The sequence below is a fragment of the Petaurus breviceps genome, unplaced genomic scaffold, assembly GCF_028583685.1.
Source record: "Petaurus breviceps papuanus isolate PSGF00001 unplaced genomic scaffold, PetGlider_PUasm1.0 90639, whole genome shotgun sequence".
In the NCBI taxonomy this organism is placed as follows: domain Eukaryota; kingdom Metazoa; phylum Chordata; class Mammalia; order Diprotodontia; family Petauridae; genus Petaurus; species Petaurus breviceps.
This window is the reverse complement of record NW_027187296.1, coordinates 5,679,075-5,807,589: the sequence shown is the minus strand read 5'-3', so window position 1 is coordinate 5,807,589 and position 128,515 is coordinate 5,679,075. Positions and strand designations below refer to the sequence as shown.

The 128,515-nt window shown below is 36.7% G+C and overlaps 3 protein-coding genes across 18 annotated transcripts; 1 reads left to right on the top strand and 2 right to left on the bottom strand.

The window, feature by feature from the left end:
* Nucleotides 1–6,991: 6,991 nt before the first annotated feature.
* On the bottom strand, nucleotides 6,992–61,123 carry ALG5 (ALG5 dolichyl-phosphate beta-glucosyltransferase). The gene is made up of 10 exons (XM_069064660.1): nucleotides 60,925–61,123; nucleotides 55,045–55,216; nucleotides 47,602–47,648; nucleotides 45,733–45,801; nucleotides 42,315–42,407; nucleotides 38,648–38,761; nucleotides 29,445–29,504; nucleotides 18,130–18,281; nucleotides 10,847–10,932; nucleotides 6,992–7,190 (listed from the first exon to the last, which is right to left on the bottom strand). Exons 1-10 carry the CDS (start codon nucleotides 60,988–60,990, stop codon nucleotides 7,075–7,077), a joined length of 975 nt encoding a protein of 324 aa, XP_068920761.1. The 5' UTR covers nucleotides 60,991–61,123; the 3' UTR covers nucleotides 6,992–7,074.
* An 811-nt stretch (nucleotides 61,124–61,934) lies between these two features.
* On the top strand, nucleotides 61,935–74,930 carry EXOSC8 (exosome component 8). Of its 2 annotated transcripts, none has more exons than XM_069064658.1 (11): nucleotides 61,935–62,178; nucleotides 62,940–62,971; nucleotides 63,312–63,375; nucleotides 64,477–64,550; nucleotides 65,278–65,323; nucleotides 69,438–69,543; nucleotides 69,629–69,674; nucleotides 72,306–72,402; nucleotides 73,602–73,722; nucleotides 74,236–74,342; nucleotides 74,719–74,930. In XM_069064658.1, the coding sequence occupies exons 1-11, from the start codon at nucleotides 61,977–61,979 to the stop codon at nucleotides 74,832–74,834; spliced, it is 1,011 nt and encodes a 336-aa protein (XP_068920759.1). In that variant the 5' UTR covers nucleotides 61,935–61,976; the 3' UTR covers nucleotides 74,835–74,930. The 2 variants fall into 2 exon arrangements, with proteins under 2 accessions (XP_068920759.1, XP_068920760.1); XM_069064659.1 differs by having other exon boundaries at nucleotides 62,094–62,178; nucleotides 62,935–62,971.
* On the bottom strand, nucleotides 74,849–123,354 carry SUPT20H (SPT20 homolog, SAGA complex component). Of its 15 annotated transcripts, none has more exons than XM_069064643.1 (26): nucleotides 123,227–123,354; nucleotides 120,072–120,169; nucleotides 114,962–114,997; nucleotides 113,070–113,128; nucleotides 112,902–112,968; nucleotides 111,320–111,449; nucleotides 109,712–109,815; nucleotides 108,807–108,923; nucleotides 108,623–108,676; nucleotides 107,263–107,402; nucleotides 105,124–105,280; nucleotides 104,964–105,020; nucleotides 103,376–103,447; nucleotides 101,528–101,685; nucleotides 97,663–97,695; nucleotides 96,621–96,735; nucleotides 95,402–95,530; nucleotides 91,958–92,057; nucleotides 91,573–91,731; nucleotides 89,523–89,829; nucleotides 88,442–88,596; nucleotides 86,279–86,334; nucleotides 82,354–82,488; nucleotides 77,816–77,921; nucleotides 76,163–76,266; nucleotides 74,849–75,414 (listed from the first exon to the last, which is right to left on the bottom strand). In XM_069064643.1, exons 2-26 carry the CDS (start codon nucleotides 120,072–120,074, stop codon nucleotides 75,274–75,276), a joined length of 2,694 nt encoding a protein of 897 aa, XP_068920744.1. In that variant the 5' UTR covers nucleotides 120,075–120,169; nucleotides 123,227–123,354; the 3' UTR covers nucleotides 74,849–75,273. The 15 variants fall into 15 exon arrangements, with proteins under 15 accessions (XP_068920744.1, XP_068920743.1, XP_068920746.1 ...); XM_069064642.1 differs by lacking the exon at nucleotides 123,227–123,354 and adding an exon at nucleotides 122,778–122,978; XM_069064645.1 differs by lacking the exon at nucleotides 123,227–123,354 and adding an exon at nucleotides 122,778–122,978 and having other exon boundaries at nucleotides 74,849–75,411.
* Between the last annotated feature and the right edge of the window lie 5,161 nt (nucleotides 123,355–128,515).

Here is a 128,515-nt window from a genome sequence, read left to right as displayed (position 1 = left end):
ACACACACACACACACACACACACACACACACACACACACACACACATTTATAGAGTTAGAAACCATAGAGGCCATCTAGGCCATCCTATAATTGAAAAACAATTTCCATTTCAATTGGCCAAACAAGTGGTAATCTACCATTATTCGAAGTCCTCTAAGGAAGAGGAGACCCCACTACCTTCAAACTGTTTATACTTTGGTCAAAATGTTATTTTTAAAGTATCTTCTTCCTAAACTATTTTTCAGTTTTAGAGATTTCCTGACTATAAGAATAACTTCACATTTATGATATTTTGTTGCTTACAAGTAAAGCACATTCTTTGCCCCAAGTATGAGGTAGGTTAAATATAGGAAAAGATTTGAGGTCTATGCTCCTTTACAAAATCAGCTTCAAATTTGAATTTCTGTTGTTTGCATTGGGGTTGGGTGATAGGCAGTGTGGCACAGTAGGGAAAGAGAAATGGTTTCAGGAAGGTCTTGGGTTACAATCCTGCTTCTCACACTAGCTAGTTGTGTGAACTTAGGCAAGTCATTTAACCTATTTCTGTTTTCTCAGCTGTTAAAAGGGTATAACAAAATCTGCAGAACCAATCTTACAGGACTGTTGCAAGGACCAAATGAAATAATATTTGTAAAGCAATGAAAAACTCTGAAGGCAGTACAGCTTTTATTCTATCTAGATGGCTTTGCATGTTCCTTAATTATATAAGATGCTGTCCAGTGATGAGGGGAATTAGTGTTAGAATAAATAAGTTTTTATGTCTATAAAATTCTCAGAAAATTATATAAAAGCCAGTGTTTTTCAGTGCCAACTCTGCTTTTTAAAAATTGTCTTATATTCTCTTCTTTGAATGTCTTAGCCCCAAATATTACTAAGTATAATTAATTATTTAAGACATTCAAGGAAAAGAGTATAAGACATCAAAAAGAGAGAGTTGGGACTGAAAAATATTTTGAGATATACTCAAAGGATTATAAACCATTTAAAATTTGGCTTGGTTTCATAGAGAATTTTTTATATTTTTAAGGGTTTTTTAAGTTTTAAAAAATTTATTTTTAACATTCTTTTTTAAAATTGAGTTCCAAATTCTCTCTCCCTCTGAACCCCACTCCACCCACTGAGAAGGGAAGCCATATATCAACTATACATGTGAAATTATGCAAAACACATTACCATATTAGCCACATAGTGCAAAGAAAAAAAGCAAGAAAAATAAAGAGAAAACTGTACTTCAATTTGCGCTCAGTTAATCAGTTACTTCTCTGGAGATAGCATTTTTTATCATGAGTCTTTAGGACTTTTCTTGGATCATTGTATTGATACAGTAGCTAATTTTTTTACAGTTGATCATCATTACAATATTGCTGCTACTATGTACAATGATCTCCCAGTTCTGCTCACTTCATTTTGCATCATCTCATATAAGTCTTTCCAAGTTTTTCTGAAATCACACCCCAAGCCCTCTGCTCCTTTAACATGGAAGTTGCTAAATCTTGTATGATTCTGACTATGGCTCCATATTTGAATAGTTTTTTTTTGGCTGCTTTCTCCCTGATATAGGAACTCTGGAATTTGCCCATAATATTCCTCAGAGTCTTCACTCTGGGGACTCTTTCAGGGTGTGGTCAGTTGATTCTTTCAATTTCTATTTTACTCCCTAGGTTTAAGATTTGGGGGCAGTTTTCCTTTATAAAGCTTTGAAATATGATGTCTAGGTTCTTTTTTAATCATGGTTTTCAGGTAGTCAATTAATTCTTAAATGATCTTTCCTTAATCTATTGTCTAGGTCAGTTGTTTTTCCAAGAAGATATCTCACATTTCTTCTATTTGTTTTTCATTCTTTTGACTTTGTTTTATTGTTTCCTGATGTATCATGAAGTCGGTAGCTTCCATTTGCCCAATTCTAATTTTTAAGGAATTATTTTCTTCAGTAAGCTTTTGTACCTTTTTTCCTATTCAATCAATTCTGTGTTCTTTTCTTCAGTGGATTTCTGTATCTATCTTTCCATTTGGCCTATTTTTTTTTCCTTTTAGAGGGCAATTGGGGTTAAGTAACTTGCCCAAGGTTACAAGGCTAGTTTTTTTTGGGTGGGTGTTAAGTGTCTGAGGCCGGAACCGAACTCGGGTCCTCCTGACTCGGGGGCTGGCACTTTACTCACTGTGCCACCTAGCCGCCTCGGCCTATTTTGTTTTTTACATTTTTTTTAAAAAGTGGGTTTTGGTACCTCTTTTACCAAGCTATTAATTCTCTTTTCATAATTTTCTTGCATCATTCTCATTTCTTTTCCTAATTTTTCCTCTACCACTCATTTCTTTCTTTAACTCTTCTAGGAATTCTTGTTAGGCTTGTGTCCAATTAGCATTTTTCTTTGAGGCATTGGTTGTAGCTGTTTTCACTTTGTTGTCCTCCTCTGAGTTTGTTTTGGTCTTCTCTGCCACCGTAATAGCCTTTTATGGTCAAATTATTTTGTTGCTGTTTTGTGGTCAATGTTTTTGTTGCTGTTTGCTCATTTTTCCAGCCGATTTCTTGGCTTTGAACTTTAAGTTAAAAGTGGGCTCTGCTCACCTGGAGGTAAGCTTCAGACTTTTGTGCTGCTGTTTTCAGGGCTAGTTCTGAAAGTCTGCTCGTTTTTACTGCTTCCAAGGTGATGTGTTCTGGGGAGAAGTGTGGTCACTGCACCCCTGGTCTGCGCTCTTGTCTTTACACAGTAAGGGTCCTTGCTCCCCTGTGAGTTCTAGTACTCTTCTTAGCCTTAGAACTGTGACCCAGAACTGTGTATGGATAACAGAGTTGCCAAACCATCCCAGGCCCTATACCCATTGCCAGTACAGGATCCCTATGATTATATACATAATTTCTGAACAGATGTCCAACCCATTTACCTTCACTGGTCTGAGAACTCCCGAAGCTGCTGCTGCCACTGATGCAGTCACTTAGAGGGTCATGGCTGGTGCAGCTGCTATGCTCTGGGAAGGCTCCCACTGGTGTCTTCTGCTGGCCTCCTAAGTTGTTTTAAGTCTGGAAAAATATCTTAGCCTAACCGTGGACTCTGTCACTCTAAAATTCAATTTTAGGCATTATTTTAAAGTTGTCTGGAGAGGACTATTGAGAGTATTTGGCTAGATTGCTGCCTCTAATCTGCCATCTTGGCTCGACTCAATGCAGAGTTTTTGTTTGGAAACAGGCCACCACATCTTCACAAGAAGTCTCACTTTGGTGCCTCACATTGGTGTGGAGGTAAGTTTGGGCTCTTGAAGGTTGGGCCAGTAGAGTAAAAGTCTGAAAGGTTTGGATTACAATCCTACTTACGTTATCTTCTGAGGCCTAGCTTAGGTAAATCAAGTCAATAGCATTTACTATGTCTTTACTATGTGAGAGGTCTTGTGCTAAATGCTAGGGATACCAAAAAAAAAAGCAAAAACAATCTCTTTTTTCTCAGGGAGTTCACAGTCTGATGGGAAAACAACATGCAAAGAACTATGGACAAATAAGATATACAAAGGATAAACTGGAGATAGTCTTAGAGGGAAGGCACTAACATTAAACGCAATTGGGAAAGGCTTCTCACAGATGTTCTGATGAACCAGGTACAGACTAGAGGTGGGCAGTATTCCTAATATATGTGTGGTTCTGCTGGGCCCTCAGCAGTCACTCTACTATCCTGATGAACATGGTTATGTGATTTAGGATGTGAATGCAAGGGCTGAGGGTCTCAATCTCATGTCCTGGCAAACAGAGACTCCTGCTCCTCAGAATAGCCATATGAGTGAAGGACCTGGGCAATATGAGACACTAAGCTATTCCCCAAGGCAAAAACTCATCTTTTAAACACCAATATTCTTTCAAAGTGATGCCATGTGGCTATAAATGACAGAAAACCAGGATCTCAGAAGAAATAAAACTGTGAATAAACCTAAAGGTTGCAGAGAACCAAACGGTCAAAGATGGCAGGCAGATATAGGCTACAGCATCTTACCAGGGATGACTTCTAAGCAAGAAACAACATTAAAAGGATCATCTAGATGTATTTTAAGAAAAAGAGGTGGGCTGGTTATGTAGCAAAATCAAGGGAAAATGATGGGATAGCTTGAGTACTGCAATAGTATGAAAAATAATGTTTAATGGCATTAAATAGGGCTCCAACATGTTAGGGGGCTATGGAAAAGTTTTGAGGACATTGATGAAGGCTGCACAGGCTGCAAGGTATGGATAAAATGAGCTGCACTGAATGAGAGACCCCATTATTAAGACTGTACTATGTCCATTAAAATATTAAATGATTACTGATCAGCTACCTTAGACTCCTTACAAATGATAAAAGATCAAATTCGTGTAGGAATCTACATTTGGTCATAACATTTGACAGATGTTAATTATTATCAAGAGAAGCCTAAACTGTATACATATTCTCAAGGGACTCATGAAAGAAATGATCTGTGAGTAACATTTTGAAAGAGAAAGATGGCTTTGTGAAGGGAAAGGGGAAAGTCTATCATCAATAGGAATAATAATGTGATTAATGTTTCAAAAGAATACCTTTTTCCTTTTCTAAGATAATGTGCTTTCTAGGTATTGGCCAGTTACAGTAGTGGGCCCAAGTTTCCAGGAGGTCATTTTTAGTGGCATAGTAGCAGTTGCTGGCACCAATACTCATACCTTCTTTCCTTCATCATTGTCCCACTTCACAGATACCTCTTTTCCATTCTCATAACCTTGGCTCTTAGGCCCCTCATACTAGTCTCTGAATAAAGGAAATCCTCCGCCATGGCACTAGATAGGGACTTAAATGTCTATGCTTCAGAATTACTCCTCTGACCTCTTTGTTTCTCTCCAAATCAAAATTCCAATTTTGGCAATCATTAACAAGTTGTTAGATAATCTGATTGAAATAATTAACACTAAAATGAGGTTTTAGTTTCCTACGGATATATGTTTTAAGCTGAAAATCTTTAATTTGGGACAATCTTTTCCATTTACAATATAAACCTTTCCTTCAATTCAGCAACTTAATAAAGTCTTTATTATGAATCGAACAAAATCATTACAACATACAAAAAAACAAGAAAAAATTGTATGAGAAACTAAACTTGTTAGAATTTTTAAAAATATAAATATTACACTTAATAAGTTACTCTTCTCTCTGTAATTTTCCCTTTTGTACACTAAAAATGCTTTGAAAAAACTTTATTAGTATATTCCTCTGAAAAACTAATGAAAATTATTCATAGTTATAAAATGAATTTAAATCAGAAACTAATTCAATTAAACAGACTAAGAACCTATGAAACCTATTTGCTCACCATAAAATTAACAAGTTGGATGGATCAAGGTGGTCATATATACTGGTAAACATACAGATTAAATGAAGGAGTACCTCAATAAGCTCAGCAGAACAAGCTATCTTTCTAGCTGAAAGGATTACCTATTTATTTTGGTTACACAGACATTAAGGAATAATGATGCTATTTTTGGCTATTCAAAGTTTTATACAATTCACAACCTGGATGAAAGAGGAAGGGTTTTAAATAAAACCTAAGTGAAAGCAGGAGATGTCTTCATCTTGTCCAGGAATTATTAGATAAGCAGGTTCATAGGCATGACTCTTTATGTTTTTACTACTTGAGCCAGATAAGGAAATGTGTTTTGAGTAGATTATTTTTTACACAACTTAAGTTTATCATGAGGCAGGTAGGTGCATAGTGGATAGAGTGCTGGACCTGGAGTAAGGAAGACTCATCTCGCTGAGTTCAAATCTGGCCTCAGACACTTACAGCTGTGTGACCCTGCATAAGTCACTAAACCCCGTTTGCTTCAGTTTCCTCATTTGTAAAATGAGCTGGAGAAGAAAATAGCAAACCACTCCAATATCTTTGCCAAGAAAACCCTAAATGCGGTCACAAAGAGTTGGACACAACTGAAAAAATGCTGAACACCAACAAAAGTTTGTAATGGTATAAGATGGGTTGAAGGAAATGAACAAACTTATAAAAAGTAAGAGTGGATAAAAATGCAACACATCCTTAACATCTTTCCAAGAACTCTCTAGCTTTACATTTAGGAAAAAAGTCTTGAGTTTTCTTGTCCAGAGTTTGGGAGAACTGTCTAGAGAAGGTCAAAATGTAGTACTTTATTCAAGAATAAATACTGATATGAGAATTAGTAGGTATAGTTAGGAATAATTAGGAAAGGGAAGAAAATGGGTACATATTCTAATAAAAAATTTAGAAGGGCTAAGGTTGTATGTAGTCTTGGAAAATTCAGAGAAATTAAATATAAAACTGTCATGAAAATTTTCCTTAAAAAAACAAAACAAAACCCAAGTATTGTTGCAACTACTAGTCACAGATTTAAAAACTACACTTTAGAACAATTAAAATTTGCAAGTTTAATTTCAAATGACTACAGCTTAGAATATGTGTTTCTTGTGTAACTATTTTCTAAATCACTGTCTTCTTGAGACTATTGCCTTAAAAATAGAAGCTATCACGATGCCAAAAGATATCCAAGATTACAAGAGCTAACAGTCTCAGAATTAGAAAACTGAATCTTGTAGCAAAACTTGGAAACTAATGCTTTTAACAATTCCTACCGAATTTGATTAAAGGAAATATTCCAATAAACTTATTTAGTGAGACAAGAACACTTTATACAAAATTGAAATAAATTTGCCATATTAATTCTTGGAATAGAATTTTGACTATTAGCTTTTCTTAGCAAAATTTATTGCAAAACCCCACTTACTACATGTATGGCATTTAAACATTTCAGTTATCTTTTAAATACACAAATATGTGATTATGACCAGCTACACGTAGGAAAACATTTGTGTATATATAAATATGTGTATGATAAAATGATATGCAAAGAACATTCACAATAGTAGCAAATACTACCCCTTCCACATATACTTTAAAAAGTCTTTTGTTCTAATTACTTCCCAAAAGAACTAAAAATGTTTTTCTTTAAAAAAAAATATTCAAGACCCACAAACTTTATCTTGGTTTTATTTAATATTTAACTTCAAATGAAATGGCAATGGTGTATATTAATACCCTCAGTGAATGTAAATAATTAATTTTTTTTTCGAGTGTTTACAAGCTTCCAGATACCAGTCAAATAATGAAGTCGTATAAAAAGTAGATCTTTGCCCATCTGTAGCCAGCTCCAAAACGGGACCAGCTTAGAACCTGTAATTAGAAAATTTAAAATATATTGGCTTGAATAAGCACTGAATGGAAAATCACTTTAAAAACTACACTAAAAAGTCAACCAATACTACCTTTGACATGATCTTTTTAGACATTTAAGTTGTGAGCAAATTTTAAATGTATTCACATTTAAGTCATATAAAATAACTCTGGAACGCAAAATTCTAGAAACAAAATGAAACCAGGAAGTTGAATTCAGAACTTTAAAAATGACCATGGAACAGGCAGGAAAACACACAGAGTTTAGGTTTAATAATGATATCTGAATAGTGTCACATAATACAGACAGCACTGAGTTTGGAGTTGAGAACCTTTGTTTGAATCTTGTTTTTTTCACTTATTTCCCATTTCTATCTGTCAGTTCTTTGGGCCTCAGTTTTTTCATCTATAAAATGAAATTGTATCAGGTTATCTCTAAGCTTCCTTCTGAATCCTATGCTTCACAAGATAACCCACTTGGTTACTGGAGAAGCAATAATTATGTAAAACATGGCGAAAACACCACATAAGACCTCACAGAACAGAACTGATATACACTAATCCAATCTCAGTAATAATTCATGTTTATAGTGTTTTAAGTATTTTCTTTACTACATTGCTATAAGGTAGGGGTTACTGCCCTCACTTTGTAGCTGAGGCAACTTCAACTGGGGGTGGGCGTTGGGGGGGGGGTGAGGTGTCATGACTGAATAGTGTAGGTACTAGGCTGCAAATACAGGTTGCTCCCATCTCCAAGTCTCCTACTCTTTCCATCATACCCAACTAACAGGTTAGATTACAGATTGTCATGCCACAAATAATCTAATTCTCTGAAGCTATGTTCAGCATTATAAATGATTACTGGTACCATATTTATAGATGTACAAAAACTGTTGACACCAAGTCAATTTCACTATCAGTATACTTTATGTTTAAAGCATGTCTTCTCCCACTGTGAACTTATGGCAATAGTTTCTATAAAACTCAAGGAGCTCTGAACATACTAATCTCCTTCTATATAACTAATTATGGGACATGTACTGTTATATCCATTTTACAAACGAAAAAAACCAAGGCACCTAAAATTAAAGTGTAATGCAATTAATTGTTCAAGGAATGCAAGTGTGTAAAGACATTTATGGGGTCCCCTGCCACTCTCAGAAACCTTACTTATTGTCTAGGGGTAAGAGTATGTGGAAGTGGCAAGTATTCACTCACAGTTTTTTTTTTTTTAAAGCAACTGGGGTTAAGTAACTTGCTCAAGGTTACACAGGCAGGTGTTTCTGGGTGGGTGCTAAGTGTCTGAGCCCTGATTCGATCCCAGGTCATCCCGACTCTGGGGCCGGTGCTCTTACTCGATGTGCTACCTGGCCGCCCCAACTCACAGCTTTCTTACTTAGTCAGTGAGAAGAGTCCCTGACTGCATTGTTTCCCAGGCCACCAAGAGAGTGCAACAGTTTTTCCATGCACAGAAGGAGATGTGTTTGCCCACATGGCCTGAGAGGGGGGTTTATGGGCAATGTTCCTGATCCACAGTCTCCTAATTAGAGGAGGGAAAAATTTCCTAAGCAATGTGACCCCATGATCTAGCCTTGTAGCAGAGAAAGATTTTCTTGGATACTGCCAGCCATGCAGATTACCTGGAAAGCAACTCCAAGTTGAGAGAATTGCCAATGTGTCAGCTGCTGCCGCTGCTGCTGAGCAACAAGGAGCTAAGGCAACAAAATGCGGGAGCACAAGACCTGTACTCAGTCCCCTCTCACTACCATGCAAGATTGGGATAGGTAGAAGGTAGAATTGGAAGGGTTTTGACTCTCTAGGAGCCACAAAATGTTTGCTCATCAGGAGTCCCAAAGAGAATCCTATATGACTGGAAAAGATATTGGAGGACCCTGCTAGAGCAGTAGGGATTCATTGGGATGCTGGTACAATGCCCTGCTGACAACTCCTAGTTTGGTTCCTTTGGAGTGGAAGCTATTTTGAGTGCTTTCTCTGTTTACAAACTTCTTTGAGTCCTCTGCATCTTTGGCATTCTATGCAGAGTGAAATAAAGGCTGTTCCAGAATTGTTCTCTTACCTTGAGAGCTTGTATGGAAGTTGGGGACTCTTTTTACCCAAATATGTGAAAAGTCAGACATGAGCTATATTTGGAAATTTCCCAGCATAACTTCTGTGTAGAGGCAGCACAGGCCCTCATGTGTCCATGTGAGCTCAGAATGGCTTATATAGGTACACGGCCATGGGTTACAATTTGTATTCATTTTAAATATACTTTGAATTGGCTTGTTTGTGGATGTTATTCTTCCATAGTGAAATGCAAGTTCCTTGGGGGCAAAAATTGTTTTGTTTTTGTCTCTGAATTCCCAGTGCCTAGCACAGAATCTGTATGGTAGTAGGCACTTTATAAATACTCATTGAATTGAACTGAAAATAAAGGCATGGGCTATGAAAATACACCTCTACTTCTCCTTCCTTTCTAAAACAGAGGGATTAGTTTAAACCCTAAGTAAGCTAAGACATCTGTTCTAGAATAGCCTGGGGAGGTATAGGCTGATTCTAGAACACTTATAATCTGGAGAACTTTATGAAATTTTGTACCGAGTAGACCTTCTAGATATGGAATTAATGTGACATCCCGGTAAGATATCCTTCTAGAAAGGACAGGAATGGAATGAGGAGAAAGGTAACATTCATTCATCTGGTTTTGTTTGCTGTTTTATAAGTTTTAAAGGAGATACAGCTTACAAAGCAAGTTAACGTCAGAACTAGTGCCAAGTCAAAGCCACTTATAATTATTTACTTGTATATAGTTATATATTAAGCTACTGGAGGCCCAGTCTGGCACTCTATCTGGTAAATAGCATACAATTATAAACAAAATCACTATAACCCATAATATTTATGGTCTGAGAAGCAGTATGGTATAGTGGATAGAGGGGTGACCTCAGAATCAAAACTACTTGGGTTAAAATTCTTCTTCTGACATATCCTGGCTAAAAAGAGCCATGTGAAAAATCACGTAACTTATCACTGTCCAGGTAACTTTCTAATCCTATAAATTTAGAACAGTTTCAGATCTGCCTTGATAGAGGCAGTTACCTTACCCAGGTACTCTCTATATCAATGAAATTATAGATGGGACATACAAAACACTTTCAGATATAGGATATATATGTATGAGATGAAAAGAAGCAGTTTTGAATAGATTTTGAAAGTACATACATGGAGAAGGACTGCAGATTTATCTACTTTTCAATACACTATAAGTATTAAGTACATAAAAGATGCCCATTAAATATCTCCAGAATGAGGCAAACAAATACAATGTTAACAAAAAGCAGTGTATATCCTTTAAGATTCTAAGCTATTCTGCTAACTTTTGACAAGTATGGTACCTTTTCTGATACTTATTAAGTAAGCCATGCTTAGTAAATCTCTTGGCTAAGAAAGGGCACCTCTCCCACTACATAATGGAAAGAAGCAGAAATTGGAAAAACTGTAGCAGCAAAGATAAAAAATAGCTTTTCCATGGAGTTGGTTCATTGACATAGAAAGCTGACTAGGTCCTGACAACAACAGGGAAAGGAAGGGATCTTAAAATTCTGTTTTGACTAGTACTAATTTTAGATCAGTTGTCATATGAACAACTCACTTACCTTCAATTTCAGTCCAGTTGACAGCAACTTCTGCTATTGGAATTTTAAAAAACTGCGCAATATAAAGAAGTTCTACATCAAATGCCCTGAAATAGACAGATTTTTTTTTTTAAAGCAAGTTGGGTGCTATTAGATCTCTCACGTGACAAAATTTAAATTAGCTTGTTTACCAGTTGTGCAGTTTATGTGGTTACTTTGAAGGTTAGACCCATAAAACAATGAAATTAATAAAAAGCTAAGCTATGATGGAGAAAAAAATGACTGAAGGATCTATGGCCCAGTTAAAGGAGAAATTGAGGATCCTGATTAGAAATCAGAGCATTTGGAGAATTTGATAGAGAGGGTCTTAAACCCAGCCCTGTCATTTTAAAGAACGTTTAGCCTAGAGCATCTGAGACAGATGGTTGTCAATCCTAACTTTAAGATGTTCAGGTAGAACTGAGAGCCTGTTTCATGTTTAATCAACCATTTAATGTAGAGATGATGACACCAGTCTCAAAGAAGCTCCAACAGAAGGCTCACAGCCTGCAGATGCTTAGGTAATTCTTGTTGCCACTACTCAGGGAATCAAGGTTTCTCCTCCAAAGGACATGATCCTGGGTTCCCTCTCTGATGGCATTCCCTGACCTATTGTGGCAGCGAGGTGGTACAACGGATAGAGCCCTGGGCCTGGAGTTAGGAAGACCTGAATTCAGCCTCAGGCTTTTCTTAGCTGTGTGAACCTGGGCAAGTCACTTAACCTCTGTCTTAGCTCCCTCAACTGTAAAATGGGGATGATAATAATACCCAACTCATAGTTGTTGTGAAGATCAAATGAGCTAATATCGATAAAGTACTTACCACAGTGACTAGTACAGAGTAGGCACTTAATAAATGCTAATTCCCTTACACTTCCTGTTACTGCATATCTGTAGTAAAGTAGACACATAGATATTCAGGGCACAAATGTGAGTAGGTCTTTGGGTATGATTGTAGAGGCAGGTAATCTTAAGTGTAGTCTTATTGAGAAGTTAACACATCAAAGAGGTTTTGAACACTTCTAGTTCCACTTCCCAGTTTGCCATTATTTCCCCAACCATGGTGAAACTCTTTCTTATAGTTTTTCTGATCACTGAGGAAGAAACACAGTCTGCTCCTACGCTGAAATGGAGACATTAGCACTGACTTTCATGTTGTTTCCTTGCATCTTGCCACTGAATTTCTTCTGCTCATGTTCAGAAGTGCACAGTCCAGGGTAAAAATGAATGAAAAAGCATTCTCTACTGTCCCTTAATCCTTCCACATATTAAAAAAATTTAAGTTCACTACAAGAAACAGGTTTCTTCCCATTTCTACTCCCTTACATTTTCATGGGTGGCATAAGCTTCTGTCTACACTTCTACGTCTTATGACATATTAAAAAAATAAAGTGATGCTTTATTACTCTGGCCCAGATAGAATGATTTTAGTCTCAATCCACAGAGTATTTGGAGGGAGCTTTCCTTCTCTCCCCTACCCTGCTCAAATCCTAATTATGTAACTAGCTCCAAAATGAGGTAGTTGGATAATTCAGGATAAGTTATTTTAAGCTCACCTAATACATTTTCTTATCCTACTTAAATATCTATTCAAGAAGGTAGAACCATCTAAAAAGAGGGTGCTTTGTGTTTTACAAAAGGAAATATAAAAACTTCTGTTAAATAGGATTGACAATTCTGAAGGAAGGAAACTCAACATTAAGCCTTGTGTTTCACCTTGAACTCTTTCCATTATTTCTTTGTTTTCTATTTCATAAGAGCACACTGTAAGAGAAGTGAATTGTTGGGCTGAGATAGGTTTTATGATAGCTGAATTGAACAGGATTTTCAATATTAAATAACTTTCTAAGGCCTGCATTGTCCAAGTACTTAGTAAAATCTATACCTTATCAGATATGGAAAGTGATTCAATTCAAGAATTATACAAATGTAAATTGGGAGGTAAGAGAAGAGCTCATTGGTTGGAAACATCTTATGAAAAAAACCAACAATGACTATATATTTTGTTATGTTTTTGTTATTAAAGACAGCATGCCATAGCAGAGAGGGGCCTTGCAATAGGGATGCTTCAGTTTAAGTTCTTCTTCTGACATACTTTAGCTGTGATCAGTGTGGGATTTTGAAAGACCCAAAGAAAGATTTTGGAAAAAATAAATCACATTTCCATGCAAAAGTAACAAACATTTCTTATTAGTAAGGCACATGTAATTATTGGAATAAGAATGCCTTATTCCTTTGACAAAAACTGCTGGAAAAACTAGAAAGTAATATGGCAGAAATTAGGCTTAGTGTAATTTCTCATACCATTTATCATAAGAAGCTCCAAATAGACACAAGACTAAATATTAAAGATCACATTTTTTTTTTAAAATGGAGGACAATGGAAAAAGGTACCTTTCACAACTATGTGTTAGGGGAAGAGTTCTCAAGTTAATTAAGAATATAAATGACCACAGAAGTTAAAATGGGCAATTTTCACTATATAAAATCAAAAAGCTTTTGCAAAAATAAAATCAATGTAACTAAAATAACAATAAAAGTAATTAACTGAGAAAAGAATCTTCATAAAAAAATACTTTTGATAAAGGTCTGATAACCAACAGACAGAGGAAAATGATACAAATGTCTAAGAATAAGAGCCATTCCTATAGAAGAAAAATGGTAAAAGGATATGAAAAGGCAGTTTTCAAAAGAAGAAATTCAACCATGTAAAAGAACCTTATGAAAAAAACATCCGGAATAATAAAGAACAAGATAATTGTGAATTAAAACAACACTAAGGTTTCGCCTCACATCAGATGACAAAAGACAAAAATCACAAATGTTGGAAGGGCTTTAAGTGAATCAGAATACTAATGAATTATTGGGAGAATTATAAATTTATATAAAAATTCTGGAAAACAATTTAGAACTACAGCCAATCTATATACCCTTTGACCCACTACTGGGAAAATAACCCAGAGGTCAATAGAGGGAAAGGGCTCATACATAAAAAATACTTATAGCAGTACCTTATGTGGCAGTAAAGAACCTGAAACAAAGCAGGTAGTTATCAAAAGGGAACTAGAGGAACAAATGGTTATATGAATGTAACAGAATATCACTATGCCAAAAGAAATGACAAATATGAAGAATTCATAGAAACTTGGGAAGCCCTGTAATGAACTAATGCAGAGTAAAATAAGTAGAACAAGGCCACAACAATGTAGAAGAAAACAACTGTAAAAGACTTCAGAACATTGATAAAGCATACCTCCTGCCTCTTGGAAGGGGTGAAGAACTTACAGGTGTGAAATGAGGGATTTTTAGAAACCGCCAAGGTGTTGTTTTGCTTGGCTATACCTTTAAATACAAGGGAGGATTTCCAAGTGGGGAGGATAGAAGCAGAGTTAGTGGGAAGTGAAAGAAATATCTAAAAACAGAAAAAGAAAGAAACAACACTGACAAAACAAAACAAAAAAGTTCAGCTGGGGATACAAATAGGACAATTTTGTTGCTACTTTGTAAAATACATATTTTAAAAAGAAATTACATAACAGATGTTCCCAGTTTAACACAATACTTTTTGTTTTTGGTATATTGAAATGTTTGCATTTGTTGATAATTATTAAATTAATAACACAAAGAAAAAGCAAACATATGGTGTTTTATTAAAATATCAAGTATTTGGGGAAAGGGAGCAGTAATCACATGGTTATAATGATGAAGAGTATAGTTAGTTATAACAAAGGCAATGGCTAAATGTCTGAAATCTGCCTTTTAAAGGTTGAGATGGCTCCCATGTTTGAATGTGCTGTTGGCATAGCTGCTCCCAGCACTGTCTTTGGAGGAAATATATACTTATTGAGGTTAAAAAAAACTGTCAGAAGAGAATATACTTTCAAGTACACCATTTTCTGAGCCACTCACAAATGTGGTAACATAAAATTTTAACACTAGTTAGAAGGCATTTGGCAGATATATGTTTCAGAGGAATTTTATTTCTGCCATTAACCATATTTCACTCATTGCAGTTCTGGAAGCATTAAGAAGCCTAGAATATCTCTATTAATCAACCAAAAAGCATTTATTAGAGCCTACTATGTTATGTACTTTCTCACTATGCTAGTCAATGGGGATACAAAAACAAAAAAGGGAACTCCCTATTCACAAAGAGTATAAAGGGAAAAAGCATGTACATAGAATAAATACAAAAAGAAAAAATATAAATAAACCCAAGATTGTTTTGAAAGAAGTGTAGCAAATAGTCAAGGTAAACCGAGGTAAAGGGCTCTGAGCAAAATCAGTTTATTAACAGTGACAAATACAACAAATACAATGTCAACAAAATAGGTCAGATTGGCAACCTCGGTAAAGCCAGTGACCCAAATGAGGAGGGGACCCTCTTTACTGACACATAAAAAAGAAAGGGTTTTAGTAGGCATGGAGAAAAAATGACAGGTTGTAGGTCTGAGGCAGGAACATTACAAATGGTAATACTAAGAAAGGTAGGCTGGCATTCACATTAAGCTAATCACTGCCCCTCTCTGACAATTAAGGAATGTTAATTGTTTTCTGAGACTCACAGGCATACTGTAACCTTTCCTAGGGAATTAAAACTACCAGACTTGCTGTCTCCTTAGAAGAGATAAAAAATATCCCCTGATTGCATAGAGACAAGCAAGGACAGCTGACATATTTTTTAGGGATGTTATAACTTGAGGGGCTTAAAGGTAACAAACACTGTCCTGGAAGTGTCCTAGGGGTACCTGTGAGAGAGAACTTTTCTACAGCTTTTCTAGACTTTTTTACTGGTCTACAGCTTCATCCTATCCCATTCCCCAATTAGACAATTCATGCTGCTTTGAGTAGTCTAAGAGTTTAGATGGCTAACAAAGCTATTCCTCCTAATCTTCAAAACATTTCTTTTGAAGAATTGAGTTGAGGTTTATTCATTGTTATAATAAATGGCTCCCTGGGATGGGGTAGGAATGCACTGGGAAATGTAGATACTGTAAAAACAAAAGAGATTAAGAGAATTTTATTTCCAAAAAGAATCAGGACAAGGTAATACCAGGAAAGAAAAAACACAAGGATTTTGAGGCTCTGAGGACTTGATTAGAGTGAAATAAAATACATCTTTTTTAGTTTTTCTATTTTTAAAGAGAAGAACGAATAAGTTTTCAAATAATAACCCTACAGAGAAAAATGTTTTGATTAAGGGCTTATTAACACAACATTCTATGTGTTTACACTGGTGGTTCTCCATTTAGCTTTAAATGAAATGCTGAAGAATGCTACCAAGAGATTTTGAGATAAGATAGACTTTTGAAGAAGAGGACACCGAGTTCACAACTTTTGATTTTTACTGATCCCAAAGAGACTGATTAAAATATAGGACTAAAAGCACACACAGACACACCGACATAGGCCATAAAGGAAAGAAAACAAAACTGTTCCAGTTTATACCTCTCCTCCTTTTTTTTTCTTTTTTCCCACTGTTTACAAAAACTGAATTTGAAAGAAAAAAGCCTACCTAACTAAAGGCAATTTCATCATATTTTGTTTATCGAACATAACCAGTTTTACATTTCAAGGAAAAAACAGATCCTCAACAATGAAAACACTATTCCCTATTACCAAAGCCTTGCTTTTAAACTACAAAGAACAAGTCCCTTGGCCCATCTGGATATAACAGTTGAATGAATAACTTCAGGTCCTGGGGAGGAGCTTCCTTTCAAGCATGGCTTCTTATAATTATGTTCACTGGTTTCATATTTCATAGTGATTATTCATATCAGTGATTCTTTTGCTATTCTACACAGTAACAAACATATGCATGTTCAAGGAAAAATATGCCATTTTTAAAACAAAGAATTTAAATAGCTTTGGATCCTAATGATCATTTTAATTCTGAACAAAGATTTCTCCAAAGCAACTTCATTTTTTCTGGTGTGGCATCTGTTTCTCTGGAAACAGATGCTGAAAACTGGTGAAGACTACTAAGTAATTAGAATCTGGACAAGTTTCAATGATTGAGGCAAGGGGGATTGGTGGATAGAAGTAACTGACTAAATGTTAACAACTCAAAGGGTTCTCATTTTTAAAAAGGATAATTATCATTTTTTAACCTGTAACCATAAGAGCTAAGATTCTTTCAATCAGAAGAAAATATTTTTAGTAGCAAAAGTATGGAACTGGGAATAACTATTCTCTTTAATAGTCAATAACATAATCATTAATATAAAACTGCTCCATATTATTTGTAAATTAACAGATAAGAATATTAGTTGTAATATATTTAAGGTATACTTCCATGCTCAATAAAATCAATTTTAGTTCAGTATGTCACATTCCTTAAAGGGTATATTTCTGAAAGCGAAAATTGCTGCACCTAACAGACATGGAATAAAAGTATTTATTTGGAAAGAAATAAGGAAAGTGGTCATTCTTTGAAGGCCCTATATGAAATTTATTCAGTACAATCTCAGTCTGATATCCAAATGAATTTATGATAGGATCGTAGACTTTGGAGGGAAGGGACCTTACAGATCATTAACTCTTTTCAGATAAGGAAACTGAGGCATAAGGTGCTTAACTGACTTGTCCATTGCCATATAGGTAATGGTTGGCAGAGCAAAGATTTAGATAGAGATTCCCTGACTCCAAATATTTTGGGTTTTGGCATACAGATGCAATTAGTTATCTGTATAGATATATTAGATATTGATAAGGCATCCAAGTGGCATCCAGTGTATTGAACACTGGATCTAGATTCAGGAAGGCCTGAGTTCAAATCAGTCTTCAGGTATGTGAGACCCTGCACAGGTTACTTGGTTTCCTAATCTATAAAGTGAAGATAATAACAGTATTTACTTCCCAGGGTTATTGTGCAGATAAAATGATGTAATATTTATACAATGCTTTATAAACCTTAAGGTGTTATATAAATGCTTTTATTATCATAACTTTTTATATTCATTGTTTCTTTAAAAAAAAGAAAAAGAATGCACGTTCAGGAGGGACATTCTACCATGAACTATCTTTTTTCATACTGTTCATAATTAAGATTACTTTTCAGTAGATAAAATGTAGGCTTATATAAATCTGTATATTGGAATTTTAATATCTTTGCAAATAATCTTTCATGCTTTAAACTAGGATCTAATAAATACAATGGAAATGCAAGGACTCAAACTAGGTTATGAATACACAACTTTTGCAAAAGTCTGTACAAACGATTATAAGAAGATTTAACATTAGATATTGCCAAGTCAGAGAACTTACCATCGCTCAATGTGCAAATTTGAAAAAGTCAGCAAAGCTGCTTCTCGAGTTAACAATTTGAAACCACACTGTGTATCTCTGATTTCTTTGACACAGAGGAACCACACCAGAAAGTGAAATCCATGCATGAGAAGAGTTCGGAAATAGGAACGCTGAAAACAAAGTACAGGCACAATTTAGATGGCATTTCCATTTATTTGTCAAGGGTACTTTAAAGTGGTGGAAAGTATCTGACTGCACATAACTATGTTTTAATCTTGAATTGACTGTATACACCTAACATATAAACAAAGTTCCATTAGCTTCACCAACAAAACATATCAAAAGGACAGTTTTTAAAATTTAATAAAAACAAGTGAGAATGCCTGGAAGCTAAGCCACTGAACAGGGGCACTAAATAACGAGTTCCTGAGTTATTAATGGTTGAGCAGGAGAAGAAATACTATGGTACTTCCCAAGAGCACAAGGCTCCAGGAAGTCTACCATGAAAAATGAGCTTTATGTTGCTACAAGCAAGGAACACATCATCACATGTATTTATGATTCCTCTTTGCCTCACAAACTTTTATCAGTCTAAGAGAAAGCTGATAGTTATCATGGTAGAACGCAAAAACGACAGACTAAAATGCAGCCTCCTGCAAAGAGCAGTGAACTAGGAGTGAAGATACCTGAGTTTGATTTTATAACACCAAATCATTTAACCTGAGCTTTGGCTTCCTTATCTGTAAATTGGGGACAAACAAAATTTGTACTAGCTACTGCACAGAGGTCACAGGATCATAGACTTTGAGATGGAAGGGAACTTGGAGGGAACTGGGTTCAGTACTATCATTTTAAAGGTAAGGGAATAAACTCCCAAAGATGAGTGACTAGCTCAAAGTCACCCAGTAAGGAGGGACAGAGCCAGGATCTGAATGGAAGTCCTCTGAGTGCCAAACCAGCACTCTTTCCATTGCTCCAAATGGCATCTAATAGAGTCTTTCCAGTGTGGTCCAAAGGCCAAATTTCTTCACTTAGGTCTAAGCAGCCTTTAACATTTTAACATTTGTCCAAGCTATTTCCAAGAGAGTTTCTAGAAGATCTTTAAAAAGGATGAGCATGCCAAACAAACAAACCCCACTGTGTAAGACTGATGAAAATAAATAGTACAAACAGTCCAGTTGTACAGTTTCATGATGGGGTGGCCAAAACTTTTTCTTTCAATCGCTCACGCTGACATGTAAAGCACTTTGCATGTGTTAAAGTGCTAATCTCATTTGATCAACCCTGTGAATTAGGTGCTATGAGTATCTCCACCTCACAGATGAGCTAATGACTTGCTCAGGGTCACACAGAGCTAATAAATATATGAAGCAGAAATCAAACTCTGATCTTCCTGACTCTAATTCCAGTATTTTACCCACTAGTCAGGGCTTCTTAAACTTCTTCCACTTGTGACCCCTTCAGCACTTATGGGGTCAAGACCTTTAAGTTTAAGAAGTGCTGCACTAAGCCATCTCAATGCCTCAATAGTAAGACTATTTGCAGAAAAAAAGTAGGCTTTTAGAAGTCTTCTCTTGGCTCCAGGAATTTTCTCCAGTTGTCCCCCCATGCTTGGGATGCTTTCCCTCCTCATCTCTGCCTACTGGCTTCCCAAGTCCCAGCTAACATCCTTCCTTCAAGAGGAAGGCTTTCCCAACCCCTCTAAATTCTAGTGCCTTGCTTCTCTTAATCACTTCCTATTTATCCTGTATATAGCTGGCCTCCATCTCCATTACATTGTGGTCAGGACTATCTTTTGCTTCCTTTTATGTCTCCAGTGTTTAGCATAGTGCCTAGCATATAGTAGATGCTTAATAAATGTTTACTGACTGACTAGAAAAAAGAAGTGACACAGGGTAAATAAATTGACTTGACTCTTTCTCTGCCTCCTACAAACATGTCCAAGTCTATTGCATACTTAATAAACCCTTACTTGACAAGCACACTAAAGCTCTGTTGGTAGAAATGTAAATTGATCCAACCATTCTAGAAAGCAAGTTGAAAAGATACCTCAAAATTTGCTAATATAGCCTTTCACCAGCAATCCCACCACTGGTGGGCATATACCTCAAAAGATCAAAGAAAGAGAGATAAGACCTACATGTTAAAAATATTTATAGCAGTTTTTTTTTTTGTCAGTGCAAAGCATTGGAAACAAAGTGAGTGCCCATCGATTGGGGGAATAAAGGCTGAACAAATTATGGTATGTGAATGTAATGTACATTATTGCATTGTAAGAAATAACAAAAGGCATGGATACGGGACAACCTGAAAGGATTTATATGAATCAACGCGGAGTGTGAAGAGTACTGAACCAGAACAATTTATACAATGACTACAATATTGTAAAGGAAAACAACCACACAGATGGAAAAACCATTATCAGTGAGATGATCAATCAGGTCTCCAGAAGACTAATCATGAAGCCTTAGTCCCATCTTTTGACAGAGGTTTAGAACGAGACCAATATTATAATATAGAGCCATCGCATGGATCTGTTTTACTCAAATACTCTTATTTGCTACAATGTGGGCTTTTCTAGAGGTTTGGGGGGGACCAGGCAGACAGGGGAGAATTAGAGCAAAGAATATGGGTAGCAATAATGATACAAAAAAAAGAAAAAGTCAATGAAACATTAAAAGTCCATATGAGAGATCCGATCAAAATCCAGAACAGGATGCAGACAAGTGTGGCAATATTCAAACTACTGTGTTAAATTCTGTATAGAAAAATCAATAAGCACTTACTAGGTGCTTACTATGTATGTGGCAAGCACTATGGTAAGAGCTGATGATGAGGGGCGGCCAGGTAGCACAGCGAGTAAGAGCACCGGCTCCAGTGTCGGGATGACCTGGAGATCGAATCCTGGGCTCGGACACTTAGCACCCACCCAGAAACACCTGGCCGTGTAACCTTGAGCAAGTTACTTAACCCCAATTGCTTAGGGGCAGCCAGGTGGCTCAGCGAATAAGAGCACCGGCCCCAGTGTTGGGATGACCTGGGGGATCAAATCCAGGCTCTGATACTTAGCACCACACCCAGAAATAACTGGCTGTGTAACCTTGAGCAAGTTACTTAACCCTGATTGCTTAAAAAAAAAAAAAGAGCTGATGATGGTGTCATATACAATCATCTTTTTCTGTTCTTCTATCTACCCAAATGTGAGTAACTGGGAGGATGATAGTGACTTTGATAGTAATAGGAAAGTTAAGAAGGAGGGGAAAGAGAATTATTGTCTTTGACTTGTTTTATTTGGATAGATTGAATTTGAGATGCCTACAGAATATATTCAGTTTAAAATGACCAATAGGCAATCAATGATACGGAACTGGAGCTCATAGAAGAGTCTAGGGTTGGTTCTGCAGATCTGGGAATCATCTATAAAGAAATAACAATTGAACATAATTATGGGAACTCAGAAGATCACTAAATATATATTTTAAACTACACACCACAGAAATTCAGCCATATACCACTATCTTTTTTTTCTGTTCTGTGATAAGGACATCTTCACGTTTGTTAATTTTTACCGTATTTCATCAATAATAAGGAAAAAAATTTCACTTGCTTGCCATTGTCTCAAGTTGTCTCCTCATATCTCTTCCTCCCTTTCACTGCCAAACTCCTAAAAAGAATTATCTATACCTGCTGCCTTCACTTCTTCCTGACCCCCTTACTTTGTCATTCTTTGAAATCTAGCTTCTCATCTCATCTCTCAAGTGGAACTGCTTTCTTTAAAGGTCTCTCTTAACTTATAAATCTTAATGGACTTCTTTTTCTCTTTGATTTTAACCTCTGAGTTTTTGATAGTACTGATAATTCTTTCCTCCTAGATACTCTTTCTCTTCTTGCCTCTCAAGATACTATTCTCTTCCTGTTTTTCTAATCATTTCTTCTCAATCTCCTCTACTGGATCATCAGTCTAATTCCTGTCTTCTTGGCATGGTTGTTAATAAGAATTCTGACCTGGGTCCTTTTCTCTTTCTATACTTTCTCAGATATTGTATTAGTTTCCATGGATTTAAGAATCACTTTTTTATGCAGATGATTCCCCAGCAGATCTATATAGCCAGCCCTAATCACTCTCCTAAATTTTCAACTTGCATTATCAACTGTCTGTCCAATATCTTGTCCTGTATGTCTTGTAGGTAGTCCAATGAAATACTTAAAACAAACCTCGATATGTTCCCCTCTAAACCCATTGCTCCTTCCAAACTTCTGTTGTGAACACCATCATCGTGCTAGTCAACTATTTTCACAACTTCCGAATCATCCTTTTTTCTTCTCTCTTTTTCACATTACTCCTCCATTCCCACATTATTATTTAATCCATTGTCAAGTCTTGATTCTTCTACCTCCACAGCATCTCACACAATTGTCTCCTTCTTCCCTTTCAGATAGCCAATGCTGTGATTCAGGCTGGAATGACCTCCTGCTTGTACTATTGTAGTAACTTCCTAATTATTCTCCGTGATTCCACTCTTTCCTCTGTTTTTCTGTTATCTAAAAAGTTGCCAGAATAATCATCCTAGGGCACAGGTCTGACTATGTCACTAACCTCAAAAACTTCAAGTGGCTCCCACTGCTTAGAGGATATAAAATATACTCTTTAGCTTTTAAGGTCCTCTGGAACCAGGTATTAACTATCATTACAAAATTATTTCAAACTATAAACCTATACACACATAAAACTATGTATATACATAAAATAAATTTCACTATATATATTTATATCTATATCTTTCTAACTACAAATTCTACATTCTAGCTAAAATGGACTAAAAGTTCTTTTCCAAAAGTGACACTCAGTTTCTTAAAAATGATACTTCATGCTTTCTACTTAGTCCTCATCTTAATATCTTAGAAAGCTTGTTTTTCCTGCAAGGTTTAGCTCAGATGCCATCTTTTCCATTAAGCTTTCTCTGATTCCCTAAGCTCTTACTGTCTTCTTCCACTTCTATTTCCTTCACTCAAATCAAAGTCACCTGCAAATCAGGTCATCATTTTCCTGATGTCATGGTCCTCTTTGAAAACGAAGGACAAGGGGTGGCCAGGTAGCACAGCGAGTAAGAGCATCGGCTCCAGTGTTGAGAAGACCTGGAGATCGAATCCCGTGCTCAGACACTTAGCACCCACCCAGAAACACCTGGCCGTGTAACCTTGAGCAAGTTACTTAACCCCAATTGCTTAGGGGCGGCCAGGTGGCTCAGCGAGTAAGAGCACTGGCTCCAGTGTCGGGATGACCTGGATCAAATCCGGGCTCAGATACTCAGCACCACACCCAGAAATAACTGGCCGTGTAACCTTGAGCAAGTTACTTAACCCCGATTGCTTAAAAAAAAAAAAGAAAAAGAAAACGAAGGACAAACACAACTATACTTGGTGTAGATATCATATGCTTTCGTACAATGTAAACTCCTACAATGAAATAGGGACTGTTTCATTTGTCATAAATATCTCATTTTATTAAATCTGCAACTTTGGTTGGGAACCATACTACAGAAAGCATGAGAAAAAGTTGAAACTTTGATGAATCCATTATTTTATTACAGCAGATAGCAATCTCACTGTGCCTTTCAATCTTTAATTTTTAGAAATACTTGGCAGAATCTTTTAAATGTTAGGTACAATATCAAAATTTATCAGTAAGCATATTCCTTTAGGTAAAACTGTTTTAGCATATACATAAACTTTCATCTTTAAATATTGGGTACAAAATTAAAATTCATTTTAATATTAGGTACAATATCAAAATTTATCAGTAAGCATATTCCTTTAGGCAAAAACTGATTTAGTATACATAAATGTTCATATTGCACCTCAACTGTAGAATGGCAGATTTTGACTCAACATAATAGCTACCTGGCTCAGAGTGAAAGGGGTTTGTGCTACATGGGTCTTCAAGGAAGGGCTGATGAGGTGAGGTCTGAGCAGCATGCTGCTGTAGTGCAGAGTGCAAATTTGGAAAATCCGAGCTATACCATTCACTAGTGTGACACCAGCATGTCATCTAACCTTCTTGGACCTCACTGTCCTTGTCTTTAAAGTGAGGGAGTTGGACTAAATGACCTCTAAGGTCCCTTCTGGATCTGAAGATCTCTGTTCAGGTCCTACTTCTAAACATACTGGCCATGTAACCATAGACACATCATTTAAGTTACTTTACCTCTCAGTGCCCTAAGAGACACTATAAATTATCAGTAAGCTGCTGCTGTACATAAGTGAGAGTTACTAATTCCAATAAAATCATTGGTCCAGATTTTTAAAAGTCCCTTTTTATCTTAAATGGTTCACTGAATTATAAATTAAAAACCAATAAAATAGACACCCTTAGTAGTCACAAAAAATGTATAATTTTGCTTATATTGAAATAACAAATATTCAAAAGGGAACCAAATAGTGGTCAAGAGGGGTAGCTGTAATAAAAATGCCTATTTTCAAAGAGTCAAAATCATCACCCTCTGTTCTTCTGTTGAAAAAAGATTCTAGATAATAAGGTAGGAGAGACTGCATAGTTTTGCAATCATATTACTGAAAACTTTTAAAGTCAACTAGGTAATTTTCAAAGGTATTTGCAAAAAAGTGGCATATACATATTACAGAACCTTCCTAAAGTTCCTAAAATAATTCTGAAACATTTAAAAAACAGGTAGATCCAAAATATTTTAGAGCAGTTACTGGTCTAGGATCTGTTATATAGTATAGGGGCACCTCTTCCTTTAAGGCTCACCTCAAAGGCTGCCTACTCTATCATGTCTTCCTCAACACTCTTTGCCAAGAAGACCCCCTGCACTAGCTCTAGTCTTATTCTTTGCATCTGCCACTGTGCATTGTACAGAGCCTTGAAAGCAGTAGGTGCTTGATAAATATATGGTCTTACATATTACTTGAAAAGATTTCATCAGGGTAAACATTCCTTTTACTGATAAATATTAATTCATTATTCATTTCTAATAATAGCAAAATCTAAGAAACAATAATAGAAATGAAAATCCCAATCCAAATAACTAAAAAATGAATAAAGCATCCAGGGATCATATCTACCAAAGCACACAAAAGACTTTTTATAGATTCAATTACAAAGTACTCCTTAAAAAAATAAAGACTAATTTAAATAGCTGGGGAAATAGCAATGCTCATGGTTAGGCTGTGCCAATATAATAAAAGGACAGTATTGTCAAAGTTAATTTACACTGTTAAGGTTATACCAATACAGTATCAAAGGAATACTTTATAGAACTTGATAAAATAATAACAATATTAATTTGGAAAAACAAAAGATCTACAGCATCAAGGAAAATGCTAAAAAAACAGGTAGGGTCAAAGGAGGAACTGAACTTCTAGATCTCAAATTATATTATAGATCAATAGATATCAAAATCATCTGAAATTAGTTTAAAAAACTAGAGGTAGATCAATGTAGCAGACTAGACAGGAGAGAATCAGAAAGAATGGAATTCAATAACAGTACTTGATAAAGCAGAAGACATAAATTACTTAGGAAAGAACTCTATTTGATAAATACTGCTGCAAAAACTGCAAAGCACTCTGGCAGAAATTGGTCTTAGATAATCACCTTACATAATATTCCACAATACATTCTAAATGGATATGTGACTTACTATTAAAGATCATACTAAAAAAAATTAGAAGGGAAGCAGATCATATACCCTCATAGCTATGGGTAGGAGACATATTCTTAAACAAAAAAAGGATAGAGGCAATTACAAAAGATAAAAGATAATTTAGATTAAATAAAACTGAAGACTTCTTCACAGACAAAATTAATGCATCTAGGATAAGAAGGGAAGTGGTTGAATGTGAAATTTCAAATTTTTCTAATAAGGGTTTGGTATCCAAGATATCTAAACAATTCACACACACACACATACACACACACCCCCCAAACATATACATATTCCTTAAAACCTAAATGGTCAAAGGAAAGAATGTTCCAAATCATTAATAATAAGGGAAGTACAAATCAAAACAACTCTGAGGTTTTACCTTACACCTCAAAAATTGGAAAAGATGACAAATAATGGGAATAGTCAATGTTAGAACGGTTGTAGGAAGAAAGGCACATCAATACATTGTTCAGTGGAGCTATGAATTAGTACTGCCATTTTGGAAAACAATTTGGAATTAAGCAAATAAAGTGACTAAACTGTACATTTTCTTGGAACCAGAGATTCAGTTACTGGGCATATAACCCAAGAAAGTCACTGAAAAGAAAATTCCCATATACAATAAAACATTTATAGCAGTCCTTTTTGTGATATCAAAGAATTAGAAACAAAGTAGATACTCACTGACTAGAGAATGACTAAAGAAACTGTGGTAAATGAATGTGATGGAATATTATTTTAAGAAATGATGATTGTGATAACAGAGAAACATGGAAAGGTCTATATGAACTGACATAGAGTGAAGTAAGCAGAGCCAAGAAAATAATATATATGTGTGTGTATGTATATGTATGTATACATACACACATATAACAACAATGTAAATGGAAAGAGCTAAACAAACAAAAATTCAAAAGTGAATGTTGTGAAATTATAAAAAACAAGCATGGCTCAAAAGAGTTATAAGAGGGCACTCTGAACCCACCACTTTGTGGAAGTAGGAGGTCCACAGGTGTTGCATACTGTACATATTTTCAGACTTTTCAGGGGGGCTGATTTTTTCCTGTTCTTTTTCTTTTCTTTTTTTTTTGTTTACAAAGAAATACTATTTGTTTATACTAGATGGCTCTCTGGAAGGGAGGATACTGGGGTAAATTATGATGAAGTTGAAAAAAAGAAAAAAAAGAATATGGTTTTGAGAGGAGCCATGGTCAAGAAAAAAATCATCTGGTGGCTAACATTCTGGAACTGAGCCCATCTCTCCCCACTTAACTAGGATGACAGGTGACTAGGTGACAGTCTATTGCTGACTTATACTAAAGGCCTTTCTCCCTTGGCAGAGCCTGCCAGAACCTGTACTTCACCAGCATAGCTTTCAAGAATCTAAGTTCATCTCCATACCACAATGTGACATCAACATAAGCCTTTATATTTGTGAATTTGATGGATAAATCAACTTTTATTTAGAAAAAGACAAAAAAATAATTGAAATACACGGTAGCAAATAAAAAGAACAAACTAAGATAAAACTACTAAAGAATTAACAGGAAGCAAACCCTGAGAAATCTATTAATGTAATCTGAGACTATAGCTACAACTTCCCCACGATAATATTGAGTATATTTAATATAAAATACTTAAACTTTCAAATTTCCCTTGAAGAAATTGTCATACAGTATAAAACAGGTTTTTCACAAAGGTAGTACATGAATACAAACAGATCGACTGGAATCATGATGATCATTCTAAATAACAGTAGAAACAAATTGAGAAGTACATGAGAAAATGTGGAAGGAGAATAGTAGCACCAACCCAAAAACATAGTCATTAAACTCGGAATAGGTATTAGGGGACAGTTTGCTCCCAAGAAGTTTACGATTCTATTTAATGGAAAAGGAAATTTCCACATTCCAATTCTTCATGTTGTCTCATCACTACCTACTTATTCAGAGTCCAATGTATTAAGCGTTGTGTTTTTTTTTTTGTTTGTTTTTAAAGGAGGTCAAGAAACAAGGTCTCTGTCATTAAGGATGCCATTCCCAGAAAGTTATACAACAAGACTGCCAACAGGTCTTATTTGAGGGTTTGGACCCATGATTTTATTAGTGTAAGTAAACTCCTATTGGGGAAACTGCCTCAACCAAAGCAACTGTTCTACAATTTGTAGTTGTGGAGAGTTGCCTAGAGCATTGAGGATAAGTGACTCTCCCAGGCTAACATGGACAGTATATATAAGTAGAACATGAACCCAGGTCAGCCAGCTGACTCTCTAAACACTAAGCCATACTATCTCTCTGCTAATGTTTCATAATCATAAATATCAAGGACCATTCTTCAGAATCCTCTTGGAAAGTTTCTTCCATACAACAGAATGGCACCTTTATTTTCTATCACCATAAAAGAATAAAAAATTGTGGCATATAAGTTTTTTGGAGGGGGGAAGGCAGGGCAATCGGGGTTAAGTGATTTGCCCAAGGTCACATGGCTAGTAAGTGTTAAGTGTCCGAGGTCGTATTGGAACTCAGATCCTCCTGACTCCAGGGCTGGTGTTCTATTCATTGCGCCACCTAGCCACTCTGGCATATAAGTTTTAAAGCAATTTAAACTGACTGAAAGGTAAACTTATGGTAGGGAGTATTAAAAAAGTATTAATATTTTTCATATGTGGCTGAATCAAATAAAAACTAAACAGAAGGAAGACATTTATTTTCTTTCACCTCTAGAATCATTATTACTGTATAAATACTAATGGTGTGATTAGGCTAAATTTCTCAGTACAAGTAGAATATATATCACTTTTGTAATATATATCTTTTGTAATACATTTTAAACCCCTTTCCCTCTAGGTACCCCACAGATTTTCTAGCATACACTACCTAATTTCCAGAGATTAGTTTCTTCTTGTAGTTTATAGATCCTTCCTAAGACTTCTTATACTGTAAAATAAAAGTCAGATACTAAATGGCAAAGGAATAATAAAATTTTAGGTTTCATTTCTTTTCTTTTCTTTTTTTAAAGCAATTGGGGTTAAGTAACTTGCCCAAGGTTACATGGCCAGTTATTTTGTGTGGGTGTTAAGTATCTGAGGCCAGAACCGATCCCGGGTCCTCCCAACTCTGGGCGCCACCTAGCCATCCCATTTCATTTCTTTTCTAACACAAAGGCAACACTAAGAAAGATAACCACTTTGGACTCTTGAGCTAAACTCAAAATATACCATTTAAAAGTGGGCTAACATGACTAGTGTTAGACTATACACAAATTATTTTAAATTGTTTTCCTTTTGAAGTTTTATATTTCATTGTATTTGAACTCTTTGAACTTTCTAAGAGAAGTTTAATAATATAAATATTAGTATCCTATTTTTTCCTGTTTCCACCAGTCTTTGAACTTTGGAAAGTCTAGCTCATTTATATTTTCAGAATATTGTACTTAAATAAATGCACCTAATTCTTTGGGGGGAGGAGAAAGAGGGGGAGAAAATTTGCAACTCAAGGGATTGTGGAATTGGATGTTGTAAACTAAAAGTAAATAAATAAATTTAAATTAAAAAAAAAAAAAGAAAAAAGTGGTTCTTTTTTTCTTAAACTTGAAGGGTTCATTTAATTTCTTGCAATCAATACATGAAAACAACTAGTGTTCCAGGCCACCTCCTGAAAGCCTTACCTGAGCTATTGATTCTTTCTCCAAATGAGCTCGAGATCCACAAGCAATAGCCATTTGATCCTAGAGGGGAAAAACAACCAAAAAAAAAAAAATCACAATATTTTATGTGTAGCTCCATATAACCTGCAGTCTTAAAGAGTTGCCTGGAGTATCATTATCTCATCACTGATGAAAAGATTAATTCATTAGCAATGTGAATGTTTCACAGCTTAGGGAAGCAGAATTTTTCTTTTATCATCAGTATCTGTTTAATAACTAATTTATAAAATATCTTTATATTTAATATTATCTGATAATTTAAAATATATTTTAGTTTAATTTAATAATTTTAATATATTTTAACATCTCATTTAAATATATGTTATTGCTTTTATTAAAGCAATTTAATTTTTAAATTTCAAATTTATTTTTAAAATTTAAAGCTCTAAATTTTTCCCTTCCCCCTCCTTGAGAAAGCAAGCAATTTGATATCAATTATACATGTGAAGTCAAGTAAAACATATTTCCATATTAGTTATGCTGCTAAAGAAAACAGACAAAAAATAAAGCACAAAAAATTAAGTAAAAAAAGTATGCTTCAATCTGTATTCATATATCATCAGTTTTCTCTCTGGATGTGGACAGTATTTTTCATTATGGGTCTTTTGGAATTTTCTTGGATCACTGTCTTGATCAGAGTAGCTAGATTTTTCACAGCTTATCATCCTTACAATATTGCTGTTACTATGTACAATGTTTTCTGGTTCTGTTTACTTCACTTTGTATCAGTTCATATAAATCTTCTCAGGTTTTTCTGAAAGACCTTGCTTGATATTTTTTATAACACAATAGTATTCCATCATAATCATACACCACGAGTTGTTTAGCCATTCCCCAAATGATGGGCATTCTCTAGATTTTCAATTCTTTACCTACATAAAATGAGTTGCCATAAATGTTTCTGAAGAAATAAATGTCCCCAGCCTTTTTTTTTTTATCTCTTTGAGATATAGGCCTAGCAGTGGTGCTATTGAGCCAAAGACTATGCAGTTTTATAGCTCTTTGGGTGTGGTTTCAAATTGTTCTTTAAAATGGGACAATTCATATTTATTTAGTGCTTTAATGTTTAAGACTTTTTGTATATCTCAGAATGTTTGTAGATTTAAGGAACAGTATTTAAATACTTACCATAGGGGAGAATATTGGGCGCTATGTAAAAAGGTGGTTTTACATATACTTATACATATATTTATTTACCTAATTTACATTTTTTTCAAACAGCCAACATTAAGGAGAAAAAGCTAGTATAAAATGGGGTCAACACATTACCAGCTTCAAAGGACTGCTGTGATAATTTAGTGAGAAGTATATAAAGTGCTTTATAAATCATAAAATGCTAAATAAATAAGTTAATAATAGTGATCATAATGAATAATGAACCAGGAGACTGAAAACAGGTTTTCTAGTCCTGGCTCTGCTATGATTTATCTGGGTGATCCTGGACAAAAAAAATGGCTTTACCTCTTTGGACCTCAGTCATCTCATCGTAAAACAAAAGGGTTGAACTAGATAAATTGTAAGAAACCTCATAACTCCATTATTCTAAGATAAGGTTTTTTTTTTTCCTTTTGGGTGTGGGAGTGGGAGGTGAGAGTATGGCATGAAGTGACTGAGGGAAAACAACAGAAGGGAAAAATTCCATGTCATATCATATCATCAACGATATTATCAAAAGATGCTATTAATGATGATATAAGCCTGCAATCCCTGCTACTGGAGAGGCTGAGGCTGGCAGATTTTGTGACATGTGACCTCTCAAGTTCTGAGAGTTGATCACCAAGGTTCACACTAAGATCAGTAATGATATACTGAGCAGCTCCAACCAGACAGGGCCCTCTCCCCCAGGCTGTCAAGGGAGGGAGGAGCCAAGCCAGGTTAGAACTAGAGCAGGCCTACACTCTCATGCCAATCAGCAGTGGTACTGGGCCTGTAAATGGCTGTTACATTTCCACTCTGAATGAAGAGACTAGGGGAGACCTAGTCTTAAAACAAAACAACAATAGCAACCACCCCCAGCAATCAACAATAAATTATGTTTAATTTTACAGCAAAGAAAAGCCACAAAGCTGGTATTTCTACAGTGTCACTAATAGCAGAAGCTTGCACACATATCCCTCTCCCCCTGCCATATTGTCATTGTTTTTAAACTCTCTCTCTCTGTGGGTTTTTGTTTTGTTTTGGGGAAATGAGCTTTCAAGGCAAGGAGTGACAGTTTTTACTAGAAGCAGCTAAAAACTTCCACCTAAAATCTTTCCAGACTTTTTTTTCAGCTTGTCAGTATAACTTAGTTCCTGAGTGCTTTTAACATCTGCTTTTTTGTATATTGGAAAAGTATATGAGTTTATTAGGCATGGGACCTTTATAGAAGAAATGAGTTCATGGTCCTGATTTCAATATCAGGACGAATTAATCTAAAAAGCTTATAAACGATAAGCCAACTAGTTAGACTTTACAACTGAAGGTTATCCTTGTTCTAAAAACTATGCCTAATGAAGACTACCTAGGATGATATGGGGGCCTTTCCACCAAAGGTCTTAAGGAACAATATGGAGTTCAAATCTATTCAGGTCAAGTACTTTTGCTAGTCTGTGAAAGAAGGGAAATAATATAGAGTTGGCTTAAAAAAAAAAAGGTGGTAGCAGCGGGGTATGTTCTACAGGAAAGTATTACACTATTTTTTAAGAAGGAAATGTCTAATCAGAATCTCTCTCATTATGCTCTTCTAAAATGATATTGGCTGAGACTGAGGGAATTAAGGAAAGAAGGAAGTGTATACTTCAAAATAAAAAACCAAGAACAAAGTAAGATTCTATTCGAGAAAATCATGAGTAAAAATGAAATTATGCAAAGATAAAATGGAAAACATCTCATGTTGACATGCACTTTCTTTTTCTTCGATTATACACTTATAAACTGATAGCTGACTGAACTTCCTGAAGTTAACTGAACTACTAGTGAGGAGTGCTATTTTTGTTGTTCAGTTGCTTCAGTCATTTCCAATTCTTTGTGACCACATTTAGGGTTTTCTTGGCAAAGATTATCAGAGTAGCTTGCCATTTCCTTCTCCAGCTCATTTTACAGATGAGGAAACTGAAGCAAACAGGGGTAAGTGACTTGCCCAGGGTCACACAACTACTAAGTATCTGAGGCTAGATTTGAACTCAGGAAGATGAATCTTCCCAGAGTTGTCATCATAATGATAACAACTAGTCACATTTATATATCACTTCAACAACCCTATAAAGTAGGTAGTACAATGATATTGTCATTTTACAGATGAGAAAATTAGAGCTCAGAGGGAGATCAAGTGACTTGGCTGTGGCCTTATACACTTGAATGCTTGTTTTGCAGGCATACATTCACTAACAGGACTTAGTTACTGCTAGAGAAGGGATTATTATCAAAATGAGAAAAAGCTCCTTCAGAAAGTAGGAAGTCTCTTCTCCCTGAAGGTTTACAAGTAAAGACTGAATGATCGCTTGTTGGGGATACTGTGCAAGGGCTCTCTGTTCAGTAAGGTATTAGACTAGATAACTTCTTGAAGAACCTTCCAACTCTAAAATTCTGTAATCAACCATCTATATGTGCATAGTGCTGCCTGAAACCTATTCAACAAAAGTGAGAGAGTCTTGAATTTGTGTTTTCCTAAAAATTCTTCTGTAACAATCTGGTTTGGGGATACCATTCATGACAACAAAAAATCAGTATCTCATGAAAAATATGGCTTTTTATTTTGGGGAATAAAATAACAAGTTGTTATTCTCTGAAAGTAAATTTTCCATTTAAGCATCAAAACTTTATTTTTTGGCATTTCTGATAAAAAAATTATCTTAAGCATTCCCTGCTCTCCTTAAAAGAATAAACAGGAAATAATGCAACCTTTTCTTGATGATTCAAGGTCATTAGGAACCAGTGAGATAGAAAGACCTATTTGCTGCTCCTGTTCTAGATGGTCCTACATTGCTGTGGCTTTTCCACTTGTGTTTGGTTTTCATTTCTCCTTTCTTGCTCTTGGCTATCCTTGTTTCCTGTCAGTGTTTGATCCAATTGCATGGTGCTCTCCTGAACTTGCTGTTTTTAATTTGCTTTTGGTTTAGAAACTAGATAATCAAGGTTGTTAGAATCAGGATTACAGAACTAGAGTTTGAAGGGACCTCAAAAGCCATCTTAGCCACCCCCTTCATTTTACAAAACTGAAGGCTGAGGCCCAGGGAGATAATGTGACTTGCCCAAGATAACACAAGTAATAACCATCAGAGGAGAGGTAAGATCTGAATCCGGGTTCTCTGACTCTAGAGCAAGGCTCTTTTTCTATATTGCCACATAGGCTCTCAATGGAGGGCTTCAGAAACTCCTGTGATCAAAAGTAATAAGTTTTAAGTTTATGGACTTTGTGATACCTATTATTTTTCTTTTTGCTTATTTTCTAGTTCTGGGCTGTAATTTGTAACATTATTACAATATAAATGAGCTCTGCATAAAATACTACTTTATTTAGAAAAATGAATGTAAAGCAAACATATTCATTAATAGGGCTTATTACGTACTGATCAGAAATTGAAAATTTGGTAGTCAAGTATTTTTAAGAAAAACCCAGAAAAATGGTAAGAATAAAAAAGGTATGGAATTGAAAAATTCCCTATTCCATAATTAGGGATTGTAAAAAGTTCTGTTCAAGCTATTTACCGTTTAGTTAAAAAATCTAAAAAAGACAAAAGGACATTTTAAAGAGAAATAATTATACTCAATTTTGGCTTTCAGATCTTGGAAGGTCAGTCAGACCCGCAAAAGTGATTAGAACATTCTAATATTAAGATATGAGTAAGATAAGGAGTACATTTCTTGCAGTTTCAGTGAAAAATGAAACCTAAGAAAGGCAACCTATAAAAATGATACAAAGATTCCTGAGGCAATGCCTACAAATACGAAACTGGAAATATGTAGTATTTTTAGTCAGCTAGTGCCCTCTAGTGAGGTTACTGAGATGTTCACTCAGCTTTAATATTGTCACCCATCTATTACTTCAAAAGGTAAACTTCCACAACATAGCACCCATATTTTTAAATGGACAAGGAAATTTTCATTGGGCTTCTTTGTAGACTATTACTTATAGAGTTATAACTGCCATTGTTTTAAAATAGTATTCTCCCCCTCACCCATGCCCACACTCCCATTCCTTAAAAGTACTGGATGTTATATATTTATAACTTCAATGAATCTGTGACTTTACTACTTTGAGTATACCCTCTAATGATTTGAATCACGATCCACCCATACCTTCTCAACCTTTGTGGTTCTTGTGCAAATATTCCAATAAATACTCTAAGGGAGGTTCACCTAATGTATTGGGGGCCTTCTTTGGTCAACATGTGGGTACTGATGAGGCAGATATACTGTCTATGTCAGCTCTCATAATAGGACTTGTGTCACTCATATTTCTTTCAGTGAACAATTTATTGTTAACAATATTGCTTCAGTTTATGCTTACCATATACCTTCCCAATCGCCTTTTGGCAGTTTTGATCTTGGTGTTTCATGATTGCCAGCTATATATCATAGGGAGAACATTGGTGCTAAGCAATTATATTTTTAGTATATGAAGGTTAGTGATAGTTTATAATATCCCAAATGCAATTTAACCCACTTTCTTCCTCCTACTCAATCTCTACCCAGTTCACTGGCCATCCGCAAAGTCTGTCCAAGACAGAGAACTGATTTGACCAGCTCTGAGTCACTGTATTGCATGAAGTATTTGTGACAAAGTGAATTCTTTATCATTTGGTTTTTCCTGCAAGAAAAGTTATATCACTTTCTATCACTGCAACACTGGAAAAGTCACTTTAGTTCTCTGGGCCTCAGTTTCCTCATTTTTAAAACAGGGATTGACCAAGGTGAAAGATGCTAAGATTCCATATAGATCTAAATCTCAGATTTTTTGAGCTTATGAAATGCTTTAAGTGATTATAGATTTTATTCAGATGGCACTACAATGTTTGAAGGCTTGAAGCAATTCACAAATAAGGCCATCTGCTGAACCTCATCATTTATAAAGAATGAGAGAAATATGCCACTCTTTCACATTTTCCATCTTATGATGTTCTAATCATATTTACTGTATTTATAAATTAATGTGAATTTAAATGAATTCTATTTTGAGAATTCTGAAATTAGATATTTTGATATTAATTAAAATTAATTTAATTAGTTAAAAATAAAATAGATATTTTGAAACAATTAGATATCCTAGGGTACTACAAAACCAGGGCAGGAGAAAAAGGATATAATAATAATTTAATAATCCTTTATTTCATGTTTTCAAAAAATGGTAAAAGTAACAATAAATTTTTTAAAGCTTTCCTTTATATGGCTTTTTTTTAAAACAGGAAGGCCTATATCAGTCAATCAGACACAGCCACAGACCGTGTTTCACTGGCAGAGAAGGAAATGGATTAAGAAGTTCAAGAATTGTTTCTGGCATTTTCTTTTACCCTACCCTACAAAAGACCTGGGGCAAGTAATTTCATTTTTCTTTGACTCAGTTGTTACACCTGTAAAAAGGCATAATTTTACTTGTAAGCCCATTTCTTCATAGGAGGAATAATAGAGGGAAAAAATCTATACAGTCATTAACTGCCATATGGCAAAACCTCTCATAAAGGTTTTTAATAAAGTCAGTGAACTGCTGCCCCAGCAGTAGTCAAACCAATCTCACAAGGGATTCAGGAGAGTAAATACAAATTTTTAAATATCAGTAGTTAGGTGGTGGAGTAGCTAGACTACTGGTCCTGGAGTCAGAAAAACCTAAATTCAAAGCCATCCTTAGACACCTAGCAGCTGTCTAATCCCTAGAAAGTCACTTAACTTTTGTCTACTTTAATTTCCTCACTTGAGAATTATGATAATAATAGGACCCAACTCTTAGGGTTGTTATGAGGACAAAAGGAGATAATATTTGTAAAGCACTTTAGAAAACCGTAAAGTAATATATATATAAAAATATTATCACCATCCTCCTCCTCATCATTATCACTATCTTGGATGATGGAATGAAGAGTTTAATGGCACCGCAGCAGGTGGTTCACTCACTCTGGGGTTTGGAATGATGGCTATTGCTTAGCATGAAAGCTCCATCTGCATCAGCAGTTAAGTGAGTATGTTTGTGGGAGGCAGGGAAGAAGCAGGATGGTCCCTCCCACACTCTCTGATCCAGCTGGCCTGGCCCCCTTTCTGTTCTTCACACGCAATAATACATCTCCTGCCTCTGGATCTCACATCTGCCTCTTAGAATCCCTCATTTCCTCTAAAATTCTATTCAAGCAACAACTCCCCTATGAAGGCTTCCTGATTTTCCCTGCCTTATACCAAAAATTATCTTTTCTTTGCTGCTTGTACATGTTGTTACTCTATCAATAAACATTTATGGAGCTCTCCCATCAGGAAAGTAAGCTCTCTGAGGGAAGAGATAACTTCATTTTTATCTTTGTATGACTAGGACCCATGATGGTGCCAGGCACTGAATAGGTGCTTACCAAGCGCTTCTCAAACCCTCTAGTGAGAAGGAGCCCATTATGTCCCAAGGTGGCCCATTTCCCTTTTGAATAGGTTTACATGAGGAAGTTTCTCCTTCCATCAAGCTTAACCTTGTCTCTTTGCAGCTTCCACCCATTGCTCCTATTCTGTTCTCTGGAGCACAGGGAGAATATGTCTAACCTACTGTCCACATGAATGTCCTTAATATACTTGAAGGCAGCTTGCTCTATGGGCTCTATCTTATCACCTGGAAAAAGACCAAAAGTTTGGCAGCTTTTGATCAATAGAGGCAATGCACTGATTATCTCTGGGTATTAACAAGTGATTAGCATCAAGTATTGTTTGATAAGCCTTGTGCTTCTGCCCTTCTGGTCCTGATGACAGGCTGCTCCTATCCCTTCCTTCACAGACTCAAAGGATTACTTTATCAAGAAAGGCAGCACCCTAGCAGCTGGCTCCCTAATCACAGGTCCAATGCTGGTCCACCTCTGGGTAGGGCCAAGCAAAGGATTGTGTAAGCCATGGAATCAAGTGGAAAGATATTTTCTAGAAGAACATCCCTGGAGAAAACATTATATAGAATTGCTTAAAAACAAACTCAAAGGATGCTAGAAATATTAAGCATATTAAACAAAGGTGAGACCATAATAAATTTGCATAGTAAGCATTAATACCTTTGTAAAAGGCAAAATACCATTAGGTGACACAGTGTATATAGAGCATTGGGTCTGGAGTCAAGAAATCCTGGGTTCAAATCCTGTGCCAGACCTTTAGTAGCTGTGTGACCCTGGGCAAGTCACTTAACCCTGTTTGCCTCAGTTTCCCCATCTGTAAAATGAGCTGGAGAAGGAAATGGAAAGCCAGTCCAGAATCTTTGCCATGATCCAAACTGGGTCATGAAGAATCAGATATGACTGAAATGTCATAACCACAACACAGTAAAAGATCAGGGACTCACAAAAGTAATTGGCAGGATATTCTCTTACTGGAGAATCATCATAAAAAGGTACAATATTGCAATCCTTTAAAGATAGTAATATGATTAAAAAAACCCAAATATTTCAGGTTTGTGTTAGTCTTTTACTTCAATGGATGGACGAGTTCATCAATGTGGTTACTCCCTCTAGTGGTATTGATTCATCTATGCCTCCCATCCCATGTGATTTCTGTCCATGTCTTTCATAAATCCTCTATAAAGTACCTACCCAAAATTCTGGACACCTTCCTCTAGGGGTTTTTGTTACTCTAGGAGTACCAGTGGATTCTTCAGGTTACCCATGCACTAGCATTTATCTCCTTATATAATTAGCACATATACTTTTGGGACGATATATTCCCAGAAGTGATCTTTTATGCCATTTCTTGCATGCAAATCATCAGTCATATTATGCTAAAGTTTACTCATGCCTAACATGCATTTCTCTATCGCTATTTCAGTTATTGGCAATTTGACTGTAGTGTTCCATAAACTGCAGTCAGAAAGTATTATCAAGAGAATAATGATGTTAAAAAAATAGCTTTTTCTGTCTTTCATTATGTGGTAAACATACTTTTATTGTAATGTGTTCACAAATTTTTCTTTTTGATATTTTCTTATTTTTATTTTAGTGGTAATCATAAAATATTATACTCACAGGCCAAGGTTGTAGATTTCCAAGTTCCTTTTCTAATTTTTCAAGATCTGCAAATTTTGTGGCTCCATCAGCATCTGCCATAAGGATCTTTCTCCCTCGAGAAGTGAATACACCCTGCATTTAGAAATGTCAATAAAAATACTTTTAATAAAGTTGACAAAATTACATGAAGCCTTAATTGAATTATTTCATTTGAAATACTAAAGACCAAAAGAGGCTGAAATAGAGAAAAGCTAAAATTCAGTGAGATCAAATAAATCACATCCATGTTCATAATGTTCAAATCTTTATATACTTTGGCTTAGTATATACTTGTATTATTCTCTGCTACAATGCAGTTTTTTGACTGTATAGATGCAAAGGAATGGTGAGAATTGTTATTAATTATAGAGAAGCAGTGTCCATGGTGGACAGAGCGTTGGTCTCAGATTCAGAAGACCTGGTTCAAATCGTGTTTGTCACATATTGTCTATGTGACTCTGGCAAGTTCTTTTATCTCTCAATGCCCCAGACAACCCTCTGAGATTATAACCTGTAGAGAAGATGCCCCTTTGCATTGGGAGAAGAAGTTCTTCATTTTGAGTTCTTAATACTAGCAGTGTCAAACTCAAGTAGATTCCTGCAGGCTGCCTACTGACTTAGAAAATTACATAATATCATTAACTATATTGTTTTGTATTTTTATTTATGTTGTTAAAACATTTCTGAATTCCATTTTAATCTCCTTTGGGGACAATGAATTTTGACCTCTCTACCCTACATTAATGAAACTATAGGTCTTTTCCAAAAAAATTTTTTTAAAGTAATGTGGATTTAAACAACTACTTTGAGGAATACTTTCAAAATTAAAATGTCTCTGGGCTCAGTAAGTTTTTCCTTATCCTGGCCTTAACATTACAAATAGCAGCAAAATAATCACTTACTACTGTCAAAATGTTTCTGTAGTCTGTACGCCAACAACCCTTTTATGCTCCAATCTACTTTCTAACCATCTTTTTAGTTTAAAAATTAACTTTATACAGTAAAGCATGTGACTTTTGGATCAACCCATTACTGTATATCCTCAGCACTTTTATTATTTTACACATAGGGAACATTTGTATTGTTAAGTAAGCATTCTTAGGCAATTTTCATAGGTTTATAGTGTTTATGTATAGCCTGGATTATAAAATGCTTGCAAAGTCTACTTTATATAATTCTCTGCACATAGTGGGCAATGAATAAATATTATCTAAATGTCTAATAAACTTCAGTCTTTTAAGTTGTCACTAATATTTTTATCAATTATCTGGTTGCTAGAGTTGATAGTATTATCATTTATAAATACGAATCAAGATGAATAAGGTTACCAATACTTTTAAAGAAAGAATCCAAATAGATTTTGTTGAAATTAAGGACCAAGCTTACTTATAGGTATGCTCTCCATATATAATAACAGTATTTTTCAAAACATGATCTATGGAATAAACATGGTTAGAGAGTACAAGCTCTATACTAGTTTAGCATATGAAGATCATATGCATAGATAAAGTAACTTTTATGGTGTTGTGCCTTGCTGTGAAATATTTCCTCAATTAGAATATGGGATTCTTTTTTTTTTTTAATTTTTTTTTTATTTTTAAGCAATCGGGGTTAAGTAACTTGCTCAAGGTTACACGGCCAATTATTTCTGGGTGTGGTGCTGAGTGTCTGAGCCCGGGATTCGATCTCCAGGTCGTCCCAACACTGGAGCCGGTACTCTTACTCGCTGAGCCACCTGGCTGCCCCTAAGCAATTGGGGTTAAGTTAACTTGCTCAAGGTTACACGGCCAGGTGTTTCTGGGTGGGTGCTAAGTGTCTGAGCCTGGGATTCGATCTCCAGGTCTTCTCAACACTGGAGCCGGTGCTCTTACTTGCTGTGCTACCTGGCCGCCCCGAGAATATGGGATTCTTGAGGGCAAAAATCATGTGTCTGCCTTTTTGTCTGGTTTTCACAGTATCTGGCACACAGCAGGTGCTTAATAAATCCTTGGGATTAACTGTCTGCCTACAGAGAGTGGAGGTCTATCCAGGAAACTCCTTACCAACAGATCTAAAGATGGTATGTAGAGCTAGGTCAATTAATGGTGAACCCCATTAAAATGCGACTAATATCAATTTATAACTACCACTTTGCCAATTGGTTAACAATGACACTTGGTAAATCATGGGGATGTAATTTTAAATTATGGTTCTTTGTGTAGATAACATGAATATTATACACACACACACACACACACACACACACACACTCTCTCTCTCTCTCTCTCTTTCTCTCTCTCTCTCTCCACATAGCATAGGTCTAAATTCCTATCATAATACATTTGGAAACATAAATGAGAAACTGAAACACAATAAATATTAACAGAGTTGGAATATTGGTGCAATATTTAGAAATGTAAACATAAATGAGATCATTTCTATTGCTATATGATAAATTCTAGCTGGTATCATATATCATATTATGTTAAAAATGTGATGTCACACTGATAGAATCATATTAATTAGAATATGGGTAAAAAAAGAAAAACTGTGGAGACCCATCTGACATTCAAGCAATGTATGTCCATTTTTAGTGGATTTTTAGAAAACAGAATGCCAGAGAGTTACACAGAATATGGAAACATGAATGGGAATGGGAATACCAAGACATGTAATCATCTGAAGATAAAATGGTAAATGGAGATAGGCCACCTGGATAATCACTTATCTTGTAAATGGAAAGGAGAGGTAGGTAGATATATCCTATGTATGTGTTAGTCAGCAAGGCTTCGTGCAACACATTCAGAAATGCATGGAAGTTGATGGATAACTTGCATATTTGATTCCTCAAAATATAATCTACACTTTAACAATTTCATCACAAATACATATATCAGTGACATTGTTGAAAAATCTTTGGGTAACACACAGGCAGTGTGGCAAAGTGGAAAGAGAGGTGGCCTCTAAGTCTGAAGAACTGGGTTCAAATCCTGATTCTGATACATCATGCCTAATGTGACTCTGGACAGTCTCTAGAATTTGCTACCTCCTGAGAGACCCCATTCTACTCTGGGACAATTCCTATTGTTGTTCTACAGGCTGAGGTCATGTCTGCTTCTATAACTTTCCACTTACTGCCCCTGCATTTGCTTTCTGGAGATGACCAGAAGTTTAATCCCTGTTCCATACAACACTTGAAACACTTCTTCAAACACTTGAAAACAGCTATCAGGTTTCCCCTGAATCTTAGCTACTCTAGGCTAAACCCATCCCAGTTTCTTGATCTGTTCCTTATCTGGAATGGTGTCCAGTGCTCTCAACATCCTAATTACCTTTTTCTGGACAAGTTCTAGCTCATCAAAATCCATCTTAAATGTAGTTTCCATCACAGGACATAGCATTCCACAAATGGTTACACCATGCAGCTGTACCTCTTCTGAATTATGGACACAATTTCTATTAAATTCTTATTCTAGCAAAATCTTTATTGATAAGTTAATGTGAAACAAATCAAGACAGATATTAAATATTAATCTTCATTATGAAACATGTTCTACTAAACCAGAAACTTTGGGACACATCTGGCTGGCTACAGATTGTACACATTCTATGGCTGGCAGTACACGTTACTAAGAGTGCTCATATTTTAAATAGAAGTGTTCATTACCGTCTTGACAGCTCCACCTTTCCCACGATTTTTTGTCAGTGTTATTACTCGTACTTTGTCATTTCCGTATTTTTGGCAATAATTAAAAGCAACCTATAGAGTACATAAAAGTAATAAAAAATTAATTTGGGTTACCAAGAAAATATGAATTCCATATTTCTTATTTTGGTTTAAAAACCATTTATTATGTCCTGTACATGATCACCATTCCCTCCTTCTGGATATTCTCCTCCTGTGGTTCTCAGGATATTGCCTCCTCATTTCAGTTCCTAACTATGGGACTGTCCCTTTCCTCCTTCTTTGCCAGTTCATCATCTAGATCCTTCTCAAGAGTAGTGATTCCTCAAAGTGCTGTTGATGATCTACATTTCTTCCCTTGGTGATCTCATCCTTAAGTTAAAAAAAAAAAAGCAACCCACTCTTGATCCTGTCATCCCTTTAAGCTACTGTGTTGTATCTTTCATCTCTTTCTTAGGTGAACAACAAGAAAAAGCTGGCCACATTTATTGCCTCCACTTTCTTATTTCCTGTTCACTTCTGAAATTTGACTTCTGACCTTATTACAAGAGAAATGGCTCTCTTAATGTTCTCAATATTTCTTTTTTTTTTTTTAAAGCAATTGGGGTTAAGTAACTTGGCTCAAGGTTACACGGCCAGTTTTTTTGTGTGGGTGTTAAGTATCTGAAGCTGGAACCGATCCCGGGTCCTCCCGACTCCAGGGCCAGCACTTTTACTCACTGCGCCACCTAGCTGCCCCTCAATATTTCTTTTTTTTTTTAAGCAATCAGGGTTAAGTAACTTGCTCAAGGTTACATGGCCAGTTATTTCTGGGTGTGGTGCTGAGTGTCTGAGCCCGGGATTTGATCTCCAGGTCGTCCCAACACTGGAGCCAGTGCTCTTACTCGCTGAGCCACCTGGCCGCCCCTAAGCAATTGGGGTTAAGTAACTTGCTCAAGGTTACACGGTCAGGTGTTTCTGGGTGGGTGCTAAGTGTCTGAGCCCGGGATTCGATCTCCAGGTCTTCTCAACACTGGAGCCGGTGCTCTTACTTGCTGTGCTACCTGGCCGCCCCCTCAATATTTCTTAATTACAAAATCTCACAGCCTTTTCTCAGTACTTGGCTTTCTGGACCTCTCTACAGATCATTTGATATTAGTGACTACCCTCCCTTCTCTTAATGCAGGGTTCTTAACCCTTTTTCTGCTTATGTGTCATGACCCCACTGGTAAACTGGTGAAACCAACATACCCCTTCTCTGAATGCATAGAAATATATAAAGTAAAATATACAAGATACAAAGGAACTCAATGATACTGAAATACAGTTATTAAAATATTTCCCCACAAAGTTCATGGACTCCAGGTTAAGAACTATTGTCCTAGAGGTTCTCTTCTGCCTGGTATTTCAAGACACTGCTCTCTCCTGGCCCTCCTCCTCTCTGCCTGATCCCCACCTTTTTTTGTCTCCTTAGAGGAACCATTATCCATGTACCACACTCTACTTGTGGTTGTGCCACTGGGCTCTCTCCTCTTTTACTTTCTTGATGATTTTATCACCATGGGTTCTCTCATGGATTCAACTATTTCTCTACAGATGATTCTTAATCTTGTTACCACATTATAATATCATCCTTAGCTGCTTTTTATCTTTTTCCTAAAAACTGCCCCTCTTCCTACTTCCTGACTTCTGAGGTCACCACCTTGCTTAAGGTAATCCAAGGTCACAGCCCTTGAGTTACCTTTGACTCTTGCCTCCTTTCATCTGTTGTATACAGTAGCCAAGTCTTGCTGATTCTAACTTCACAATATATCTTATATCTGTCCTCTTCTCTTCACGTGCCCAGCCACCAATCTAGATCTGGCACTCACTACCAGAGTACTGAAATAGCCTCCTAATTGGTCTTCCTGAACATAATCTTTTTTCTCCTTAATCCTTTCTCCATACAACTGCCAAGCTGACACTCCTAAGGCACAGGTGTATGTCCCTCTCCAATTCAAGAAGCTCTAGTGGTTCCATCTGGCCTCTAGGACAAAAAGTAAAGTCCTGTGATGGGCTTTTAAAGCCTTTCACAATCTGCCTTCAGTCTATCTTTCCAAGAAAAAAATGCACATTACTTTCCTTCACTTTGCAGCCAAACCAGGCTACAAGGTTTCTCTGTACACTCCAGTTCATCTCCCATTTCCATGCTTTGGCACAAAGATGTCCGTCATACTTGGAATGAATTCCCTCCTCACCTGTCTCATAGAATCACTGACTTCTTCAAGGGTAAGCTTGCTCTGATAAGAAGCTGATCTTGCTTCCAACAGAATCATTTTGTAAGTATTTTGTGTTTACTTTGCTGTGAATTTTGTTTCCTCCAACTAGAATATAAGCTTCTTGAGGGCAGGGTAAAATGGTTTTCTGTTTTTGTATCATCAGCACCAAGCACACTGCTTGGCATAGTAACAGTTGATTAATAAATGCTTAATGAACAAATGAATGAAGCTGCCCCCGGGTGTTTGACTACCATTTTTATTCAAACAAATAACAAATCTCTAGATCTAGCTCTTCTCCCTCACTGAGGTTTTAGTCCCACATGACCTATTTTTTTCTCTATATCTCTTCCTGAATATATTGTTGATACCTCAGATATGTCCAAAACATATCATCATCTTCTCCCCTAAACCTATTCTCCCTCCAAGCTTTAATATTTTTGTTGAATACATCACCATTCTCCCAGTCATGAAGGCTGCAACCTGGGAATTAATATTCTTCCCTCTCCTTTATCCTCCATATTCAATCAGTTATCAAATCTTGTCAACTTATCTCCACATTTTGCACAATGCTGTCCTTTTCTCAATTCATAGGGACACCATGTTAGCTCCAGAGGCTGGGAACTGATCACTTCTCTGATTCAGTGTAATAGCCTTCACAGTTTATGGTAGAGGGAGGCATGCAAAGAAGGAATAAATTCTATGCACAACAGTTAGCATTCTTCTGAATGCATTACTCCAAGTGGGACTGAAGGTAAAAATTTCCCTTACTTGGAAACCTTTCCTTGTTCCTTCCCCAATACTTGTATGTTAAGTGGAGAATAGTAGGGAGACTTGGTGAGTGAAAATTGGGCAGCCAGGTGGCACGGTATTTCAGATAACTAGGCCTCAAATTAGGAAGACTTGATTTCAAATCTGGCCTCAGACATTTACTCTGTGATCCTGAGCAAGCCACTTAACCTCTGACTGCCTCAGTTTCATCAACTGTAAAATGGGGATAAAAATAGCACCAACTTCCCAGGGTTGTTGTAAGGATAAAATGAGATATATTTGTAAAGCACTTAGTGCAATATCTAGTACAGAGGAATCATTATATAAATGCTAGCTATGATTATATCTAATGTCACATTTTCCTTAGCTCAAGTACCACAAAGCTGCTTCTTTACCTGTGAAGTCTGGTCTTTACTGCCATCATCAACCACAATCACTTCATATGTGAATGAAGAATCTTGTTTCTTCAAAAAACAAAAATGGAACATACAATTTAGCATGATTGCCCCTAGAAGAAATCCTGGTAAGAGTTTAAAAATAATTTTATTTAACAACCTAGTTTGATCCCTTCGAATTAAACTAAAAATATCTTTATAAAAATAATGATACACACACACATACATAATACCAAGATAAAAACAAGAAGGAAGAGAGGCAGTTAGGCAGGAGATAGAGGAGTGATTACTCATTAGCTGTCTCTTTTGTCTATGATAGGCAGTGAAGTAATTTAATTTTTGATTTTCCTTAGACAATGTGTTTAAATTTATACAACTAATATATTCCTTCTGAACATAATGTCATAGTTCAAGTCATGAAATACATGGATATTCTTAAAGGAATCCTCCAATAGCTGCTTAAATTATTTTAAAGACGAAAGAAAAAAACTAAAGAATTATTGAAGGAGAAATACTTTCTTCTCAAAATCAAAGGGAGACTAATTGAAGGGAAAATATAAGGATATGAAAAAAGAAATTGGAATTAAATGAATTTACTGACCTAATTTAAATAACGCTGTTTCCTTAAAATCTGCAAATGTTAAAAAAGCACAGAGGTACCATACTACTTTATTTAAATGATATACATCAACTATACTATTTAAATCCAAGTTGGGAGGCAGCATAGGATGCTGCCTTTGGATGGTGCTGCCTTTGAAAAGAACCTAGAATCAAGTTCTTCCTTTGACACATATTGACTATGTGACCCTTGACGAATCACTTAACCTCTGAGTCCTCTAGGTGACTCTCTAAGGCTTGATGGTGCACAGAACGTGTTGATTCTGATGGGTAGGAGTTTCCTCACCTGTGAGTTCCCTTTGCCAATGAAATCACAGGTCCAGTCCTTAACCCTATACCTAAATCCAAGTTACAAAATTACTGAATATAAGTTAAGGATAACTTTTTTTTGTACAAGAAGTGTTAAGAGAGAAGAGTAAAAACAAAACTCCACCACCACTCAAGAAACATATACAAGAAATATATTCTAATATGCTATGTATCTTTATATGTCTCTCAACAGGATGCCAGTCTGTCAGTAGGTGCTAATAAAATAATAACTCATAAGTTTAACTTTCAGGTCAAAAATACACAATAACACTTCTTCAAGTATGTTATTCATAAATAGTAATAATATAATAATAATAAACAGTAAAACTGTTTACCATAATCATATGGACCCCATTTTTCACTTCGGAGGTGCCAAATTAATGACTGAGCATCTGATGGGGCAAGAGGTGCAAGAACATAGATTTTAAGATGGAAGGGACTTCAGGTGTCATCTAGGCCAATCTACTTAGTTTAAAGATGTGAAGAATGATGCTGGCTGAAAGAGGAGGCATCAGTAAAGCCACCCTTCTTCCCCTAACAAAACCTTTCCTCTATATATTAAAGCTGGCATGCCTTAACCCAAATGATATTCAAATATAAGTAGCGCCAGAATAGTTCAGCTTATTAAATAATGGTAGCCAGAAGGTGCAGTACTTGGGGATGAGAAGGATGAGAAGTTAGAAAGAAGGAATTCTGAAGGATGTATTTTACAATTTCAATTAGAGGTATAGAGAAATCATTTACATGCTGATTTTGTCATGGTGCCTAAGGGAGCATCTATGCACACAATTTAGCACAAGAATGGAATCTTGCTTCCTTTTCAGGGACTGTAACTTGGGATGAATTTAATTTGACCCAAAAGTCATAAAAAATATCTCTACTCCAAAGAGTTTTTTTTAATTAACTAAAAGACCTTATGTTTTGAATGAGAAAATATTTTACCTGTCTCATCTCTAGATAGCCCAGAGCTTCATCCATCATCAGAGGCACTGAAAAAAAAAAAGTAGTTATATATTGCTTCCCAAAATTATTTACCAAGTCAATAAGTTTGTAATAGCTTTATGTGTGTCTTTAATACAACTAACAATATCTAGTTAAGTACTATGCTCACAAATAAACTGGAAGATGAGCTGTCATAAATTAACCTGTTTGGAAAAAGAGGATCTTAGAAGAACCTATTGTTAACTAACTTGCTACTAGGTAAAAATCTACCTTCTGCTAGTGGATACGTTGTAGGCACCAAGAGAAGTAAGAAGTTTTCCTATAACTAAATCATGCTAAAGGATCTTCACTCAAATAAAATATATGTTAAATAATCATTAGGAAATGCTGTTCTCCTTAGATTGTAAAAATTCTTGATTTAGGAGAACATAAACTTGTTCAAGACAGGAATTGCTTTATTTTTGCCTTAGTATCCCCAGAATCTATCAAAGTGCTTTGCACATAATAGGCACTTAATATTTGTAAAATTTTTGAAAAGAATTATTTTGAAATATAAAATCTTTACAAAGTATCTATCTTTCCCAAAGTATCAGTATGCGTACAGAATTCTCCCTTCTCTATGCCTATTTCTCTATCTTTTTCTGCTAAAATGGGCTTATTTTTGACTTGCATATAATTTATCTAGCAAGGATAAATAAAGTAAAATTAAAAGGAAATTATTAGAAATTTAATTAGGGTCAAGTTAATGCTTCTTTCACTAGTTGTAATCAGTTGTTTTAGGTAGTTCTTAGTTTGTTAGTCATCATAGACAATCAGTAAGATAATACATGTGAATTTCATAAAAACATTCTTTTTATATTCCTTAATAGATACCCTATTTCATATTGGTCATAGATTCAAAGTAGCAGATCTAAAGAAAATAAATGATTGTTCCTCACAATACAACTCTAAATAAAATGTTAATGAACTGCTCCACAAATGTACATTCAGGCTTTTTAAATGTATTGATCAGTTATGCTCATTTTATCCTCTTCTTTTTCTCTCTGTAAAAAAGTAATATTTGTTGTATGAGATAGCTCTTTGGGAGGAGGTGGGTTGATATTAGGAGAAACTGTAATGATGCAAAAAAAAAAGGCATCTATAAAAACACATTAAAAAAAATGAATTTACTAATAGCTATCCTTACTTGTGGATATCAAAATATTATTTATTTTTATCCTACTAATTTCTACCTATCGTATACATGAGTTCATGTTAATATGATCTTTCTATATAGTAAAAAAAACAAACCCTAGAGAATAAAAATTAACATCTATATAATTTTCTTTGTAATAATATTAACCAACAAGCACCAACTATGTGTTACCAGGAGGTGGGCATACAAAAACAAAAGTTTAACAGCTCCTTCCCTAAGAAGTTTACTTTCGGGGCGGTCAGGTAGCACAGTGAGTAAGAGCACCGGCCCCAGTGTCAGGATGACCTGGGGATCAAATCCGGGCTCAGACACTTAGCACCCACCCAGAAACACCTGGTAGAGTAACCTTGAGCAAGTTACTTAACCCCAATTGCTTAAAAAAAAAAAGTTTACTTTCTATAGGGGGAAACAACATTTCTGTGTATAGGTATACACAAAATAAGATACAGTAATTTTGAGGAGGAAGAGAGTAGAAGCTAGTAGAACCAGGAAAGGTAGTATATGAGTGGAGTTTTGAAAGAAATTAGGAGTTCTAAGAGGTGTTAGTGAGGAGAGAGAACATTGCATTCATGGAGGTGAATGGTGGAAGACAGTAAATTAGGAATACAAAAACAGTCAGACTGACTGGAATAGAGGTTAGGAAGGGGAGGAATATATAATATGGTTATAAAGGTAGTTTAGTTTGCCAAGAACTAAAGAGAAATTTATATTTGATACTAACGGCATCAAAAAGTAAAAGGAAATCACTGGCATTTATTGAGTAGAAGTGGGACATGACCAGATCTGTGTTTAGGGAAATCACTTGTTAGTGGTAAGGAGGACAGACTAGATTAGGGAGACTTGGAATAGAGGCAATTATGAGGTTATTGCAATAGTCCAGATAAGAGGTGAGTGAGGGCTAGTAATAGGGTGGTGTCCTTATAACTAGAGAGGAGATGGATGTTGTGGAGGAAGAAACAAGATATAGCAACTAATTAGAAATGTGGGTTTGGAAGCAGACTAAAGCTTTTCCCTTGAGCCCCCTTTAGGAATATTATGAAAACATTTTAAAATTATCTTAGTCTTTGGACTATTCTAAAGGAGAAGCCTTCTTTTTCATAAATTTTGAAATGTCTGCCTTTTTTTCTCCCCAAATCAGTATAGGAATAACTCCTCTCTGAAATAATTAGGATGGTGATCTTATAAGGGCAAAGAGTTCTTGACCAAACCCCCTAGACCAGAGTGGGGTAATGATCTACCAAAGAAAGCGAAGTTTCTTTTAAGCCATAAATTAGTCAGTCAGTCAGTCAAAATCATTTATTAAAAACCTACTATGACACCTGGCCGTGTAACCTTGAGCAAGTTACTTAACCCCAATTGCGCAGGGGCGGCCAGGTGGCTCAGCGAGTAAGAGCACACCCAGAAATAACTGGCCGTGTAACCTTGAGCAAGTTACTTAACCCGGATTGCTTAAAAAAAAAAAACCCTACTATGGCCAGGCACTGTGCTACGAGCTAAGGATACAAATAAGCAAAAGACAGTCACTGCCCTTAAGGAACTCACAATCTAATGGAAGAGATAACAAGCAAACACTTACAAACAAGTTATATACCAGATAAACAGGAAATAATTAAGAAAGGGAAGGCACTAGAATTAAGGGGAGTTGGGAAAGGTTTTCTGTAGAAGATGGGGAATACTTTTTGGTTTACTTTGAAAATCCTTGAAAAGAGTGTTCAAAAAGGGACTGGATGGTTTTGGGAAGGCATTCCAAAAGTTAGTGACTTACAAAGCAAACAAAATTTTAAGTGACTTTCACCTTGAACATTATAACTTTCTTTTATCTCATTGCGGAATCATGTCTATAGTCAGGGACTGCTAGAAAGGCAACTCAGAAATGATTAAGAGTAAAGAGTTTCAGAATCAGAGTGCCTCTGTCAGTCTTTGATACAATCTAAGCAGAAAATCTTAAATGAAAATAATCAAGATTAATTTTTAAAAAATGTTTCTTTCAGGCTTGTGCCTAAAACACAGGATTTTATTCTACATGGGATAAGAGGTTGGGGAGGTAGGGGGTGGGGAGAAGGGAGCCAAAAATAATACCAAGTTTGTAAACTCAGGTGATGACTTAGGAAAGTTCTGAAAAGGGATGGGGCTCCTTTTGATTGGCCACTTTTCCCAGAATCTTTGTTTTAAAGGGGGAGGCCCAGGTCAACCTTGTCTTCATTCTTCTCCAGGTTATAATGCCCGATTCCTCTCGACAGGACTTTCTCTACCATGTCCCTGCCTTCACAACTCCTCTCAGCTTTCAGCTTTCTTTTATGTGCTATCTTCCCCCCATTAGAATGTAAGCTCCTTGAGGACTGGGACTGTCTTTCTGCTTGCATTTGTAATTCCATATTAAGTGCTTAATAAATGCTTGTTGACTTGACATGTAAGTATAGTCAGAATAAATAAAAGGTAGTTACGTGGGACACAGTCCTAACAACTGGGGAGTCTTGATCTGTGTGTCTTGAAGGAAATGAGAGGTTCTAAGAAGTGGAGGTGAGGGGCAATTGGTATTCCAGACATGAAGGACAGCCAATGCAAAGGCGCAGAGATAGAAGGTAGAGTTCTATTTGTGAAGAACAGAGAGAAGACTAATTTTATTAGACTGTAGTACACGGGAAGGCTGGAAAAGATAGGCTTTAAAAGACAAACAGAAGAGTGTATACTTGATCCTAGAGGTAACAGTGAACCACTGCAGTTTACTGAGTTAGGAAGTGACATAGCAGATTTGCACTCAAAGAAAATAATTTTGAAAATTGTGTGGAACATGGACTGGAGTGATGAAAGATTTGAGGCAAGTTTCATCAGCCTCATCACACCTCCATGGTAATAGTGTAAAGCTCAGCTGTCTCCTTCAATCCTCTACCCTGAGAACCTTGCCTCATATTTCACAGACAAAACAGGCCATTTGCTGAGAGCTTCCTCTCCTCCCCTCTTCCTCCTCCTCTGTTCACATTATTTAGATGAGTTTCTATCTCCTCCTTCACTTGTTTCACATTAAGACGAAGCCCTCTCCTTGCCAAGGCAAACCCCTCTACATACACAAGTGATTCCATTCCATCCCATCTTCTCCAGCATATTGACCCCTTTATTATCCCCACTCACGTTTACCTTCAATTTTTTTCTGTTTACTGGCTGCTTCTCTATTGCCTACACAACTCATGTTTTCTCCATTCTATAAAAAAATAACAAGCAAACAAAAATAACCCTTTACTTGATCCATCCATTCCTGCTAGCCAAAGTCAAGTGCCTCCACTTCCTTTCCTCTAACTCTTCACTCTCTGAAGCTGATCACCCGTGTGTACATTATAATCTCTTCTCTCTAGGTTTTCCTGATGCTTTTCTCTCCTGGTTTCCCTCCTACCTTTGACCACTCTTTTTTAGTCTCCTTTGCTGGATCTTCATCTAGCTAACCAAAGTGTCCCCCCAAAGTTATGTGTTAGGCCCCCTGTTCTCTTCTCCCTCTATACTATTTCTCTTGGTGATCTCATCAACAACTATGTATTGAATTATTAATCCTAAGTGGATGATTCTCAGATCTGTTTGTCCAGTTCTGATTTCTCCCTTGACCCCTACTCTCACATTTCTAACTACCTATTGGAAATCTCAAACTACAGAGCTCAGTCATCTTAAACTTAACATATCCAAAAGTGAATTCATTCATCTTCCCTTCTAACCCTCTCTTCTTCCTAATTTCCTTATTACTATCCAGAGGACTATCATCCTCCCAGTAACTCAGGCTCACAACCTAGGTGCCATCCTCAACTCCTCACTCTCTCCCTCCATATTCCACTCCTTCTAAGTCTTGTTGTTTCTTTCCTCATAAGATCTCTCATATATACTATCTTTTCTCCTCTCATGTTACCACTGGCCTGATACAGGTCTTTCAACACCTCAAGCCTGGATCATCAGAATGGTTTGCTAGCTTATCCCCCATGCTTATATTCTTCCCTCACTCCAGTTTATCATTAGCTCAGTGGTCAAAGTGATCTTCCTAAAGTGCAGGTCTAATCACGGCACCCTTTCATTCAATCAGCTCCAGTGGCTCCCTATTATCTCCAGGATCAAATATAAAACCTTGTTTGACATTCAAAGTCCTTCATAACTTGCTCCTATCCCAACTGTCCAGTCTTCTTAGACCCTCCCACGTACTCTATGACTGAGTGACACGTTATCTCCTGACTCTGGGCATTTTCCCAGGCTGCCTCTCATGACTAAAATACTCTCCTCCTTATCTCTACTGGATTCTCTGGCTTCCTTCAAATCTCATCTAAAATTCTACCTTCTACATCTACTCCACCTACCTTTCCCAATCCTCCTACATTCCCTTTGCTCATTATTTCCATTTTATTCTATAATTATATCTTGTCTTAACATAGTTGTTTGTATGTTGTCTCTCCCATGAGACTCTGAGCTACCTGACATCAGGGACTGTCATTTATCTTTCTTTGTATCTCTAGCATTCACACTGTAGGTGCTTACTAAATGTTTAATAGCTGATTGACTGACATAAACGACAGACTGGGATATTCCCTCACAATAATTATTTATATGGCATGTACTGGAAGTCTTTCACAGTTATGGTAGTCTTCCTGTGGATTAGCTCTAGCTGAATAATGTGTTTTCTAAAATGTGGTGCTAAGAACTGAGCACAATCCTATCCAGTTGTTGTTTGATCTGAGGCAGAGTGGTCTAAAACCATTCATTTTTAAAGATGAGGAAGCTCAGACCTTGAGAGGGGAAATGACCTAACTAAGAACATACAGCCAATTAATGTCAGAGCAAGGATATGAATCCAATTTACGTGTATGAAATTACACTTGCCATGAAAACCATCTTTACTACCTATTCATATCAAATTTCTTTTATTTATTCAAGTTTCCTGCTCTTCACTCTATCTTAAGAGTCTTCTGCCTGAAGAGACATATTTGTCTAAATGTTACCTTTCCTGAGTTTAGAGCCTATTCCAAGTGCTGCTTCCTATGTCTGTTTCTCTTTCTTTGGAGATATTGTAGAGAATCTTGCAGGAAACATGAAAGTTCCGAGAACATCATTCTTGAAAAAGTCCCTTTCCTGATTTAATCAAAAGTATTCCAATTCTTTTGCTGACTTATGCTTATAATACCCCCCCCCCCCCTCCCCCCCCCCGGCTCAGTACTTAGCACACTGGAGGTACTCAGTATATACTGATCTTTGGCTGTTCCGTACTCTTCCTTCTACGTTATACCAGTCCCTTCATATCTATTTCAACTATCATCACCCTAGTCCATGTACTAATGATTTTACAACTATAAAATTTTAATGGCCTCTTGACTGGTATTCCTGCCTCTGGTCTCAATTTCCTTCACTCTGTCCTACACTGATACCAGTTTTACTTTCCTAAAATGTCAATTTCATGAAGGCAACTTGCTTAAAATCCTTTAATGACTCTGATAGACTCAACTCCTCAGCTTAACATTCAAAGCCTGATAAATTTGGCTCTTACTTACTTCCCAATGGTCTCCAGCAATAACTAGCCAAACTGGTTTTCTCACTGGGAAATCTATCTCTTTATATATTGCATTTTATATGTTGGTCTAGCACAATGTCTTACAAACAAGACAGCTTAATAGGCGTTTGCTGAATTTAGTTTACTTTATTATTTAAGGGAGGCAATCTGGTATAACAGAAGGACTTGGGTTCAAGTTTCACCTCTGACATATACTGACCATGCTACTCTGGGCAAATAGTCTAATGTCTCCATAATCTGAGCAATGAAGAAGATATGATGCAGATAAGGTGTTTGGATCTGAATTGGTAGAGGGAGTTTCCTTTCTTGGGAGTTCCTTATACCAATGAAATCACAGGCTCAGCCCTTATGCCAATTCAGTGTTCATGTCTTGTGTTTCTAACTAGAATGCCAGAATCTGAAAGGCAGGAACAAGTCATACTCCCATGTCCAGTGTCTTTTAGCACAGTGCTACAGATAGAATGGCAATTCAAATCTCTATTATTCATTTAACTATGAGAATAGGAAAACTGAAGCAAATAATATCTCAAGGAACCCCTTTAAAAATAATTTCAGTGAAAGAGACGTTCTGTAAAACTTTCATACTGTTTAATAACCATTTTATAGTTGCCTATTAGTTACTGACATTCTAGAAAACAGTGAAATCAAATGACAGGACACAAAAGTTCTTTCCACCCCAAGTTCCTTCCCACTATCAAAACCAAATTGTACTTACACCGTTTTTCTTCATTATATGAAGGCACAACAATGGATAACTGCTTAGTTGGTGAGTCATGTATAGTAGGTAAAGTTTCTTTCTTGCCAGCTGCATTTAAAAAGAAACTCTCTTCCTTGTGCCAGAAAATGTCTGGAATTTTGGTAGTGGATAGAAATGCAACAAAAGAAAGCTAAAAATAGAATAAAAACATATAGTTAAATACACTCTGGTCTTTCTTTGTTAAGTTTGGTACAGTTAAAGTTTCCATAATCTGTTTTTATAGAATATGGCTACACAATTCTGGTATTCTGTTGGGATGTATAAAACTGAAATAAAGACTAGCCCTTCACTCTGGGATTCTTTTTTTTTAAATAAAGTTCAGTCTGTTTTATTTTTATACACAAACTTAAATGTGCAACATATCTTTTTAGAGATAAATATTTTGTTTAGTAGTTTAGAACTAGAGTTCTTTTTTTTTTTTTTTTAAGCAATCAGGGTTAAGTAACTTGCTCAAGGTTACACGGCCAGTTATTTCTGGTTGTGGTGCTGAGTGTCTGAGCCCGGGATTCGATCTCCAGGTCATCCCGACACTGGAGCCGGTGCTCTTACTCACTGAGTCACCTGGCCTCCCCCCCTCTGGGATTCTTTAACAGTGATACAACAACAGTAATAATCACTAACATCTACAGAGTGCTTTAATATTTTCAAAGTGTTTTACAAATATTACTTTATCCTCACAACCCTAGATGGTAGGTTCTACCATTATCTCCATTTTACAGATGAGGAAACCGAGGCAGTCAGAATTAAATTACTTTTTCAAGGTGACAAAGCTAGGAAGCATATAACTGAACCTAGGTCTTTCTGATCCAGAGCTCTATCCATTGCACCTTCTAGCTGCAGAGGAAATTATGGAGATGCCAATACACCGCCCAAAAAGGTTTTAGATATACTGCTGCTGCCACCATCCAAAAGAACTGCTCTTGGTGCCCTTTTCCCTTTGGACACTACTACTGCTGTTTTTCTCTTCTACTTCCAGCTCCAAAATGCCACCTTTTAGTTCTAAGTATCTTACCTGGAAATGTTTGGAGGACTTACTCTTCCCTCCTCACTTTTTTACTTCTACTCTTTACCAATGACCAGGTTCAAAGAACAACTGTAATCCTTCCACCATCATTTTCCCAGGCTCCTAAGTTTTCCACCTGGGAGTCACTTTGACTTTCCTCTGCCTCTTATTCACATATACAATTAGTTGGCTTGTCCTCTCATTCTACTTCCACATTATTTCTTACATTTGGCCCTTCCTCTACTCTACTGTAACCACCCTAACTCAGGTACTCTCTCCTTGATTAAATTATTGTAACTGCTTCCTAACTGGTCTTCTCATAATCAGTCAAACCACTTTCTAATCCATCTTCCACACCACTGCCAAAGTGATCTAATGCTATGCTATGATTACTATAACACTCCTATGTATAAATTTTTAAAAAAGGCCTGAGTGGCTCCCTTCTAACTCTGGTGTTCAAGTCTGCTCATAAGCTGGCTCCCTCCTACCTGTCCAATTACATCTTTTATCACTTTTCTTCATGTATTCTATGGATGGAGCTACTTTGTGTCCTTGCTCATACCACCCCCATACTTGGAATAGGCTTCTGTCCCTCCTCTGACCATATCCATCTGTTGAAACACTTCCCCTTCCTTTAATAACTAACTTTGCAGATATCTTCTATTTGAAGTCTTCCCTGATTCCTGTCCTGCTTGGAGGGCAGGTGAAAGTGCCCTCTGCCTCCTCAAAATTTTTCTGGTCCTCTGCTTAGACATCATCTTTGTACTTATCTACTCTAACTTACTCTTGCAGGATTTTGTTTATCCTTCCACCCACTCATCAGATACTTGGCTCCCTGGAAGAAGGCAGATCTGGGTCACATTTCTTTTTTGCATGCCCAGAGTTCAGCAGAGTACACATAGTAGACACTCAATAGATTTACTGAATTGAATTTACTGAATCCCTTTGAGTAACTGTCTCTTCACTCAAGTTTCCACATTTTGTTACTGGCACTATCATACTTTCTAAGCACCTAGGCTTGAAACCCTGAGCTATTTTTTTTATTCTTTCCTTTCCTTTCTTTTCTCAGTCTTCATCCTTCTTGGCTTCTCTGGAACACATCCTACTGCTGACCACCCCTTCTGGTATAGCTGGAAATACCCTCCTGTCTGGGTTTCTGTGATGTTCCCTGTTGATACTGCTACCCATCACTACTCTTATCTCAGTCTCCTTTGCTGTACTGTCATTCATGTCCCTCTCTCTGCCTGTGGGTACACCCAAAGACCCTGTCATAGGGTCTCCTTTCTTCACTCTCAACAATTTAATCAGCTTCCATGGCTTCAATTAACCATTCTGTGCAGGTGACTTTCAGATTTCTATTTTCATCCTCAGTCTCTCTCCTGGTCCCACAATACCAACAGCCTCCTGGACAATTTGAACTAGATGACTATAGGCATCTCAAACTCAGCATGTCCAAATTAAAACTCATTATTTTTTTCTCCCTTCCTCCCTGCCATCCCTCCCACCCCAACTCACCTCTCTTTTGTTTCTGTCAAAAGCACCATCATCCTTCTTGTAACACAGGGCCATCCTTGATTCCTCTCTCCCTTCCCACTCTCACACAGTTAGTTTCAAATTTTGTCATTTCCACGTCTGACATTTCTGGCATCTGTTCCATGCTTTCTACTTCCATCTATCTATCTAGTTCATGCCCTTATTACTTCTTGTCTGGACTTTTGCAGTAGCTTCCTAACTGGAATTCCTGGTTCCAGTCTTTCTCTTATTCAATTCAGCCTCCACATTTATTTCCAAAATAATGTTCTTAAAATATAGATCTGACCATATCACTCTCCTACTTAAGATTCAACAGTTCCCTATTGCCTTAGATTAAAATGTAAACTCCGCAGCTTGTCATTTAATGCCATTAATTTCTACTTATATACTCTGTGTAGCAAAACTGGCCTACTTGCTGTTCCTCATACATAACACTCCATGTCTTTGTACACAATATTCCTTCATACTTGGGAATGTATTCTCCCCTCCACTTCCATCTAGTGGCACCTAGACCATTTAACCTAAGTCCCTGAGGCCTAAGGATGCTAAGTGACTTGCCAAATATCAAAAGTGAAATCTGAAACCAGAATGTGTTTCCACTGTGTACGCTGTTGCCTCGATTGCCTGAATGATAACCACTGATTCACGACTAAGCTTTTAGACCACAATCCCAGCACCTACAATGACGATGTACACTGAACAGTTGCTTTGCTGAATCAATCAGCTTTGTCTAGATTCGTTTGATCAAGAAATAATGACCTAGAGGTGGCCACGTGGTGCAGTAAGAGCGCCGGCTCCGGAGTCGGGAGAACCCGGGATTGGTTCTGGCCTCAGATATTTAACACCCACACAAAATAACTGGCTGTGTAACCTTGGGCAGGTTCCTTAACCCCAACTGATTTAAAAAAAAAAAAGAAGAAATAATGACCTAAATATCAAATACTGTTTTCATAGCTTTAAGGTTTATCCATTTTAATCTATATAACTTATGACATGGACTGAATGTAAGTTCCCAATTGGATATAAGCTTCTTGACAGAAGAGTCATAATTAGAGATTCTTGAACTGGAATAAATTCAGCTAAAGTATGAACACTTCTGTGTGTAACTGAAATAAACTGGAGACAGATCATGGGAATTGAGGTAGAAGAACTGGGGAGTCATGTGGGGTTGCATTGGAATGAAGTGGTCTATGAGTCAGGCACTGAACTTACTAGGGAGAAGGAAGAATGACTTGGAGTTCCAGAGATGTCAGCCGCAAGGATAAGACATGACAGAATGAACCTTACAGGAAAAAGAGCTAGCTGTTGAGAGACAATGGAAGAGAGGATACTAGGAAGCAAGGAATACGCCAATTCTTCCTCCTGGCCTTGAATATCTGGGGTTGTGACATAAAATGTCACAGCCAGATTTGGAAAGAGTGTCAGAAAATGCAGCATCTTATGGAGCAAGCTAGGTTTTAGTGAATAGCACAACACAGAAGCAATATGAGAAGATATCTAGGGGAACAATGAAGGTAGCTGTTTGAATGAAGGGGTCAGATGTGACATATGTTGTAAAGGCAGAAAAGGCAAGTTTGGCCTTTTCTGACTAGATATGTGGGGTCTAGGCAAGTAAGGGGGAAAGGATGATGCCAAGATTATGAAGCTGAGAAACCATAAGGATGGTACCTTTAAACTAAATAAGGAAGACTGTAAGAGAGAAATGTTTATGGAGAAAGTTACTGAATTCAGTTTTAAACACGTCAAGCTTAACATGTTTCTGGGGCATTTCGTTAGTCTGTGTCCAGTCCAGAGTGCATGTTCTCGCAGTTGTGTGGTGTACCATCTCCCCCAAGACTAGTAATGCTACTACTCCCTTATCTTCTCCTGGTCCCACCTGCCTTTCTCAACCATGAACAGGAGGATCCCTAGCAGCAGAAGACAGAGAGGACAGAATCCTTCTCTTCTGTAACCAATCTCTGTTCCTTCACTGTTTTCCTGGGCCCCTTCCTGAGGGGAAATGGGCCTGAGAACTTTGTGGAAGGAAAAAGTGGTTGTCTCCCTACATGTCATTAGCTGAGGCAATACCATGGTTTTTCTGCTCCAGTTATTATTAAAGTTCTACAATAAAAATGATTTTACCCCTCTTTGTTTTCTTAGGACATAGCACACATAGTACACATGATGCTTACTAAGTGCTTGTTGAATTTCATTCTTCAATGTTTGACAATTTCCATTTGAGGAGAGGGGCAAATGCTGGATTCTTCCTAGCTCCAAAATAGATATGGCTAAACTATCCGGAAAAAGTTAGTACTGCCTAATTCAACAAAATGATCTGCTAGAATTCATCTCTTACCCAGAGACAAGTCCCAAGATACTAAGGCAATAATTATGTACATTGCTTCATGGAGTGAGGAAATCTTCTAGTTACACTGGAAAGAGAGAACTGAGAAGTCCAAGTTGCTAATATTTACTAAACACACTGCCAAGAATATTGTTCTTTAGGAAGATTCAATTCTGTACCATCTATTACTCAAAAATGGGCCCAAATTTTCTTTAAAATTCTTCCTAATTCATTAGAAGTATCTATTCTATCAGAGTAGGGAGTACAAAGATTAAATTCTTTATAACAGCTTGTAACAATGAGATCAGGGGTCTCTATAAGGGGATAGAATAACTCCAAACATATAGGATGGTTGAAATGCACCCCTACCTCTTCTTGCTTCCAATTGGGATTATCTTCATTCATTCATTCATTCATCTCCCTTAGCACATGAACACTTTTTCTTATGCTCATTCATTCATTCATTTACTCATCTCTCCTTCAGTTAATACTAAGAGGTTACTTCTGGCACTGCCTTGCTACCACCACTTTCCCTGGGCAAAGTGGAGAAAAGACTGGAGCACGTGGCCCAAGAAATGAAGAGGCAATATCTCAGGGTCACAGTATCCAGAAGACAGGGTGTGATGAAAAGACTGGAGGGAAGTGAGACAGTAAGGTGGGGTGCAAAGACCACCGATCTGCAGGCAGAAAACTGGATTCAGATCCTGGGTCTGAAAAGAAATTAGACTTTGAGTTTTAAGTTACTTCCTCAGTTTTCCTATCTGTAAAATGACCTCTTGGGTTCCTTCCAGTTCTAAATCTACGGCCTAGGGGGAGGACTAGAGGACAGGGATGTTCGCCTGGCTGGGAGAGCTGGAAACAAGGGCCTGGGAGGAAGACACTAAGGCAGGGTTGCCAGGGCCTGCAGCCAGGGAGCGGGATCGTCCTCAGGGAAGGCGGGCCCGCCGGGCCGGGGTCCCGGATCCCTCCCCCTCCTCACCAGGATCAGCGCCGCGGCCACCAACGCCACGACGAGCACCGCCAGCTGCTCCAGGAAGGGCACCATCCTCCATCCCCAGGGCCGAAAGCTTTCCTTGATGTGGCCCTATCCCGCACCTACACCTAAGCGGAAGCGCCGACTGCTCGGCTGCTAAGGCTGCAGCCGCGCCCCGCCTCCAGCGTCGGGAGGTTCCCGGCCAGCTCGCACAGCGCCGCCTACCGGAAACGCACCCCCGCGAACCTCACTTTGACAATCTGGCTCCCACCGCGCATGTGCACCCTGAGCCTCTTGCCCCGCCCCGCGGAAGTGTTTCCTGTCCCAGGCACGACCTAAGTAATCTTCGATCTGGGCCCCTCTAGAGGTTTGGTCTGTTGGCTCTTTTTTTTTTTTTTTTCAAGATATTGAATTCCCTTGGGGTGTGAGGAGGAGGAATTCATCCCATTTTTCTATCAGACCAATAGATATCCGAGAGACATCTCGGAGCCCACTGCCGGGTCCCTGGTTGTTCCTCGTCTCACTCCCGGGAACGAGCTCTCCGAGATGGATATTTTGGTCTATCTCCAAAGGAGTTTAATATATTTAAGTGGTGCTTTTATACGGTGCATAATGGGTTACCTGTAAAAGCAAGCAAACCAAAAACGTGCTAGTGTTGGCAGCCACCTAGTCGGCGGAAGGTGCATCTTCAGTAATGGCAAACCACCCTCTCCCGTGCCCGCGGGCGACACACACGCCTGGGTGAAGAAAACCTCCCCATCTTCCTCGAAAGAAAGGGTAGAGCGGGGGCAAAGGCACACCGTCATGTGGGCCAAATGAACGAATGCACTGGGCTCCGCTAAGTGCTCAATTCCTCCCTCATTCTGCAGACCAAGGGTTCAAAAGTTGCCTCCAGCTCCCGCGCTGGGGTCCGGGCAAACCACGCCCCGGTGGGCCCCCCACAAACCCCAAATGGGGCAGCTCAAGGGTGATGCCACCTTAGCCTGATTTCCCCGAGTCGGTGTTCATTTCCCCAAACGGAGATTCGCTAAAATTCAAAACCAAAGAAAACCAGAGAGATGCCATCGCTTCGCTCAGTGCCAGGTCAGCAAGCCAGCAGCTGGTCGTCGTCGCCCTCCCCTGCCATCTCAGTCCCGGGGCCCGCACGGCAGCCGAACTCCGTGTCGAATGTGCGGAGGCGGAGCGGGCGCTGGAGGAGGAGGGCGGCCGGCGGACGCCGGGAAGCACGTGGGACACGTCGAACATGGCGGCTGGATTCAAGTGAGTCTCCCGGGGGGGACTCCATCGGGAGGGGTGGCGGGAACTGGGGGAAGACGCAGGGGCCTGGGGCTCCTGGGGCGGCGGCGGCAGAGGGAGAGCTGAGCCCCGCGGCCTGCCCAGGTGGGCCGTCCTCCGCCTTCTGTGCTCCGGGATACCCCCTATTTCTGTCCCCGTGGGCCCCGCTTCCCCTTCCCGGAATGGGGCGTCTAGGGGAGGCAGTCGGCTTTTAGGGCCATCAGCTGTGCAGGGTAACTTGGCCCTCTGCGCCTCTGGCCTGAGAAGAGTCGATCAAGACTCCCCAAGTGCCCCGGGCCCGGGCGGTCAGCGCAGAGGGCAGGGGGCTCCTGACCTCCCAGCCCACCCAGGTCTTTACCACGCTTCCTTCCCGGGAACCGCCGCACGTGTTGCTGCAGCTGCCAGTAAGTTCCATCTGATCCTAGATGGGCTGGATATGTGGTATAAACAAAAATGTGACAGGATTTGCTTCTTTTACTACAGTTAAAAAGTCCAGCTCTAAATAAAACTGTTGGCCAAATCTGTAAATATTTAAAGAAACAAAGCTGGCGCCCCGGAAAAGAGGTGCAATGGAGCAGAAACTGCACAGGGACCCCTTAAAAATAGACTATTTTGTGATGTTAAGAATGTGTGGTATTTAATAACGTCAGAATGAGTTGGACTAGATAACTTGAACTATGTTTGCTTTAGTATTCTTTTGAATCTTTCAAAATAAGTTTTATTTTTAATCATTTATTTCAGAACAGTGGAACCATTGGAATATTATAGGAGATTTTTGGTAAGTAAATGCACATTTAGAACATTTAAAGGTACATTTAGAACTTTAAACTTAGAATTGGAAAAGACCCGAGTTATCTAGTTCAGTCCCCTCATTTTACAGATGATGAAACTGAGGCCTAGATTGAGTGACTTGTCAGGGTCATACAGGGTATGAGCCAGGAATTAAACCCTGCCTCTTGTTATATGTCTTGTGTTTATTACATTGTTTAGTTCAAACTAGATTTCAGCCAAGCCTTTTTATGGTTCACACAACAGATGTAGAGAAGTATAACTGAATGAATGATATACCTGTAGGACTATTAAGGTAAAATATTTGTGAATCATGTTTATTTATTTAGAAAGAGAACTGCCGTCCAGATGGAAGGGAGCTCGGGGAATTCAGGACCACTACTGTCAATATAGGTAAGAGTATTCTGTGTTATAAAAAAGAAAGTAAATGCTCTAATACAAAACCATCTTGATGTGTAGTGCTTGTTTGGATACTGGTGATAAATTCTTGATTTTTTTTTTTAAATGCTTTTCATTTTGTTCCTATTTACCCATCATAAATTGTTTACATAGGCTTAAGTACATGAGTTATTTATGAAAGGGTAGGTGGAGTAAGAAGTGCTGTTGAAATCATGGTTCTCTTATGAATAATAAACCAACTCTTATTTTAACAAATATAGCTACAACAAAAATTTCTATATGGAATATTACTAAGCCCCAGTTTGTTTCCAGCAATATGCAGTAACCAAATCCACTAAAGCAAAGGATTCAAAATATTTTGTAATGAAATTTACTTAAGGATAATCACTTGATTGTGAATTAAAATAACCTGTGTAAGTACATAGTTTATCTGTAATAAACTTGGCACCTCTTTGTTTGGTGGCTCCCTATTGCCTCTGATATAAATGCAAATTCTTCAGCCTGGCACTTAAAGCCCTTTACAGTCTGGCTCCTCTTTACCATTTCAGTCTTATTTCATATTATTGACCTTTATTCAACTTCATATTCCAGCCAAACTGGCCTACTAGTTGCACCTCAATCTCTACATTTCATCTCTGTGCTTTATTTGTTGCTTCTCCTGCTTCAAATGCATTCCCTCTTTATCTTAGCTCTTCTCAGATGCTGCCTTCTGTACTATCCTTTCTGATATTCCCCCCTTCTGCTCAAATTGCCCCATATTGTACTTACCAGCATACTAGTTCTATCCCCTCAAAGAATATAGGTTCCTCAAGAACAGGAATTGTTTGGGTTTTGTCTTTATATTCCAGCACCTGGCACAGTACAAATGTTTGTTGAATTAGACTTGACTTTAGGTAGAATTAGACTTTCTGTCCACTGACTAATGAGGCAAACTAGAAGCAAAATTTCACTGACTTAACCAGAACCTCCAAATACATGTAAACCATGATGAGTTTTTAACCAAATGGACAACAATGTTAAACCTGGTAATAATTACTGGTAAAATGACTTTTGAAATTTTTTTTCTAATAAGTTTTTTAATCTGTTAAATATCAGGTTCAATTACTACTGCAGATGGTTCTGCTTTAGTGAAGTTGGGAAATACAACAGTAATTTGTGGAGTTAAAGCGGTAGGTCTCTTTTTCATTTAATCATCTAAAAGAGTTACCAAATTAGTTTCATTGGTCATTTTTTTTTTTTTACCAGACCTTTGATTTCATCAGTATAGGGAGCTCCTGGTGAGGATACTCTCTCTACTAGTACAGATGGAGTCTTGGAGACTTACCTGGGACACTGACAGGTTAAGTAATGGCCAGGATGACATAGCCAGGATGTGTCAGATGCTGGACTTAAACCCAGGTTTTCCTTACTATCAGGGAAGCTCAGTATCCTTTTGCCACAATGCTTCTCATTTCTCTTATTAGATGGTAATGAATGTCTATAACACTGCAGTTGACTGGAAAATCCAGTAGCATTTTTATCAAGTTTTTGTTTTTATTTCCAAAGAGCAATTTAAGGATTAGTAATAGAGTTGATTTTAACAAAGTTCAGTAATGACACACTAATTGTGATATGACTATTCTTTGGATGCATCAAAACTGGAATTCATTTTTAATTTTTCAGATTTTAAAAATTATTTAAGGAATTAAGATTCCTAGGGTAAGCCTGTTGGTAACATGAAATCATAAAAATTATTTTATTTTCAGGCATTTACTTTGTATGGAACATAATGGAAAACCTAAGCTGTTCAAAAGAAAATAGTTTACATAATAGTGTGTTTATAGAACTGCAATATAAATTTTTCTTTTATAATTTTCCTTTAGTAAAGCAAGGGAAACCTTTTTGTTTTGTTTATAGGAGTTTGCAGCACCCCCAGTAGATTCACTCAATAAAGGTTATATTGGTAAGTTAAAATGTGTTTTTTAAAATACTAATTAGGTATATCACTTTATTTCAGATTATTTGTAGGCTAAGTCAGATACACTGGAGTAAAGAAAATACTTTCATAAATCTAAAAACGATATATGTATCCCTTCATATATCAAGCAAGGATGTTCCCAGAAAGTGTTCTGGATAATGCTGTTATCCAGTGGAAAAATCAAGAAAGAAAAATAATAGAGTGAATTTAACCCAACAGATTAGATATAACTTTTTTTAGATATAACTTTTGTCACATCCTAAAGCCCTCCTCTGATGAGTCATCTTAGCAAGGAGACAGACTCTAGGTACTTGGAGGCTATGGTAGCAGAGCACAAACTCTGGGTAGGTTGTGAGGCTGAAGAAGGCACCCAGTACAAGTGTAGAGAGAGACTGTATGTTTAATTTCCAAGGAATAGCCTGGTTAGCTTTGGAGAGTCTCATTAGATTGGCCACAAGATGATAGATATTTTTTTTTTTTGGCATTAAGTCATTAAGACTATCTGGTAAGAATTAGAAGGGTAATGATTTATATTGGTAAACATACCAGGCCCATTCAAATATATTACATGAAAATTAAATTCCATTTAGAAAGCAGATGGATAACAAGGGATACTTGTGTTTTAATCACACTAATTATTACCATTATTTGTATCTGTAAATTAACTTTTATGGCATAGAGGAGTTCCTGTTTTGAGTCACAGATCAAGAGTTTGCTTTGTTTTCATCTTTTGAAGCAGTCACCTAGCATAGCAGTTCTCAAAATGTTTGGTCTCAGGACCCCTGTACATTCTTAAAAATTGAGGACATTCCCCCTCCACCCCCGAACTTTTATTTGGTTTATATCTATTGGTATTTATCATATTAGAAATGAAAATGTATTACTATGAAAATAGTTTTAACCTCATGCACCCCCTGAAAGAAGGGAGTAGTTTCTAGACCACATACTTTTGATAACTATTGATCTAGCACAGTAATTAACAGATCTAGGTTTTAAAGTTGACTTCTCCATTTAAAAACTTCAGCTTCTGCAGTAATGGACATTTGGCTAATCACTGAACCTCTGAGGTTCATTGTCAATATTACAATGTCTATGTATGGAGAGTGTAGGTATAACATTGTATATCTGTAGTTGCATCAAGAGATAACAAGACCTGGACAAGTTATAGTTATTGAGGTATGCTAAAGATATGACAATTACCTTTTTGTTGTTTAGTTGTTTCCATTTGTGTCTGACTCTGACCTTGGTCAAGATTTGCTTGGCAAAAAGGGTCACACAGCTAGTGCATGTCTGACGCAGAATTTGAGCTCTGGTCTTCCTGACTTCAGGCCCATTACTCTATCCACTGGGCCACCTAGCTCCTCTATAATGTCAAGTGCCTAAAAGTCTTTATTAAACTGGCAAATCTCCACTTTTTATGAAAGTTTCACCCTGATATCTGAACTCTTAGCAGTTATGATTACTTTGCTATTCTTTTATTTTTCACACTTGTTTTAGCTCCTTAGGCAGCAATAATGTCTATTTGTTTACCAAGTGCTTTCACATCCATTCTCTTCTGTCTTGTTTTAGTTGGGTATAGTATACAGTGTGTGTGTATATGTACGTGTATGTGTGGGTACACACACATATACATACACATATATATGGTTTATACTACAGCATAAGTTTTACAACTGTAGTATTATCTGTAGAATGGAATTTAAAATGAATGGAGGCAATTTGAGCCCCATCCAAAGCCTTTATTTCCTTAATGATAACAAATATGTTGTTATAAGGCAGGACCAAGGAATGGGCAGAGGTAGAAATGATAAAGAAGCTAACATGCATATTTGATAAGTAGCCTCTTTAACAGAGGCTTATTGATTAATTATAGCCCTGTTCAGAATCAGAGTTGGAAAGGATCACAAAGGTCATCTTTGTGATTGAGCCCTTTACTGATCAAGAATCCCTTCTACAACATTCCTACCAAGTGGTAAGGTTTTTAAGGGTAGGGCTTGATCAAAAGATTTTGTCTTTACTTTCCAGTATCTAACTGTGCCTTTCTTATACTTATTCGATTGAATTGGATGACCTATCTCACTGGTGATTTATGTGGAGCTTGTGGACCCCTAACCCTCCCCCCCCACTCTATTTAATGTAAACTTCTGTCTATAAGCACTTTTGTCATATTATTCTTATGAAATTTATTTTTTAAACTCATATAAGGCTTTAGTTTTTTTACTATTAGATTTCATCATATATAGCCAGCCCATGATTTTGGCCTGTTATGGTCTTTTTTCAGATTCTGTATATTGTCTGACATGTTAGCTATTTCAGCATTTGTGTCATACAAAAATTTTGATAAATGTGTCAACCTTTGAATCATAGGTATGAACTAGCACAGGACTAAGGACACAATTTTGTGGCATTCAGTTACGAGAGCTCTCTCCAAGTTGACATTGCATTGGTCTGTTACTTTCTAGTCTTTTAAGTTCATTCGTTCATCCAGCTTTGATTACATGTAGTGTATTATCATCTTGTCCAAATTTTGTAGCACTTAGCTTTCTGAAGTTTTCTTAGGTTCTGACTTAAAATAGTTTGCTGATTTGTCAAGCTGCATTTTAAATATAATGTCTTAGCAATATTATGCCTCCTAGTATAATTCTGAGCTAAGGTGGTTCATCTCTATATTCAGTTTAAGTCTTTATATATCTTTTGTACCTGTCCACAGTGAATCTTTGTTATGGTTACATAATTATATAACAATGCCTTGCATTTTTAATAAATGATTGTTAAAAACCCTATATTGTTACGTAAAGCACTTTACATATTACTTCATTTGATCCTCACAACAATATAAGGTAGGTTCTTCTTTTATTATATCTATTTTACAGATGAAGAAACTGAGTGTCCAAGGTTAGTGACATGCCCACGGTCACATAGCTAGCAGTGTCAGAGGTGGGAGTTCATCTTCTCCTGATTCCAAGTCCAGTATTCTTTCCACTGTGCTGTTGACACAGTGTTCCCCTATTTCACAGTGTTAGCAAATCTTTTTTCTTTTATATTCTATCTTTGATATATCTTGTGTGTGTGTGTGTGTGTGTGTGTGTATACATATATATACATACACACACACACACACACATAACTTCATATCTTTTATATCCTAAAAACCCTGTGAGAGAGGTAGGACTTTTGGTTACCCTTATAAACAGAATTGAGGCAACAAAGTTAAATGAATATCATGGCTATGAAGTGATTTAATAGTGGAATTGATAGATATATATATTTTTGTTGTGTAAACTGATTTGGTTTTTCTTTATTTCCAGAAATATATTTCTTTATGCTAATATGCATTTCTTAAAATTCTGACTTCCCTGCTTTTTCATGTGAAGAATCGGCATATGCAAAACAATTTTAAAAAGAGCCAGTTGTGAATTTTCAGGTTAAAGGAACTCCTGCTGCAGACACTTGCTTTTGGAGAAGCTAAAAGAACTTGGAGCACTTTTGGGAAAATTACTGCCCTTGAGACAAAATTAAAGTATTGTGGAAGAGTACTTTAAATGTTAGAGAAATCACCTTTATGTAGACTGATAGGGAATATAGTTTGAAATGCTTAACTAAACCACTCTCCTGTAAAGAGTGCTTAAAATTTAGATGAGTCTTCCCTTCATAGGTCACTGTGGAGCTGATGTGACAAGGACTGTCCTCTGCTCTTGCCTTAGTGTGGCTTTTAACTTTTAACTAAAATGTCCATGGATGAAGTTGAATTAGAACAAGAAGAATGCATTTATTCAATCCCTTTGCCCCCTTGCACTTTTTCAAATTGCTTGCTAATTCCCAAGCCATTCTATCAAAGACAGCCTCTTCAGACTCTCAGAGTTGGAAGTGATCTCAAAGGTTATCAAATTGAATCCATATCTGAGCAGGAATATCCTGGACCACAGGGTCCCTTAAATCACTTTTGTACTTACAAATGACTGATGATTTTCTGTTTTTAAAATGTTAAAAGTAGAGTGTGCCATTTTGAAAATGTCCCGAAAGCAAAAAGTTTTGCCATGTGATTTCTCTTGAGTTCACAGTTGTAGAGTGGTTCCCCACTCCCCCTTTTTTTAAACAGTTCCAAATGTGGATCTACCACCTCTGTGTTCATCAAGATTTCGGTCTGGACCTCCTGGGGAAGAGGCCCAAGTGGCTAGTCAGTTCATTGCAGATGTGATTGACAAGTAAGACATTCCAATAATTTGAGTATCAGTGACTTTAAAGTTAATTTTTCCTTGTAATTTACTCTACCTTCTCTCTTTGATCAAGTTCACAGATAATACAGAAGGAAGATTTGTGTATTTCTCATGGAAAGGTAAGAGTAAAGAGGCACAGTGAGTGATTTTATATATTTTTTTAAAGTACTGTAGATTTTTGTTTTTATTTTGTTTAGGATGAAATGGCTGTGAAATGTAAAGACTCCATAACCTGTGTTATGTTTTAGGTAGAATACAATAAAGACATCAATCCTAGAAAATAAGCACCATTGAAAAACCCAAGAAGCATGCTACTTGTTTAATCTGTTGCTTTTAAATCACCACGGGTTGGGGCAGCTAAGTGGCGCAGTGAATAGAGCACTAGCCCTAGAGTCAGGAGGTCGTGAGTTCAGATCTGGCCTTAGACACTTAACACAAAAACTAGCCATGTGATCTTAGGCAAGTCAACCCCAATTGCCCTCCAAAAAGCAAAAAAATAAATAATCACCACAGGTACTATTTTAAAACTTTTAATCCTAACCCCTCTCTTTTACCACACTCCTGCCCCTTTGCTTTTTTGTGTCAGAGAGATAACCCTAAATTCTTGGAAGCTGAATCTGCAGAATGTATGCTCTTTCAGGTCCTTCACCAGCTAATAAGCGTAAGTGGAGATGTTCACCAGCAGACATTTGGCCACCAGGCAGTGAGGAACATTTTTTTGGTCACGGAAATTCACTATATAATACAATTTATCCCTTTGACATCAAGGGGATTAGGGGCAAGGTGCTCCCATGATCTGGAAAATCTGTGTAAAATTTTTTGACCCTCTCTAAGTACCAGAGAAGAAGTGTGATTTATTTTTTTTATGGGATATTTACAGTCTTATAGTAAAATCTGAGTTAAGTATTTGGTCATAGCTCTGTGTCATCTCCTGGCCTTTGCTTGTGCCCATGTTGTCTGAGGTTCCCACAACCTTCCCCCCTGCCCCTTCCCATTTCTTATGCTGACCTGCAGTATGTCAAAACTGCAATGGAGAAAGTTGTGATGTGTAAGGGATAACTAATCTTATGAAGGCATAGAGGGGACTGTGTTTTGTATTGGTGGAAGAGGCATACCTACACCATTGAAATTATGCATTCTTGAAGTACTGAATTATTTTTCTTTTTTGGAGGGGGGAAGGCAGGACAATTGGGGCTATGTGATTTGCTCAAAGTCACACGGCTTTTAAGTGTTAAGTGTCTGAGGCCAGATTTGGACCCAGGTTCTCCTGACTGTGGGGCCGGTGCTCTATTCACTGCACCATCTAGTTGGCCCAAAGTACTAAAATACTGATTTTGTACTGAGTGATGAAGTACTGAATAGTGATTTCTGTAACATTTTTAAAGCTGTCATGTAAAGTTATTTCAAATTCCTTTTATATTAAAAAAAACAGAACCCCTTCAATCTCAAATTCATAACCCCAAACTGTATGTTTGTAGTTTGTTATTGATATCAAACAGTTTACCACTTGGTTGGCTTCAGAGACAGCACACTTGTCAGGATCTATCTCTGTTTTTTACTGCTCCTCCTTTTTCTATTAGCTCTGTCCTTTTCCTGACATCTTAAAAGTTTTTGTCTATTGGAGTCTTCCATTCCTGGCTCTTTCCATTCAAAATCTCCTCTGGAAATCAAATTCATTCCTCAGATTTCAGTTATGTACCACTTATATGCATGATTCTCAAATTTGCATTCCTACATCCCCAGCTCTAACCCTTCAGAATACAACACCCCTGACACGTCCTGTCAGCACCTGGAAGTCTATGTTTAACAACAAAGCATATTCTTCTCCATTACCCTTGTTCCTCTTTCCTGTTTCTGTCAGCAGCACCAGCATATACCCAGTCTTCCACGTTTAGAATTTTGGTGTTACCTCTACAAATTCAGTTGCACAAGCCAAATTGTGAAGGGCTTTAAATGAAAAGCTGAGTAGTTTTTACTTTATTCTAGAGGCTGTAAGAAGCTTCTTGAATTAGGAAAGGATATGGTCATACAAGTGCTGTAGAGAGTGGATTAAAGAATTAAAGAGCCTGGAAGGAGGGAGATTAATTAAGAGCTTATTGTGCAAGTCTGGTAAGAGGTGATGAGGAACTAAGCTAGGTATTGGCCACAAGTGGGAAAAGAGGTTGGGAGGCCAGAGATGTTGTAGAGACAGACTTGGCAACTGATTGGATTGAGGACAGGGGTGGGGTTGGAGTCAGCTGTTTGAATCAATATGCATTTTCCCACAGGAACAGTGCTACCAAATGATAGTTAAATACTCAGGCTAGCCTTCAAAAATCTATTTAACCTATAAAGTACTATGTAACATACTCATGAAGACAAGTAGTATTAGTCTCAGAGTCTATTACTTAAAACAAGATTTCTGTGGGAAAATGTTTAGATTCTAAAATTGGGCTAATTTTATTTAAGATATAAAATACCTTGCAAGAGAATTTCTGAGGCTAAGTCAAGCATTGGTGATAATGATACTCATTAAGGAAAAATTCATGTAACTTTCCATCTCAGATTCAAATTGCATGTTTGTCTTAAACTTATATAAATTGCTCTACTACTCTACGTATTCTTCTGAAGAGAGAGACAAAAGGGCTATGTAATTTATGACTTGGATGGTAAGCAGTCTCTAGGCTGGATTTGAGATTCCTGCTAAGACAAATTAACTTTACTATATCTATATCCAGTAAAAGGCTCTTTCTGTGGAAACTTTCTTTTAGCTTGCATGGGTTCTATATTGTGATCTCATTTGCCTTGACTATGATGGGAACATCTTGGATGCCTGCACATTTGCTTTGTTAGCAGCTTTAAGAAATGGTAAGTGAGATTAGTAACAAAGTTTATAGACTTACCTCAGTAATAGGATTCCAACTGGTAAGTAAACTGACTGGTAATTGAATAATCAAGCATGTGTTGCTGATAAGACATCCTCAGCTACTGCAAACAAATAGTATAATTTGAAGTCACATTTAGCAATGGTATTAACAGAAACTTATATCTCATTATAGTTATTTGGGTTCTTTTTTATAACTGAAATTGAGTTTTGTGACTAATAGTAATTCTACTACAAAGACTTAGATACTAGTTTTCTTATACTGTCCCTGTGTTTAGTTTTGCTTTTGTTTGCCTGTTAGAAAAAAAAAATTTAGTAAACTTATTTAAAATTGTAAGCCTTTAAGGAAAGGCACATTACCCAGTTTTTTTTTAATAACATCTCACATTTATATAACATTTTAAGACATATAAGACATCTTAAAACCCTTTGAAGAGTGGTGGTTATGGTGTTTTAATGTGACTTCAAGAACAGTTATAAACTATCTGAGCTGGGATGCAAACGCAAGTCTTCTGACTTTTGAATCCATCCACTCAGATCAGAGACACAATCTCCTATCAATAACAATTTATTTTGGAGATTTGCCTTAAGACAGGTGGAATGGTTGGTGGCTGGGGGCATCTTGTTTGGAGCTGTCTTGTATTCCTTTCCCACACAAGTTCTCTGCTAGGGGAATTTGGCTGTAGGAATACAAGGCTCCCAATAACATATTGACCTCTCTGCTGCTGTGACCTTTGGTTCACTGGGGTGGACTAGTAACATTTACCAGAATTGGCCTTCCCTTTGTATGGTACAGTAAGTTAAATGGAATTAGCTGTCTAAAGCAGATTTAACTAAACCTATTTAAACCATCAGTAATGGCTTTAACGTATTTAGGTTTTGTGAAGAAAGTTCTGTGGGCATAAATTATGCTTAGTTTTGCATAACATTTGTAGTAGTTGCATTACTACTTCTACCTCTGCCTTCATGTCTTCTTTTATAGGACAGCAACAAATGAGGAAAGATTCACAATCACAAATTTTTTAATTTTAAGAGAAATTCAGGTATATCTTAGATGGTAGGATTGTTTTTGGTAAAACTTGAGGTGGGAGGAAAGAAAAATTCACTTGGGGTTTAGCTAGTGAAAGTACCCTACAACTCAGATGCCTTTTAGAAACTATAATAATTATTTGTCTTTTTGCAGTCGAATTACCTACAGTTACTATAAATGAAGAAACTGGCTTAGCTGAAGTTAATTTTAAAAAGAAAAGTCACTTGAATATTAGAACACATCCGATCGCCACATCATTTGCTATATTTGATGAGTAAGTTAATAAGGTGGTAGAATTTTTAAAATATACTCGTCCTTTTCTTCTTCTTGGTTTACCCTGAGAATTTTCTTTTGGGAAAAACTGCTTCAGTATCACTGTATTTATCAGTAATTTTCAATCCTTACTGTTTGCAAATATAAAGTTTCCAAGTTACTCTTGATTATTCCTGGCTTATCAGGAGCTGACACTTCTGTCATCACACAAAGTATCTCATTTTGTCTTCAATATTCAAGTTAGGTGGCACAAGAATTATAACATTTTACAGGTGAAGCAGCAGACTCAGAAAATTTAAGAGTCACCTAAGGTTACAGAGCTAATAAAACATTCCAGAACTAGGACTTTTCTACTACAAAATGTCTATGAGGATGATTGGATTGGAACTTCTGTTCTTTGTAATTCTAGAATTTTAAAAAGTTACAATTGGCTGTACCTGTGCCCTTCTGAACATGTTTTATTTTGTGTGTTAAAGCTGAGTTGCAAAGAATTAGTATGTCTTGTCTTCTATAGCACTTTACTCATAGTTGACCCTACGGGAGAAGAGGAACATCTGGCAACAGGAACCTTAACAGTTGTAATGGATGAGGAAGGCAAACTGTGTTGTCTACACAAACCAGGCATGTTATTTTACTTCAACTTATAAATATAATCTTTAACAATCATCTGTGTTACCCTTTTCTGTAGGATATGCTGGACAAAAAAATTACCTTAATCAGTATAACACTATGACCGTTAAAAAAAGTGGAATTTTGTTCATCAGGATTAGACTGTCACTGTTTCTTCCCTACTTCAGATTCTTTCCAGAACAAGGCCACTTTTAGAATTATCATATGTAACTTTTTTGAGACAATATCCTAGTCAGTATCCTAGTCAAGACAATAAAATATTCTTCATTTCCCATGTTACGTTTTTCTGGGTGATTCTGTTTTGTTTTAATCAGCATCAATGGGAAAAAGTAAAATAACCAGTGTAGTATATAAAATTTCTTTTCAGGTGGAAGTGGGCTAACTGGAGCTAAACTTCAGGACTGTATGAGTCGGGCAGTTACAAGACACAAAGAAGCAAAGAAACTGATGGATGAAGTAATTAAGAGTATGAAACCAAAATAAACAGCCAGCACATATTTTTCAAAATGGATTTGTAAAAATTGTATTTGTTACAGTGCTCACAAATCTTTTATACTAAATAAACAAATATCAATACTACATTTACAAAGTCCTTTTTTCCCCTTAGAATTTCTTAGGCCACCTCCTTATACTATATACAGTATTCCTTAATGGAAAAAAAATGCACAGTAAAGCAACTGTTTAAAAGGCTGTGACTTAAGAAAACCAACCCTAATTTGTTAGATGAACTCCCTAATTTGTAAAATTTCAGGGTTGGGTTCCCATATTATCTTGGTACTTCTGCCCCCACTCTAGCCATGTAAAATACTGACACTTAAAAAAACCCAACAAAACAAAAGCAAGTGAAATAAAAACCCAGAAGAACCCTTTGAGTCAATGTTCTTTTTTTGAAGAGAAAAAAAAAACCTAAATAATTCGTGACTCAGAATTTTGGAGTGGTTGGCGTGCCTCTCTTCATTTTACTTTTTGACTGGCTGCCTGTATGTTGATGCCGATGGAGCTGAGCTGTTTGTGCTGCTGCTGCTGCTGCCATAGCCATTTGATGCTGTAAGAATCGCAACTGCTGCCAGAGGGGGAAGGAAAAAAATCAAGTTATGTTAAATTTAGGTAGGTATGGACAGGTGCTTTTCTTGAGAGAGAATGATGGAAAACAACAAAACTTGAAAGTGAGAAAGCACCATAATAACAAAAAGGGGACTGTACCACATTGAGACAATGCACAGTCAAGCAGCACCAGTGGCACGGAAGCCTGCTGAGGGCTTTTTTAAGATCACTGATCAACTTTAAATTTTGTTATTTTGCCCTGTCAATCTTTACTGTAGTAACTCAGCAACTTCAGTGACCAACATGGTTCATGGGAGTTTGTAACAATATAAATATTTACATCTCAAGTTTCAAGTTCCTTTTCCTTTCTATATTAGTTATTTATACTAAAATAACGGAAAACACCAGAAGTTATGACATTTAATAGTATGAACACTGCTATATTTTCTGCACTATAATGTCAAAAATAGTTGGCACTTGAGCATTGTCTGATTTCAAAATCAATGGTAACTGGGAAGAACTGGTAATATGCCACCAGGACTCCTTAAATGATGAATTAGGAAAAGATAAATGTCTAAAATGTTAAGCATTCAAGTTGAATGACCAGTCTGTTGGAACTTCAGATGCTAAATTTACTAATAACTTTACTGAATATTATAGTGCATAAAAGAATTAAGAGAGAACTAAACCAAATATTAGGGGTACTTTGGGAGCTTAGAATTGTATTTTTTTAAAAAAATGCAATCAGAGTGAAGTTGCTGGATTACTTGTATCTGTTGCTGCTGCTGTTGAAAGGCAGAGGAGAGCTGGAATCTCTGCTGAGGAAGGCTTTGCTCAGGTCTGTTCTCGGCAGAGCCAAGCTGAGACAACACTACAGAAAGGAGAAGGGGAAAGCAGGCCAGTCAAAAAGGTTTGAAGGTTATCAGAGTTAGAAAAGGGCAACAAAGAAAATGGGATAATAGAAAGGCTGTCAGTATGATTAATCCTAAATATAAAATCACAAACATTTCAGAATAAAGTAGTCACTTGTTAGTTGATGCATGCAATTAGGTGATAAAGCTTTGTGTCCATGCAACAAGTTTTCCCATAGGACTTTAATATATATTCTTAAGGATTTTTTTTGGGGGGGGGAAGGTGGAATAGGGGTAGAAGGGGAACTCAATGAAGTTTAGAGTGAAATCTTGCTGTTTATTTTGGAAGGTGTTTTTCCAGTATCAAAAACTGCTATCCATAAAATTAAGAAGTATAGGTTACCAATGTTTCCCAGGAGCAGAAAGACAGCCTAAATAATAAAATTTATAGATGCCAAATGAGTGTTTCAAGACAAAAGCTTGTGCCGAAGTTGATATTTTAACAAAATTTGATCAACATACACAATTTGATAAAAGTACAGAATTTGAGCTGGAAAGAACCTTAGTCATCATTTAATCCAATCCCCTCAATTTCCAAGGTAGGTAACTTAAGGCCCAGAGAACTTCAGTAATTTTTATCCCAGGTCACATGCTTGTTAGTGACAGAGCCAGAACTAGAACCCCAACACATGATTTGCAATTCACTGCTCTTCCCACTAAACCGTTTTGTAGGTATTCTCACACCTCTGCTACAATTTAAGTCTAGGAATAACAATTACCAATTGCTTACTTTGAAGAGTTTAGTCCTTCCATCTATTAAATGGTGCCTAAGTCCACATATTTGGAGTTTCCTTATGTGGGGAGTGGGGAATGGGACATGTAAAGGGATGCCCAAAATCTAGTTACCTTTTAAATGTGTTCCAGGTAACAACTATCCCCTAGCACCTGACCTATACAATATGGACTATCTTAATCGTAGTTTTCATAATTCAATTTACATTTCTATTGAATTGTTTCACACAGATAAAGAGCTGTAAAAGACTTTAGGGGTCCTTCTAGTCCAATGCCTATACTTTACAGATGAGGAACTAAAGCAGAGTGGTTAATTAATTTATCCAATAGACTGTGGATATGCAAACTGACAGGAAAAAAGAAAAGATAAAATACAGAAAAAGATGCATTCTGAATTAAGTAAATATGTGCACAATTACTGATAAATATTTTAAATAGACATCTTCTAATTCCCTAATTAATTTAGTAACTGTGCTGAACTGTAACTGGAACATAACATGCGGAAAAACTACAGTTAGTAATTTGTGGAGGGCCAGGCAATTCTAATTGATCAACTACAACTGAATGTAATGAAAAACTAAAAAGGGGCCTCAACTGACAGATCTCAAGAGTTCACACATTAAGACCAACTCTACTTTCTACTTTAAGTCCCCAGTTATCATCTGCCTGGAAAGGAAAAGAAAAAAATAATTCAAAAGGTGAAATAAAAATGACAAGTGAATTTTGGATTTAGTACTTTTTGCTTGAAAACCCAGCATAAGTTGAGCAGAGACATACCAGCTGCCTGAGACTGCATAAAGCTCCCAACTCCAGTCAGGTTAATAACAGCAGCTTGTTGAGCAGATAAGGCCTGGTCCTGACTGGCTATACCTGGTTCAGAACTCTGACCAAAATAAAAAAAGAGAGAGTACTGAACTCCATGTTGTCAAGGAAGAGACACAATGAAAAAACAATGTTAACTTCTTTGATAGTTACAAGAAAAATCCTCTAAATACCATAGTAAAAACTTTTCCCTTTTAAAAGGATATTTACAAAGTTACATTAGGCTAAGTTTTAGGGAAAAAACAAAACAGTGCAGAACATTAGGGTTTAAAGCTGCCTAGTAAATTGGCAGTCACTTATTAGAGGAATGAACAACATAATTTTATATAATTTAGACTTCAAAGTTATATGAAATCCTCACTCATTCAAGGGCTAGTACCCCATCTTAAATAGACTAGCAAAGGCCATCAGAGTGCCAGAAACCATTGAGGTTTGGGTAAATCCTACTTTCAACTAAGGAGATCACTTTGAGTTAGTAATAGTCCCTCACCACAAGAACCACATTGCCACTATCACTTAAGTTATTGTACCTTTGGAGATATTTAGCTTTTCAATCAGCCAGAGTTGGCAAAATTGAAAAATATAAAATACTGAGTCTACATAAAGCTCAGGAAGTCTACAGTGTGTATAATAATCCAGTGATAAAGGAGGCTGAGAGCTGGCTAATGATGTGGATGCAAATCTTGTGAAGAACTCAATTGGGTATATTGCTAGGGTGAGACAGGATACAAGAATGAATATAAACCAGAGAGGAGTGTCATATTAGCAGGGTATGACTAATTTTATCTTCTTTTAATTTGAAAAGAGATGCTATATTCTAAGCAGAACTTTTGTATAAATCTTGGTTTTACCTGTTGTTTTTATGTAATAATACACTGATTATATGTGTCTGGACCAACTAAATTACGCATACTCAGAAAGAAAGCTCTAAAGTAGCATCATATGTGCCCGTAGGTTTGTATATTTTTAAACATTAAATCATTCCTACAGGAAAAATATCTAAGGTTTGTCCAAATTTGTCTGCCTTGTATTTTTAGGATAATCGGTAAAAGATAATCCTTAACTCTGCATAAATTCAACAATATATTTTCCTGGTGTAGACAGTATCCTATGCTATTAGGATTGAGTGAATTTAAATGTTAAGAGAAGATTAGCACCGACCCAAAGTGAAGAGGATCTTTCCCTGAATATAAATTTTGATGCTGATTGTGGCAGAACTATTATTTTCTTATGGTAGGAGAATGAGAGACCCTGTTCTTCTACAAAGTGCAGTTTCTATCACAAACATTCAAAGGAATGCTAAGCATTTCTACATATGGGTTCTGGTCAACCACCGAGCGTTTATTAAGCACTATGTTCCAGAACCTGGGAAAATACAAAGAAAAGCAAAAAACAAGGTCCCTGCACTCAAGGAGCTCACATTCTAATGGAGAAAACAACATACAAATGACTCTGCAAGCAAAAGATTTCACACACACAACAGAAGGCTTCCTGCCAACAGTGGGCAAAGAAGGGACACAGCCAGTGCAAATGCAGAGTCAGGAGATGGAACATGGAGTGCGTGGAAGAGAGTAAAGTAAGACTGAAGAGTAGCAAGAGGCTGGGCTGTGTGCAGCTATAAAACATGTCTAGTGATGGAGCCTCTGGTTCAAAGGTTATGGATATTTCAGATGTTTCATTTTGCGTTGCACAGCTCCACCAACACTGACTACAGTCATTTTTTGTCATCTTTGCCAATTCGCAGGATGAGGTGAAATTTTGGAATTGTTTTGATTTGCACTTCTCTTATTACTAGTGATTTAGAGCATTCTTTCATGTGACTTAGTACTTTATTGAAATTTTTCTTTTGAGAACTATTTGTTTATATCCTTTGACCACTTGTGTACTGGGAAATGGCTACTGTTTTATATATGTTTATATATCTTGGATACCAAACCGTTATTGGAGAAATTTGATACAAAGCCTTCCCAATTCGATCACTTTCTTCTTATCCCGATTGCATTTATGTTATCTGTCCAAAAGCTTTTTAGCTTCACGTGATCAAACGTTCTTGAATTTATCTTTTGGAATTGTCTCTCTCTCTTGTTTGGTTAAGAATATACACCTCCTACAAATAGCTATGAGAGGTGTATGATCTGTTTCTCTTCTGATTTTTTAAAGTATGACCTTTAATAAATTTTATCATACAGCTAAACTCCCGCTTTTAGTTATTTAGCTAAAATATTTCAAATTATGGCAAATCCCCCAAAAGTCCTCATGAAAATAAAAAAGCTTCACGTAAAAACACTTTCTTTAAAAGGATAAGCATATTCAAGACAGTAAAGTAAAAGACATGGAATTCAATGCTGCAGTTGCGGTGGACTGAGGGACAACTTAATGATGGCAACAGCTTTACACTTTGAGAAGTGCTGTGACTTCCGTTATCTCATTTAATTTTCAAAACAACCCAGTGAAGTGTCTAGTTCAAATATTATTATTCCTAAAAGTCATACAGCTAGGAAGCCACTAAATAGGACTCAAACCCAAGACTGACTACCTACCATATGGCTCCATCTTCTCTTGCCAGAACTAGGCCTTCAAACCATGCCACCTCCACATTACTCCTTCCCGCTCCCACCTCATTTCTGGCTCTTCTTGTGTTGTCATCTCCCATTAAGATATAAGCTCCTTGAAAGTGGGACTTGTCTTGCATGTTTGTATTTGGTACCCTCCAGTGTCTGACACATAATAAGTCCTTAATAATAAATCTTTGGGGGTAGTTAGGGTAGCACAGTAGAGTGCCAGGTCTAGGGTCCAGAAGATTCATCTGAGCTCAAATCTGGTCTCATATACTAGCTGTGTGATCCTAGGCAAGTCAGTTAACACCGTTTGCCTCAGGTTCTTCATCTGTAAAATAAGGTGGAGAAGGAAATGGCAAACTACTCCAGCATCTTTGCCAAGAAAATCCCAAATGGGGTCACAAAGAGTCATACATGACTGAAACAACCAAACAACAAAAAGATCAGTACAAGTCTAGATTAAGATCTTAGAATCTGTATGAATCCCTAGGGATGATCATGTTAGGACAATCAATGTACTCCTGAGCTATGTCTTTTGGAAAGTGGTATGACCCACCTATGCCTGATTTCATTCTTTGAATACATTTTATATTTATTCATTTATACACCAGTTATTTCCCCAATAGGATGTAGTTTGTTGACGGCACATACTGTTTCATTTTTTTATCTTTGGCTAGTACTGTTTGGTACTTAATAGGTATCCAATAAATGCTCAGTGACTTCTGGTTAAAACTCTTGCCCTGTTTTATTAATCTAATCCAAAAGCTCTAACAAATTCCTTACTCTTTATATTTTAATAATGTGCCAATAATATTTTCAGAATATATATATGGAAGAAGTACTTATCAATGTAGTTTAAGAAGAATTTAGCATCGATGCAGAAGTGAAAGTGAGAAAGTGCCATTCCCCAAAGGTCAAAGAATAAGAAAAGGCAATTTTCAAAGGAAAAAATCCAAACTATCAATAACCAAATGGGAAAAAAAATAATTTTTAGGTTCACCTGACTGGCAGATGAAAAAGAGGAAAATGACAAATTGCTAAGAGCAAAAAGCTACAGTAGTGCACTGCTGGTGGAACTGTGAATGGGTTGGGCCATTCTGCAAAAGTAGATTGGAACTCTGTCCCAAAACTTACTGTGCATATCCTCTGACCCATCTATACCACTAACAGACATCTCCCAAAGAAATCAAATAAAGAAAAGGATCTAATGTACAAAAAATATTCATAGCAATTCTTTAAGAAGGAGCCCAAAACTGGAAGCTAAGGGGCTATCTTCCTATTATGGAATGGTTAAACAAACTGTGGTATATGAATGAAATGTATCACTACTGTAAGAAATTACAAAAGTGATAGATTCAGAGGAAACTGGAGAGATCTCTATGAACTGAAGCAAAATGAAGCAAGCAAAAGTCAGAGAATAATTTATATGACAACAATAACAAAACAAAAAACAATTGTGAAAGACTGCTAGAATTCTAATTAACACAAGAATAAACAACAAGTCCTGAAGACTGAAAATGAAATATGCCACATTATCTCCTGTCAGTGAGGTGATGAGTGTAAAATGCAGAGATAAACATATTTTTAGACATGGCCGGTGTGGGAACAATGTATGTTTACGATAAGGATTTTTAAAAATTTTGTTTTGGTTCAGTGGAGGGAAGGTTGTAGGGCAGAAAAGTGGGAGGAGCGGATTATAAATGAATGCAAAAGTAAATTTATTATTTTCTTCCGGTGCTCTATTCACTGCGCCACTTAGCTACCCCTTAAATTTATTATTTTCAAAAAAAGTTAAATTGAAAATCAAAACAATTTACTTCATTAAATCAAAACTCCTCCCTCTGTCTCTCTACTTTATAATTTAAACTAGACATTACTATTGTTATAAGTACAATAAATCTTGGTCTTGCACAAGGACAAAGAGATCACGTATACCTGTTCTCCTGGTCGCTGAGGGCTAGAAGTTGTAGGGGGCTGAGACTGTTGCTGTGGAGAAAAGGGAGAGAGCTGCTGTTGCTGTTGCTGCTGCTGCTGCTGGAGTGGATTGAAAATGAGTGAACCACCTGGAAGCTGTTAAGGAATTTTCAAATTGTTAATTGGTTTTAACCAATTCACATTGTTTTCATATAATGTTAAAGTGAACTTTTGGTATCTGGATGGTTGGATTTTAGGTTTAGAATTGGAAAGGGCCTCAGAAGGTATCTAGTCCCACCCCCTGGTTTCTCAGATGAGGAAACTGAGGCCCAGGGAGGTTAAATGACATGTCCAAAGTCATGGAGACAATGCAAATCTCAAAAATGCTCCGATTCCAGTCAGTGCTCAATCCACTCTATCAAAATATGAACCACACAGCCCTGGCAACCTGTCTGGACAGTTTCTAAAAATGTAAAACCATTTATTAAGCACTTATTATTACAATCATTGGGGATACGAGAAAAAGAAGACAGTCCCTGTTCTCAAGGAACTCACACTCTAACTGGGTAGGAGAATTCAGCTGCAAGAGAGCAGGATGTAAACAGTAAAGGTATAATTACAACCACAAAGGCATCACTGGGATGTCTGCCTCAAATGAGCAGCCAGCCCTTTACCACTGGGCAAGGGAAGGGAGTTTAACGGTCAGAAGGGAAAGGGAATTCTGGATTCCTGATGGCTGGCTCATTGTCCAGAATGGAGGCAAAACTTTTGAATATTTAATACAATTAAAAGGTAAATGTCAGTGTTCTTTTTATAAACAAATATTTCATTTTTACATATGATAAATTACTACCGAAGTACCTTAGGGTAAAGACCTTTGTTATTTCTTGTTTGTTTCTTTTTACCTTCAAGTTCACCTCCTCACATCTTAGACACAATGCCATCCTAAAAAACTTTCTAGTGGCTGAGAATCTGATAAAAAAATCAGACAAGTCTCTGAACCCCTACTTCTCTGGGCCAGCTGACTTGAACTTTACCAAAGAAAAACTCAGCTTCTGGTAGTAATTTCTAAAGGGAAATTCCAAAAGAGATGAAAAGCTAGACTATTTACAAAGAATATACTCAGCTCTGACTGCCCACATTTTGTTTTAGGAATTTTCTTTGTCCAATTTTTAAAAAAATGTCATCGTTGTTCATATCTCCTGGATGAGGAGGAATCTCTACCAATGCAGGTTCACCTAGACTGCTGAGAAATTAAGTAATTTGCCCAAATTCACATAGAGGCATTTATTAATTTCCTAGGTTTTCCTGCCTCCGAATTTGATTTTACATTACATTATACAGTACTTGTAGGCACTTGATATTTTGGAATCTTACTTTAGATGACATTTTAAAAATATTAGGAACATATAATGACATGTACCAAAAACAGGGTAAAAAATTATAAAGTTTCTTTCTAATTGTAATTGGAAACTAATAGCTAACCTGTTATAGGTTAAAATTTTAATCTGCAGATATTTTTGAGGTTCCTGACATTTGCCTACAGTTACACAAACAATTCTTATGATGGTTCATAACACAAATTTTTCATTTTGTGACCCTTTTGTCAGCAGGAAGGGATAGGTATTGGACCTGGGATTTCATTAGTATAGGAAGGTCCTGGATAAAGAAACCTCCTTTACCAATGCAGACTGGCACCTTCTCTGCAACTTAAGAGTCTTAAGTGTTTCTTAGAAGGAAGGGTAAGTGACTTGCCCAGGGTCATACAACCAGCACATGCCAGAGGTCTTCCTGGCTCCAGGAATGGTTCTCTAGGCATTATGCCATGCTGCCTCAGCTGCTTGGCCTGTGCACTGGTAGAATAGAAGAGGATTCTTAAATTAGAGAAAGCACACAAATGTGGAAAAAGCACTGGACTTGGAGACTTTTTAAGTTAGCACCCAGTCTGTTTTCTAAGAGCAACAACACTGAAGGCCAAATATGCTAACATATTTAAAATATTTAGTAACTATAAAGGATTCTGTAGATATGAAATGTTTCTACTACCATTGCCCCACACACAGACACCCATCACAAAAAGGAAAAAAAAAAAGCTAAGGAATGTGTAGAACATATTAAACTTACGCTTTATTTCCCTGACTTTGAATAAATAGTATTAATAATGGAGCCTCAGTTCCTTTTCTGCTTTTTACAACTCGAGGAAATGAAACTATCCTACCACTTTCCAGATTTCCAAAACTAACCAAGTATAAGCTCAGAAAGAAAGAACCTGGTATGAAACGCCCTTGTTCTCAGTGACAGCTGACATACTGTAGCATCAAAATAAACTGGATCAATTTTGCTTTATCAAATAAACTCCAAATCTTAATCTGAAGCATGAAGGTCTTCGAAAGAAACCTGTAGCTAGCTTGCAATTAAGGGAGTTACCTAAAATGAAGGAAAAAAAAAAAGTTCTGTTGTAGACCTTCTTGAATGAGTGCTGCTACGGAGACAAATTCCTCTACTGTTTGCTCAAACAACTTCTTTGATCCTGATTCACTGGCTTTTAACCCTTCCACACACAACTCAAATGATTTTAAACAGTCGCTTGCCAATCAAAGGTCTGCCACCTTCTGCTTTTTCTGGCAGGATCTCTTTCTCCTTTCTACTCTACTTCATTGAATCGCTCAACAAACCTCTTTCTTCAGCGTGTTGGTGTTGATGTCCTTTTGAATCATGTATGAACGAGGCCATTTTCCGATATGTTACCCAATGTAGGGGGTGGTCGGAAGAGAAGGAGGTGGAGAGGGTAAAGTAAAATCTACTTAGTTGTTCAGAGGTTTAGCTGAAATCTGATAACTGTGATTATAGCTTTGAACTCATTGTTAACTCATGTCTATTCATTTTTTTAAACAAAAAATTTTTTAAAAGAAAACTTAGCTTATCATTTCTTGAGCTTCAAATAGCTTTCTGTTTTAGACTGAGTTAGAAAGATATGGGTAGCTGGACCATAACAAATTCACCATTGGAAACTAGGATGGACTTACATATATAACAGGTTAAATCATATCTCCTGAAACACAACTACCTGTGGTAGTTAATATATCAGTTAATGATATATCAGTATAATGATATATCAGCCTGATATATCAGTTAATGCTTGTATTAAAAAGGGCCATCTCCTACTTAAAGATGATTCTGAGCATAGTGACTATCAGTACTTCTAGGTGGGCAGGAAAGACTAACGACAGCTAATATTATTTTCCAGAATGTATACACAAGTATGTTATATTTTTGGTTTGTAAGTAACTGACTTTTTAAAGACACTGTCACTATATGCCCCTTTGACACACAGTAAGTCTAAAATTTTTGCTCTAAGAAAGTAGAGAGGAAATAAAAGAACAGTAGTGAAATATTAAAAAAAAATTAGGAACCATAGGATTCAGATTGAGATACAGAAAAGCAAAGTAATATGGGAAGTCTTCCACCATGTTAAATATAACAAATATTAAAAGGAACAAACTATATATAATGGATTGTTTGACATTTTCTCAACATCTTTGTGTATGGAAACATTCATGTTTATTGATAATTTTTAAGATTATAATAAAGTTTATTAAAAATAATATTCAATATTATATGCTAATGAATAATGGTTAGTAAGTGACAAATCCAGAGCTGGAACTATATATGTCCCAGGGTAGAACTACATTTTCTCCTTCTCCTTTACAGGACTAGGTCAGTCCTCTTTGCCTTCAGAGGTGCCTGGATCAGTGAAAATAGGGGCACAGTTGACTGTGCCTTCTCATCTTCCTGGCAATGTTTGTAAACTCTCAACATATTCCTGATAAAGTCCCTCATTTTCAAAGGCTGATATAGGCAGCTGAAAATAACCAATACAAGTTACCACATCTTAATAAACCCACACCCACAAGAACTGTGAATATAAGCAGTATCTTATATTTACCTGGAGTAGATTTAAGGGCCTGAGACTTGAAGTATTTTTTAAACCAAAGGGGACACCTGATAAAGGAAACGTTTTTTCAGTTATAAAAAGGAAGCAACAGAATGTTATACATTAAAATAAGATTGTAATTTGATACTTGTCCACTGTCATTTAAAAAGTATTATCAACAAATTGGTTATTTTTAGTTTTGTTTGTATTTTGTTTAACATCTTATATTTGACAAGTTAGTAAGAAGAATTTTAAAAATGATATTGATGGTTTTGGGGATCTTTGACAAAATAAAGCCTCCTATTTATAGATATTAAAACTTCTTAAGGAATCATTCTTAACAGAAGACTAGCAGAGTGCTAAGAAGGCACAATGAATATCACTACAATCATTTTTGAGTGTGGATCCTTCCATTTACACTATATATCTATTTTGTACATACATAGTTATTTGCATGTTGTCTTATTCCAATATCATGAGTTCCCTGAAGGCAGATATCATATTTCTGCTTGCCTTTCTAAGTCTCCACAGTACCTGGCACAAAACGAGCACTTAAAAATGCTTGTTGACTGATAATGTATTTCAATTCCTTTATGCAAACATACTGTATATATTTACAGAGCATAGTCATAAGTTATTCAACTGGGAAAAGACACCATAATGAAACCTTAGGACATTCTGATCTTTATTTTAGATTTTTCTTTTTGCTTTTTGGAGGCAGGAAGGTATGGCAATTGGAGTTAAGTGACCTTCTTAAGGTCACAGGGCTAGTAAGTGTTAAGTGTCTGAGGCTGGATTTGAACTCAGGTCCTCCTGACTCCAGGGCTGGTGCTCTATTCACTGAGCCATCTAACTGCCCCAAGGACATTCTGATCTTAATTGTCTGAGAAAGGCATTTCAACTAATCTGGACAGACCACAACTCAATATATACTCAGTCCATTTACCAGAACCCATGTTGGATCTCATTTTCAAAACTGAGCCTTGGCAGACTATGAATTTATGATATTTCTCAGAAGTGTAGCACATATGCTATGTGGCCTTAAATAAAGCATAAAGGGGCATGAAATCAAAGAAATCATACCAAAAAGGTAAGTATAACTTTACTGTCATTCCTGATAAGTGCTAAGCTAAGCTTGTAAATAAATTCTATCTGGAATCCAAAAGGTTAATATCAAGAAAATGTTGGGGATTTAGTGTAGACACAAGAATCTTATAACTGTTTTATACTGATCCAGTTCCTAGAAAGTTTTGAACCCTCAGAACTGAAGGTATGACTCTTAAGGTACTACAGTCAAGTATACTGATGGAAAATTCAACCGTAAGCATTATTTCCAATAGCAAGTGGCCATATAGCCAGATGAAGTGGAAAAAGACATGTATAATACTCAATCATAGGGGTCTCATGTTTATATATGTACCTGAGAATATATATTTTTGTTAAATTATAAATGGATTCATTAATATACTTTATGAAAAATTCCAAATAAATGATAAGGCTCTTTTGTTTAATTTTTTTTAAAAGCAATTGGGGTTATATGACCATTTATTTCTGGGTGTGGTGCTAAGTTTCAGAGCCCGGATTCAATCCCAGGTCATCCCAACTCTGGACTCTGTGCTCTTACTCATTGCACCACCTGGCCGCCCCTAAGCAATTGGGGTTAAGTAACTTGCTCAAGGTTACACGGCCAGTTATTTCTGGGTGTGGTGCTAAGTATCTGAGCCCGGATTCGATTCCAGGTCATCCGGACACTGGGGCCGGTGCTCTTACTTGCTGTGCTTCCTGGCCGCCCCTTTTCCTAAGTATTCTAACACTGTTGGAAAGATTCTTTATAAATTACAGGAAGCATATATGCAAAGAATCACAGAATCTGAGCTGTAAGAGAACTCAGAGGTCATTTGGGCTAACTCTACTTAATTTACTATTAGTATGATTTAGAAAGCAAATTAGATTAAAATAACTTATAGAATTAAGAATGCTACAAAGGAAGCACTTTGATAGCATTTACAAGAATTTTTAACATATTTTCAGTTTTGTGAGAAATAACCCAAAGCCCTGAGGGGTCATGGTAGGATAATATAGTATATACAGAGAAGTCAGAGTTTGTATTTTCATGTTCAAGGTCATTACTGTCCTGACAATGTAAACATTTTAAGTTCAAGATTATATACTAACCTGATTGAGAGGCTGACTGCATTGCAGCTGGCAATGCACCTGGTACCAGACCTCCTGAGGGTAAAATGCCACTCAGATTTAAACCTGCAGGGGTTATGGCACCAGTATTACATCCGAGCATGGGATTTGAACTGCTCATCAATGCTTGTGCTCCACTGCAGATGAAGAAAAAACACGTATTAAATCCAAAATAGTAACAATTTTTTTCCTCTTTGACAGCAGTAAATATTTAACTTTGGACAAACTTGTAATCATTAGTGATGGTGTCTAGGCTAAGCCTACTCATCCAGTTTGTCTCTCTTTTAAAAATGTATAACTGTGTGAAATGGACAAAATCCCCCAAATTTCAGCTAGACTCTTTTTTCTGACCAAATACCTGTTGGTAATATCACAGCTTTAGCAATGGTTTAGTTTTTTCTATACATTTTAATTTGCTTTAGGAAATATAAATCTACTAAAACCCTTAACAGCATGAATTCTAGAATTGGTTGGAAGCTCTTGAGAAAAACAAAATTTGCATGCAAAAAACTGCTATCAAACTATGTATGTATGAGTTTCCTTTCTCTTTCTTATGCATAGACTTCTTTAATTCCTTGCTATTTTTAATCTATATACTGACTGCAGGCTACTGAAACTATGTATTATACACAATAAAAAACTCCTAAAAAAGTTTAACATGGGAAAAATTTTTAAAAAGATTATATCAAAGGAGGAGGCTAAAAAATATATAAAACTGAGAAATTCACTGTAAAGATTTCACTACATTATTTATGAGTATTAAGGACAGGAATAAACATTTGAGATGATATTATAGTACAAGGATAGCTACAATACATTACTTATAGCTGTTATCTTTTCTAAAAATTAAACATGCATAATTTTGGAAGTATTACATTAAAACAATTTTCATAGTTGGCTAATGTGGAATTTATTCTTAATTTTACAAGTATGTCCAATAAACTTTAGGCTAAGAAACTTAAAACCATCCATTTTTCTTTGGGACCTGAATTTTTCTGAAAATACATCTAAGGGTTATGACTCATGTAACTAATGAGAAAAAAGAGCAGCAAAGCAAACTTACCATACAGAGCCCACTACATTGATGAAGTTAAGTCCAGCAGGGTTTGCCATGACTTGGGTGGACGTGGTTCCTGTAGTTATAGATGTTACCATGGTGGAAAGAGGAATGGTCATTACAGGCATTGCCTGGCTCAGAGACATTTGCTGCTGAGCAAACGGGGTTAACAAAGTGGGCTGAGGGGTGAAGCCTGAATCTTGGGGAGTAGGGGTGGCACAAGGGGTAATAGGAGTTGAGCTCTGAGCATCAGGAGGGTGTGGGGTCGATGAAGGGGTTGGTGTAGGAGTAGATGGCTTAGGAGTTCCAGATCCTGCTCATTGAGAAAAATAAAAAGTGCTAGTTTGTTATAAAAGGCCAGTCCTTTTTAAAATAAGGTTAATGGAATCTTACTTAGCACTGACAATTTGTTCCAGTTTTTTTTAAAGCAGTAAACTGCAGTGTTAATTTCTACATATGATACAAGAGTGTTGCTACACTCAATCACAATTAAGGATGCAGTATATCACCTAAAAAGTCCATTAGTGGCAGTTTTACTATTATAATGCTAATACAAATTGGTACTTTTTCCAACATCCATTTAAAAGTTAAAATTCCTACATTCTGTTTTTTTTGTGTTTTTTTTTACTAAAGTTTTGAAGCAACCCAAATTAATTTTTATAATGAATCATTTAAAATTGATTTAACTTTTAAACTACTTATATAATTTATACAACAATCTGATAAATCTGAACCAAACTGATTGTAACAGTATTAATAAATTAGGTTTGGCCAATAAACAAAAAATGGGCACCTATACATACGAATAAATATAATTTCCAACATAGTTCACCCAAATCATAAAAGCCAGTAATAAAGCAAATCATTTTAAAGGTGACAATACTGTATCTTTAACAGTAACTGTGTATTTCTCTTTAAATGTAGAATGTATAGAAAATCTGTTGTGAATGCAGTACGCACAGTATATCAATTTAAAAAAAAGAAAACAAAAAAAAAAGCAAAACCAAAAGCTCTTGAGGTGTTTTCTTTTTTAGCTTTCATGTCCTGCAGAAAGAAAGGAAAGAAATGTGAATGTCCAGAAGCTGTCACCCAACCCTTACTTCTAGTAACAACCGTGTGCAGTAGAGTAACATAATCCATACCCCCAACATAAGAAGGTGTGAAGAAGACTTAGAGAATTTATCAAAGATTTTTGTTTTTCTTTGTGCAAAACAAGAAGGCAGAAAAATTACACCTTTTGAGCTATCAGGATGAAGATGCTTATAACTAATGCAGAGAACCACACTCTCCCACTGTGCCATGTACTAAAAGTTTCTGTACACACAGTCTATTTAAAAAATGTAAAAACTGGAATGGAGTTTCTTTGGACATATCTACTTCTAAAATGTCTTAAGATTCATTTTTATTTGAAGAATTTAGTTCAACATTGAGCCAGAATTCTAGCAATTATGTCACTGATATCTAAAACCTTTGAGATCACTCAGTTGGAAAAAATTAAATTTTAACATCTACAATATAGTGCTTTACAATCATCATCACAGCTTAATAATCGACAATGATTTATAAAACAGTATAAGAGTGTTTTTTGAAAATCAGCTTTTAATTTATTGCATCACCACCTTAGGACTAAACAGATTGTTACATATACAAAGATATAACTGCTGTATCCCCTAAGACATTTTTATCAAATTTGCTGCATAACTTAATGTAAAATGCAAAGTGGTCCAAGGTACACTGGTATCAAGAACACTTTGGAATCTCACTGTCACATTAATTACCAGACTTAATTTTTTTAAAGGAAAAAGTAACACGGATGGTAAGTCTATTAGAAACGTATACACAAGGGTGCATACATAGATACAGAAAAACATACAATACAATAAACATAAAGTACATACAGTCAACAAGAGACCTGCCTTCAGCTTTGCAAAACTGATACAATTGGGGGCCCACAGTACATTTAAATTTTATCATTCCACTGGCCAAGAAGTTGTCTCGGAATGCACTAATGCAAAAGCTTATGAATATTTAATGGAGAATTTAGGTTGTGACTCACTTTGTGATGAGCTGGCAGGTGACAGAGCAGCTGGAGAAAGCATGCTAACTTGACTAAGATCCATGGAAGGTTTCCGAGAAAGACCAGGTGGCTTAGAAGTAGGGGGAGGAGTTGGGGACTTATGATGGCTGCCGGACTGCTGTGGACTAAAAATATTACCTGGAAAAGAATAAATTTACATTATTATTTTGATTCCTCCTCACAGGAGAGATTTTTAATTATGTAAAGCTACCAATGCAAGTCAAAAGAGTTTTGACAGATAATGACAGAACCAATCTTTATCACATTGTTTTTACAATTAATCAGCTCTCATCCAAGATCAATCCCCAAAAGAGAAATAAAACCAAGAAATAAAAATAAAGAGAAAATGGAAGTATTACATTACCTGAAGAGCTACTTCCTGAACCTGAAGGAAGTTTAATGGGTGGAGGCCGATGTTTTACTCCCTTTCCCAACACTGATGGCTGAACCAATAAGCTCTCGGGCTGTTAAGAAGAAACAATATTTAAGACATATTATCAAGACTAAGATTATTACCAAAAACAGAAGAACCGTGAAACACATTAAATCACTCAATTCTCAAGTGAAAAACACCATTTCACTCCCTTTGGAAGAGATTCAGTATTCTAGATACCACAATTTCAAGGACTGTGATCTAAGAAGTACCACAAAGTCAGACTCTAATTTGGTCTGTGAGAGATCACTTTGTGTGAGATTTGTGGGCTATCATAATAGGCAGAGGAAGTGAAAGGAGGGCTCAGGATATTCGCCTGAATGTAATTGTATCTTTGGAATTCATATTTCCTTTTGATTTGAAAACACATTTAAAAAGCTGAACTGATAGTGGTCGAAGAGGCTGCCAGGCCAACAGAAGCCAAAAGCAGGTATTGCTGGGGTGTTTTTAAATCCATCCCCAAAAGGACATGCTCTCTGTATTACCCTCCTAGTAAAAGAAAAGAATGGGATCATGATAGCTAAATTCAATTATGCTGTACCTTTTACAATCCTATTCCACTGAATGTCAATATCACTCTACTAAAGTGATAACAAGGAAACCACTCTAAAAGGCAGAAATCAAAGCTATTATTGTTCATGTCCTTTACACAAGGGAGGACTATCATAGAATATGATAGGAAAAGACCTTTAAAGTCCTCTAGCCCAGGGAGTCTTTTTTTTTCTTTTGGAGGGCAATTGGGGTTAAGTGACTTACCCAAAGTCACACGGTTAGTAAGTGTGTCAAGTGTCAGAGGCCGGATGTGAACTCAGGTCTTCCTGACTCCAGGGCCAGCGCTCTATTCACTGCCACCACCTAGCCGCCCCTAGGCCAGGGGTTCTTAATGAGAATGTGTGTGTGCGTGTATGTGTGTGTATTCTGACAACTGTTATTTTTTAAAATTAAGCTTTTTTTAAAACAAATAATGAAAATCCTCTTCTCCCACCCCACCCCCTGAAAAGGAAAGAAAAACAAAACCCTCATAACAAACATAGTCTAGCAAAACAAATTCTCACCACTGTGTCTAAATTTGTCGGAGGTAGGTAACACGTCTCATGATGATTAGATTTTACTCTCCAGCCTCTCCTCTTCCCAGAGACTAACCGTGGGTCAGTATACTTTCTTACTTTCCTTTTCAACTCCCCTCCGTGATCCATCTACTCTTCCATTAAGTTTGTTTTGGTTAGGACTAATGCCTCCCTCAATGTGCTCTCCCTCTTAATTCCCCCTTTCCTTTCTGTTTCCCTACTGAGGAAACATATTTGTATACCCAGTTGTGTATGTATATTCCTTTGACCAGCTCAGATGAAAATACGATTCAAGAGTATCCCACTCCACCCTCTCTTCCTTCCTCCTTTGTATACCCTGGTTATATGAGGTAATTCTCACCACTCTTCCTCTCCCTTTCCATTCTTCTTTTAAGATCAGAAAAACATAACAAAATCACTCCCAGATCGTCTGTTTCCTTAGACTTTCTCTATGGACCCTAATAATGAGAGGGTTATGAAGGTAGAATTCATTATTTGGTCCTTTAGGATTGCTCATTCAAGTCAACTTTCTATGTTTTTCTTGACCCCAATAGTTGTATTTCAAATTTCTACTTCACTCTGATCTTTTCATCAGGAAATGCTTGGAAGACCTATCACTAACAATCCATTCTTCCCCTGTAGGATTATACGGTTCTGCTGTGTACCTTATGCTTGCTTATAAGCCTTTACTGCCTTCTGGAATAATATTCAAAATTCTGATCCTTTAAATTGGTGGCTGCTATACTATTTGACCCTGATACTGGTTCCTCAATATTTAAATTTTTTTTTTTTCTTTTTGGCTGCTTGCAGTATTTTTTTTTTTTGATCTAGAAGGGTTTTGACTATGATATTCCTGAGAATTTTTGCTCTGAGGTTTCTTTCAGGAAGTGACTGGTGGATTTTTTTCTGTTTTCACTTTGTACTCTAGTTCTAAGAAGTCAGGGCAGTTTTCTCTTAAAATTTCCTGAACTATGATGCCTAATCTATTTTTGGCAAAGGTTTTCAGGTAGCATAATGATTCTTAAATTCTCTCTTCTTAATCTGTTTTCCATGTCATCTGCTTTTTAAAAATAAGAGACCTTATCCTTTCTTCTATTTTTTCCCAGTCTTTTTACTTTAATATTTCTTGTTTTCTCATGAAGTCATTCTCTTCCATTTGACCCATTCTAATTTTCTGGGAGTATGATGGCCCTTCCTGACGGCTCTTTACTTCTTTCCCCAACTTTTCCCTCTAATACCCTCATTTCCTTTGTAAAGTCATTTTAGGTCTGTCTTTTTAAACTCTTCTTTATTTCACCCAGGAATTCTCTTTGAACTTGTGCCCAAGTGGTGTTTCTGTGTCTTTGCTTATCTGATGTTTTGGGAATCATTCTCTTCTGGGATTGTGTCTTGAGGCTCCTTGTCCCATAATACCTCTTCATGGTTCATTCTTTTTTTGTTTGCTCATTCTTCCAGACTTTCTTCCTGACTTTGTATTAACAAGATAAGGCTCTATGCATTAGGGTAAAGCTGTTCTGGAGGGAATGACTGGGACCAAGCTACATACTGTTTTCTGTCCTTTTGGATTCTTCCTCCATCTTTCTTGGAGTATATATGTGACAGTTCAGGCTGGAAGACTGCAAGCTTTTGGTATGTCCAAAACCATATAACCCATGTTGAAATCTGAGCCCTACCCTCCTGGCCTGAGCTGAAAATTTCTAAAAATATGGGTCTGAGAGACACAACTGTTGGCTTATTGAAGCTGGAATATACTACTATTGGAGTTGGCCACAGTCAATCCAATGGAAAGCACTGCAGGTTCAGAGTGACAGCTGGCTCCCCTTTGGTCTGTGTTTCCTGACTGGTTACTCTGCTGCAAACTTCAGCCTGGGCTAGGAGCTAGCTCTGAGATCTAAGCAAGCTCCCAGAGTGAGAGCTACAGTTACTGTTTGCTTCTATACTTGATTAGTTCCCAGTCTTGGTCTCTTAACTGCTCTTTGCCTCGGACCCAACCTCAGCCAGACACAGATCCCCTAGGAAGTCTAAACTGGATCTGTAGCCCAACACTTGGTAGTGACAGAGTTGCCTATTGTTACCTATTCCTGTTCCCTGCTTATGATCAGACATTTCTATGCTGAATCTGGGACTTCTTTCATCCTTGGTGCAAAGCTAGATATAGACTCTTTGCTGGAAGACTCTTATCTAGAATGCTGTCTCCCTCCCTTTTCCCTCTACCCAGAAATCTTACCCCCTAATTTCTCCCTACTACCTCCCAACCCTCCTCTCCACAGGTCTCCCTACGCCAACCTGGGCTAGAAAAATGACTCACTGTGATTTTTTCTTGAATTTCCCGATCAGGACTTGGTCTGATGCGTTTTCTAGATCTTTGTGGAGTAGTTGTGGGAGAGAGCTCAGCTGTACTACTTCCTTCTACTCCGCCATCTTGGCTGGTCGATAACTGCATTTCAATATAATTGGTTTCCTTTGTAATACTTTGTATTTTATTTTATGCATTTAAAAACATTTTTTTAAAAAGGGCATTTAGAGCTTTACCAAATTGCCAAAAGGGTTCATGAGACTGAAAAAGTCAACAATCCCTGCTCTAACCCCAAATTCCTCATTTTTCAGAGGAAAGAAATTATGCTCAGAGAGATGAAGTGACTTGCAAAAATAATACGTCCTGCTTGTTAACAGTAGAGTCAAAATGAGAAGAGAGGTCTCCTAATTTAAAAGTCTAACATTCTTTCTATTACACCAGGCTTAACTCCTTAACAAACACAAATAGCCTTTTAGTAACCACATGATCTAAGGAATGTGATTATTTTCATAACCAATTTTTCATAATTAATTCTCATAATGAGAAAAATTTAGGAATAACACAGGAGGGATACATTTTTGTTTGCTTAAGTTGACAGAATATAATGAAGCAAATAATGTTAATAAAAAGATGCCAAATAAGATTTTGTGAAAAATTACTTACATTGTAATATAAATCTCATTATTTTAGTACAGCAATATGTGTCACAAGGAAAATGTGCTTCAAAATATGAAAGTTACCAAATATGGAAAACAATGAATGACCAAAAAATTCCCAATATTACAGACAATTCATTAAGGCTGAAAAATGTAATAGAAAAACACAGAAATATACTTTAGAAAGATACTAAAATACCACTCTATGCCACAATGAAAAGCTTAATCAACCATTTATAAAGCACTTAGATAGGCATTATAGACACTAAGGAATTTATGTGGAATGCTAAAGGAATCTTAAAATTTGATAACAGGCTAGGCTGTTCTTTTAACTCTTTATAGTAATACTATCAATTTTTACCAAAACAAGAACCCTTAAGCAGTTTTGAAGTTATTCTATTAAATAGGGAACTAAAAATTAAGGGATAGTAAGAGTTTGTAGCTTGGGTGAGATCAAGATCTATGAATTATTGTATACATGAAGTAGCAAAAGAAACCTAACATTTCTAAAAAGAAAAATATTCTCACTGTTCTGGTTGGATTATTAATAAGAAAATAACAGTGATGAACCTTACTTCCATTTCTTTCCCAGGAGAAAGCTGACTAAGATTGCCAGATCCACTTGAGTGGGACATCTTCACTGGACATTTAGCTTCATTCTGAATCAACTCTTGGTACTGATTAATTATTCTGAAATATATATAAAAAAAGAATTTGTGGCTGCTGTTTCAAATGAACTCATTATGGATGCCCTGAATGGATAACAAAAATCCCATGAAAATGTTCCTCTATGAACAGGTATGACATTGACAAAACTACTCCATTTTCCAGTTTTTCTGCATGTTCTAAATGGCATAAGACCAAACTCACACATTCATCAAAAATGACTAATGTAGGCCCTACTGAATGATCATATCATACCAACTAAATTTCCCATACTGACAAATAACATATGATCTTTATGCACTATATAAATGGTTTTTGAATCTATTTAACCAAAAGTCATCAAAAGCATGTGCTATTTATAGCTTTTTTTAATCCAACCAAAATTACTTTTGTTAGCTAAAATGATTGAAAACTACCTTTCTACTGAAGCCTCACTTAGCATTATCCATTCACTAGCTAAAAATGAAAGGAAAAAAAAGATTACATTTTAGGCATTTGTAGAATCATAATTTTGGACCAGTAAAGGATCACAGACTTCATCTAATTCAACACTCTTATTTTATAATGAGAAAACTAAGGCCCAGAGAGGTGACTTGACGCCACATGTGGCCTTCTAGGTCCTTGGGTGTGGCTTTTTGACTAAATTCAAGTTCTACAGAACAAATCCTTTACTTAAGGGGATTTGTTCTGTGAAGTCTGGATTCAGTCAAAGGGTAGCACTTGAAAATCTAGAGGGCCACATGTGGCCTCAAGGCCGTAAGTTCCTCATGCCTGGCCTAAATCATACAGTTAGCTAATGACAGAATAAGGATCAAAAAGAATCTAGGTTTTCTCATTCCTGATTGGTAGTGCACTTTGTACTGTGCCATGCAGATTTATTCCCTTTTGGATTGATTCTGTGCTTTTTCCTCAAATACAAAACAAGCAGAAAACAAGATCTGAATGTTTTACCTTTCAGCATCAGTCTTTGATCCAATAAGGAACCTGAAGTATTAAAGAAAAATTCAGATATGAGTCATTTCCTGCAGCAGTAGGATGGATAGTTGTGGAAATCTCCAGATCCAGAACTAAATTTCAACAAGTTATAGTAGAAAAACAAAATTCTATGCATACTATGATTTTTACAATTACCACAATAATATAAAATAGGGTTTTACATTAGATTTGTTATCTAAGGCACTATTTATCTGAAGTCAAGTAACTGAGAAGAATGTTCAAGGAATTTAGCCTCTCAAACTACTTGCAATGACACTTCCTGAATTGGGCTAAAGTGCTCTATCCTGTTTAGCCAGGTAAACCTTTTTAATTGGTTGGCAAACTTTAGCTGCTTATTTTTTAATTGCCAGAACATGTGGTAGATAACTTCCAAAAGAAATATCACAATGTTTTGATAATCACATGAGTCCTTTGTTCTGTTGCTTTTCTCCCTCTTTTTGTTCAATAGTACATTCATTTATTTTCTCAAATCTACCTTCCTAATCATTTCATCTGCTGTTAGATCTAAGTTTTAATGTTTCAACTAGCTATTTCTTTGGAGTCTGCATATCTATGTCTTTCTGGTGTTCATACTCTCCTAATACACTTTTGATTTTACTGCCCAGGGAGAAAAATCTGAGGTGATTTCACTTGCTACAAATTTATGGTGCATTAATTTTGGGGGGTTATTTCTGCTTAAAAAGTAAAACTAGAACACTAGTAATGAAACAGAAGAAGAAAGGCTGAAGAAGAGAGTGGTGATGGTACAGACTGAATAATAAAAAAACTGCCAGCAGAAAGATCTTAAGGGTTTAGAAACCTGAAGGGAGACTTTAGGTGATGTTTCACCGAAAGAGAATTGCTATGAAAGCAGCATAATCTGCTTCTTTTCACCTCCCAAATAAGAGTTTCTTACAAATGGATTGTGAGCTCCTTAGGGCAGGGAGTTTTTGTATGGGTCCCTATTACTTAGAAGAGTACTTTGAACAAAGAAGGCATAGTATTGAAGTGAATCTTAACTTGATATATTTTCCACCTTAGGGCTTAATTACTGCCATCACTGTATAAAGATTGTACCCCTAGAAAGCTGATAGGCTAATGCTGAAGAATAGGAACAAGCAAATGCCCAAAAATACTATGGACAAATGTCATGCATCAGTTTCCTCAACTGCAAAGTGGTGGTGGGCCATTAGATCCAATGATCTTCAAGATCCCTTCCACCTTTAATAAATTTAATAATTAAGTATCAGGGTACACAGAAAAATCTTTGACTCTAGGAAAATCTTTCTTACTCATATCCATTCTCCCTAAAATTATATTATATGTAGGTAAGGACAGGTTTAGCTATTGATGAAACTGGTATCTGTAGCCCCAACTTGATATTTAACCTAACATTCACAAAACTCTGCCTATGACTTCCTCTTGGTACTTAGCAATTGAGAATTTGGGAAAAATTTTTGGTTTTGGTAGGATATTAACAAACTAGAGCACAGCCTAAGGAGGCAACCAGGAGGATAAAGTGATTCAAAGATTTGCTACACTAATGGTGGTTAGCCTAAAGCAGAGAAGACGTAGCAGAGGCATAACAACTATAGTTAAATACCTAAAGTGCTGTCATGTGGAAGAAGGAATAGACCTTATTTTGTTTGATTCCACAGGACACAGAACTAGAAACAGCGAACAGAAGTTGGAGAGGCAGATTGAGGCTGGTTATGTGAAGAAATTTCCTGATACTTGAGTTGACAATAAATTGGGTATTCTACTCTAGGAAACACTGAGTTAGTAATGTTGTTGAGAGAATTTATGCTTCAGGTACATGGTTGTGCTATTCTGGAGTCCTTCCCAGCTCTGAGATTCTAACTCTAACTTTTATCAATATCCTATCATATTCCTTACTTTTAGTACCCACTTCAAAAGGTTGCTCTAAGGATTAAATGAAATAATGTATAGTAAAGGACTTTGTACAACTTAAAAGTCCTAAATTAATGTCTATTATGCTGTTACCCACAGTGACAGTTTCTCCCATCCCCTTTTCTAAGATTCTCAAATGCAACCCAAACTCTAACAATTTTTATTAGATGACTACTGCAACTACTTCAGAAGACTGAAGCCTTTAGAAATGGGCTTCCCTCCTGACTGCTTTCAGATCTCACATTACTAATTATCCCCCTTTACCTCTATATTTCAATTTTTGTCTGTCTCCAACTTCCTTCCCACCTGCCTACAAACTGTGCCACAATTTCCTGATCTCACCAGAATGATTGCCATTTTGCTCCTTTTTGGGTACAAAGGACAACAACTATGAATGATGATGAACTGCTGTATTTTTTACAAAGTTTCCTACACCTGATGCCAGATATTCTTTCCGCACTACCCACTCTCCTCAATCCTTTGTAATATGAAATTTGCTCAGGAAAAGTAGGTACTACTGAACCTATTTTTTCAAAGGCTGCCTTCCTAAACTGCCAAATCCAATGTTCTTTTTCTCAATTCATCTCCTCTTGGAAGTCTTTGCATCATTTTGACACTGATTTTTTTTTCTATTATTGGAAATTTCTTCCTCTGTTGGATTCTGAGACACCAGACACAGCTTATTCTTTATTTGTCCCTGGTAGTTCTCAGTATTCTCCTTTTGTTTTCTGTCTCTTGGATCTCCTCTTGCTCTATACTCTCCTTTGGCAAACTCATTTGATCTTATAGTTTCAATTATCACTTCTATATAGCTGACTCCCAAATCTGTAGCACTAATCCTTACTTTCCTTCTGAACTTCAGACTCCTATCTCCTGGGGAGAACTGCCTAAAATGGGGCTTATTTTGCCTCCCCTCAACTTCCTTTTACTAGTTCTATCATCGCCACCATTATTCACTTAGTCTCTGTTTTCAAAACCTTGGTATTATATCTGCTTCTTCTTTTCCCTTACCTCTCAAACATCCAGTTATTGATTTTACCCTACAATATCTCCTCTCTCTGTTCCCTCTTTATTCCCACTGTCACTGCCTTAGACTAGACTCTAGAGCCTCACTGACACACTTTTGAAGGACTGCAATAGCCTCCTTGCTAGTCTTCCCTCTTCCATTCTCTCCAATATGAAAGATTCTTTATAGTACTGCTATAATAATCTTTATGCAAGTCACTCCTTTGCTCTACTGAGTAATGCTCAAACTTTGCTGAATGGCATTTAAAGCCTTTACAATTTGGTTTTACTCTGCCTTTCCAGCTATCAATTAAAATTCTTTCTCTACAGATCTTATATGTTTCACTTAAACTGGTTTATTCTCTGTCTCCAAATATGCCTTGCAATCCTCTGCATCTGGAATTCTATACTTTTACACATACCTGCTCTTTCTCCCTCTCCTTTTGAATTCCCACTCATCCTTTACCAAGCGACTCAAATGCCAAATCCAATGAGAAGTCTTTCCATCTTTCTCACTCTCTTTTTAGGTGACAACCTTCACCCTTAAACTTAATGTAACAGCACCCGGTTTAGCACCCCTTTAATATAACTGTTATGTCTCACTGTACGTTACTAACTTATTTGTCTTATCTCCTTACCTGAATGTAAACTCCAATTTTATCTCCCTCAGTACCTGTAAGTTCTGTATACAACAGATGTTTAATAAATGTTTGTTAAATTTGACTAAACACAAGAATAGGAAATTACCTTTTTCGGCTTTTACCAACCCTTAATTTTAAGATACAACTAAAATTTCATCTTATTTCAAAGCAAAAACTAAATTATCTTATTTGTCAAGATTCTATTTTACAAATTTTAAAAGCTCAAGAAATGTTCATTGCATATTCAACTGATATAAATACCTGTGTATTTAAACAGAACTTACTGGGTTGGTGTCAATGGATTCTCACCATCTTCATCACTTCTATAAGTCTGTATTTTCCCATAGTAAAGTGGATTACCAAGCGACTGAAAAATGGTTAGCTTTGTTTTCTGAAACTGATTACCAACTTCACATTCAAACACATAATCTTCTTTTATCTCCTAAAAAAAGATAAAATGTCACAAATAAAGCTCTTCCAAAGCAAAGCAGCCATCCAAATTCATAGCAAAACGGGAAAAGGTGAGTGGGAGCAGAGCTGCTACAACAAATTCTGACTACCCATATACGCCTAAAATGATTTCCTGACCTCATCCTACTGCTCCCCTACCCCCATGCCCCACCCAGCTCCAATATCTGGTAGGTAAACAGGAAAATGACTCCTATGCACCTGGCAATTTTTTTAGTCTTTGTCTAACAATATAAACAACTTACAAGTATTTTTTCATATAATTTGTCACTTGGAAAATACAAAGGAACTTATATAATTCCATGAACCCGGCTTAACAGAACTATATATGCACAGAATGGACACATAAAAAGCAGATTTTAAATAATATCAGGATATAACCTTTGAAGACAACCCTAATTTTTATTATTTGTAATTTTTTCTCTACTATACAAAAAGTACACATGCTATACTACACATCAATTTCTTGGGATGACCTAATCTGAAAACTTCCCACTAAAAAGAACTAGTAGCTCCCACCTTCAAGGAATAAGATTAATAACAGTGAACTTTTTTCTTCCAGGTTCAATTCTAGAAGATATGTACACAACAAATTTAGAATAAAAAGTAAACAACAGTAATTACCTATACAGTTTTAAAGAAAACAAAAAACCAACATTTAACATCGGGTTTCTAATAAAGTTATCTCTAAGTTAGGAAAGAGAATATAATTTTTCATTCTGGGAGTTCATGACAACTTACAAAACCAGATGTTTTCAATTTTTTTGAAAATGATAACTCTTAAGATCTTGGGTAGAATTTATTAGGAAAAAAAAGCAAGGGGCAGTAATCACGACCTCAGACAAAGTTAAAACTAAAATAAATTAATCAAGAGAGAAAAACAGAGAAACTACACTATATGTCAGTCATATTAATCAAGAGAGAAAAACAGAGAAACTACACTATATGTCAGTCATATTAATCAATACTGTTTTAGACTATTCTAAATAACTAAATAGTATAAGGTTGGAATATTGTTGTGGTGTAGGAAATGAGTCAGTGGACTTAGAAAAATATGGAAAGACTTGGGACTTATGAAGGAAGATGTTATTCACTCTCAGAGAAACAGAGTACAAACAAATACAGCATGGTCTTACAAAGATGCATATGGATGTATATATCTATATAGGAGTATGATTATAGACATCTAAGTATATGTATGTGTGCATATATGTAAGTGTAGACATGTGTGTGTGTATAAATATATCTGAATTTAATTGCAGCCTTCTTAGGGGAGTAGTGGGGAAGAAGGGGAAAAAAAGAACAAAGTAAAAAGTTCGCATCAGGGAACAAAAGAAAACTTACAAGGAAGCAAAAAAAAGATGGACAGCTCTGAACACAATGTGTGTAGTATTTATCATACAGACTTTCTTGAAATGGAAATTTATTGCTACATATTTGGAATCCTCTCTTATGTTCTGCTGTGCACATGGCAATGTTTTTTTCTTATTTTCTATTTAAGTTTCAGTATTTATGTTTCTTTTCCTTTTCTTATTGTGTATTTTAAGTTTAAAACAAATTAATAAAAAATTAAAAAGATGAGTCTTAGTATTTCATAAATTCTTTTCCAGGACACCTTCACTAAACATTAGAAACAGAAATTGGCAGAGATTTCAATTACTCACATGTGCTGGCCAGACAGTTGGCTGTGAGTCATCAGATTTGATAGACTTTTCCACTTTAGCATACTTTTCCACCTAAATAGTCAAACCAACAAAACACTAGATTATAGAGCAACGAATAAAAAAAGTATGAAAGAAGGAAAAGAGCTTAAGAAGTTCAGTAATCCCCTTGGCTACAATTTTATAGAAGAACTTTTTAACATAAGCATATTGGTTCAAGAAGCTATTTAAGAAGAACGAAATAACATTCAATTATACTATACAAACATAGTTTAACAGTGTTTAGAACTTCAAATATATTCTGGAAAAGTTATTTGCCTTTAAAATAATCCCTACCCCAAATTTCTTACCACTGAATAGTTTTCATGATATTTTTCTCTCTGCCACTGTATTCCATCAGGTGAAGACTTACAATGTACATATTATTAAACTCAAACTCAGTATTTATATAATTTTTGTTTGAGACTTAAGTAATTTTCAAGCTTAATTCTGTCCCCAATATTTATACAAAAAAATAAATTTTTTCAGAATTAGTTCCCAGAGAAGCGCATAAACTACTGAAAAATAAAACTCATTCTACTACTATCTTCAATCTATTTCTTATAACAGTTTTATAAATGAGCATATTAGGAAAAGAGAGCATAGAGCAAAGTGGAAAGAACAATGGATCTGAAGTCTTGGGTCTTGCTTTTTACTAAAGGTGTGACCTTAGGGAATTCACTGAGCCCTAAGTTTCAGTTTCACCCATAAAACGAGTAGTTTAGCTCCTTCTAACTCTAAACCCTGTCATTTTATTTTATTTTATTTTTTCAAAGCAATTGGGGTTAAGTAACTTGCTCAAGATTACACGGCCAGTTATTATTTCTGGGTGTGGTGCTGAGTATCTGAGCCTAGATTTGATCCAGCTCATCCCAACACTGGAGCCGGTGCTCTTACTCGCTGAGCCACCTGGCCGCCCCTCAGCAATTGGGGTTAAGTAACTTGCTCAAGGTTACACGGCCAGGTGTTTCTGGGTGGGTGCTAAGTGTCTGAGCCTGGGATTCGATCTCCAGGTCTTCTCAACACTGGAGCCGGTGCTCTTACTCGCTGTGCTACCTGGCCGCCCCTAAACCCTGTCATTTTAGAAGAAGAGAAAGACAAGAGTAATGGTAGGAAGGTTTGATAGTATTACTTTATAAAGGTAATCTTCCATTCACTTACGGTTCATAACTAACAAAAACTCTTACCCTTGATCACCCCAAAACTGTCAATTTTAGACTCTGATCAACTTGAGAGAAAAAGGAAACTTACAGGTTATGACTGAAACTTAAATCAGTTATCGAGGGGCTCCCTTTGTATTCAGACTACTTTGGGAGTTATTTGATTACTCTTACCCTACAAAAAGAGTTTATAGTCTTTCCATTATCTTGAGCTGTTTCACTCACAACACAGAGTACATAAAGAACAGCATTTTAAACAAGCAGTTACTTTTTAAAGATTGTCACTATTTACATATAAAATTCCTTCAAAGTTTCTCTCCCCCTCCCCCCCAATTCAAGTGAGCATAAGCTAATCTTATGTACCTTTTGTAGAAATAAGTTAATTAACTTACATCCACTTCTGAAGGTGTAGTCAAATAACAGGGGTTCTGTTTCCACATATCCACACACTAAAAATTAAATAACAGTTTTAAGTATACTGGAAACTATAACAAAGTAATAAGGTTCTTATTTTATCATTAAGTATTACTTTCTAAAATAAAATGTGCTTACATTTCCTGCTTTAGAAATTTTGAGGTCATACTGCTGGGCTGTTTTTCTCTCTTTTCTTTTCTGCAAGTAATCAAGCAATCTTAGCTGTGGAGGAGCTGTGGAGTGGGACACATCCTGCTGCCGATTCAGGGAAGACCTGGAGTACCTCTTGAAACATCTAAAATATTTTAAGATTCAAAATGAAAAATATTGAAAGAAATCTTTAATGGACAGATACAGCATGTAGGGGGGAACTAAAATTCTGACAGAATAAAAAAAGCATCTATGAATATTTCCAGGAAAGCTGCTTTGTATACTATTTATTAAAAATAAAAAGAGGGGAGGCCAGGTAGCACATTGAGTAAGAGCACTGGCCCCAGTCGGGATGACCTGGGATCAAATCCGGGCTCAGACACTTAGCACCCACCCAGAAACACCTGGCCATTTAACCTTGAGCAAGTTACTCAACCCCAATTGCTTAAAAAAAAAGAAAAAGAAACAATATAAATAATGGTAGGCTTGCACAGTGCTGCAAAGCAGAAAAAGTGTTATTCAGAAGTAATTTCTCATTCTCTCCAACAGCATTAGCATATATTTAATGTTTAAAAAAAAGTCTGTAGGAAATATGTTCTAAAAAGGAAAATTAATATATTCTTGCTAAACAAATTAATGGTGGTACCCTCTGATAATGTCAGTAATAACATTTATATAGAACTTTAAAGTTTTCCAAAGCACTTTCTATCTCTTTTCATCCTTTCAACTGTTGTTGTAGAACAAGTACAATTATTCTCAACTTAAAGATAAGGCTAAGTGATTCGTCCTAGAGCACAAGACGGCAGTGCTGAGACTCAAACTCTATACACTAAATACTAGATAGATGCTAATCTCAACAGTAACTGAAGGTTAGTCAGAACAGTGGCCATCCTTGGTTGTGGAGTTGTTGAAAAAGTCAGCTACTATTTGGGATATCAATACAAGAAAACCAGTAAGAGGTTCTAGCCTTATGCCTCTGAGACTCATAAAGTTTCTCTGAAGGTTTCCAGGTCTCATCACCATAGTCTCATTGGAGGCTCTTCACACATTTGTTTGCTAAGGCAGCCCATATACTAAATGAAGTGTCCATTCATTATTTAAGGACTCACTGTGCACAGAAAGGTGGCTCATTTCATACATATTTTAAACAGGATGTTTTAAAAAAGGCCAGTTTATAAAAATTAGATAAAGCATTTTTGTTAGCTACTAATAATAAGGCAATGATCTTAGAGTGAAAGAAAATATGCTAAATAACCATTTAAAATGCTGCTTTAAATTAAGAAAACAAAAGAAAAAAACTATGAATTCATGAATTCCAATAGAAGATAAGGCACTTTCCTACCTTTATTTACTAGTTATTTCCAAAAGTATCATTTATAATAATTATCTTCATTAATAATTACATTGCCTTCTCCTGAACTTGTATAATTCAGTATTGTAAATTAGAAAGTAATACTTTAGACAACAGATTTATTAAAAGAAAATTACTGTTCCCCTATACTAAAAGGCTGACACTTTTAAGCTGCCTTATGATCTTGTATCAGGTTTTTCAAGTAACATACTATCTGAATCAGTGCTAAAGAGGCCAACAAAGACAACTGCTTTAATGTGAGAAAATGAATTATGCATATAATTCAGTCTTATGGCATGTGTAGAATATATTGGTGAAACATTAATCAGGATACTATAATTTAAGTTTTTTTTAAAAAAGAATAATTTAGTAAACTATTTGGTTTACCAAGTGACCATGTTTTCCACATTTCCTTAAGAAAATCTGAGTTTATCAAATATAATTTTTAAAGCAGTGATCGTATACTAGTTTATGGAAAAATTAAAAAACTAGCAATCTGGTTCATATCTAGACTCTTCTTATTCATTTTATCTTTAAGTTTTTCTCTGATGGGCTTTCAAACTACTGTAACTCTGGAGACTTGTTCTAAGAGGTCTCAAAGAAATTTAATTAATCACTGGGAATGCAGAGGTAGAAATCAAATCACATGAGTTCCATAGGCCACGTAAGGGGAAAAACACTATCCATACAGCAAGAGCCTCTGGCAAAAGTAAGGACCACTAGTTATGGCAGAATCTCCTTAGGCTTACATACAATCCTAGTACAAAGATAATCACCGTTTCATTGGTCTAGTATTCATCTTCTGTTTATTATAGAGCAATCTGTTTGCAGTACAGGTCACAGCTATAGAAGGATCAAGACACAATGGTTCTGCTGTGGCTAAGATAAGTTGGCTCTCAAGGAGAAGTTTGTCTTCCTGAAACATAGACATACACATTGATAGCACATTTGAAACATTTCAAAACTTAAAATTATAAATCTAGACTTTTAAGACTTCTAAACACTCCTTGTACCTTCAAACATGATGTGAGTGAAATGAAATACTTAATTTTAGAATTTCAATACAAGACTTTAAGGATTTGGCAACACAAAAAGACTTCCACTGATATTACAATAATTTGTACAGTTTTACAAAATGGCCATATTAGAAGTATTTGTCCAACATGAACGATGATCATAGATCACTTTGTTTTCTTTAGAGTTAAGAGACAGGCTTAGGAAATTGTTTTAGAATGTAATTTTGGCAGTTTGGCCAATGCCTAAGTATTTTACCAGAAAAAAAGCTAATTACGTCTGTCTTACATAAACTGAAATACTCATTTTTGTTTAAAAAAAAATGTATATGTATGCATGTATGTGTACATATACACACATATGTATATATACATACATATACATATTTTCATTGCCATTAAATAAAGTATTATATTAAATCTTTTATTAAAAAGGAATCCTGCATTAAAAAAAACACCATGATTCAAAAGTTTTAAATCTAGAACTTACATTTATTAATGCTAATTAATCATATGGCTAAATACTTCTTTTTCAAAGAAATAAGCATAGTTTGTTTATGTAGTTATCACTTTGTAATAAACTGTAAAACAAACTGGAAAGTTACTGTTTTCTCCATGAAAGAAATGTCCAAATATCTACTAATGTAATGGCTACTGATTCTTTTATAATCATGTGCCACAGAAAGAATCATTTAAATGACTATACTGAGTAGTTATTGTCTTTATAGGGAGCTGGATTATTGAGGGATTTACTGAATGGGATGGAGGCTGGGGTGAAAGAAGGAAATGGACTAATCGAGTGCTGTTTGGGAAACAAGTGACTATTCCTATGACTTGGATTCTAAGACCAGTATTATCACGAGGTTAACTGATCAGTTAGACAATTTTAGATTCCATAATTAAATCTCTAATTTAGAGATGGGGAAGGTAAATCCAATATGTCCAGAATAATCAAATCCAAAAGAGTCTTGGACTGTTTAGGGACATGAAATATGGGGAGGAATTTTGTTTCATTAACCTTTAAATATGAATATGTATCTATTAATTCATACCTTTGATGATAATAATTTTTATGCCTTAAGTATGTGGTCTATTAGGAAAAAAAAAGAATTGCTGAACTTACTTGTGTCCATTTATGGTTATCACTTGTTATAGAATGAACATCACAGATTAAAGTCTGGAAAAAAAAGTAAATAGCATAGCTATATAAAAACACATGAGCATGGGAATAAATTATGCAATTGAAACACTAACCCGCAATTAAAACAGCAACGTACAATATAAGAATTTAATAGAGAAATGCTCACCTGCATTGTTGGACGTAAGAGAATATGTCTACTTTGGTAACCTGGAGATTTCATATTCCCAGATTGCCTGTAGTCACGTATTTCTGCTATGACACATCCACAATGAAAAATATTAACCTGTTTTAAGAGGAAGATAAAAAAATTTTAGGGGGGAAAATACTGCTTTCCTAGAGACCGAATCAAGATTCTGAGATATTGGTGAAATGTTTAATAGCACAAAACATTTAAACTAGGTTGAATTTTTTTGTCTCCTTTTAAGAAAAAGAAAAAAAAAACTGACTTAAGTTCAGTTAATAGATATGAAGATTCAGAGCTTAATAAAAGAGTAAAAGTGATTACTGTAGAAGTTAAATAAATGTCATAAGTAAGAGAATAAGCTTTCTTTATATTAGTCTAATAAATAACAAAAATTTTGCCTGCAGCAAGAACATTTAAGCTTATGCAAATGCATGTCCCCAATCATTAAGTCACGCTCATTCTAGGAACATCTGCAATTATTTTTCGACAGCTGACTGATAATTGGTGAGGTAAATGTGACAGTAATTTTAGCAGGAAGCACATGACTCAGTCTATTTATGTTAGATTCACCAAAAAGCAATCTATTGTCAATAATATTCAGCCTTTTTCCATGAAGGTAAAAACATTCCAGATCTTACAACAAATCAACTTTCCATTGGGGGGGTGTGTAGGGGAAAAACGGGGAGAAAATTTGTAACTCAAAATCTGGCAGAAATGAATGATGTAAATCAGAAGTTAATAAAGCATTTGAAAAAAAAACCAAAAAACCCCAAATCAACTTTCCACTGGTAAGGTTTGGTGATTCCTGCCACTTTCTAAATGTAACCTCCCACCAAAGGAAACATGAGACTAATAAAAAGGCAATTTAAAGAGGAAACACTTTTCACCTGAGATTTTTCAAGGAGATCAACCAAAATAGGTGGTAGTTCTTCAGCATCCAAGTATTCAAGCAATTCTCCTTCTTCATAAGGCAGACGAATGGTTTCAGAATCTGAATTTAAAATGACAAAGTAAAACTAGTGAATAAGGTAAAGGAAAGTACATTTTCATAATTTAAATGCTCCTTATCCAAAAGGAACATAGCAGACATGTGAAAGATCAATGAATATAAAGCTATTCATTTAAAAGGATTCTAAAGTTCCTCTTCGCTTAAGTTATATGAATTAATAATTTAGCACAGTACCAAAAGGCTCCACTCCGTCAACACTATGCTAGGTTATGGAGGATAAGATGTTTAGGTTAGATGTGTTTTTTCCTCTTTCAGAGCTTATAATGTAACAGGAGGATAAAGTACAAATAAATAATGATGAAATACAACGTATTACACACTAGGTCCACTGGAAAGTTGCAAGACAAGGTGCCATGGGAGATGGAACACTGTCTATGACTAAAGTGGAGAGAAAGTGGCATTTGGGTTATGCTTAAAGAGTGGGAAGAAATTCAATAGAACAAGAGAAAAGAGTAGCCTAACAAAGGCACGTAAGATCATATGAAGAAAGCCATGGAAATAACAGTTCAAATGCTATTATTGTTTTGTTTTTTTTTTATTTGGGGGGGGTGGAGAAGAATTTACTTGGCAGGTCATAGGAAGTTACTGAACATTTCTGAAGAGAAATAGCATAACCAGATATATACATAAGAAAAATCAAACTGGTATAATGGCTGGATTAGAGTAAGTGGGGGAGTAGAGAAATAGGGTGGTAAGGAATAGAGTGTAATGAATTCCTCTATTAGGATAGTGGCAATGGAATAAAGGGCAAGCGATGAATGATAAATTACACAAAAGGATGGGGCAACAAAAAAAAGATAAGGAGAGCAAGGGAAAAAAAAAGATAAGGATAAAATCACTTGAGAAATATCTGATCAACAGGTGTGAGATCAATTTTGTCATAATCAATACCCATTCAAGAATATTAACAACATAAAACACAATACAATTCTAGGCAACTGCCTACTGGTTAAAAAGAAGTCAATAATCTCAATGGCTTTTATGCTCTTTGGGACTATGGTCTATATTTTACATAAGAGCACATAAATTACTGAATTAAGCTCAGGAAAATTCCAGTCAAACAAAGGGGCTGACAGTTTGTTCAATTTCATCATAATAAAACTTGAGTTATATTGATAACTTCATGTTTCAACTACAAAATGATGACTCAGAATTCTCTTGATATTACAACTGCAAAAGGAATTTGAAATAAATAGAAAATGAAAACTTTTTGGGGAAGAATTCCTAAGTATGTTCTAAAAATAACCTAAGCCTTAATATTAACCACACTAAAATTTATTATGTAATCTATGACCTACATTTAAAAAAATGTCTAAATTCATGTAAATTCTTTTACTAGTCCTAGAGTTGTGGAGGTGAACCTGAGTTTTCAAAAGCTATACCAATTAAGCATAAGTTCTGATAGGGTATACTGAACTAGAAGACACTGAGTATAAGTCTACTGATAAAAGTTAAAAATCAAGTGATACATGTATGTAGTATTTACCTGAACCATTCTTTCCCCTGAGCATCAGAGAATAGCCCTCATTTCCTGGGTACAGGTTGACTACTAGACAGGAGAGTGTTTCTTGCATAACGAGTTTCTCTAGCAAGTTCACATTTCGTCTCAGCTTCTGCTTTAAAAGGAGACAGAGCTCATGAAAATAATCATTGAAACTATTTGATTTATAAATCACTCTTCCAGAAGAATAAACTCAAGATTACTTACTGGAACATTCAATAGTTAAATAAGTATAATTCCTAGAGAAACACTATTTTCTTTCTTTTTTTTTTTTTTTGCCTTTTGGGGGCAATCGGGGTTAAGTAACTTGCCCAAGGTTACACAGCTAGTTTTTTTGTGTGTGGGTGTTAAGTGTCTGAGGCCGGAACCCCGAACTCAGGTCCTCCTGACTCCAGGGCCAGTGCTTTACTCACTGCACCACCTAGCCGTCTTGAGAAACACTATTTTCAACTACAGAATGAGTAACTATCAAATTTCTGTGAGAATTTTAGCTAAATACACTGGAGAATTTTATCATTTTTGGTATACTACCATTCTTGAATAAAGTGCTTTAACATCCTGAAAATTTTAAAAAAGGACTAAAAAAAACACAAATTTAAGTTTTAGTAGAACCTCTGGGAAATAAAACAACCCCATTATCAACTTCTATGCTTCTAATTTAAAAAAAAAAGCCACTGCAACATAAGATTGAATTCCTAGTAGTCCAGCATGGAACTGAGTTGAACAAATACCTTCTTAAGAAAGCAAGTTGATTCCTGTCTCTAGATATAGTTTTAGAAAAGCAGTCCCAGGGAATCTGACCCCAAACAGATCTAGCTGAATTACCTACTAATTAGATTAACTGTTTCTAGTTAATTAATTAATTAACTGTTTCTAGTTCACACACACAATTTCTTTTTTTTTGCTTTTTGGAAGGGGGAAGGCAGGGCAGTTGGGGTTAAATGACTTGCCCAAGGTCACATGGCTAGTAGATGTTAAGTGTCTGAGATTGGATTTGAACTCAGGTCCTCCTGACTCCAGGGCTGGTGCTCTATTCTATTCACTGCACCACCTAGCCACCCCTAGTGCCTATATTTTAATCCCCTAGGTTTTCTATACTTAAAAAGTTAAAGCTAATCTTTCTGACCACCTGCTTACTTTTAAGATGATCAATTACAATTTACCTTTGGATTCAAAAGATTTTCTAGATGCACAGGAATCATCTTAGGAGTGAACTACCTTCTAGTGAAAAAAAGCTTAAGGAAATGGTTTGGTAAACTTCATCTCACCTTGATCCTATAGTTTTAGTTCTTAATTTTCTGCTATATGGTTCTAGACTCCTAGAAATACAAACTTCCTCATATTTGACAGCCCTAAGTACTTAGGGCCAGGATGATAAAGTCTTTAATATAGCCTATAACTGTGTTGAAATTTACCTTGAAAATAGTGTTACATTCAGAGGGAAGGGTCCCTTCCAAGAAAGTTGAAAATTAAAAGGTCATTACTTGCATAATTCTGCTCTTCCCAATTAACTATTTCTCTTGCATTTCAATAGGTATAATGCCAAATGAAGAAAAATTCTACTTACCTTTATCTCAGGCTCTTTCTCACATTCTTCTATATATAAGTCATATAGCTTCTGAAATACAGATTTCCTTAAAAATAATAAAAAATTTATAAAATTAATGTACCTATGACATTATTAAACATCTGATATTAAATAAACTGTATTGTAAAAATGTTTAAGTGTACAAACCTTCCACTAGATAAATATTTCCGTTTAGGAGGTCTCTGACGGGCACTTTCAATGACATACTGAAAAAAAAAAAGAAGTCTCTGAAAACACTGATTTCTTTTGTTATGACTGAAACAATTACATAAGATTACAAATGCATCTCAGTAACTTACCATTAAAGTATGTGCAAATTTCTGATATATGTTAAATTATGCTTTCTAAAAAGCCCTATTTGTTATAGTACAATATTGTCACTAACATTTAAATGACAGAAGCAAATGGCAACAAAATCATTTTATAAAGCTATTATGTAAAAAAGACTTCATAACTTCCAGTTGCCATATATCTTGTTGGAAAGTTGCATAACTTTCCTGAATTTTATCAGAATATTTATGATTTATTCACTTAGAAATTAAGATATTCAACTGCTAACATTCTTCTTAATTTCCATTATTTTCTCTTCATATTTTTTTAATTTAATGCAACAAATCAGTGGGGGCTATGATTAGAAAAGGTACATGATTAGAAAACCCAAATAAGAAATAGAAGACTTGTAACAAACTGTAAAATCTACCTTAATAAGCTTTCAGTGTTCTTGTTTGAAAGTTTCCTTTCACACTAGGTTTTTAATTATAGCATGTCTATAATTATATAACTATATCCTAAGTCTTTCCAAGAAAAAAAATACCTCCTTGAAAATGACTCCAATACAGATCATATATAAATCACAGTTATAGATAAGAAATACATTCTTAGCCAAACATGGGATAGAAGCAATCATAAAAGTTAAAATAGTGTCGATTGTATGAAAAGCTTCTGCACAAGCAAAATTAATGCACTACTGCATTAAATTTCTCTGGAAGGGGTTTGGTATCCAAGATAAAAAGAACAATGAATGATATCTTTCTATGTATTGATATCTGTTAATAGTTTTACACACACACACACACACACACACACACACACGCCAAAAGTCATTATTACCCAGTAAATTGGAAAGTGAATTTGAACAAATGGTTCTCCAAAGATTAACTGAAAAATATTAACAAATATATGGAAGGATACTCCAAAACACAAATGAAAACGACCCTGAGGAATTACACCTCACACCCTGCAAATTGGCAAGGATGACAAAAGACAGAAATAGTAAATGTGGGAAGAAAGGTATACAAATGCATCGTTGGTGAAGCTGCTAATCAGTATAACCACTTTGGAAAGCAATTTAGAATTATCTAAGTAAAATGACTAAAATGTCCATGTCGTCTGACCTAGAGATTACATTATTGGGCTTATACCTTGAAGAGGCCATGGATAATTAGAAAGTCCCCATATTCATCAAAATATTTACAGCAGCACTTTTGCTGAAAGCAAAAACTTAGAAATAAAGTAGATGCCAATCAATTGGGAAATGTCTAAACAAATTGTGGTAGATGAAAGTAATGGGATATTACTGTGCTGAAAGAAATTATGTATGTGATGAAGACAGAGAACTAATGCAGAGGGAAGTAAGCAGAGCAAAAAAAAATGACTATATAACACTGAGTAATCATTTAAAAAACAATCAAAAGTAAATGTTGCGAAATTAAAAAACAAGGATGACTTGAAAGAAGAGTCATGAGAAGACATCACTACACCTCTTTGGAGAGGTGGGAAGTCTACAAGTGTTGTACATTGCACATGTTTTCAGACTTTTTTTAATGCACTGATCAGTTATGCTTATTTTTATATTTGTTATATGGGATGGATCTCTGAGGGGGAAGAAAAAGGATTTTGGAGGAAAGCACAACAAAGTAGAAAACAACAAAATATTTCCACAAAAACTTTTTTATAAAAGGAAGGAAAATGAACCAACAAATATAATTCACCTAAAGCAAAATTATTTAAATAACAAAATTTCAATAGTTATTTCTTACCTCTGCACGATCCAAAGCTAATTCTAAAGCTTGTTGCTGTAAAACGATTTGAAAAAAATTTGCTTGTGAATATTTTAACAATAAACAATGTAATAAGCACTTGAGTGAAAGACTGCTTAATCTAACATTCATTCTTTTTTTTTTCTTTTTGGTAACCCAAGAATTTTATTAAATTTACCACCACTCTTACCCATCCTAGTTAGAAAGGCACAAAAATACATCAAATGAAAAAAGTCTATTCAATATTGCAAAATATCTTAAAGTACACTTTATTCGTTCTAGGAATAAATAAAAACATGTCAGTGAGTGCCAATGAGGATAAAAGAAACTACCCACAAAGTGACATATTTGCTGGTCACCACAAACACCTAAGGGTGCTGTCACAGAATTTGATAACTAGCTTAACAAAGTCTCATAATGTTCTCTTTCTAGTCCCATAATAATGGATGAAGCTAAAATATTTTTTAAATAGAATCATCTTTAACTCATATACAAAGAGAACAAATTACATATTTAGGTATGCAGACCTCATACCTAGACACTAAAATATGTGCTAATTCCACTTAAAATCTTTTTGAGCCAGATTATCTTCAGCTTTGTAGTCTACTGTAACACATCCTCTAAAGTTACATGGAGAAAAAAACTTACATATCTGCTGACTCTCCCTCTACAATTAAATCAAATTCTCCCATTCTAGGGAAACCCATGCAATGTTTCTGAACCCTAGTGATATTCTGTATTTTTTAAAATTGTAATTAGGGTTAAAACCAAAAGGTAACGTTATAGGAATACACATTATCAAACAACTAACTGTAATAAATCTCAAATACTTTGAAATGTGAGGTTTTTAAACTCTTAAAAAATGGTTACAAGGAGTAAAAACTACTGAAATTCCATAGTTTTATTAGGAATATGAACTGAGCTCCTTATCTACAGAAAATTTTAAATGAAATCACATTTTTTTAAGTTTCCCCAAAAGTTACTATTGTTCAGTCATATCCAACTCTTCATGACTCCATACTGTCCATCGGGTTTTCTTGTCAAAGATTAAATATGCCATTTTCTTCTCCAGTGGATTAAGGCAAACAGGTTAACTGACTTGCCCAGGGTCACATATCTATTAAGTGTTTAAAGCCTAATTTGAATTTAGGTCTTCCTGATATTACTTTATATCCTGTCCCTAGACAGTCCTCTACCCACAGAGCCACCAAACATACAAATTTTAATAAGTAAGCATGCTATCACTGAAACTTTGCTGAAATGAGGAAAACTTGAGTTTTACTCTCCACATTAGCACTGAATAACTGCGTTACCAAAGGCAAAACAATTTACTTTTAGATCTGAGTTTCCTCAACTGTAAAAATGGAGATAATGCTGCCTCATGTTTTATTTTCCATAAAAAAAAACTTTGTGAAAGGGGATTATTATTATGCTTTGTATTAATATTTTTGGCCAAAAGATTCAAATACAGCTTTATGTAAAAAATTTATGAACCTAGGTTCCAATATTTGAAACAAAAGATCTTAGCCTACTTTAATATCATCTTTTGATGAATCTCATATTAAATATGATAGCAACTGGAAGGGCAAAAAAAATCTAAGTGAAATATAAGCATGTGCAATATTTATGTCTCCTCCTTCACATATCCACTTAATTGGAGTGACATGGTTATTGCTGTTATATGTTCGAACAGTTTAATTTTCTTCTCACTTTTTCTTTTCTTTTTTTTTGCATTTTCTGGAGGGCAATTGGGGTTAAGTGACTTGCCCAAAGTCACATGGTTAGTTTTTTGTGTCAAGTGTCTGAGGCAGGATTTTAACTCAGGTCCTCATATCTCCAGGGCTGGTGCTCTATTCACTGCGCCACCTACCTGACCCTTCTTTTCACTTTTTCAAGTCTTTAGAAGTTTTAAATTAGGAAATGTGAATGCCTACCCTTGAGTGAGTTCCCCATGCAACTACTGAGGTGATCAGTTAACCCAACAAAATATGCTTCTTAATGTTTCTTTTGTTTGGGTTCCTTGCCTTTAAAGAACTACAATGAGAACTTACTTTCAAAAAAGGTCAACTACCATCTAAGTATGACTGCTAAGAGGGGCTAATTGGGCAGAAGAAACCCATCAGCTTAAACATTTGGTTCAAGTTAACAGAAATTAAAGACTATATGTGGCTGGAAACTTTCCTGTTCCTGTTATGTATAAAAAGTAAATGCTTAACTTTTTAGTATATGTCAAAGATTTCAGAAAAGAAAAAAAAAAGATGTGTGTGTCCTAATACAGATATGTTAATCGTAAAGTAGAGAAACTGCATGTGATTACTAAATTATTTTCAGACTAGATTAGGCTACTTTCAAAAAGCACTTTGATGCAATATTCTTTTATGTCACACAAAAAAAAACAACCTTGTTGCGGAGCAGCTAGGTGGCTCAGTAAATAGAGCACTGGCCCTGGAGTCAGGAGGACCTGAGTACTAATCTAGCCTCCAACACTTAACACAAAAACTAGCTGTGTGACCTTGGGCAAGCCACTTACCCCAATTGTCCTACCTTTCCCCCTCTTTAAAAAAAAACACCCAACTTGTTGCCATACTCATAGAGAACAAACATTTTAAGACACCTTAAGATAACTGTTGTTTGGTCTTTCAGTCATGTCTGACTATGTGTGATCCTATACGGGGTTTTCCTGGCAAAAATACTGGAGTAATTTGGCATTTCCTTCTCCAGTGGATTAATGCAAATAGGTTTGTGCAGGGTCACATAGCTACTGAGTGTCTGAGGCTACATTTGAACTCAGGTTTTCCTGACTCCAGGACCAGTGCTCTATCTACTGAGCCATCTAGCTGTCTCTACCTTAAGATAATAATAGCTAGCACTTCTATATAGTACTTTAAGGCTTCTGAAGTACTTTACAAATATTATCCCAATTTTTATACCTCCTCAAACTTCCCATGGCTACCCCCAACCCTACTTCCCCTCAATTGAGAACCTTGCTTTATTATTTACTCAAACCCTCCCCCTCAATTAGATTGAGGTCATTCTCTAAGTGCTCCCTCTTCTCCATCTTACATCACTAAGGTAACTGCTGTCACTAACTCCTCCTTAACCCTTGTCTCACACAGTGAAGTAGCCTTACTTCTTACCAAAGCCCACTCCTCCACCTACACAAGTGATCCCCTTCCATCTTGTCTCCTCCAAGAGATTACCCCCTCCCCCAAAAGTTTACCACACTCTACTATATATCTTCAATCTCTCCCTCTCTACTGGCTCATTCCTTACTGCCTACAAACTTTCCTATGTCTCCATTTTCAAAAATCCCTCACTTGATCTTTTCACCTCTGCTATCATTCTATATTTCTCCTGCCCTTTGTGGACAACCTCCTTGAAAAGGCCTGTTGACAACAGATACTTCCTATTTTTCTCTCATTCACTTTCCTGATCAAGACTTACAATCTAAATTCCAATCTCATCATTTCATTAATACCATTCTCTTCAAAGTTACCAATGATCCTAGCTGTCAAATCCATTGGCCTTTTTCTCAATTCTAATTCTTTTTGACCTCTTTGAAACCGCTGATCACTCTTTTCTCCTTGATACTCTCTAGGTTTTCAAGACACCACTCTCTCCTGGTTCTCCTCCTGCCTATCTGACCAGTCCTTCTCCAGGACATGCTCTTTAAGCATAGATGTTCCTAGAGATTATGTCCTGGGTTGTCTTCTCTCTCCCCTATATACCACTTCACTTGGTGATCTCATCAGCTCCCATGGCTTTAATTACCATCTCTATGCTAATGATTTGAAAATCTACCTATCCTGCCCCAAACTCCAAATACCGTTCAGACATCTTGAACTTCTTGTCCAGTTGACATTGTAAACTCACTATGTCCCAGATGGAACTCATCATCTTTCCCGCTAAACTGGAGTCCCATTCCCTAGCTTCCCTATCAGTGTAGAGGGCAAGACCATCCTCCCTCAGGTTCACAACTAAGTCATCCTGGATTCTTCACTATCTCTTGCCCTCCCCTGTTGATTTCACCTTTGCAACATCTCTCAAATATGCCCCCTTCTCTCTGATACTGTCACCACTTTAGTACAGGCCCTTATCACCTTCTGTCTTCATTACTGCAACAGCCTACTAGTGAGTCTGACTGCCTCAAGTTTCTCCCTACTCCAATCCATCCTCCATTTAGCCATGAAAGTAGTTGTCCTAAAATGCAGTCTGATCAGGTTACACCCCACAAAATAAATTCCAGTGGCTTCCTATCACCTCCAGGATCAAATACAAAAGTCTGTGTCTAGCATTCAAAGTCCTTTGTAACCGAGTCCCTCCCTACCTTTCTAGTCTTCTTACACCTTACTGATACCGGTCTAGTGGTTCTTTCATGAACAAGGCACTACAATCTCTCAGCTCTGGGCATTTTTTCTGACTGTCCTCCTGGACATACCTAGACTTCTCCTTCTCTTTATCTCTGCCTCCCTTGAAGTCCCAACTAAAAGTTTACCTTCTTCAGAAAGTCTTTCCCAATCCTTCTTAATTTTAGTGACTTCTCCCTTTTAATTATTTCATATTTATCCTGTATGTAATTTGTTTGTACATATGTTTGCTTATTTTGTCTCTCTCCTTGTGGGGACTGTTTTTTGACTTTTTTTCTATCTCCAGTGAGTAGCAGAGTGCGCGGCTCATAGTAGTAGATTAAATGTTTATGGATTGATTTTATCTTCACAAGGTAAATTATTATCTCCATTTTATAGGCAGACAGGTTAAATGACTTGCCAGCATTAAATCTTGAATCAAGATTTGAACTCAAGTCTTCCTGACTCCAGGTCCAGTGACCAATGTTCTGTGTCATCCAGATGCCTCAAAATTCACTTTGGAGACATATGAGTCATGGATAAAAACCTGTTTTCTGTGTCTGAACACTTGGGCTTAAATCTAAACCTATGAAACAGGGTGGCTGTGTAAGTCATTTAATCTCATGGTGCCCCAGGAAATCCTGAGAACCTTAATTTTCAGAACAGGTCTGCCTAACAGAGAAAATTTCTTTGGGAGTGGGATAAATAAATAAAACCAATAAAATCATGGGTCCAGACCCCTTACCTAAAAAGATGCAACTTACCATTGTAGTATTAAAAAATATCCAAAAGAAGAAGAAAATAATTTATGTGTGTTGATGAAGCGTAGTGACCAATCATGTCTAAGATCAATTTCAAAGTACTGTTGAAGTAAAAAAAAACTTTATTAACATAAGGTAGCCAAGGAAGTGACACAAAAAGTATTCAGTGGCTAACCTGGCAAATTACTTGTGACAGTCATCTTCATATTTTTTAAGCATCCTGTATGAATACTAAAAAAGCATTTTCTAGAACTTCCCTACAAAATCTTTAAATCTTTTCTGAAAAATAAAATTAACAACACTGAATAGACACATTTAGTTCGCATGTTTTATCATCAAATACTCATAGTTTCCAAATACTTCATTTTCTGGAAGAATATAACTGAATAGATTGTTAAACATTACCTTCTTCTATTCTCAAAGAAGTAAACCTTTTTCATAATTTCTTATGGTCTAGTCATTCTCTTAGATATCAGTTTCAATGGTTACTAAACAACTTTTATGCCAAGTAGGATGAAAAATCCTATCAATTTCAATGAACTTTTAATATAAAGCCTCCCCCACAAGGGAATATATTTTGCCATTCTCCTTTGGCAGCTAGGTTTCATAGTGGATAGTACACTGGACCTACAGTCTATGACCAGAGTTAAATTTTATTTACTTACAAGCTGTGTGACCCTAAAAATTCACAAGACTTAACTTCTTTTGACTCCAGTTTTCATATCTACAAAAAGGGGATAGTAATAGTCCCTAGCTCACAAGGTACTTATGTACATCAAATAAGAGTAAACTTTAAAGAGCTATATATTGGTTATTAGTCCATACAAATTTTTTCCTTGGTTCCATGTGACCACTAATGTGCAGTTAGCTTACTGAGCTAAGGGTACAATTTACCACTCTGGGTTTAGAATTAGAAGGAACCTCAAAGGAAGAAACCTCTTTATTCCAGATGGGATATAAGCTTCTTAAGGAAATGTATTTTAACTGTTTAATACCAACACAGTGTATGGCACAAGGAGGTTGGAAGGCTGAGAATTTATTATGTGCCAAGCAGTTTAGGATATTATGATCTCATGTGATCCTCACAACTCTGAGAGGTATGCTGGTGGTACACAGTAGTAGGTGCTTAATAAATACTTGCCTATGTCACAATGGAAATAAAGAACATAACCAGAATTCAAACACTGGTCTTCAGATTCCAAATCCAGTGTTAAAATTTTCTGCCATATAGCTAATTAGTGCTCCTGGAAAAACCTGAAAGTGGAACTCTTTAATCCTGTGATTTAACCAATTTATAAATTAAATACAGGTAGGATGAGAAGCTGACAAGAGTCAACAGTCTGTGATTGGCTGAATTTTTAAATATAGATAAGACTGATTAAAATTCAACTTGAAATAAACTAAGAAGATTGGGTGAATTTTAGCAACCTTTAAAAATCACTTTTAGTGATATAACTATTCTGGCTGATATGACTTTATTTATCAAAAACACCTAACCCTCTTCTCTTCTTAAGCAGGCTAAAGAATACTCCAGAAGTCAAATTAATTTGGTGGTCAAGCAAGAAATTTAATTATATCACCTCCTATCACTTCGATGATATTTCACTACATTCCTATGTTCTTATGTCAGCTGACTCCCTACTTGATTTTGTTTCATGCTTACTCAAGGGGGCATTTTGCTAATTATCCTAATTTGGAAAACCTTGCAAGAGAATTCTCTTCTAGGACTTTCAATAAGTTGTATATACAAGAAAAAATCATAAGTTAAGTATCCCTTAGGCAGCTGAGTTGAGATGATAACTAGCATTTATGATGCACTGTCTCTGTTCCAGTTCCTACTACTTGGGCAGTTTCCTGAGATTATTCATACATAATTCACGTAAGGGTAGGCGTCTAGGCCAAATCATTTCCAAGTGGTAGAGGAGCAGACAGGCCACTGATTCTGGAGTCAGAGGATATACGTATACACGCCCAGGCAGATGCTTTCTGCTAGTGTGCTCATTTAAAAGTCACAACCTCGAGGGGCCTTAGGTTCCTAATTTGTAAAATGAGGGATTTGGCCTAGATGGCCTCGGAGGTCCCTGCCAGCACGAGGGTCCTTGTGTCTTTGGATGACGCCCCCCCTTATAGATTCAGGGATGGGTCCCCTGCCTTGCCCACATCACTCCACACTCAATCAAGTGCAGCGCGAGAGACCATCTTTTAAAAACAAACTCTCCCATTAGGCCCGGGGGACCTCGGGCAGGGAGACGGCAGCGGACGGGAAGGGGCCGGGCCACCGCCAGGTACGAAATCCGTGCCAGGTCTCTGGAAAATACCTGTAAGCGGGAAGCTGCGCCAGAGTCCAGCCCCAGCAGGTGGTCGGAGGGCGGGGGAGCCCGCGCTCCCCAGAGGACAGCGAGGCGGGGGGGGGGGGGGGGGGGGGGCGCGGGGGGGGGGGGGGGGGGGGGGGGGGGGGGGGGGGGGGGGCTCGCGACCCCAGCCCGCCCCCACACTCCACTCGCCCGGTCAGGGGAGGGGGTGGAGATGGCTCTCCCTCCTCCACCCCTCACCCCCGACCCCGGCCCCTGCAGAGAACGCGGCTGTCCAAAGCGCCGGCGAGTAGCCGCAGGGGCGCCGGGGGCCCGGCCAGGCCGATTGCGGAGGTAGGGCCGGGCCGGGGCCCCGCCGCCCGCCACACCCTCCGCCTCCAGCCCGCCCGCTCCCTACCTGCCCCTGCGGCGGCGGCTGGGGCGCTTGGCCTCATGACGGCGCCGCCAGCTCCGGCCTTGGCAGGACGATCCACACAGCGAGTGAGCCGGCGGCTCCCCCCGGCCCAGCCCTGCCTGGCCCAGCCCCGCCGAAGGCACTCAGCTCCCTCCCTCCCTGGCCCCCGCCTGGCCGGCGGCCTGTTCCGGTCTTGGCGCTTCCGATTCGGCCAGGCCCCGCTTGGCTCCTTCGCGGCGGCAGCGGTGGCGGCGGAAGGGGAGGAGCCGGGGGCGGGCCTCGGCCTGGGGACTTGAGTGCGGGAGAGGAGCGCGGGAGAGGGCGGGAGGCCTGCGGCCAGTCCTGCCGCTGCGGGCGCCCTCGGCCTAGTCCTCTGCTCCTCCCAGCTTTCCCCGCTCTTCCCCGGGACCCTTAGGGGCGCGCGGCCGTCCCCGCCCCACCGGGTGCCTTACCGGCCTCCAGCTCTCTCGAGGTCGCCTTTGACTTGTATTCCCATTTCTAACCCCACCTGAGTAATTAAAAAAAAGCTACCTAGTCACGCCCTTGCCGCCCTGATTCCATCAAGTTTAACTAAAGCGTCCCTTCGAAGCTTGTACGCCAAAGTAGCATAACCGTAGTGCAGTGCACAAAATGTGTGCCCTTCTGGCCACTGAATCAGTCAATCAACAAGCATTTATTAAACACCTACTCTCTCCTTGGCACCGAGGTAAGTTGATTCGCTGGCGAGACCAAGAAAGGCAAAACAAAGCGGTCCCTCCCCTGGAAGTGCTCACATTCAAACAGGGGAGAATTGTAAATTATTTACAATAAGAAATAGTTGGCATTTACATAGCGCTTCGTGTTTTGCTAAGTCCTCTCACATATATGAACTACTTCTAGCCTCACAATAGTTCTGTGAAGTAAACGCTACTATTATCTACATTTTGCAGATAAACTGTCCGAGATCAGTTAAGTGACATATGGGGAAACTGAGGCTGACAGGTTAAGAGACACCCTGGGTCACAGAGCTATTATTAAGGCAGAATTCAAATTCGGGACTTCCTGGCTCCATCCACGAAGGATGTCTCCATAGGCAGCACCACTTAAGCTGCCTTAGCAAACAGTTGCGAGTTTTGCCAATAATTGAATGAATGAAGCATTTATTAAATGCTTACAATATGCAAAGCACTGTGCTAAGTTCTAAGAATATGGATAGAAAAGACAATCTCCAAACTCACCTTCTAAAAGGGGGAAGAAGAGAGGTTTGGAAGATTTCCTTAGGGTGCTGCAGCAAAGCAGATGGTAAGGCTTCCAACTTTAAAGTCATTTCCACTGATAAAACCAGATCTTCCAGGGAGCTCTCCATACCTGATTATACTTAGTGGAGAACTAAACTGTGATGTACTTACTTTGTCTATTCTTTACCCATGTCTTGAATTTTCAAAGTTTCATCCGTTGTTAGAGCTGGAAGGGAAGGGAAGAGTTCATCTTAGGGCTTCTCCTCTAGATGAGCATCTTTAGAGTTGAAGAGAAAGATAGTATCAGGCCTCTTCTCAAGGGTCTTAGATGTAGAAGAGACCTCAGAGGTCATGTAGCCTAACCCTTATTTTGCAGATGAGGAAACTCAGGCCCTGATAAGTTAAGCGACAGGTGATACACATAGTAAGAGTCATAGGGGGAATCTTGAATTGAGGATGATGATGAGATAGTCCACATTTACATAGGGCTTATTGTGTGCCAGTCACTACGCCAAACACTTTTTACAAATAAAATATCTTATTTGATACTTATAACCCTAGCAGCTAGGTACTTTTTTATTTCCATTTTGTAGCTGCAGAACTGAGGCAGACAAGTTCATTAACTTGCCCAAGATTACACAGCTAGTAACTGTCTGAACTGGGGCAGTTGACCTCAGATACTTAAAAGCTGTGTGACACTGGGCAAGTCACTTAACTCTGCCTCAGTTCCTCCTCTGTACAATGAGCTGGAGAAGGAAAGGGCAAACCATCCCAGTATCTTTGCCAAGAAGACCCCAAAAGGGCTCAAAGAGTTGGACTCAACTGAACAACTGCCTGAAGCAGAATTCTGATCTATACAACCTATCTGCCTAGACAAAATGCCAACTTCTCTGCCTGGTGTGTTTCATATTTCTCCCTTCATGGACTCTTAGTTGTCCTAGCTATTACTCTAACTCAGCATCCCCTCTCCTTTCTACTTACCTTTGCATAGGCCAGTCTGGAACACACTCTGCATCTCTGCCTCTTAGATTCCATAGCTTTCTTCAAGCCTCTGCTCAGGTATGACGTATGCAAATCCTATCCTGATCTTCCCATCGCTAGTGTTCTTACTTTCCTCAAATTATGCTATATTTATATATCTGTTTATATGTTATACCCTTCCTCAGTAGAAAATGAACTCCTTTAGGGGTTGGTGTGTCTGTGTGTGTACATTGATAATCATTAAATATCATATTTTGGCCAAAGTCTGAATTAATCAGACTGCTATGCCTCATTTTAAAAAGGCTCCTTTTTTATGTCAGCTACTCCAGAGACCAGATAAGGATGGGAATAGGATTTAAAACAGGCACCCTGAGATCATAAATTCCAAACAGACCCAGCTTTGTCTTGCTCTCAGTAAACACCTCTCCTTATGTTAACAAAGCCTACTTTATGACCCTTAAGGATAAGACCCTTAACTTGAGGCATTAACTTAAGTAATAGGACTTTTTCTTATCTTAAGATTTTCTGAACATATGCCATGTTATGTGGAATGTTAATGGTAAAGAAAACACAGGTATTCTGAATCATAATTTCAATTGACACTTTATTAACTCTTGTTTTATTGTATTTACCATTTATTCAATTAAGAAAATTCCTTTCTCATACAATGAGTAAACCATTATGGGGATCATAAATTTGTGTGACTCAGCCACCCTGTATTGGGATGGTCCTAAAATGTACTTTAAGCTCTCTCATACTTTTGTTCATCAGTCAGGACTCGACTCAACTGGTTCTTTGTACAAGTAATGCTAGCCTTAATGGAATAATGAATAAATAATGTAATTTTATATTACTATTTGTCTGTGTCCTTTAACTAAACTTTTGAAACAGGTAGACAACACACACGTGTTTGTTTTTTATATTACTATCTCAGCTTAGCACCGTGCTTTGCAAAAGTAGATGCCTAAATGAATGTCTGTTGAATTGTTTTGGAAGGTCTTAAGTAAACTAGGAAGAGAATAGATTGTTCCTTCTGCTTTTTATGATCAGAAGAAATATTACAACTCAAGACAAACTGGAAACCCAGCCAATGCTGGAATATGATGGGAATTCTTCCAGTACTCCATTGGAGCTAGCAAGAGGAGAGAAATTTCTTGCAGGAAGCAGAAGAAACTCATTGGTTACAGCAGAGCAAACAAAAACTGCTAGCTTTTGTCAAGCCACATAAATGAGATGAGGTGACACCCCATCCCTCTGTTTAGGTTAAAGACCCTCAAATATGTAAGAGTTTAGATAGGGTTCCACAGCCACCAATTTTAGACTCTTGCTCTATACTTTATTACCCTTGAAAGCTGAGGGGCTAGTGAACTAAGGTATGATATGAAATGATATACTTACCCTGACTATTGTCAACCCATATATCCAAAATTTACAGTTATAGATTGGTAGAGCTAGAAGGGAAGTTATAAATCATCTTGGTCTCTCCCACTTCAGTTTTAATTTAATTTTTTTTTTTTTTGGCATACAAGAATCAAGCAATCCATTGATTTTTTTTAAGCTCCTACTGTGCTAAACACTGGGGATACAAAAGACAGTTCCTACCCTCAAGGAGTTCTAAATTCAATGCAAAAAAAATCTATACAAATCAAACTAAATATAAGATAAATAGGAATTAATTAATAGAGAAAAGATAACTAGAGGCAAGAGGGACAGAGGAAGGCTTCTAGTAAAAGATGTGATTTTATTTGGGACTTGAAGAAAGCCAGGGATGTCAGAAGTCCAAGTGAACGAGGGAGAGTGTTCCAGGCATGGGTGTTGTTTGTTCTTCATTCTTGAAGAGGACCTTGACATCAGGAAGCTGATGGCATGATTTGCCAGTGAATTAGATTTAAGGGAGGAAGGTCTGTACAAAGTCCCCAGCCTCACTTTCTTCTCCAGAGCTATCTGGATCCAGTAGCAAGATATACATCTGAATGACTGGAGATGCCCACCCCCACCCCCCCAGGAATGGGTGATAGCCGGAGAAAATGCTCAGAGCAGAGAGACTGAGTGTTTTGTTGGTGAAACCGCCAGAAAGCCAGTGTCACTGCATTGAAGAGTACTTAGAGAGTAAGTTTCTTTTATGTGTTGTCTCCTCTAGTTAGAGTGTTAGATGCTCAGTTTTTCAATTTGTATTTTCATTGTTTAGTACTGGGCCTGGAGCATAGTAAGTAAATGCTTTTTCTTTTTTTAATTTTTTTGCTTTTTGGAGGAGGGAAAGTAGGGCAATTGGAGTTAAGTGAGTTGCCCAAGGTCACATGGCTAGTAAGTGTTAAGTGTCTGAGGACACATTTGAACTCAGGTCCTCCTGACTCCAGGGCCACTGCTCTATTCACTGAATCACCTAGCTGCTCCCAAGTAAGTGCTTTTTCATTCATTCATTTCATTCAGGACTGATAGGCATAACCTCCTAGGGCATGGCTAATTTCCAGCTAGCCAATCCCAAGCTTCCTTTTTAATTCAACTGGAGAAATGTTTTTTATACTTTGTAAGGAAACAAAGGGCATAGATGGGTTTTTAAAGTTAGTTAATACTTCATTATATGGGGAACTAGGTGGTTCAATGGATTGAGTGCTGGGCTTGAGTTAGGAAGACTCATTTTTGTAAACTCAAATCTGGCCTTAAACACTTACTAGCTTTGTGACCCTGGGCAAGTCACGTAATCCTGTTTGCCTCAGTTTCCTCATCTATAAAATAAGAATGAAATGGCAAACTACTCCAGTGTTTTTTCAAAAAAAAAACCCAAAACAAAACAAAAACCAAAACCCCTCCACAACCTAAGTGGGGTCATGGGCATGACTGACATGACTGAACAACAACAAAAACACCATCATCTCAGAGCACTTTATTACTTCTGTTAGCAACATTGTTCTATGACATCCACTGGATGATAGGGCTAGGATTAATTAGTCAAAGACTATCTACTTCCAAGTTTAAATGAGAATTATTGAAGGATATTCCTTATACCTGAATGAATACTCAGGAGGCTGAGAGAACTGCAACAGCTCTCCAGGACTTTCGTGGATTAATGGGTATGTGTAGGGGAAAGGGAAAGAGAGGAGACTGCATTGGATAACAGCTCCAAAGATAGGTTCCCAACTTTCTCCTGCTTTGTAAAAGTCCCATCTCTGAATGTGATAGATTTCCTCACTTTCAAGAAACTTGTGACCAGTGATTGTGGTGGTGTAAGGGGATGGGGAAAGCAAGGTGCCATTAAGTTTGTTCATTGCCAGAATTTCTGACCTAGCTTTTAACTCTGTCGAACCAGTTGATTGGTTGTTCTTTGTTCTCAAGGACCAAAATAACATCACTGTGTTGGGATCAAGGTACAGTGTGTCTGACTGTGACTGATTAGACTAATACAAGCTTGGAAGACTCTACTATAGGTTGGGGACAAATAGTCCATATGAACATTTGGAGTGTAGTCTCTACATTTGTATATCAAATGTTTCTTTTGAGCTACTGCATTTCTGATTTGCTCAGATGCTGGACCATTCTATTCCA

Bases quoted from the DNA above. Each gene is read 5' to 3' on its own strand.
- ALG5 (XM_069064660.1), bottom strand. From the start codon at position 60,990: ATGGTGCCCTTCCTGGAGCAGCTGGCGGTGCTCGTCGTGGCGTTGGTG. The intron at 55,217-60,924 runs GTGAGGAGGGGG...TTCTATTTTTAG, and splicing joins TGGCCGCGGCGCTGATCCTG to CTTTCTTTTGTTGCATTTCT. The intron at 18,282-29,444 runs GTAAGGCTTTCA...CTTTGTTTTCAG, and splicing joins AGAAAGAATCAATAGCTCAG to CGTTCCTATTTCCGAACTCT.
- EXOSC8 (XM_069064658.1), top strand. From the start codon at position 61,977: ATGCCATCGCTTCGCTCAGTGCCAGGTCAGCAAGCCAGCAGCTGGTCG. The intron at 69,675-72,305 runs GTAAGAGTAAAG...ACTTTCTTTTAG, and splicing joins TGTGTATTTCTCATGGAAAG to CTTGCATGGGTTCTATATTG. The intron at 73,723-74,235 runs GTAAGTTAATAA...TGTCTTCTATAG, and splicing joins TCATTTGCTATATTTGATGA to CACTTTACTCATAGTTGACC.
- SUPT20H (XM_069064643.1), bottom strand. The intron at 103,448-104,963 runs GTAAGTTAATTA...TTGACTATTTAG, and splicing joins CTACACCTTCAGAAGTGGAT to GTGGAAAAGTATGCTAAAGT. The intron at 88,597-89,522 runs GTAAGTTTGCTT...CTTCATCTGCAG, and splicing joins AATGTAGTGGGCTCTGTATG to TGGAGCACAAGCATTGATGA.